At 37.2% G+C, this 144,179-nt stretch overlaps 4 protein-coding genes across 14 annotated transcripts; 1 reads left to right on the forward strand and 3 right to left on the reverse strand.

Moving 5' to 3' along the window:
- The first annotated feature begins 20,944 nt into the window (after positions 1 to 20,944).
- LOC116267448 (probable BOI-related E3 ubiquitin-protein ligase 3) lies at positions 20,945 to 22,817 on the forward strand. Its single transcript, XM_031649176.2, has 3 exons — positions 20,945 to 21,655; positions 21,766 to 22,016; positions 22,140 to 22,817. The coding sequence occupies exons 1-3, from the start codon at positions 21,538 to 21,540 to the stop codon at positions 22,689 to 22,691; spliced, it is 921 nt and encodes a 306-aa protein (XP_031505036.1). The 5' UTR covers positions 20,945 to 21,537; the 3' UTR covers positions 22,692 to 22,817.
- A 21,197-nt stretch (positions 22,818 to 44,014) lies between these two features.
- LOC116267447 (OVARIAN TUMOR DOMAIN-containing deubiquitinating enzyme 11-like) lies at positions 44,015 to 102,668 on the reverse strand. Of its 6 annotated transcripts, XM_031649173.2 has the most exons (12): positions 102,423 to 102,658; positions 102,020 to 102,279; positions 94,372 to 94,621; positions 91,863 to 91,936; positions 72,116 to 72,170; positions 71,904 to 71,978; positions 53,023 to 53,096; positions 52,852 to 52,900; positions 47,905 to 47,989; positions 45,864 to 45,920; positions 45,709 to 45,786; positions 44,015 to 44,411 (listed from the first exon to the last, which is right to left on the reverse strand). In XM_031649173.2, exons 3-11 carry the CDS (start codon positions 94,534 to 94,536, stop codon positions 45,743 to 45,745), a joined length of 678 nt encoding a protein of 225 aa, XP_031505033.1. In that variant the 5' UTR covers positions 94,537 to 94,621; positions 102,020 to 102,279; positions 102,423 to 102,658; the 3' UTR covers positions 44,015 to 44,411; positions 45,709 to 45,742. The 6 variants fall into 6 exon arrangements, with proteins under 6 accessions (XP_031505033.1, XP_031505032.1, XP_031505034.1 ...); XM_031649172.2 differs by lacking the exon at positions 102,020 to 102,279 and having other exon boundaries at positions 102,423 to 102,656; XM_031649174.1 differs by lacking the exons at positions 102,020 to 102,279; positions 102,423 to 102,658 and adding an exon at positions 102,346 to 102,367.
- Positions 102,669 to 114,212: 11,544 nt separating this feature from the next.
- On the reverse strand, positions 114,213 to 120,008 carry LOC116267672 (putative vesicle-associated membrane protein 726). The gene is made up of 5 exons (XM_031649540.2): positions 119,668 to 120,008; positions 115,903 to 116,044; positions 115,702 to 115,822; positions 114,717 to 114,779; positions 114,213 to 114,632 (listed from the first exon to the last, which is right to left on the reverse strand). Exons 1-5 carry the CDS (start codon positions 119,855 to 119,857, stop codon positions 114,480 to 114,482), a joined length of 669 nt encoding a protein of 222 aa, XP_031505400.1. The 5' UTR covers positions 119,858 to 120,008; the 3' UTR covers positions 114,213 to 114,479.
- A 15,541-nt stretch (positions 120,009 to 135,549) lies between these two features.
- On the reverse strand, positions 135,550 to 140,141 carry LOC116267466 (uncharacterized). Of its 6 annotated transcripts, none has more exons than XM_050075245.1 (6): positions 140,123 to 140,141; positions 138,968 to 139,028; positions 138,702 to 138,812; positions 136,467 to 136,537; positions 136,308 to 136,373; positions 135,550 to 136,216 (listed from the first exon to the last, which is right to left on the reverse strand). In XM_050075245.1, exons 1-6 carry the CDS (start codon positions 140,123 to 140,125, stop codon positions 135,983 to 135,985), a joined length of 546 nt encoding a protein of 181 aa, XP_049931202.1. In that variant the 5' UTR covers positions 140,126 to 140,141; the 3' UTR covers positions 135,550 to 135,982. The 6 variants fall into 6 exon arrangements, with proteins under 6 accessions (XP_049931202.1, XP_049931203.1, XP_049931206.1 ...); XM_050075246.1 differs by lacking the exon at positions 140,123 to 140,141 and adding an exon at positions 139,843 to 140,002; XM_050075249.1 differs by lacking the exon at positions 140,123 to 140,141 and adding an exon at positions 139,916 to 139,973.
- Between the last annotated feature and the right edge of the window lie 4,038 nt (positions 140,142 to 144,179).

Here is a 144,179-nt window from a genome sequence, read left to right on the forward strand (position 1 = left end):
CCTGTTTGGTAGGAGGGAAAGGAAGGGAAAGGAAGGGATGGAAAGGGAGAGAAAGGGAAGGGAAAGGAATGGAATGGAATGGAAAGGAAAGAAGTGATTAAAAAGCTTGTTTGGATACAAAAGAAAGGAAAGGAAAGGAAAGGTTAATACTTTACAATAATACTCCTAACAGTCAAAATGTTTAAAAAATTAAGAACGTGAAGGAAGGGGTATTGTGGGCAGTCAACACTTTGCTCCTCTCTCCCTTTCCTTTCCTTCCCAATCCGTCCGATTTGGGAGGGATTGCATTTACACTACACAATCATTTCATTTCCCTCCCCTCCCAACCAAACACACTTTGCCCCTTTCCCTCCTTTTTAGTTAGTCAACCAAACAAATGAGGGATTGTTCAATCCCTCCCTTTCCTTTCCTTTCCCTCCAACCAAACAAGCCCTAAAGAGAAAAAACCATGTCACCAATCCTAATAAAAAAGAATTCCAGCCAATTGAAGACCAAAAGCTTCATTTTAATTGGTGGTTTCAAAATAGAGTAAGGTGGCATCCACCTCACTATTTTTTACTTTTCTTAAGCCACATAACATTGCTAAACCTAGCCATGTCATCCAACTCAATCAATCAAGAATCTTCAAGATGGAAATCAGAATTTTTCCTAGTAGGATGAAATTCCAACTGAGAAAAGCTATTAAAGAGAATTTAAACCAATTCTCAATTTCCACGAGAATCAATGTTTATATGGGTCTCCGCTGATGGACGATCGATCGTCGGCAATCAATGTTGGCACTGCTGACGGTAAAATTGATGTCACTCCCTTCGAGCTCGCTCGTTGTTTGGGTGAGAGGCAAAAGCACTGTCATCGGTGAAGGTGGTCGTTGAAGGCATGGACGATCATGCCGACAATGTCGACATCAATGGGGTTTGGATAAGTTTCCAAACGAGCAAGAAAATCGTCACAAACTACCTTTCCCAAACTGTTTTCTGTATCATGAGTTTTCCAGCACAGCAGCGTGATCTCTCCTACTTTTCCAGAATGCAACTTCCATATGTGTATGGGTGTAGCTGCACACCTATTCCGCCTGTTATTTCCTCATCAGAAAGAACCCAAAATCGTTCCTTTACTCTGCAACGACAGGTGCAGCTCCCCAAATCAGAGCAACCTCAGGTTGAGCTGCCCTAAATCAAAGTCTGATTCCCAAATCGTTTGCAGCAACCTGCTAAGAGCTGCCCAAATCAAAGGCTCCCCCAAAGTGAGATCTTATTATACAAGGTAGCTAGGTTTCTGCCTCTTATTCTTTTGTTAATCTAAACTAGGTTTTCTTTATTAAACTTTTGTTGAAGTGTGTTTTGGGCTTGACGGGTTCATCGGTAGGTCTAGCATTCATTGAAACCCATGTTCACTTAGTTTGATTCTCAAGTTTCCATTAGCACTATAGGAGCGCATAACATAGCACCAGTATTATCTCTTGTAGTGCCAAGCGATGCCAACGGGTGCAAAGGTTGAATTGTTTCTATCCCTCATCCTTTCTTGACTCCCTAATCGTTGGTACTCGAGTAATGAGCAGGAATCTTTTCATGTTTTTCTTTTATTAATATGAACATTTTTCAACTGTATCTTTGTTTTCTTTTTGAAGTTGATGCAAATCTGCTGATAAATGACGTACATGTATCTTTGTTTTTCTTTTTTGAAGTTGAAACATAATTCTGTTTTTTGTTATTTCAAAAATTTGTGAATTTCAGGTTGATGGGAATCGCTCTAAAGAGCTTATTTTTTAATCCATTGGTTCATCACTCAACAAATTGCAGAGTGATAAATTGAAGATATTTACTAAGCATGTGGGTGTGAAGCCCAGCTTGCTTTGAATTGTCAGTCCAACATCAGTTTTAATTAAAAATCAAATGGGTCCCCAAGGTACAAATTGTAAACTGTACCTTTATCCTACCATTCTTTGAACTTAATGGAGGATGACCTTGTTTTGCCCTGTTCAAACCATCAAAAGTCCAGTGATGTTGCTGCGATGAACTCAGTGGAAGGCGCCTCCAGCCCATCGTAGGCCTTCTTCAAGTACGTATAGAACCTCGCTGTTATCCAGATCTATGGTGGCCTCAGGATTCCCAAGCAAGCCATCTTTCGAAGGGAGAGGGAACTTGACCAGATGGATTTGGGAAGACAATTGGGTAGACATCTTTGGTAGTCTTTGTATGTTCCTTGGGGTGGAGATGAGACAGACTCGTTGATCCCTCTGGCTGCTAGGAACTCGGAGAGGTCAAGGAATGGGATCTGGTGACTGAAGGCTAATATAGTCCAATGATAATCTATTGCATAAGAAAAAATTTACAGTGGGTTAATATTAACTAATTGAATGCACATATGGTCACTGGACCATTGGCTGCAGGTAAAGCTGCTTGTGCATCAGTTCGTGGAGCCAATAGGCTTTGGTGCAAATTCTCTTCTTGACATGGTCGACCTTGTGCTAATAGGGTTGCAGAAACTTGTAAGCCAGGTAACTTCTCTTTGGAACTGTCTGATTTTGCTAAATCCTATCTGTTGTGCTGGAGAGTGGATTTTGAATGTAATTTTTTAATAGAAGAAATTAGAATTAAGTCACATCATTGTAATGTGTTTTACTGCCACATCATTGTAATGTGTTTTACTGCCACAAGGCTAAGAACACCAAATCTTACACTTTCATTGGTTGCTTACCAGGAAGATGATAGCAGAGTGAGGGCAGGGGCTGTTTGCCACACAGAAGGGGATATTAACCACACAGACCAGACTGGGAATCATGCCTTGAGGTTTATGTGAAGAGGGCTGCCAACCTTGTTGCTGGATATTTTGTTGACATGAAAGTGGAAGAGACAGCAAATCTTAGAAGGCACTGGCTGTTATGGTACACTAAGCCATTCCTGAGCATTCGGCGAAAGGCATGAAGAACTGCAGCGCTTTGGAGACAGGAACTGAATGGCATGAAGATTTGTAAGCCAATCAGCTTGAACTTGAACTTGCCGCCCCAGAACAATCGGTCGAGGGGTTGGTGGTGGGTTACACAATCAGCTTGTAGAAGAAGAGGGCGAGCATTCAGAAGGAGGTTGCCCGTGAATTTTCTGCAACTTTTTTAAATTTTATGTAATTTTCCTGTGACTTTCACATGAACCTTAGAGTACTTTAACATTGTATGTAATTTAGATTGTAAATAAGTGTTATTAAAGAAAATTTGGCAGCAATTTGTCAGAGAATAAGCAAATCAAGGGTGGATGGTCTACTATTTATTTTTCTCCGTCAATAGTATACAAATCAATAGTAACTGTAAAAATAAGCAGGGAACAAAATTGGAAAGCAAAAACAAAGAGCACATTAATTAACAGCGCTACGGAAGCACATCCCAAATGGCACTAGCATTCACTAGCGTTAACAAAGCACTAGTGATGGTAATTTTAAGCTCTTAACGGTAGCAATCAATGTTATAAAAGGCGTAGCATATCGTGGATCGGTCGGGTCGATCTATACACTATATCGTAGCGTAACGTATTGTAAACTAATTTTTTAATTCATAAAAAAATTTTAAAAATTAAAAAAATAAAAAAAAGTTCGGTAAAATCAGGAAAAGCAAAAAATCAATTAAAAAAGTCATGTTTTATATATATTAAAAAAAAACTCATCGCGTCATTCAAAAGCCATAATATACTAACAACATTGAACATTCAGAAATGACAAATAAGAAATTCATAACATAATAAACATTCATCAGAACTTTAAAGTTTAAACTTTAAAGTGCTTTAGATTACATTACAAGTTTGCAATAAATAATATATTATGATTATCATCAATCAAGTTCTCATCATCCCCAGGGGCCATGAGTAAACCTTCTTATTGACAAGCAAGTTCTTCTCTAAATCGACGATTTATCACATAAATGGGTGATTTTTGTAGAAAAACTAGTAAAACTTTCCCCTCTCACAACTTTTAGACATGTTTAGAAAGAGAGAGAAAAAAGTTTTCTTGTAAAAAACTACAAAAAATAATTTTATCCTTGTATCATACAATACGGGGGTGTATCGAGGGATATCGTACGATACGGCCCCTGTATCGCACAATACAGCCGATACACATACGATAGACAAGCGTATTGTGTATCGTAGACATATCGTATAGGTTTTTCAAACCTATACGATAAGTATCACACGATACGGGCCCGTATCATGCGATACAGATAACACTGGTAGCAATACCAGCGTTGTTACTGATAATGGTTAGTACTGGCGTTGCTACAGAAAGCAGCAGTGACGCTCAAGCTGTGGGGCGTCTTGTAGCGCTGGGTGAGCGCTACTGAAGATATTCAGCAGTGCTATTTTAGCGCCAGAGATAATGGAAAATGTTGTTGTGTTGGTTGCTGTATTCCTCTCTTCACGCCTTTCTATTGCATTTATTGTGTACACAACATGATGGCAAATTAAACAATATCATGAGAGTTTTGATCTATGTCACCTGAATGCGGGGTGCGGGTGCCAGTGCTGGTGCGGGTGCGGGTGCCGGTGCGGCACATCTCAAAAAAATTAGGTGCGGCGGTGCGGTGAAGATATTTTATTAATATTAATATTATTATTATTATTATTAATTTTTCGTAGAAATTGAATAACACAATTAAAATTATACATTTTTATGATAGTGGGAAAAAATCAAAAAAGAAATGTTTGAAAAAAAGGCAAACAGATCGTTTTATGAAAGTCACCATTCTTTAGTCCTGTATCGTTTTTTTTGAAAGAGAAAAGAGAACATATAATATATCTATAGATGTATTAAATTAGATGCAACGGCCGACGGGGATTTGATTTTGTGGATTTTTAATCTGGTTTCATCCCGAAATCATATCCAGATCCAAACCATACACGCAATAAACTTGGTTTGGATTTGGATTCGACTCGGAACTTGATCCAACTCCCCTGGGTGCGGTTTGGGTGCGCCTCATCATCGGGTGCGCACCTGGAGCGCACCCTCACCCGCACCCGCAAAGCACCCGGTGCGGGTGCGAGCTCCTGGGAAACGCACCCAGGTGACATTGGTTTTGATGTATCTCAACACATTCCATCATTTCGAAAATTCAGGTCACAAGGATGTGTGTTATTGAGGATGTATGAGTTATAACTTTTTTTTTCTATTACGGGCTCACCCTCTCTCTCTCTCTCTCTCTCTATATATATATATATATATATATATACCATTTCACGATGGTTGCGACTATGGGCAATGTAGGCTTTAATTACTAACAGTCTTGCTGGGAAAAATATTGGATGCCCCGATCATAAGGGGCATCCTATACCTCAGCCAAAAACGATCATCCTTCGTGACAGTTACAAAAGAATTTTAATGACAGCCAAGAGAAGGAGAATAGTCCGCAGCCTTGAGGGCCTCCTCCTTTTGCCGAATTTGCTAAGCTTGAACCTGTTTCTTGGGTTCTAGATTATGATTTTCTGATTATAGGCAGCAAGAACCAGCCATAATCATTCCATTCCAGCAGGAAGAAAATCTTTTTTACCTCCTATGCTTGGACTTCTTAAGTCTAGTCCTTTCATGACGGTCTTCGTTTAAGAATTCTAACTAAAGAAACCAAGAGCAGCCCCATTCACCCGAACAAGATGGGTACTCTTAAACCAATCCTCATTCCATTCTGTTTTTCTATATTCTATGCAGATGAATGAATGAGCCAACGTGGGGAGGGATTTTTCTCATTTAATTTAAGGTTGTGAATGATGTCTAGCTGGGTTATATATGCAAAATGTACATGTTAATGCATTTCAGTGCATGCATCCAATCTGTTTTTTATGAAGAAACATATCTAAATTTGTTTTTTGGCAAAGAAAGATATGATTTGGACTCAAAAACTAGATTTTAGAAGTCCTAAACCAATGAGAAAATCCATGGTGAGATATAGGGCAAGTGATGCATGGCTTGATAACACGATGTTTCTTTACATTGTTTTTTCGTGCTCTGGTCATGGTGAATGCAATACATGAGAAAGAGAAAGAGAAAGAAGTGAGATGAATGAATGACGTCTATATTTCAACGTGACAATCCTATCATGACAACTGATCTATTTCAGACAATTAAAGATCAAACTCACCCAAGCATTGAGTATAGTTCACCTTGTAAGAGGCTAAAACAATACATTGAGCTTGACTTTATAAAATAAAACATTATTTGCTTAAAGCATATATGAAATTTTTAGAAATTTCTGCAAGTTACAGAACTTTACTCACCATATTTGGTTGAGAACCAAATCCTAGTTGAACTCAATAGGTAACCCTACAAATATGAGCACTTTCTTATTCACAAACACAAAAAATCTACCTAACCGATAGTCAACAACAGAAACTAAGAGAGAGAACTACATTTTTCATCTATTTCTCCTATCAAAACCAATCCATATTCTAATCAAACAAGATTTGGATTTCCAACTCAGCCATCCCTATGTTGGGAAGTGGCTATTCAAATTAGCCAGTTTACTAGAAACGAACTTCCTTTAAATGAGTCTCTAAAAAAAAGTCAGCATTATGGAGAGAGAGACGTGTCTCTTCTCAAATACCTCAAATCAATATGTGGAATATGAAATTTTGGATTTCTAGGATTCAAAAACCATGCTCTTTTTAAGCTCCAAAGAGAGGCAGGACTAGCTGGCCAATCACTTAGGTTCGACTCCTAAGCTTCCCAACATACCAATGTCTCAAGAACTCGATTTTGAGCAAGATCAATTTTCTGTAATTTTATAGAAATAAATGTTCATTTCTAGCATAGAAATGGACTGATTTACAATCTAATATAACACCAGAAATTTCAAAGAATAAATGCTGAAACTATACCCTAAACCAACAAGATGCTTGTCAAGTTGGTTTCATTTTCCAAGATCCCAATCGGTTTTCATTGGCTTGATTTGTGAATCCATAAGTTAAGTTGATTCAAACCAAAATAAATCTTGTAAACTCTAATTCATCAATTTTTCTACTTTGAAATAAGGATTTTAATTTCAAAATCAAGATTACAAAATGTTTTTAAATCAAGTCAAGCTCATGGACCATGTTTTAGAGAACATTCTTGATTTCAATATCAAGAATAATTTAGAAGTGGTCCAACATTCTTAATTTCTCAAAAACCAGCCAATATCTACCTCTTCATAAATGAAATCAAAATTAAGTTACACATGGAGAGATGAAAGAGTGAAACTGAATAACAAACATATAGTTTGCTTGTGCAAACATGCCTTCACTCACTACACAATTCCACTAATTCACTAATTGTCAATACATTAGTAAGCCAAATTAGGGTTGCTACCATGACCAAGCCAGACTGCAACAAAGTTTTGGATCTCATTTATCTCAAAGCAAAAAACATTGAATTCAATCATAAAAATAATGCAGACTTGAAGTTTTCAAGCCACCCAAATCTGAAATTTTTTAAAAATAATTTTATCTGAAAATCACAAACTTGAGTCTTTCAAAATGGATTCCAAAATCAATCCTCCTTTCAAACTCTAAAAGATGGAGTTTGAAATCTAGTAAAATAATGTATATCTTCAAATCAAATCCGATTTTCAAATCAAATTTCCAACTTCCAAGTTAAATTTCCCAAATGTATCCATAAGTTTTAGTAATCAAACCAAATACTCAATTTCAATTATTTTCTACAATAAAAAATCATCCAAATCTTCAATCCTAAAATTTTTTTGGAATTCTAAAGGATTCAACAAAATTTTTAATCATGTTTAATATCAAATTCAATCCTTGCACAAGCATATAAGAGGATCAATCAAAGGAACTTGTACAATTTGAGAAATTTTTAGACCTCGGTCTAATTACCCTCTTAAAGGTAGTTATAATGGTTAGACTGTATACCGATGGGTGAATCCCTTTCTTTTAATCTTTCAAAACCAAAACAACTACTCTTGCTACTTCATATGGCTCCCCATGAGGAGTACGAACATAAATCAAGCATCATGAATTGCAATAGTGGGGATGAGGATAGTTTCTCTTCCTTTCATAATATCTTGTAATTCAAAAGAAAGGGAAAAAATAAGGTTAATCCACATAGTTCAATGCATAATAGTAGATCAACAAACCTTTCATCATTATATCTAAGACAATAAGAAGGAAAAAAATGTGATATGTTCAAGTTATAAATACAAATCCCTCTTTCAATTGGATTTGGAAAATAACCAATTCATTTAGAAAAGCAATGACCCAAGATTTGCTTTCATTTTCAAACAACGAACAATAAGCAAAAGATTAGGGAAGGTAGTGACACACAATGACTGCATTCTTATCCTAGCATCAAATAATAGAATAAAAGAAAATAAAAAATGAACAAAAAAATTATAGTAAATCAAAATTGGGGACCTAGGAAACAAATATGAGCACTCAAAGGCAAAAAATTCTATGATCCATTACTTGGCTATAATCAAAAGAAAATGCAACTACCAAATACTCATTGTCACGTCAAGAACCCCAATTGCATGTCACCACCAAGACAAAGTTGCAATTAAACCAATACACTAATAGAACACCATCACATAGAAATCTGCAAAAATAAAATCGCCAATGCAAACTTTGCCTTAACAATTGCATGTATTGAAGTTTTAAATGGTTCTTCTTCCCCATTGAACTAGGCATTGGTCATCACAATTCCAATGGAATCCATTAAATGCCTTCAAAAACAAACTAACAACAATATTAGAATAGAAAAAGAAGCCATTAACACAAGAACCAGAGAAAGAAAATGATCATGGGCAACTTCAAAAATTTTAAATATTGAGGGAGAAAGGAGTTTGACACATACGCAATAGCGAGAGGGAGAGAGAAAACTAAGGTGGGTATAACAATGGAATATTGGAAAGAAGACATCAATGCATTCATTCAAGTAATATAAAATATAGAAAGTGTTGGACAAAGCAATGGAATAAAAAAAGAGAGGCAAAGTGCATGTGTTACAAATGTGCAAAATGTTTGTCGCCATATATTCTCATGGCATTTGTTGCATTAGATTTTTCAAACTTAAAAAAAGAAGATCCTAATGACTATGGATTTGTATTTTTGAAATGAAATGTGTGTTGAATCTTATGTAATAAAGATAATAATATGTTAATATGCAAAACATAAAAAATGTGTAAGACTTAACTATTCAAACTCAACATCCTTGCCAACTCAAGCTTTACACACATCTATCCTACCAACTCAAGATTCGATCTCATCCACCCTAGCAAGTCGAGCTTTGAGCTCATCAACATTTTCAACTCAAGCCTCCATCGTAGTCAATCTTTCTTATGAACTGCCTTTTTTTTTGTTTATGCACTCTCTTCAAGAATTTGGCTCCCCATGGAGTGGCTTCATTGAACTTCAAATCTTTGAGATCTATTCCCTTTTGTGCATACTCAATCATATTAATCTTTTTCTACCAACTGGAAAAACACATACTATAATGAATTTGCAGTTCTTATATATATATATATATATATATATATATATATATATATATATATATATATATATATGTGTGTGTGTGTGTGTGTGTGTGTGTGTGTGTGTGTGTGTGTGTGTCTATTTGCGTGTGTGTGTGAATGTATAAATAGATTATGTGAAACATTTACAATGGCAATATTAGTCTATTTTTATAGTAATTTGCATTTTGTCTACTCCATATTAGAAAAAAACCTCCACAGATGAAAGTTCTAGTCCATCTATCCCAAACCATCAAATAAAGTTGAAATAAATATATAATTCATTTACAATATGAGATACTAAATTAGTATCATATTAATGTAATAATTTCAATAACCATTTACCATCTCTGTCTTAAATTGTACGAAGGTTTAAGTACCCCTATTGTTTCAACATTTTGTTTTGCATGTGTCAAGTTTTTCTTTATTATTTCCTACTTTATCAAACTTATATAGGGACATCACATCAGATTACATAATTTACGACAAGAATGAAGTTAACAATTCATTAGATGAAATGCTTACTTCATTTTTGTCAAAGAGCTTCAAAAATAAGTCTCAGTGATCATATGGAATTTCACTCTTAAATGATTTTGATGTTCTTTGTTGTTGCCATTCATCTTAAATAACTTTTTCAATTGATACATTTATATCTTAAAAATCATGAATATTAAAACTTACCCATGTTTATCATCAATGTCAACCTTCTCTTATTATGGACACATGAAACATGAGATATGCTAAGTACAACCACCTTAGGAAACAATAGTGTTAAATATGATGTAGGACATGTTAATTACTTGTACATGGATCCAGTGATCCACCTGAAAATGATATGATTAGTGCCTTCCATGAATGATATATTAGTAGTGTTCGTCATGGATATCAAGTCGTTGTTCCAATGAACAAAGTCAACCACTGTGCCTTGTGGTTGATTTAGCTCATCACATACACTAATCTTGTGTTTTTGTCCATATTTTAACTTTGTAGCAAGAGTGTTGTTGTAAGTGGTTGGTAAGACAATAAATAAAATTCAAATACTTCATAAAGTAGAATATATCCATAAAATTCAATAGTTACTTGAACAAAACATTGTTTTTTGGTAGCAAAAGATGATATTAGCCATATGAAAAGCAGCAAATGTAGAAAGTGATAATGTTAGAGGGAAAAAAATATCAATATAGAAAGATAGACATCAAAACAAAGCATGAGTGGCGAAATGCTAAAACTTCACTCACATTTACATAATTAATTTTGATAAATTGAGTTTTGTACATGAGTACAAAAAAATTTTAAAACATTCATACCAAAAAATTTTCATGGAATTGTTGATCACAATCACTACACATCCTCTGTAAAGCACCAACATTATTCATCTTATTGACCTAACAACTTTGCAAATTGTACTCAATATCATAATTATTACCTTTAGTGGCTTATTTTCCTAGAATATTATGTAGGTCTCTAGGTCTTAATTTTTCTAATGACAACACATCAACCTATATTATCTTCTACATATGAAACTTATTGCTCTCAATATATTAGAATAAAAGGTCTATCCTTTATACATCAATATTTGCCATTGATGTCTATCTTTCTATATTGATATTTTTTTCCCTCTAACATTATCACTTTCTACATTTGCTGCTTTTCATATGGCTAATATCATCTTTTGCTACCAAAAAACAAAGCATGAGTGGCGAAATGCTAAAACTTCACTCACATTTACATAATTAATTTTGATAAATTGAGTTTTGTACATGAGTACAAAAAAATTTTAAAACATTCATACCAAAAAATTTTCATGGAATTGTTGATCACAATCACTACACATCCTCTGTAAAGCACCAACATTATTCATCTTATTGACCTAACAACTTTGCAAATTGTACTCAATATCATAATTATTACCTTTAGTGGCTTATTTTCCTAGAATATTATGTAGGTCTCTAGGTCTTAATTTTTCTAATGACAACACATCAACCTATATTATCTTCTACATATGAAACTTATTGCTCTCAATATATTAGAATAAAAGGTCTATCCTTTATACATCAATATTTGCCATTAGTGCATGTAAAACCAAACTCATCTCAATTAATACTTTTGTCATGTTAACTAAGAGCGTTGAATCATTCATAACTAAATAAAACGTGTTTTAGCTTTTAGTTGTAGCTCATCTCTATAATGAGAATGACAAATTCGTAATGTGTAGCTTCACCAGCAATGGCCTTTTTATTTCTTCTGCTTGAAAAGCTCAAATAACAAGTACACTACTATTTTGAGATTTCATACATCTATCTTTGTATGAAGATTGAACTAGTTTTATAGAATCTATGCATTTTAATGCAGGAGGTTATGATAACTATATAATATCTTTAGAAATATAATAAATTTCATTGTCACATACTTCATAAATTTCATAACGAAACTCACATGATTTTGAAATCATTACAAAAATGTTGCTTTACGCAAGTTGGCGTGATAGACAAAAGTTTGGAATGTATAATTTACTTTTACTATAATAGATGTAAAGAAAGAATAAAATGGTTTTTTATATTCTTTAATTTGTTCATATTTTTATATGGTCCGTAAAGTCATGAAAAGGCAATGTTTGAACCATGACATAATCAGAATTAAGATTTAAGCATCTTTGATATCACCATCTATATGATCAATAATAAGAACCATGTTGTGATTTGAACAACTTCTGCAATATGTTCAATTATAAAGGTCAGTACATGATGGGTGTGACATATCCAAAATGAATCTAAAAGCATATCACGTAGAATTGTCCATGTTCCCATTCTTTTTCAAATTGATATTTGAATTAGAAAGAGATGATATGCGGGCATTCCATATTCATAACTAATTAAGGAACTTGTTTCTCTAAACCAAATTTGATGGCCTCTCTCATTTTGTTTTGGAATCATAGAGGATTATTAAATGGTAATAGCATAGAAGCGAGATTATTTGCAAACAAATAAAAGGATTTCCATATGGATTTGCTTCAAAGACAACAATTACATTGTTTGATCTTGACTTGATTAAATTAAATATTAGTAACCAAATGATTAGGCTGCCCCGAATTAAAACAAGTTTATTAAAGATAAGAAAGGGAAGCTCCAAAAATAATTGAATACTTGAACTAACTCCAACCTCCACCCCAACCCCCACATGGTATTTTAATATTCTTCACTAGTATTTACAAAGGGACAAACATATTTGCAATATGTATTTAAAGGGACTCATTATCAGCATATACAATGCACAATGTAGTTCAAGTGTGATTGGATTTGCTTGGTTCAATTTTTGTGGAATTCTACTTTCTAGCTCTAATAGACTATAATTGTTATAAAAAACAAATATACAATAATCAAAGGCCATTTTAGTTTTGAAAAACAACTTTACTTTTCTGGAATTTAGCCTTTCTTACAAGGTATGTCACCAAAACAATAACAAGGTACAAGTTTGATCGATCATAATCAGCAAATAACAAAAATATCACACCAAAAATAATATGCAGCAAATATATCATATCAAAAAATATAAATTCACACTAATAAATCAAGAAACAATCATGCAGAGAAAAATAAGGATAGGGAAGAGAGACAAAAAACACTAGGGCTGCATCCCAGCAACAACAAAAAATGAAAAGGAGAAATAGGGAGAGAGAGTGGGAGAGAGAAATGTCAAGGGCTGTTATTACAACCCTGGCTAGTTAGGTGAGGCCTTAGTAGAAATAGATAGAGGTAGGAAGAGAAATAACCATTTACCATCTCTGTCTTAAATTGTACAAAGCTCTAAGTACCCCTAGTGTTTCAACATTTTGTTTTGCATGTGTTACAGTTTTTTTTTTGTTTATTTCCTACTTTATCAAACTTATATAAGGACATTACATCAGATTACATAATTTATGACAAGAATGAAGTTAACAATTCATTAGATGAAATGCTTACTTCATTTTTGTCAAAGAGCTTCAAAAATAAGTCTCAGTGATCATATGGAATTTCACTCTTAAATGATTTTGATGTTCTTTGTTGTTGCCATTCATCTTAAATAACTTTTTCAACTGATACATTTATATCTTAAAAATCATGAATATTAAAACCTACCCATGTTTATCATCAATGTCAACAACACATGAAACATGAGATATGCTATCTACAACCACCTTAAGATACAATACCTTAGGATACAATAGTGTTAAATATGAGGTAGGACATGTTAATTACTTGTACATGAATCTAGAGATCCGCCTGAAAATTATATGGATAGTGCCTTCCAGGAATGATATATTAGTAGTGTTTGTCATGGATATCAAGTCGTTGTTCCAATGAATAAAGTCAACCACTATGCCTTGTGGTTGATTTAGCTCATCACATACACTAATCTTGTGCTTTTGTCCATATTGTAACTTTATAGCAAAAGTGTTGTTGCAAGTGGTTGGTAAAACATTAAATACAATTCAAATACTTCATTAAGTAGAATATATCCATAAAATTCAATAGTTACTTGAACAAAACATTGCTTTTTGGTAGCAAAAGATGATATTAGCCATATGAAAAGCAGCAAATGTAGAAAGTGATAATGTTAGAGGGAAAAAAAATCAATATAGAAAGATAGACATCAAAACAAAGCATGAGTGGCGAAATGCCAAAACTTCACTCACATTTACATAATTAATCATGATAAATTGAGTACTTTGTACATGAGTACAGAAAAATTTTAAACATTCATACCAAAAATTTCATGGAATTGTTGATCACAATCACTACACATCATCTGTAAAGCACCAACATTATTCATCTTATTGACCTAACAACTTTGCAAATTGTACTCAATATCATAATTATTACCTTTAGTGGCTTATTTTCCTAGAATATTATGTAGGTCTCTAGGTCTTAATTTTTCTAATGACAACACATCAACCTATATTATCTTCTACATATGAAACTTATTGCTCTCAATATATTAGAATAAAAGGTCTATCCTTTATACATCAATATTTGCATTAGTGCATGTAAAACCAAACTCATCTCAATTAATACTTTTGTCATGTGAACTAAGAGCATTGAATCATTCATAACTAAATAAAACGTGTTTTAGCTTTTAGTTGTAGCTCATCTCTATAATGAGAATTACAAATTCATAATGTGTAGCTTCACCAGCAATGGCCTTTCTATTTCTTCTGCTTGAAAAGCTCAAAGTCTATGCATTAACAAGCACACTACTATTTTGAGATTTCATACATCTATCTTTCTATGAAGATTGAACCTGTTTTATAGAATCTTTGCATTTTAATGCAGGAGATTGTGATAACTATATAATATCTTTAGAAATATAATAAATTTCATTGTCACAAACTTCATAAGCTTGTCACATTGAAAAAGCTGCAATTCAAAAAGAATGCATGTTAATTCAATATGTGAAAATAACACACTTAATACATAACCAAACTCACATGATTTTGAAACCATTACAAAAATGTTGCTTTATGCAAGTTGGCGTGATAGACAAAAGTTTGGAATGTATAATTTACTTTTACTATAATAGATGTAAAGAAAGAATAAATTGGTTTTTTATATTCTTTAATTTGCTCATGTGTTTATATGGTCCGTAAAGTCATGAAAAGGCAATGTCTGAACCATGACATAATTAGAATGAAGATTTAAGCATCTTTGATATTTCCATCTATATGATCAATAATAAGAACTATGTTGTGATTTGAACAACTTCTGCAATATGTTCAATTATAGAGGTCAGTACATGATGGGTGTGACATATGCAAAATGAATCTAAAAGCATATCACCTAGAATTTCTCATGTTCCCATTCTTTCTCAAATTGATATCTGAATTGGAAAGAGATGATAAGCAGGGCATTCTATATTCATAACTAATTAAGGGACTTGTTTCTCTAAACCAAATTTGATGGCCTCTCTCATTTTGTTTTGGAATCATAGAGGATTATTAAATGGTAATAGCATAGAAGCGAGATTATTTGCGAACAAATAAAAGGATTTCCATATGGATTTGCTTCAAAGACAACAATTACATTGTTTGATCTTGACTTGATTAAATTAAATATTAGTAACCATATGATTAGGCTGCCCCGAATTAGAGCAAGTGTATTAAAGATAAGAAAGGGAAGCTCCAAAAATAATTGAATGCTTAAACTAACTCCAACGTCCACCCCAACCCCCACATGGTATTTTAATATTCTTCACTAGTATTTACAAAGGAAAAGAAACTACAAACATATTTGCAATATGTATTTAAAGGGATTCATTATCAGCATATACAATGCACAATGTAGTTCAAGTGTGATTGGATTTGCTTGGTTCAATTTTTGTGGAACTCTACTTTCTAGCTCTAATAGACTATCATTGTTATAAAAAACAAATATACAATAATCAAAGGCCATTTTAGTTTTGGAAGACAACATTACTTTTCTGGAATTTAGCCTTTCTTACAAGGTGTGTCACCAAAACAATAGCAAGGTACAAGTTTGATCGATCATAATCAGCAAATGACAAAAATATCACACCAAAAATAATATGCAGCAAATATATCCTATCAAAAAATATAAATTCACACTAATAAATGAAGAAACACTCATGCAGAGAAAAATAAGGAGAGGGAAGAGAGACAAAAAACACTAGGGCTGCATCCAGCAACAACAAAAGAGGAAAAGGAGAAATAGGGAGAGAAGGAGTGGGAGAGAGGAATGTCAAGGGCTGTTATTACAACCCTGGCTGGCTAGGTGAGGCCTTAGTAGAAATAGATAAAGGTTGGAAGAGAATTATGGAGAGAAAGGGGTGATGCCAAGGACTATCAGCTGGCTGGATAGAGAAGGGCCCAATGGTGTGAGAAACAGGGGAAAATCAGGAGAGAGATCCCATGAATGAGCCCTATAAATAGTTGTATGTGAATCTATGGTGGGAGAGACAATTGTTGTGATACAATTGCTTGTGAGAAAGAACAGCCACAAAAAGTAGCATCCATTGGAGAGAAAATGTCGATCGATAAAGAAGCTGGGGTAGGTGAACAGGTGATGGGAGAGATGGTCATCAGTAACTTGTGAGGGAAAATTGCCACCAAAAAGATGTTGGTCACTAGAGAGACCATGTTAGTAGTTAGGGAAGCCAAAGGGAAAGAGAAGTCACAAGAAAAAAAAATGAAAAATGAAGAAAAAGGAATAAATAATTTTGGAAATTATCTGTCTATAACAAAAATTAATGCATTAGTGATGCTTGTTTTTCATGATGCGATGACTAAGCTTAAGTGGCGAGCTAGCTTTATGTGCCACCGAATGGGAAGCAACATTGGCATGATAGATGGTATGTTATGAAACTACAAATGCATCTTTTTGAGTGCAGTAGGAGATATAGTAAAGAAGTATAAATATCTTTGGCACCTTCTCCAAAAGTATCAGGAGTGATCTATTTCTATCTGCCCCAGTAATGTCATTTTCTTTAACTCATATGACTTAAAACAAAGAAAACTATTTTAAGGGAAGAAGCAGCATATGCCATATAAACCATCTCTTTAGCTCGATATTCTATCATTAATCAATTTTCAGCTTACATCTTTTCACAAGCTATTTTTTTCTTCTAGTAATTTCTATTTCAGGTTTCACTTCTATGCCTAGTAGCATGGCACCCACAAACTTCTCAAGCATTCTACCAGAAGTATGTCGAAGAAATACTAGAATATTGACTGCACAAGAAAATGATTTGGGGATTGAAGGATGCTTAGTGGGCTGATGTGAGTGAAATTGGAGATGAAGCTGACGAAATTCCAATATCAAAATATGAAAGTATATAACTTGATGACAGATTATTGTATTATATACCTTTTATGTTAAACTAAGAAGGATTTTTTTTTTGCTTGATGCATATGCATATGGTGATCAATTTATAGACACAAGTATTTTTGAAGTCCCACAATATGTTATATTCAAAGCATAAAGTGAAGAGAATATGCAAATGGCTAAGGAACTAATTGATTGGTTTGACATAAACGATGCATATGGTAACTTTTAAAATTTTAGTATCCATTGGTGATGCTTTAAGTTTGGAAGTTTAGACTATTGTCATATTTAGTTTTGAAATTTTGACCACTTTTTATTTTTTATGTTTCTTTTCATTCATTGAAATTTAAATGATAATACATGTTGAATAATGTAAACATTTTATCGTTATCCTAAGGATTACATTGAACTTCATAATATAGTTGAACAAAGCTCTAGCATGGGAGATTGAATATGTGCATGATTTTTATGATCCACATAATTAGGTTAAATGAATCTTCTATGGTAACAGCCTAAAGGGTTTTTGCAATCTATTAGAGGATGTGGCAAACTCATAGTTAGGACTTCCATGTAGAATGGCAAGATTAATTGAACAAATGCATGCAAGAGAAATCATTTTTTTGAATGGAATTACCATTAAACCCTATGTTTTAAGAGTATGTGCAATTGCTTTGTGTAAAGCCCTCACAATTCGCTTTGTGTGTGCATGTGATTTACTTTGTTGGATATATTATTTCTTTTATTTTTTTCAAAGTGGTGAAGTGTTGGTATTATTTCTTTCATTTTTTTCTTATTTTTGATATTTTTCAAATTTTATTTGATTTTTCAAAATTAAAAGTACATTATTAATAAATCTTATCTAGAAATGATTCTGATTCTAATTCAAATCACTAATTCTGTGAATCATTTGGCTTTCTGATATGTTTCAAAAAAACTGATTTTGACAGCATTTTGTTGAACACATTTTAGTTGCAAATAGAATATAGAAAACCTCCCCAAGAAGTTCATTTGGATGCGCATTAAGGCTTCCATATCAGTGAAACAATTGTTTGTGGGTTTTATTTTGGCCTAATTGAAAAGGTCATGCATATAGACAAGAACAAATATACCTCTGTAAGCTCACCAGCCTTTCAATTGTAAACTGAGTCTACAACATGAAAACACATCGGTAGCAAAGTCAAGGAGTGACCGAAATTCAAGTAGATAAGCCCAGGGTATTATTATATTGAAACTTAGTTTTATATAATAAAATAATTAAGAACTTAGTCCTTAAAACTATTGCAAATTAAACTGGAACAGTTGACTGGTGGTTCCGTTTGATCATTGGATTAGATATGAGATCAGGTTATAGTTCTCAAACATAATTTCATGCACGAGAAAACATGAACCAACTAGCAAAGTATTAGCAATGCACTTATAAGGAATACATATGTACAGTTATGCACATTAGATGATATATCAGTTACAACAAAAAATGGATCAGAATTAGTCCTAGTTTACACATGAAGTCCAGCAAAACATGCTTCTAAGGATATTGATCAAGATGGTAACTAGTAGGTATTTTTCTTATGATCTTAGGTAGTTAATTTGGGGACAATTTCAAACGTCTGGTCTTGATAGTGATAACTTTACCAACCCATCTTGATGAGATTTCAAGATCATCAACTTTGACCAAAGACGTTTGAGTACACAGTTTCTTCCCTTAATTTGTTGAATTAGTACATAAATTATAGATGGAAAAAACAAATATAGCATCCTCAAGAGGGTTGGCATAACGAATGGGATGTAGGCTAGCAGGCAATCAGTCTTTTTTTTAAGCTATAGTGACATCAACTTACTATGCAAGAAATGAAAGGGATACTGACATGCAAGTTGAAGCATAGTAGAAACATTATTCCGATGCACTAAAAGGATGCACGGTATCTTAGGGGGATAGACGAAAAGGTGAGAACTTCATTTTTCAGTAAGACAATAAGTTGAAATACTCTTCCTACTCACCTAAAAAAACAAATATAGTTTTATGTGGGTTTCAAACTGATGGAAAACTTGTGCGAACAAACATTACAGATTGAACGGAGACTATATTGTCTGACTTAGAACGTTGGCTACTTTACCAAGAACATCAATTTGATATTGAAGAGTAAACCTATACCGCCATAGGAACCCACCCACCTTCCGTGCTCAATTAGCAATTTTAAATGTTTAAATATTTGATCACGATTACAGCTTCGAAGATTCAATCGACTAAAAAAACTTTTAGAAACCAAGTTACAACCAAAGACAAATCATGCTCATATACGTCATTCATATATAGTTCATTTTCAAACTTTTTTTTTGTGTGCTCACACCGCGAATTAATGTTCTTGCACCGTTAATGGAGAAAGCTTTAGCTGCTGGTCCGATAGAGAAAAAACCTGAGTTCTAGCTAACTATTTAGAAAAATGTTTGGGTGCCGACACCAACAAAAAAAGTTAGACAACCAGCAAATTGAACAGATAATCTCAAAAGGTGCAGGATTTTAAAAATTCTAAAATCAGATGTTCTCGCTTCACAGGTTAATAAGCGTTGAATCGAAACAAAAAGTGGGTTGATTATTTTATTTTCTCTTTCTAGACATATCTGTTGGAAATTATGGATGATTCCTTGATGAAATAAGGCTATGTCTGATAGCCTCCCATGAAAAAACCATGAATCAGTGGTCAAAAACCTCTCTTCTCAGACTATAAATCTGTAGTTTATCCCCAATTAAGAGATCCACAGTTTATTTAAGTTGTGAATTGAGGACCCATAAATGAAACAATTTGTAATCTTTATATGAATATGGCATCAAAATTGAGGCAGATTCATTAAATGGCTTTTAAAGGGTTCCATGAATGAGCCTTAATGTTTTAGCCATATTATTTGGCATATTGTTATGTTTGCCCAATGGGCCCTTAATCTAACATGTATAAAATCTCATATTGGAGACTTTTAAAAGTTTACAATTAATTACTGATTTTAGTTGAGCCGTGAAACATAATCTTGATATTGTCATATGCAATTTTGACATATTTGCTTTTCAAGTCGTGTACATTATGATCACACTGATTCTGACCGGAATTCTTGAGATAAATTTATTACGTACCAAGAAAATGCATATTCCTTTTGGTTTTATGCTTGCTTCCCTCTGGTCAACTGATCACTAAATTTTTTCAGGACATCATCAACCGATTAAATTCATGTGGACCTATTATATATATATATATATATATAGATAGAGAGAGAGAGAGAGAGAGAAAGAGAGAACATTCATTCAACGAGTAACATTGTGGATATGATTATAATTTATTTTTTATTTGTACTAATCGATTTAAATTATTTAAGAAATTAATTTTTAAATTTCTAAAGAAAAAAACAATATATAGGCGGATGAGTGATTAAGTGGACGAAAGGGAAGAAAGAGAGAGAGGGTGGATGAATGAAGGGAAGAAAGAAGGGCGCTGGCCGACAAAACTGAGGCGCGCTCAAATACGAGATTTCGGTTGCTCCTTGTCTTCCTCTCCCGTCAAATGGGGCCCACGTCCTCTAGCGTGCACGTGAGAGCAGGACGCGTCGCACGTGCTCCACCCTCTTCCCTCCTCCTTTTAAGACGTGCTCCCACTTGGCTTCCCGCTTTTCCCAGCCCGACCGGCTCTTCAAACACGACACGCCCGCACCCACCCACGCCCATGGGCTCAGCTTTTCCGAGCCCACGAGGCCGGCAACCACCAGGTGAATAGGGACTGGGCCGGGCCAGCAGAACCAGTGACCGAACCTACATGGACGAAGGTTCCCAACTTGACTCGGCTCAGTTAAGCCGGACTGGGTTAGGTCGGGGGCCTTGGCACTATAGGGGGTCCACTCCTCCGCCTCCTCGTGCTGGGGGAGGTGGAGAGCGAATCGGTCTCAAATGGTAAGTGACGTGAACGATGACAGTTTGGATATTCAATTTCATCTTCTTCTTATACCTTATATCTTCCTCCGTTGTCCGAGCGGCTGCCTTTACTTTCACCTCATCTCTCTCTCTCTCTCTCTCTTCTCATACCAACTGCTCACCTTCTGGTATAAAACTTGTAAGCCAACCAACTATGGCCAATCTTCTTCCCCTTCCCCACCACCCAAGCCCCTAAATATCTTCATCCCACCTTCTTCCATTTCCTCTCCCTCCCTCTTTCCCTCTCACTCCCTCTCTCTCTTTACTTTTGTAGTTAGGAGGTTCTGAGAAGCAAGATGTTTTGTGAGAACGCCGGCAACTGGAACCTGAGTTTTGGGATCCCAATCTCCCTGGCAGATGCGCTGCAGAACTTCCCCGCCGCAACCGCCAACGTTTACCCGTTCACTGATTCCGGTAGGTTTCACTTGATACTTCAAATGATGAACGGCACGGCACGTTCATCGCCTTGGTTGGTATTCGGTATTCCTCTTCTGGTGTTGATTCGGGTCCATGTGGTCATGTAGATTTCGTTCCCCCGTTGAGCACGGCCGTCATCAGCGGGCCGCAGAGTAGCCTCACCGGCACCACCAACAACCACCTCACGAGTTATTCGAGGAAGCGCGGCAGAGAGTGCTCGTACTCATACCCTCCCGCCTGCCGGATTCCGGCGACGCCCAACTTGGTGACCGGAGAAGTACTCTCCTTCTTGGGCGAGGATGTCGCCCCGCAGATTCGGCAGCAGCAGCAAGAGCTCGACCGATTCATTGCGCTTCAGGTACTTGCATGCCTCATTCGCACTGCCGCTTGATTTCTTCCCGTTCGTGCATGTGGATCGCGGATTGATCAAGAGATTTATAGAGGTCCTTAATTTTCTTTCGTTTCACAAACGGTGGTGTAGATCGAGAATGTGAAGCTAGAACTCGAAGAGAAGCGGAAGAAGCACTCGAGGCGGCTGATGGCGGTGTTGGGGGAAGCCATAGCGAAGAAGCTGCAGCAGAAGGAGGCGGAGATAGAAAGCATGGGGAAGATCAACTGCGCGCTGGAGGAGAAGGTGAGGGCGCTGTGCGTCGAGAACCAGATATGGCAGAACCTGGCGAGGAGCACGGAGGCGACGGCGAACGCCCTGAAGGGCAACCTGGAGCAGGCGCTGGCGCGGGTCAGCGAGGGGCGGGGCGACAGCGAGGAGGACGCCGGGGCCGCGGAGTCGTGCTGCTGCGACGGCGCCGAAGGGGGGAAGAGGCGGAAGGAGGCCGGGCGGGAAGAGGAAGGAGAGAGTCGGAGGGAGAAGGGATGCTGGTCGGCGTGCAGGCGGTGCGGGGAGGGGGCGCCGACGGTGCTGCTGCTGCCGTGCCGGCACCTCTGCCTCTGCGGCGCCTGCTCCCCGGCGGTCGACGCGTGCCCTATCTGTAAATGCACCAAGAGCGCCACTGTACAGGTCTACTTGTCATGAGCTACCCATGTCGATGTTGATGTTCCCCTTCAACCACATGCATGGATGGTATTATGGAATGAATGATACTGTAGAAAAATCATAGTAAACCAAAAAAGTATACATATTCCTTTCATTCATTTTAAATTTCGTGAATTTCCAACATCTTACTTGTGGACATGTTTTCCAATTAATGGGCAACTAGGGGAGGTACGACAAAGATGCGCTTGTCTATGGATCCTCTCCTTTACTTTTGTATTTATTTTGTATTGTTGGGATGTGGTAGACGGTGATGTTCATGTGACAATGAAAAATGAGGTGGGACCCAAACTCTCCCACTCACTTTTCCATCCACCGTCGAGCGAAGAAAAGGTTTCAAAGTTTGGGGATTCATGGAGTCTTGAATATGGAGTTCTTTCTTTTTCTTGGTTGGCTTATGTGAGACGAAACATGAAAAGAGAAGAGAAGATATAGAATTTGTGGAGAAGAAGGATTGACCGGCGTTGGAGGTAACTTTTTTGGTTTGGAGCAGAAGTGAAATTTGGATTACGATGAAGGGGTCAGACAAGTCCCTTTATTTATTAAAAATCAGCGAATTTCAAGTTAAGAAGTACTAATTACAAAATTTAAAATTTCACTTTTAACAATTGCACACACATGCATTGGCCCTTGAAATTAGGTGCGCCCAGCAAAGTCGAAATTCCGGATTCCATGGACATACTAATCACCAGTAGGTGGGAAGTGATAAAACAAAACTTTGCTCAAAATTTTTAACTTAGTATAATCTCTTGCACCTCTTGCTTAATGAAAAAAAAAAAAAAAGCCCAAAATTTTGTATTGAGCCGTAGCGGAGCCACTTGTAGTCGGCCCCTTAAAATTTCTTGATTTTTTCATATACCATTTTTAAATATTTACTTTTTTATATACACATGGGCGTTCCTTTAAATATGGGTATTTCTAAATGAGTGCACTTCTAAAAAATTTTTCTGGCTTCCCTACTACTAGCATTAAGTGAGAGCGATTGAGGAATGTGTGTGAGTGAGTTTATGCTTTGGCATGGGACGGTCCTTAGCAACATTTATTTTTTTTTTTTTTCCAAATGAATACTTAGAAATTAAATATGATCGAACTACATTGGAAGTGGTGTAATAGTATGACCTAATGCAAGATAAGATAAGCACCAGGGTGGAGGCAGCAATCAATTACCCACATAGTCCCTAAAAAATATTTCCAAGAAATTTTTTCATTTACATATTAAGGCTCAATGAAAACTTAAAATTATATATCTACTGCCTCTTAAACCAAAATCTTCTGACTCCCCCTTGATAAACACACCAAAAGAACTCTAAGATCAGATCGAACATGTCGAACTAATTTTTTTTTCAGTTTTCATACTCCAAAAGACTCATCGTCTTAGACGCTTTTTCTTTTTCGTTTACACCATCCAAAAAAAAAAATTCTTAATAAATTTGGCTTTGGGGGGCCGAGTGATACATAACAAAGTCATTACTTTATTTTGTGTATTTTAAATAAAAATTCTATTCCTTCCACAAGTTAGCTTTTCCATTTTTAGTGAATATTGGGGTTCTAAATTTCTTGACCAGAAAATAAAAGGGACCGAGAGTCCCTGGAGTGGAAAGCAAGGAAAAGCCACCTTAGTTATTTGTGCAACTAACTAGGAAGAAAATACTTAAAACTTTTTTTTTTTTTTCAAACTTTGCTCTTCCCGTGGGTTCACGGATCACATCACGCGTCTTCAATTGCTGCCTTCCTATTCACGGTTTCATCTGAAATATATTTTAACTTAGTATAATCTCTTGCTTGGCCAGCCCATTCGCTTGATTAACGAAATTTTTTTTTTTTCGGCTTGACTTTTGCTCATAATTGTAAACATATTTCACACGTTTTGGTGCATGCATTTTTATTTATTTGAAGCCATTCTCCCTTGTTTAGGGCTATTTCCGGATCTAAATGAACTTTATATTTATTTAAAACGAGCTACAGAGGAATCATTAACTTGAAAACCCCAAAAAAGATTTTCAAAATCATACTATATAACTGAATTGTATATATCTCTATTTTGTAATTGACAAACTAGAAGTAATAAAAGTGAATATCATACTTTGGTTGAGGAGGATAATGAGGAAAAAAAATTGTTTGTTTCTCAGTTTATTAATTCAAGCTCTTATTTAACAATCGTCGCGAAATATGTCACTTTTGTTTTAAACGAAAACGTCAAAAGATAGTTCAGAAAGAGCTCGGGAAAGGAAATTTCTCAACTTCTTATCGCAAAACAAAAATAAAAAATATATATATTATTTCATGCCCCAGTGTAACTTGGCCGTACATGTCTCGAAAAAGACGAAGGCAAGAAATAAATATAATAAATAAATATTGCTCGGTTTGAATAGCGTTAAGGGTGTCAGCTTGTGCCAAAGAATCAACTAAATAAATATAAAAACTTGATTCAGATCTAACTTTGTGCATCCGAGAAATTAAATATTCCATAGCCCCAATACTATAGTCGACACATTTACAAACCGCGGTATTGGTTCCAAAAATTCGATACCCGATTCCGATAGAATCAAATCCAGATCCCATTGACAATCAAATCCGCGTGGGGTTTGATCGGATCCATCAGCTACGCAATTTTCTCTGTTGCTCGAATCAGGTTTACACGCAAACTTCTAATTTAGTTTTGTATTTTGAGATCCAAATTTAGATCTGATCCAAAATCCCATAATTTATTTTATATGTACGAGGACCTCATCTTCCAACCATTCAATACATCCGACCTCTTACACACGGGGAACCAGAAATTTTTCATGAAGGGGTCAAATTAAAGTTTCTAAATTCTGAAATATCATTTTTCAAAATTTTTAGTAAATTTTTTTAAAATTTACATGTAAATTTTTTTTAAAAAAAAATGAAGTGGGGTGAGGCCCATGGAGGCCTCCCCTTGACGTTTTGCTATATGTATATATGGCGTTAAGATGCATGCGAACATTTAATATGGACTATTTATTTAGATAATGGGCTATGATTGTTTTATTAGGGAATAATTTTTTGGCTCCTTAGCTTAATTTTTGTATGAGCACAACAAGGATGTCATAATTATGTACAGTTGACTTAATTAATCACAATTCTTTTGTCCATTTTATTAAGGGGGAGGTATGCACCACTAAACAACATCATCCCCTGCATTTTATTAATGAATCGCTTCATCAGTAGAGAGTGGGTGGATGATATCAACAAGGACCCTGGTTACATTATTTGTACAAGTTTGAATGGGGGGGGGGGCCGGTCGCCCCCACAGCGCATCGTCGTCATCAGCGGACAGCCACTGATGACCTGATTTTTTATAGGACCAAGGATCTGCTTTCGTGCCTCGGGATCTGAAACACGGCATTTAATTAATTTGCCTGGCACAAGGTACTGGACGAGTATGGATAACATAACATTTTGTAGGAGAGTGCATGGGAGGGGCCCTATTGTGCATGTGACATGAGACAAAATGTGATCCCTCATTTATTAACATATTTATTTTGCTTTCAGAGAGGCAAGTTGACCACACAGAATTGGTTGGCTGGGCCTTTTAATCTTTTTCAATTTGAAGGTACTTCCAACCTGGTATACCTAGCTTTCGCTGAGGCAAAGGAATAACTTCATTATTTTATCCCTCTTCTTAAGAAATGTTTGACGGCATTTCTTTAATGAAGATGAAAATAATTACTTAGTTGAGAATTATATTGTAAAAATAGATCTCTCTCTCTCTCTATATATATATATATATATATATATATGTATGTATTAAAGACTACAAAATGTTGGGTATTACTAGATGGCTAAAAATGGAGAACCTATAATTGAAAGCACCATAAACTGAACTAAAAGAACCAATATAAACTGTTGTTATACCATAGACTCGCTAATACTCCTATACCAACTGTTTTAGTCATAAATTGTTTATAGAGAAATTGGTAAAAACCAGACCCATTGATTTTTTGTTCAAAAACTATTTTAAATACAATATAAATATCTTAATATGTTTATAAGGACAATTTTGATGTAAAACATGCTTTGATTCAAGTTATTTTAAAAAATGTTGTTTTTTTTATTATTATGCCATGGGGGCCGTTCACTTTTTCATATTATAAAAATACCATTAAAGTCCAACAAATGATCAACTTAATATATGTTTTTATCAACCAATTCTTAAGATCGTATCAATAATGTTAGATTGTAAAAAAAATGAACACTATAAAAATCAAAATCAATGGGTCTGGTTTTCATCTTTGGCCTAGTGTTTGGTTTTATCAACTTCTCATTATAAATATATATATATATATATATATATATATATATATATATATATATATATATATATATATATAATGTGTGTGTGTATGTGTTTTAGCTATCTATGGTCACTCAACCATTTAACCAGAGTTGTCTATCTTAAGCACATGAATGGTTGAGAGAAATACATGGAAAAATAAGTGTGATCTAATACTAAATAACAAAAATATCTTGACCTTTTACTCTTTATTTCTCTTGGCCATCTATTATGATAGATTGAACAACCATTCAATTTCTCTCTCTCTTTATATATATATATATATATATATATATATATATATATATATATATATATTCATGAATGGTGACTTGGCTATCCAAAGTCACTAACTATCTAACCAGAATTGTTCATTGTCTGGTTTTTTTTTTTTGTTGAAATTCTAAAAAGCCAGAGTCATCATTCAATTTAATTGGCACTGACTTCTATCTCTCAAGAAGAAAAAGTACCAGTAGAGGAAGTATTCAAATTGATGTTGTGATCGTAGCATCAATTTGCCTTGCAGTGAAATAACAAAAATGGATATACCAAATGATAGACTGCCACATTTCACCAATTAATTACGGAAAAATTCATTGTTGCTGCAGCCATGTACAGTTGCTGCAACTGCCATCACTGCTGCTCCTATACGCAAAAATCCTTAACATTTTTATTGCAAATTTGGCCGCATTGCTGTGTTACCAAGGGATCGGATGGTCAGGTCACATGGCCGGGCGTGAGTGGTTTTCATTTTTCTATTTATACTGTTACCAATTCATACATATTTCAGAGTACCAATCAACCGTTAATTAAAAGTTGTGCATGTGATTCCCCATAATAGTTCTTGCAATTACCTTATAATATGCATATAAACAGTATTTAATGCTTCATTATCAGACTGGCACAGTTCATCCGTACTCTCCTTTCTCTTTCGTCCCGGGCGAGCCGGGAATTGATGAAGCCCATTTTCTGGAAGAGCGGCTGCAGCCCTCACCTTTTCCCCTACCTAGGGTTCAAAGCTTGTTTGCGAGACTAATATGGCCCAGGAGAGTAGTATCCTGAGCGAGGTAGTAGCCATGAAAGCAGACACAGTGACCCCTTTTATATGCACTGTACACCAGGGGTGGATCCAAGGTAGGGGTGGATCCAAGGTAGGGCCTGTACGGGCTTTGGCTCCACCTCAATTCTTTTTTTAAATTTACATGTAAATTTTAATAAATTTTTTTTTTTATATAGAAATATTAAAAAATGATATTTCGGTCCTTATCAAAATTTAAAAATTTTAATTTGGCCCCCATCGTGAAAAATTTCTGGCTCTACACCTCGTCTAATACATGTGCTTTCCTTTTCTTTTCCCTACGATTAATATGCTTACAATATTATCAAATTATCCTTAGTAAAATTTTCTCAACTATTACCAGAGGTGACCTTACATCTCAAACTAAAAACTGGGTTAATTATCCTTAGCTCTCAATGTAAATGCTCATTTGGAATCAGGCTAACCAACTGCTGTCGTTATGCATCTTTTTTTAATCAAGGAGTGAAGGAACACTTGTGAACCAGTAGGATAGGACCAGATACACAATTTTACATGTTTTAGAACAATGAACCTTTTATTGGGACCTCTTACTTTGTAGTTGTCAGAAAGAAAAGGCTCATGAAACTCCATTGAGAGAGAAAGAGAGGTGGAGAGGGAAAGGATGGGTCTGTTAAGCCTCTTGCAGCACTCTTCAATGCAAAGCAACTTCATACAATGGGTGGAGCTCAAAATTTTTTATGAAACTGACCGAATTAAAGTTTTTAAATTTTAGCTAGAGCTGAAATATCATTTTCAAAATTTTTATATAGAAAAAGTGATTTTTTTTTAAAAAAAAATTGAGGTGGGGCCAAGGCCCATGTGAGTCTGCCTTGGCTTCGCCACGGCTTCATACGATCAAGACATAGTGTTTATAGGAATCAACAAAGGATGTGCTCATAACATGCAGCTTAGTTGCTGCACATCATTTGGCATATATATATATATATATATATATATATATATATATATATATATATATATATATATATATATATATATATATATATATATATATATATATATAGAGAGAGAGAGAGAGAGAGAGAGAGAGAGAGAGAGGGGTTGGAGCAGGTGTAGCAAAGAAAAAGAATAAGGTGCTGACATGGGGAGAGACTGTAGAGCGGATTGAACAAGAGAAATGAATAACGTGCTGACGCTGTTGGACACCATTCATATCACGTAAAAATCTTTCTGAATAAATTCTCCCAACTGCACGTGAGTCGAGTGGATTCCGCAGTTATTTATTTATTTGAGAGGAAGAAGAGGACAACGAATAAAATGTAAAAAGAAGGGACGCAAAGTGGGAGGTGAAATTTGACGGTAACAGCAGTCTGTGTCATGCACCTTATTTTTTCTTCTTTTAAAAAAAATATTTTAAAATATTATAAATTTAACACTGACTTATAAATTTCACAATGGTTAATCATGTGGATCATCTCCATAAATTTCACCCATGCTTTCTTTTTTACAACGGTACTATCAAACACTATATATAATTTTTCCAGGGCGTTTGGTTACTCCATATTTCAAATCCATGTGTGGATCCATGCTTTTGCTGTTCTGATAAAATGTCAACAGTAAAAAAAAATTCTATGGTTCATCAAATTGAGGATCTTAGGCCAGACTTTTCATCCACACTTAAGATCTTTATTTTACTTTTTTGGGTTGATAAAATGCTGGAGTTCAAAAGGGGGGAGGGTGATAGTCTGATTTTAAAACAATGGTTCTTAAATTATGAGAATTTTTATCAGGGCAATCAAACACGGTCAATTTATAAAAGAGATCAGATTGAATATAAAAGAGGGATTTATTTATATTCTTCTCCTAATCAATAGCTCTACTTTTCTTGATCTCTACCACATTAATGATCTCTCTCTCTCGTCCTACAATTAGCTATAGCTGGCTGACAACGGGTTGTTCTTTAATCTTTCTTTATTATATGTACTTAGTAGAATCCATTATGGAAATGTTCATTATTAAATGCTGATGAAGTTGAAACAGTTTGGATGACGCTGTAAGAAATCACATTGATTTTAATAAAGAAAAAGAGTGAAATTTTGAACTCAAGTAGCTTGAAAGTTTAGATAATGTGATATTAGAACAATTACAAAAAAAAAAAAACACCTTAACCGGATATACATATTTGTATGTGTGAAAGAAAAACTTATTTTTAAAGATAAAAAATGATTTTGTTTACAAAAAAAACATTTTAGGAGTGTTTAATTATCAAAGAATAAATTTTGCCAAAAGCCTGTTTTTAGCCAAAACCATTTTTCAAAAGGAAGTCAATAACAAGGCACCTCTCAGGTTATTTGCAAAAAAAAAAAAAAAAAAAAAACAAACAAACAAAAATTTTAGTTCTATTATCCAAACAACCGAACCAGTTTTTCAAACTAATTAAAAAATAGCTTTTTAAAAATTAAATTTCATAAAATAATGTTCTTAGTGTGTCATCCAAACGCTACCTTTTTTTTTCATGAGGTTCTTGACATATAAAATCCATTACCTTTTTATTGTTCAAAAAACACGTCTAATTAAACAAAAAAAAGGGTATTATATTTTAACATGCTTTTTCTTTTTAAGTCAATTACATACTTAGTAGTGGAGCCACATTTAGCCTGTTGTGGGCATCTGCCCAAGCCAACCAACAAAATTCCTTGATTTTATATATCTTATTATTTTCAATTATTTTCTCGTTTATATATATTGGTGCCCTTAAAGAGCTGTTTGTCATTATGAACACATTGTTACTACATCATGAATCTACCTTGTGAAGCAAAGTAGGTTCATGTAACACTTTTCAAACTCTCCAATGAATCTAACCAATTTTTGGTCTAGGTGCATGAGACAATAATATAATGTTAATATTTCCAAATGACCCTTAAGAATCTTAAATTGTCTAAATTAGAGCTCATCAATATGTGAATATTAAATTTTTGGCTCCTCCATTATAAACTATTAAAACAAATGGACATGTGAAGTCATGCATTGAGTTGCATAGTTTTTGTTCCTAATTAACATAAAATTGTCTATGCGCGTGAGAAAGCTACGCTAGAGAACGATTACACTTAAATGAAAAATGTTGAAATTATAAAGTCATTAGGATATATTAAAATTTTGAGAACACCTTTTTCTCTCTCCCTCTTTTTTTCTTTCTCTATATTAAGATGCACCCATTTGAGATGCTACTTTTCTATATCCTTACTTCTCTTTTTAATCCATGAGTGAGGTGTCACCCACTATTCAAAAGGACGAAGCCCCCACCCAACACCTCATTCTTCCATGGTACAAGGCTTGTTTTGGTGCCACTAAATGTTGTCTCTGCTGTACTTCAACTTGTACATTGGTGGCTCCTATTTGTAGTACAAGAAATCGACACCTCAAAAATTCAAAGCGAAAATTGGTCACTTGTCAGCCCCTACTTAATCTCATTGCGCCAACCCCATGAGAGTTTGGCTTCCCTTTCAATCTTTAACAAAATGTACATGAGATATGGCGTTTTAGGGTTCACCTTAACAAAATGTATATGGGATATGGCGTTTAGGGTTTATATGAACTATTTTTAAAAATATCTCCTAAAAGGCATAAAAATATACAAACAGCCACCCCACCAAAAATTTGTAAATAAAATATGAATAGGCTGCCGGAACAATTTAGTAATCCTATATATATATATATATATATTCCGATAACAAATGGCTTGCACGCTTTCGGTCTTCAATTTGGCAGGCAACTTTACAGATGAGATACGACCAACTATTTCATCAAAAAAAAAAAAAATCGTAAGCAGGAGACCATAATTTTTAAATGGCAAGCCAATCGCCCTAAATATTTGAAAAATAAAGCAGCTGCGTTCGAAAATTTGCGTGAAGTATTCATATGTCTTGCTAATATCGAGCTGGAAAAAGGAAAACATTTTACTCAGGCTTTTGTATTTGCACTACAGTTTTATTATCTGATTTCTTTGGAATCAATGGCTCCAATGATTCCCATCAAATATAATATAAGAGGACTTAACAACATAAACGCTTGTTTATGCCAAATCTCTCTCTCTCTCTCTCTCTCTCTATATATATATATATATATATATGTATATATATATATATGTATTGAGAACTATGAAAGGCTGTTTTAGAACTGGAAACTTAATCGTGTCTTCACACAAAATGTTCTTGATTTTGAAAAATGTTTCGAGGAAGATGATAAGAGAGGAAGACTTGGCTTAACCAAAGTATCGGACACGCTAAAACAATCCATTGCGGGCGTCCTTCAATAAATGCTGTGTGCAATCGTGCAGCGCACGTGCCCATAGGTGACCATATAGATAAGATATTATCTTTTGTATACATATTCTCTCTCTCTCTCTTGTAATAAGAGGAGAGATAATAACGGAACACCTTTATTACTAGAGAGAATATATATATATATATATCATGTGGGTCATGACGGCCAGGAATTATCGGTTGTTGCTTGATGTTGATTTGCTTATTCTGCCGGCACTTGTACGCCACCTTACCTTCTTCAACTGTACCTGCATTCAAAGAAAATATATTTTTTCCCTTGCTCAGTTTTGTCTTGTCATGGGAGCGTGGAAGACACCCAAAGATGCGATTAAAAGTCATGCGACTAGCATTTGTAGATTAAATCTTGTGGTGACTTCAAAACCATTGAAAAATCACAGTCCACAGTTTTGCAGAGCATTTCATTTTCTCCCATCCGTAAGTTTATAATTTCTGCAATTCAATACCTACGCCTCCTCTTTAGATCCTTACATCATAAGTCAAATATGTTTCCGACTGCGTCTATATGTAGATGCTTAATTTGCTTGATGGAAATAAGCTTTCGAATTGCATTTTGTTGTCTTATTCGAATTCACCAAATTTTGGCATTGAACTATTTTAATCTCAACACAAAACTCATGGCCGGCTTTTACTGGGTACCAAGTTGTTCATAAAGTCTGAGAAGTTAACTAGCAATTACTTTTGCAACACATGTTTTCAAATTGTTTGCTTTATCAGTTTAGTGGACATCTCCCACTGTCAGCCAGAAATTTTTCACGAGCGAGCCCAAATTAAAGTTTTTAAATTTTGGCATGAGTCAAACTATCATTTTTCAAAATTTTATATAGGACAAGTAAATTTTTTTAAAATTTATATGTAAAGTTTTTTTTTTTGAGGTAGGGCCAGGACCCCGTGGGGCCTTGGCTCCGCTCCTCCTGTGTTGGATTGGTGGAGAAGATTGCTTCCAACTAAATGTCTGAAATCTTTTCCTAATTTTTTTGAGAATTATTAGTAATAAGGGCGCTTTCGGGCCTCTTTTCAAAAGTTTAGCCTCCTTTTCACCCTTGGAAAAGTCCAATACAGCTCAATAAACAAAATCTTCAGGTTAAAAGGACGCACTTCATCTTGATGTGCTATTTCATAAGTTGGAATAAATGTTCTGATAATTTGAGCAAACAAGCAAACATATCCTTGTAACTTACTCAAAAGAAAAAAAAATAAACCTGATGTTGCACATTTAACCAGTGGACTTGGGGGGTCCCAACTTATAAGATGTGCATCCACTTCCCCACTGACCTTTCCTTTGTTCCCTTCTCCATCTCTCTCTCTCTCTCTCTCTCTCTCTCTCCTAGTCTCTTTCTCTTCAGTTTTCTTTGTTTTTATTTGTTTTCTTTGTCCTTTTTAGAGAGAGAGATGAAAAAGAAAGGGACGACGATGCGCATAAAGAGGAACCTAGAGTCCCTTAAGAAAGAAGGAAAATGGGGAGAACAGCCAAACGCTCGGGGAATAAAACCACTTAACCGGTCGGCCCCACTGAATTGAGACAAAGAAGACAAAATCGCATTTGTTTTCTTTCGCTTTCAGTTTCTTCTAAACATTGATGAACTAATACCCATCAAGAAGCACGTTCAGCTTTCCATTATTTCATTAAGTTAAGGAGGAGCTAAAAATTTTTTGTTGAAGAGGTCGAACTATAACTTTAAAATGTTAACAAAGCCTGAAATATAGTTTTTAATTTTTTAAAATTAATTTTAACTAAAATTTTGAAATTGCACGGCCCGTGTGGGCCCATTACCTCATATATATATATATATATATATATATATATATATATATATATAAACTGTAAATTTAGTTTTTTAAAATCACTTAGTCATCGAATTTTCACCATCTGATCCAACATGATAGACAAGTTAAGAAAAAAATAAAAAGAAAAATGTGATGGGCATTTTCATCATCTAATGTTAGTTTACATATTTTTGTTATTGTTTTTCTCTCAATCATCTATTTGCTTTATGTGGATGGTCTTCGTTGTTTGGGTGATTATATATATATATATAAATAAAGAGAGAGAGAGAGTCAACCAAACATCAGTATGGCTGGTTCTCTATTCAACTATCTATTTCTAGGACAACTGGCATTTCAAAAATTTGTAATGTATGCATTAATTCCTTTTTTCAATATCGAATGAGTGGAACATGTTCGCCCGGAGTCAGAAATGATGAATATAAAAAAAAAAATTGAAAACCAACTACCCCTTGTATAATCTCCCCACCGAACACACCATTGGGTCGCCCCACCTCTCCGATCCACCGATCTATCACATCTTCTCCACTAGCTCTTTTTTTTCCCTTGTAAGTCTAGCATTTTGTGAAGGATAAATACTTGAACAACATTTTTGGACGGAAAAAAATTCTCTGAAAATTTGAGGCTGTTCAGTACTTTTGAATTCTTTTAACTACATATCTACATTTGTAAACAAACAATTTGAAGTTTTAATTCTTGTAAAACCAATCTTATAAACATGTTCCTATGATTATTTTGCAAAACATAAGTTTACAACAATTCTCACATGTATGTATGTGTGTGTGTGTATATATATATATAGAGAGAGCTGCCAGACATATATTAAGTTGCAAATATAGAAATCAACTAGTATTTTCAAGAGTACAAAATACACATCAAAGGAGACAAAGTGTTTTGTTTAAGGAAATTCATTTGCTTCTCTTTTCTCTCTCTATCTCCTCATTCGGAGGCTATTTCCAACTCTTAAAAAAACAATTTGATTTCTATATATACAACTTAATGTACAACATCTTACCGCATAGGAATCAACGGCACCAAACCATTTTGGTCAAGTATAGTATATGAAGGTTTGATAACTACCTGTTTTCCTCTCTCTCTCTCTCTCTCTCTCTCTCTATATATATATATATATATATATATATATATATATATATATATATATATATATAATGATTGGTAGAAACCAGGCTAATAGGCTTGAGACAAAAACAAAACCCTTTAAATATGCTATCTAAAGTATTTTTTTTAATCTAACCTTATCAATATGATCTTAAGAATAAGTTGATGTGAAATATATATTAAGTTGATCATTTTTTGGGTTTTTTAATATTAGAAAAAATCAACATTTGTTATAAAAACAGCTTAATTCAAACATGCTTTATATCAAAATAGTGCTCACAAATGTATTAGGATGTTTATATTTTATTTAAAATAATTTTTTAGCAAAAAACTAAAAGGGTCTGGTTTTTGTCCCTGACCTATTTGTCTAATTTCTACCAATTTCTCTCTCTCATATATATATATATATATATATATAATGTGTGTGTGTGTGTGTGTGTGTTATTGTGCACTCTCATTAATTAAGTTTCATCTGAAGCTCAGAGAAAATGAGAAAGAATCCCTTTATCCCCCTAACATATCTCATCCTTATCTTCCATGCTAGCAGCTACCATACTATAGGGTTTTAACTTTGATGGGGCCTTTGCATCCACCCATTGGATCCCACACTAATAATGTTGCATGTGATTGGAAAAGCAAAAGATGAGGAGTTAATGGTATGAGAGAACACTTTCAAAGAACATTGTCAATCGTGATTTCTGACCAAAAGTGGTGCTCATATGCAAAACTCATCAAAAAGATTTACGAATGTATTATAATCACCTGGTATATCCCACAAAAGTATGCAATTTTTCTAGAGGTAATAAATCAAGGGCTCAAATTCCCTTAAATCTTTCCTACCAGAATTCCATTAACTTTGGCACCGTGAAATTAATCTTTTCATTGAATTAAGATGAATTTTTTTATGTTACAGGGAACTTGCATTAGATGGGAACTTTTTTTTTTCTTTTGAACCCTTACTAAACTCTTTCATTGCCTTACAGTTTTCTTCATATGCTAGTCAGCTTGTTCCATCATTTTCATTCTTCATGGCAGCTTTTTAATGCTCTCTCCCATTTGCACTAGTATTGATTTGGTAGCATGATTTACCTTTGCACAAGGCAACTAATTAATAAGCAAAGAGATGGATCCATCTACTTTCCTCAACTGACATTTCAACCTCAATAGGTAGATGTGTAACAGATAGGGCTGCGCAACAAGTCAAGCCAATTGGAGCTCGGTCAAATTTGTTCATCTAAACTCGACTCATTTACAAATGAGTTGAGCTCGAGTTCAAATGTATGGTCGATATATATGTTAAATGATCGAGCTGAGTTCGAGTTGTAGGAACTTGACTCGGCTCGACTATATAATAAATGTTGAATTATAATGAGAAAATAGTTAAACAAGTAGCAACTAAACAAGTTAATGAGTTAAAAGAAACAAGACATGCTTAATGGAAACGAGTTAAAAGAGTCGAGTTCGAGCTCCAGTTTTCTGAGTCAAGTAAATTCATGTGCAGCCCTAGAAACAGGCAGAAAATGACAGGTGGATTTGTTATCCTTCTGCTTTGCAGTTGAAAGAAGTTCAAATTAAATGTTACATACACACCATTTTTCAATCCAGAAAAGGTACTACATTTGCGCTGAAGCATCTGCAGTGGAAGCTGCACAACCACCATGTAACAAGTCATTCAATAGCAGACCTACACATGAGAATATCATAACTTAGAAACATCACAACAGTATCGTGACTAAGGCTATGCCTTATATGGTACTGTTATCATCGACAAAGAATCAATGATGCAATAATACAAAAGTGGGTATATTGTTTTTGGTTAGGGTTGGTAGACTTGTCTTCTTGGAAATCACATGCTCATGATACCTTAAAAGCAGAGACTGGCAAGCCAAGTGCCATTTTTTGCTTAAAATTTCCACTATCATCTAAGACTATTTTTTGTTGATGTTAAGTTGGTGTGAAGTGAACGATATTTCTGCGAACATTTTATAATCAAAATAAAATTTTAGAATTTAAGTATGGGTTGTCGATGGGATCCGAGATCTGCTGCTCATGCCAATCTGCTGTTCTTGCTGATTTGTCATCGACCATCAGTGACTGCATTGACTGGCATAAACTAATAGTAGTTTTTGGCCCAGTGTGGTTTAGTGGTAGATCGGAACCCAGATTCGGATTCAGATAGGCTTTGGATTGGTTTTATTTGTGATGTTTTTAGGATTTGGATCCTTTTGTTTAGTGGGCTCGAGATAAATTAGATCAACAGTCGAATGTCCAAGATATGGCTCTATTGGCATAATCTGGTTGCCTTACCGATTAATAAAGGAAAAAGGAATATGATACCACTGATAATTTTGGAATAGGCACTGATGTCAGCGTGGGTCCTTTAGATGCTACGTAGAAATTTAGGTCCCTTTTTTGTACAATGATCATGTGAAGGAAGATATACATGAATCATGTGAAGGGCTTGGGATTACTTTTCATAATTTGTTTGTACTGAGTGGTTGTAATGATAAGGTGAAGGGAGGTAAAACAACTTGGAAGGGAGCATTTGTCCACAGCCCACGAGAGCTACTTGGCTTGCTTTTTTGCAGCTGATACCAACAAAGAAAGCATTCTAAAGCCACATGCAATTCCAAAAGCAAAAGCATTGTGGTCTGAGTCTCTGAGAAGTCCACAACAACTTTTGAGACTATGATGATGGCAAACTAGAGAAAAGTATTCCTCTTTTCTTACTTTTCTGCACCTACTTTGAATTTGTTCCAGTCTTGTAGAACCTCAATTTGTTGTGACAAGGAAAAGGGGAAAAGCTTCCAAAAAATGGTGCATGCTAATTGATGTGGACATGCTTGCACCATCATCATTTTGTGAAAAGTTGCCACAGAAAGAGCGAATGGGGAAGCCAAAAAAGCAAAATGACATGGGAAGCATTTATCTTTTTCTAGCTACTTTTGCCTCCACTGCCCATTTACCAAAGAGCAGTGCTGAAATGTCAAGCCCATCAGGACTAGGGCACTTTTGGTCTTATCAAAAGATGTTCACAGGTTACATAGTACACATCTCAGCAGTCAATTCCAAACTTGTTTTTTATGAACAATTGTTTGGTCAAGAACCAAGTTTTCTTTACCAAGAACATTGTTAGTGGCGCAGGAGAAGATCTTAATCTCAAGTGGCATCTTCAGTGGCCTCATTATATGCTGCTTTCCAACACTGTTTGTTTCAATAGTGTGGGGCATCTTGGACTATTACTTTGGCAATGCTAGAGGCCAATGGTCCTGTAGATTTCTTATCCCTGTCCTTTTTCTTTGTTATTCACGTTAACGTAGTTCTTTCAATAGTTTCTTTTCACCACAAAGAGGTGAGTTTTACCTAAAAAGAGAATGCTTCACATGGCCGTTCTCATTACTTCCGTGTCTCTTAATTGCAGTAACAGGACTCAACAGTGTTATATATTAATCTTGTTGCACCTGAACAGCATTAAGATCAAACAATGTTTTTGTTGTAATACTCTTCAGTTTGGTTAAAGAGGACTTTAGGATGATCCAATCGAGCCCCTTAACACATCATAACCACTTTCCTTTTAAATGTTTCCTTGGGATCAAACCAATGGGTATCTAAATAAATTAAACTGCAACTTCATCAATTTTTGCAGGACTTATCACTTTACTCTGAGACCAATGAGAGCTTTACCCTGGTATGCTTCTGATCATCTTGCAGAACATGAAAAACTAAACAATAAGGTTACTTCGTTGAAATTGCTTGCTTTTATGATCATGTGCAATGGTTGTACTCCTAGAGACGTTGGCTCCCATGTGCACCATGGCAGCAAGCGACGATGCCATGGACATAGAACAATACAACAGGCAGCGGTAGGTACGATACAACTTAATGAAAAGGCAAGTCTGCGGCCAAACGCCGCACCGGGGCCAGCCCACTTGGGGAATGACAAGGCCAAGCACAGTGTGCAAGTTGGTTAGGCTAGAAGCCAAGGATGTCCTTAGAGTCATATATGACTACTCCATGTGTGTGGTATCAGTTTATGTCCACACTCGACAGATAGGTTGAGAGGAACATGTGAAAGCAAGGAAAGCAATGACAGTATCATAAGAAAAGACTAATTGGTCCAATAAGGCATATATGACACTGCACCATGTGTTATGGTATCATTCTGTGTCCATACTTGACAGATAGGTTGAAGGGAACATGTGAAAGCAAGGAAATTAAGCATGAAAGAATCAAAACAAGATCCACTGGTCCAAACCAGTGACTTGTCGAGCTCACAACCTCAATTGTCATAGTCCAATACTGATAAATTTGTATTCTTTCTCCATGGATTGAACTCCATGTGACCCCACCTGAGGAATAACATATCCAAGACTAGATGGGGAAGGCCCATATTTAGCGCTCTGTGGGTCCCCTCACCAGTCCTGTGCACAGGTTCCACAGTTTCAAGTGTCTTTGCAAGCTGACATATCTCCTCAATTTATACTGTCAAATTTAATGTTTGGTAAGGATTGAAATCCATCAGTTGACTCCAGTTACAGGTTGTAGGTCCAAGTCTATGATATTTGAAATTATTGAATGATACATTTGGCAGGTAGAAAATTAATATATTGCAGACAATAAAGTAGCCAGAGACTAAAAAAATTAGATGGGAGCCACATGCTTGCAGGCTTGTCTTTGGAGACATGATAAGCTGGAGAGAGCTGAGTTGTCATGGAGAAATTTCATTACTGCATTATCTTCTAGACATTGGAATATATCATAATGTGGGCTTCCTACCACTTCCACGCAAACATTTTAATATCTCTCTCTCTCTCTCTCATGGAGAGAGGATCATGTTACCATCCTTTCACGTAAACTTGGTCATGATAGTCCTTCATCTGAGTTGTCAATCTATCTTTATGGATACAAAGTTGCCACCGTTTCACTTTAAAGGGCTTGATTGATCACAAGAATTCTTCATCTGAGTTGTCAATGTACTTTTGTAGATATATTGCTACCATTCACCTTAAAGGGTGGCCTGGTGACAAGAACCTTCCACCTGAGTTATCAGCATGCTGTATCAATATACTTTATCACTCCTGGCCCCATGTTGCTTGGCGATTCCTACAATGGGTGGTGAACTGATCCAATGTTTCTTCCATGTTAATGGTCTGCATAAAGAATTATCTGTGGATTGATTTAAATTAATTGAGTCCAACTGAATGCAACTCCACAGCGAAGGTCCAATATAATTATGTGTGGCTCGATGCAATACAAACATCAAAATCCAATTAATGCCAACTTTTTCAGTCCAATAGTTTTTGAATTTTGACTTATACTTAATGTGAAACTTTGAATCCAATATTTTATTTCATTCATCTGGGTTTTAGTTAAATGTGGTAATATATATAGCTCAATCAATCTGATCCATTACATCCCTACCCTATCTGTCACACTATGCAAACTGACATGGAGATTGTAGAGCAGTTACATTCAATCTTCCTACGCCTGCTCATCGAGTTGGGGGGCTCCAAACAACTAGGATTATGAATGTCAATGGGTCGGTTAGATCCTATTCCAACCTGAAACCGAATCATATTTTAGTAATTAAGATCTACTAAAGGAAGATGGGTCCCAATACTAATAAAACATGGAGTGGGTATTCATTACTGAATCAGAAACCCAACCAGAGCAACGGATCCGACATGATGGTATTTAATGTTTGGATCTTACCCCTCTCAGATCTTAATTTTATTCAAATCTGAACAAACCCGAGTTTGAATCCAATTAAGGAAGATGAAGCTGAGTTGAGTGGGGTAAAGGGTGGACAACCCTACTTGAGTTCCGAATTAACAATTTACATTCCTGACTGGATACAGCCAAAACCTGCCCAAGTACTAAATGCTTGTCACGGTTTAGGTGAAAGTTTGGCTTGTGTCAGACTCAACACAGGCGACAAGCCTAACCTATTATTGACAGCCCCGCCAAGAGAGAGAGAGAGAGAGAGAGAGAAATGTGTGCTCTTATTGGCCTGACCACTGACGCTAACTTTGGGATTCCTTAATTGCAGTTGATGGAACAGTGGTGTAATCTTTAATTTGAATGAAAGGAATCATTCTCCACACCCATCTGCCCATACGCAACGCTGCCATGGCAGAAATTAATTCCGCCAAAAAGTTATTCCTGCCAAAAGCAGCACCACCAATGAATGGGGTCGCAGAATCATGGGCTGCCAAAGCCGCTTTAGAACCAATTGAAGCAGCAGTAAAAAGAAAGAGAGAGAGAGAGAGGTACCACTGTCTCCTATTCTCATCTATCTGCTGTTTATTAATTCAAGGAGCTCCATTTTGGTGGCCCCCTCAGTTAATTTTCAGGCATCAATTTTGTGGGGCCAATTAGCTAGCAATAATGAGGACCCGTTATCATTTCCCCTGTAAAGGTGAAGAGCAATGAAACAATGCCATTTATAGACGCAGAATTAGGTTGGGATGCTGTGTAATTTCATCAGGGTACTTTCTATGTTTCTCAAGGTCGATCATGGTAGCCTGTGTCTCAAAAAAACAGACCGCAACAATGCTGCAATCTTGGCAGTTCAAAACCTACAGCTTCATGCTCGGATCTGCTTATTTAGACATGTAATTCTGATCACAAAATTTCATAGCCCCTGTGTTTTCATAAACTTAAAGACCAATGAGTCTGCAACCGTTATAAAATTCAACTTATAACACAGTCAGAAACGCATGAGCAGCATCTGCGGTGTTAATTTTTTCAAAAGAAACTAAACGGATTTTTCTCCAGAGGCGCAATACATAGCACAAGATCGATCTGTTGTGCTGCAGAAATCAGAGTTACGCCTGAGGATGGTCAATGTAAAAGGTAAACATAGTGCGAAAATAAAGAGACAAGATCTCACTCGTCATATGCGCCGGAGGGTGGTCGTGGGCTTCACCGTTTCCTGCACATTACTGTGCTGCAAGGACAGAAAAATGGCGTTTCAGAGAAGACTAAAGTGACCCACTATCAAACGCGGTCCACCTCGATGGGCGTCCCCAGATGGACGGCCTGAATGGAATCTATTAATGAGCCCGCGGTGTCCGGATCCAATGGAAACAAGCTCTCAGTTTACTTACCGAAAAACATGTAACCCACGCTAGCTCCAAGGTACCGCAGAGCCAGAAATTTATGGCTACCATTAGCAATAAAGTTTAAATTTTAAGGGACATCAAAATGTAAATGAGAAAAAATTGGCCTAAGATATAAAAAATATATAAAAAAAAATTTGTGGTTTCGTGTGGGCAATTGCCCATACCTGCCTCCCCCCTAGGTCCAGGCTTCATTGTAGCCAGAAGCATAAGCTCCAACCGGCTTAGTGGGATTAGTTTTTAAATGAACTCGTTGTGAAAAGTTTTATAATTAAAAGATGGAAGAACAGAAAATGTAAATGGTGTTTTTTCAGCAAGAGAAAGGCATATATTCGTAGAGATGTCAGCCACACTTTCTTATTGGTTTCCTTTTTTGTGCTTGGAAATTATAAAAGGATGCCATTCTGGCACTTTCATATGAAAATTACGTTAAAAGAAAAAAAGAAAGGCTAAAAGATGGAGCAAATAAATGAATTCTTCACTGGCCATTTTAGCTAAATTACCATTAAATAATCATGTTTTCAACAAAAGTATGCTCTCCTTTTTTAACAAGAGAAAAACTTCAAACAGCTCTAGCCATCGATTGCTTTCCTGATTATCAAAACATTTAATTAGCAGTCTGGTTGGAGATCCAAGACATCAACCTTCAGCAAGAGGGCTCTGATCTGCTCATCTTTAGATCGAAGAATCATCTTGACCTGCACATCATTTTGAACGGCTGCAACTACTCAAAAGGGCTCCGTTCTTGCATTTTTCTCTATAGTGGTAAAAACAGAAGATAAAGATGCAGTTATTTGATTTAGAACATGTAAATCGAGCAGGGAATGAGATAGGGTTCATAGGAGGCAACTGATATTAGATAAGCAAAACACTTTTTAGAGATTTCTCGAACTTTTTTGTATTCCTAGGAAACTTACTAGTGAACATATGAGAAGAATTTTGAAGAAGCTAAGATTTTCAAACATAAGAACTAGGATCCTTGACCCCAATAATGTGGTACTTTTCCTTGTTAGCATCAGATTTCAATCTTACAGGGATCTGGATTCTCATCACGGAGAAAAGTTTCCTATGGCTGAAAATGGAGGCTTCCTCTTGGCATAAGAACTGTGAGAACCATTCAAAGAGGATGACTCATTCCACATCTCCCCCTTGGAAACTAATGTGCCCGGCAACAAGTGCCAATAAGACTCCAAGAGTGTTGCTGTTTCGTCTACGTTAGTTTATGACCAGACAACATACATCGTACATCCTTATATCTGCAGCTCACTTATTTTGATCACAGCGCATTCACTTCTAGCTAGCTATGCAGGCAATCCATGGTGGTCGCTTACAAACTGAAACCATCAAATTTGCTAGATTCTATGAACAAGTGAGCCAAATTTTTATTAATCTGCTTGGTTTTAGACCCTATTTCGTAATTACAACGGCATGGGTTTGACGATTTAGCAAGTTCAAGATGGACATACCGTCTTCCACATCCCATTTAACCACAAGGTGAAGATAAGGAATCTTTTTGGCCTTGATGAAACCTTAAATTTTCCATCTACTATGATGGTAGGACATTCTCCCAATCAAACACAAAGAAACTAAGAGACAAACCATCGCAAGTTAAAAGACAACTTTATCTCCAGATAATATTCTTAGAACCAATGTCCCCCCTGAGAGATAAGAAACACATGCATTCGGTGTTAAAAATGGAATATACCCCCATTTGGTCTTGAACTCAAACTAAATAGAATGCCGGTATGGTCGACTGTCATGCAAGATACATTCATTCTCCAATTTTATATTACACATTGGCATGATGCACCTTGCCAATCAATAAATTCCTCTAAATATTTACGCATTGATGTGTTGCAAATGCTAAATCTAAGTAGATCAGCCATCACCTCTTCCATCGTGGGACTACTGCATTCCAGAAATAAAGTACATAAAGGCCAGTGAATTGTAGTATCCATGAAATATCACTTTGCAATAGAACAGCGGCTTCCTGCAACTTATCTGTTTCAAAGAGAAAAAAACGTTACAATGGGATGGAGCACAAACTTGCAGCTACATTAACATAGAATTGGAAAATGAAAACAGGTAGAGAATCTGTTGATAGGAAAATGTAGAAATCAGGCCAACAAATTTCTTGTACTTTTTGCAGTCAGACACTACAGTCAGGCCAATTTTTTCCTTTAAAAAAAGAACAAATTACAAAAAGGTGCCCAATGTTCAAAATTTTACATAAACATGCATAACATTTGGACCCCTACATTTCATACTCGATGTTTTCTATTAATTCTCAAACACCTGTTGTTTTTAACTATCATCATGTTAATGGCTAACAAAAAACTACACCACACAACATTTACATTCCTACTCTCTGTCTGGCAAAGGCTCAAAGGAGATCACCGTATTGGGATGTTTTGTGTGTGTGTGTGTGTGAGTGAATCTTTCCCTCTTGTTCGTGACCAGTAAATCACTGACAGAGCTCAAACATAAGCAGAGAAACAAGGAGGATAAGTTGGAAGACAAAAAAATTTGAGGTGAGAAATGTCAGAGGAACCCCATCGATTTGCAAGGGGTTTGACTGATAGTGTGTTATCTGGTTTTGCTTTTGTGATTGATGTTTGGTGGAGTAGTTGGGTGTCCATGCTTTTGGTGCCCTTAACAGCGATGATCAGTCAATCTTTTCAGCCAAAATCATGTGATTCACTAGGACTGTTATCCAAATATCTTTTGGCCTTTGGAGGAAGAAAAAGAATGAGGACCAGAGAAATACGAAGCCCAAAACTAGTTTGTATATCAAGTTGAAACCTCTGTGGTAAATTCATCTTTCCAAAGATGACCGAATGATTTGAGACAGTCCACAAGGTACACCGAAATATGAGAGAGAGAGCGAGAGAGAGAGAGAGAGAGAGAGATCCACAGCCATGGCAGCACCGTTTGATGAATTGTGGGAAGATGTGCCCACCACAACACTGAAACTCCGTTGAAACAGAGTGGAAAACACTGGAGAAATAAATGTGAAAAAGGGGACAAAAAAAGGTAACAAGAAGAAATTAAAATAGAAAGACTAATAACATAATTTGGTTCTACAGCAGCATTTCTGGTTTCCATTTAGTGTTGCCATTGGTGGTCATCATGGAAGTCGCGCTTTGAGGATATATTTTGTTAACCAAACAGCCAATTGTAAACTTGTAAATTTTAGGCATGTATTGGTAAAATGATTAAATTTGATCACCTTTTATAATTTTTTCAAAAATAAGAAACAATAACTATGAATTCTATTTCTTTGGGTTAAAGAGCTGACCAAATGGTCATGTCCCACCACTCGCAGACTTTCCTTAGAACAGCCAGTACTTCTTTCTAGGTACTCGTGTTGGAACATCTGCACATCAATGAAGAATACATCAGAAAATTACGTGGCGGTAATAACTTAAAAAATATAGCAGTTGCAGAAACCACCTCCAACTTCATATAATGAGTTGTAGTGAACTTCACTCCAGAAACTCAACCAAACTTCTGAAAAGCAAATGAACATTTAATCAGATAGTAAATAAACCTGCCACACAGAAAAAATCATTGAGAGGATACAACTTAAGCAACCATCTTTTGGAAACAAGAATAATTTAATTTCATCTGATAAATTGAGTATCCCACTGATCATGGGTTACTTTTCATCTACTTTTAACCATGGCACAAAAGACTTCTACCATTTCAACCTAATCAATCTTCCACTGAACCTAACATCCAGAATGTGACTGCTGATCATGTAACTCAGCTGCCACTTTTTTGCCAGATAATGCTTTTATAGCATGAAACATTTTCAACATTACAACCTAATCAATCTTCACCAAATCTAACTTCCCAGAGTAGGAACTTAATAAACTGACAAGTCGCAGGTCTAAACAAATAAGACTTGATTTGACAATCACAGGTGCGGAAGAAAGAACTAAGAAATAGGTGCATTCAAGTTGACATTTGAAAATAGCACATCTTCCTAGTGACATGAACCTGGACAGATACAGGTCTAGAAAAGATACTACTGCTTTCCCGTTTTCATTTCACCAACAGAACATCAGCATGTCAAACAGCACATAAAATTACATACTTATCATGATTATTGATTCCAAACACTGTCGGGAATATCGATGTTTTCCAAAAAAAAACATGAAAACAACAGGAAGATGAACGAAAATGGAAGAAAGGGGATTTTTTTGTGTGCTTTCCAATCCTTCCAAGAAAAATTTGTTTTAATTGTTTTGAGGTTTCTTTTAACATGTGTTATTAAATACTTTAAATCTAGATCAATATCTTTGCAAGAAAATTAGTAGTCAAATTTTCATATTTTGTTTTAAATTTTTTGAATTTCCAAGCTTTTCCCTCAAAAAACAAACTGAGGTTGAGAGGATTTGCTGATAAAAACCTGAAAATAGTATTTGTGAGAAGGATTTCAACACCAAGATACTATAAAGAAAAGAATTGGATGGTATGTGGCTGGGAAGACAGGGTGGATCTTTGGCTCGGGAGGAAGCAGAAGTTTGTAGACATCCTCCATCAGAAAAGGAAGTGAATGAGGGAAGAAAGCCCATGGGAGGAGTAGTTGATCTGACACTGCTATTTTCAATTCCAATTCCTCTTCCCGTTCTGGTTGAGAAAGGGAGAGGACTCAGACCTGTTAACCCATTTGTGACTCCATGAATAGGATAGGTGCGAAAATACTACCCAGAGTCTTCCATGGAGTGCTGGCCATTCTAAGACCTATGAATGATAGAGAACCAGAATATTGGATTGAAAACTGAAACTAGAAATTATTTTTGTGTCATAGTTTTCTGATCAAGATGAAAAGCATTGCACCACAGTCCATCACAAACTGGACAATAGTAACAATGATGACGATAATGAAATTCAGGACAAAAAGGAAACATTAACGGAGTATATTCTTCCTGTCTTAAAGTGAACATATATGAACATTATGAAATATGAAGTAATATTTTTGTCGTAATATTGACTGTAAGTTGTAACAAAACCCTTCATATTACAGTAACATTCAAAAATGCAAAATTTGCTTATTGGACAGCCCTTTAATATGTCAATCATCTGACTGTCAAAGCTCTATGGAAGTTGACTGGTTGAAGGACTACCTACAATGATAATCAGTCCATGTTTGTGCTGCTCTACAGTAAAGATTTGCAACGTTGGAATCAATAGTTCAATTACAAATTTACAATACTTTTTGTTGTAGTCATCAATAGTGCTATATGTATGTCCTTGGGTCAGTTTAACATACTAGATACTAAATATGTTAAGCACATACCAACAGGGAATTACTATCACAGCATGCAAAAGGCCTAGTAGCACCTCCAGCATATCCATAAGAGTAATTCATGTCTCAGTTAAAAAATATCCTACCTTCCATGCTAACACAATGGTTTATCTAGTGAACTATGAAGATGAAGCAAATATAATTTTGACCGCAACTGCAAGGGATAGAAATATTCATTACCTCGTGAAAAGTTTCCTGACTTCGGAAGGATTTCAACGTAGCAAGTATTCTTAAATGAGGTAAGAAGACATACTTTGGCTTCAAACTGAAAAAATAAGATGCCACAATCATTTAGCTATTTTCAGAAAACAATCTTTTCAACATTTCCAGTTCCCGGAAACCTCAGTAAGTAAATCCCGAATGTTGAGAATGTCAATAGCAAAATATAGTTTGCATTCATACACTAGCAGTGGATGTAATGTTTTACATGCTGACAACCAAATTGCCTGAATTTATTGCATCGTGAGACACTATCCTGATTCAAATCATTTATTATATTCTATGATTTGAACCGCTACAAGAAATTTATCTACACTAGTGGCACACATGGATATCAATTTTATATACAAACTGGGACACCTTGGTTTACATTGTCTATCTTACCGATTAGTGTTTGGTATCCTGCAACTTAGATTATTCACAGAAATCATTAATTCTATTTAATTCAGTAATAACTCTAATATATATATATATATATATATATATATATATATATATATATATATATATATATATATATATATATATATGTCTAAATGCAAGGCCCTTCAGAGTTCAGACAAAGTACCTTCAAGATGAAAATGGTCCTTTGGGATTATTGAAAGCAGAGAGGAAACTAAATTTGACCTTTTCCGTTCTCCAGATTGTGTTTTTGTGGGTAAAATGAAGAGGAGGTGCAATAAGGAACTATAGAAGAAAGTATTCTGCTTCCTTTCTTTAACATGTAGATCATAGATGAAAAAAATCAAAAGAATGGAAAGGTAGATCGACCACAACAACATTCTAAGCCTAAGTCTTATCCATGGCTATCCTCATGATCATCAATTGTTAGCATAATCTCATAAAAATGCACTTCAAGAATGTATTCGACCAAATAAGAAAGGATACAATATGGCCATATGTATATGCTGGATAATAATCACCCTATACCCATAACCTTCTTTCTTTTACTTCACTGGACCACATGCACGAATGCTGCTTGCTATCATCCATAGTTAGGCACTTAACCCTCATGTAACCTTGTAAATTACAAGATAAAGAATTGAGAATATTGAACGTGAGACTGGTTAAATCTACAATATCTTCAGCTGGGAAACAAAGATATATCAGTTCATTATGAAACTACAAAACATATTATCTCTTATATTTTGTTCTCATCACCCTCCAACATAGACTCTATATGTAATGAAGAAACAGAAGGCAATGTGCAGACAGTGAACCTTCTTGTCCTGCTAGCATATTTTGTAACGCTCGTTGTTTTGGGCAGGTCGGGTCGGATCGGAACCCAGACCCGGACCCGAACCCTTGGCGTGAAAGAGCCCGACGCGAGGGCTCTTCTCCCTCGCCTTTCCCTCTTTTCTCTCGTCTATCTCCTGGGTACTCACGGCCAGTGCAGAGAAGAAGAAGACGGAGGTGGTGCAGGCGGTGGCTCGACCGGCAGCGGCGGAGGTGGCAACGGCAGCAGCGGAGGTGGCGACGGCGGCAGCGTGGGTAAGCTCTCCTCTGCTGCCCTTTCTTCTCCCCCTCTCGTTATTTCTGCTGCCTTTCCCGTTTCCTCGTTTTTCCCTTTCGTCTTCTCTCCCTCGCATCTCTCTCTGCCCACGCTCACTCTTTCTCTCGTCTCCTTCCCCTTTCTCATTCACGCTCACCTCACTGCTGGCCTTTTTCCCCTTTGATCGAACCCTCTCCCCTATCAGTCCCCCTCTGTTTTTCTCTCTCTCTCCCTCTACTCGACCTCCCTCTCTGTCCACGCTTCACGCTCTCTCCCCATTTTCTGCTTGTTTTTCTATTTTCTCCAATCGAGCACTCTCTCTCACTGATTTTCACTATTCTATCATTGTTTGATCCGATTTCAGCTTGGGGATTTCTCCTCCCCCTCGTAACAGCGTTTAGAGAAGGCCTTGGTGGTGGCGGCATTGAAGGATTTTAGCCGTTTGGGGACCACTTAGACTCGTGAGGTGGCTGCCGGGAGGATTACAACAGTTTAGACTTTAGACTTTCAAATTGGGGTGAGCAAGGCGGAATTGAACCTATTTTATGATATATTTTTCTTTGGAACGCGTATAATTATTGTTTGAGCATGCTAGAAGGTAGAATTGATAGTTAGGGAAGCATGCAAGCGATTTTGCTTTTGGGGAAAATGTGGGGTTATGATGGAGAAGCGATGATTCATGTGTTTGTTGATCTTTTAAGCATGTTGAGTTGATTTTCGAAGTAATAGGGAAGCATGGTAGCGTTTGTATGGCTGTGGGGAAGATTTAGGACGGTTTTGGTGAGCGTGTAGCACACGTTCTGGTGAATGGGTGCGTCTTGGAGTTAAACAGGGAAAGCGTACGTAAGTTGGTTGTGCCTTTGGGGTTGATGCCTTGATTAAGAAAAAGAAAGTTTGGAAAAAGGCGTTTGTCATAGATGGATTAATGGCTTTGAGTTTTGACTTTTGTTGGCACGGCTAGAAGTTGGGAAGTGGCCTATTAGAGGGCTTGTAGGTCGACACTACCCGTCGACACCCTCTTGAGGCGATGACGCGTGCCTCAAGGATTTTGTTTTGTATTTGTTTGAATTGTTTAGGTATCTAGTAAGAATCTTATCATTTGTTTATGTTTGCAGGTACCCCGGGCACGTCCCGTCGACCTTGAGTTCGAAGCTCGAGGAGTTTTGAAGAGTTTTGTGAGCGCGCCACAGGTATGACGACATTCCAGGCAAATCCCTGCTTGGGGCAAATGTCTCCTAAGATCAAGGGATCCTAGGATTGTGATGTTAATTGATTGACTGCTTTGTGAATGAGTATATGTATGTTGCTTATATGATATGAATGAGTTAGAAAGATTATTAGTCATTTGTTTTGAAAATGCTACGCATTGGCATGTGCATGCTAGAATTGATATCTGTTTAGGACAGATGAGGCGGGGTATCGAGTCGAGTGTCTCCTCGACCCCAATTGTGCATTAGAAAGCATTATAGAATGATAACTGCATAGGACAGCTACGAGCCAACCGCAGATCGAGACTACTCTCTGTGGATTGGCTAAGTTTTTCAAAAAGGTGATTGACGTGATTGATGTGAGGATTGATGTGATGATTGATATGAATGTGTACGTTGTTGCATATGCATTGCCATGGGTAACAATGCAAATGGATGAAATAGAGAGTAGTTGTACCCGTACTGTATGACGGCTAGCAATGACTGTTACTGTATGTATAGACCTCATGTGGAGGCATTGGGAGGTGTAAGTGTACTCGTAGGGTGTATTAACCTCATGTGCTAGCCAGTCATCTTGTGAATGAGTAATGATAATGATAAAAAAGAACACGAAAGGATAAGAGATGAGAGGCCAGTGGGATGTGGCTGTGTGTTTGGGAGACGTCCCGTTCTCGCCACTGGTCTCGCCTGTCAGAGCGTAGGCGGTGCAAGGCCCCAGGGTTCTGTTGTGTGTTGTGCTTGGAGCGTTGGGCTCCCGCCTTCCCAACCTGGGTGTCCTAGGGAAGGCTGAGTATCTCACCTTGGACTTCACACATCCAGGGATGAGTGCTCTACCGCTGCAGCGGGTGAAATGGATCCATACTGTTATGGGCCACCACGGGGGTTGTCTCTCGGCTGTATGCCGCCCGCGGTGTGCACGTGCCTGTGTTGCACCCACAGGAACTGTTAATGCACTAAAGTTAATGAAAATGTAATGTGTTTGATAGAATGCATGTGACTGACGTATATGTGATTGTTATGAATGCAAGTGTTATGTTTAAGCATGCTTCGCATGTGACTGATGTTGTGTTAGTGTGGCCATCAAGTGGCTTTTACGTGTCGTACTCTGACACGACATGACGATAGATGGGTTGATATTTGTTCTTTTATTTGAGCCTTACTTGAGAGGGTTTGACATTTTCCTGGCTTGTTGCCATACTGCGAAGGCTGAGCCTTCAGTTGTTTTCTTTTTCAGGTTTTGGCGGACCCGGGGCAACAGGTTGAGCAGATGGCTTCACTCACGTCCTATTGGGGAGGTTTTGGGATTGTCGTTTGTAGTGCCGGCGCGTCATGTTTTGGTTTTATTGATGTCTTCTTTTTGTTAGGCATCAATGTTATGATTTTGGGGCATTTTGGTCATGCACATAAATGTGAATTTGTATGAAACAAAATGGTTATATAGATGAAAGTTCGCCCCATTGTTTTGAATTGCTTGGCTCATCGTCTTTTTGAATTGTTGGGTAGTCACACCTCGATGCTTTATGTTTAGAAAAAAAAAAAAAAAGGGTTTGTGGGTTAAAAGGTCGGGGTGTGACATATTTGACTAAGTGAAAAAAACCAATGTTACACTGGACTTAGAATCACATGTCCAAGGAATTGAATCCTGTTAACAAAGGTAGTTTACTGTACATTATCCATTCCTTGTATAACAAGATAATTGTTTTGTAGCTTACTTGACATATTTTCCGGTTGGTCTACTTTGTCAAAGAGTACAAACTATAATGGCATATTTGACTTAGTTTTAGGCCAAAGCAGGTCAACAAAATGTACGTTTAAAAACTGCGCTACTTCTGTTAAATGAGGACATCATGATACTGGAAAGTAGTTAAAGTGACAAGTTCTTCACAAAACTACTTCCCCAATCATTAGAGTTGTCTGCTTCGCGCTCAAATCCTAGAGGTCAATAGATATTATAGGTTGTTAGAAGAGACAACGCCAGATACCTTTTGGTAAAAGTCCTTCGCATAATGCATGTAAGTGATCAAACATCGCTCAAAATTACGATGTCATTAGTTATGATGCCCCAAATATCATTCAACGTGCAAATGATGTTCATGTAACCCTATTCATATTGAACATGTCTATAACTTAGTTCTGCAATAACCATAGGTTAATGGTTCTCCAATGACTTATTTAAACAGAAGAGCTAATTCTGCATTGCAATCATACCCGATCTGCAGCTGCTTGCAGGGTAACATGATCTCCCCATTCGCCTGACCTAGACACCAGTAAAATAATGAGCATATAATGAATAAAGAAAAACTACATTAAAAAGTGGACTAGCATACACAGTATTGAAGCTTTTGCAAAGGAAATGATAAGTAAGACTTGTTAACGGACCTTTTCATCATCTTTAGGTAGGGTTTGTATTCCATTGGAACATATCCCTCATACAATTTCTGGTTATGTTTTAGCTGAAAAAAAAGTAAGCACAATACCATCATGAATAAATGCATCGATGAATACTCAAAGAATCTGAAAGAACAATCTCTTAATTCAACAGATACTGAGGAAGAAAAAAGACAAAATGAAAGGAAAGAAAAGTAACCAATATCCTTCAAAAGAGTAACCAACTCAATGAAGTGGCAAATTTTGCTAAAGAAGGATAAATACCTTTAAACTAAAAACAAAAATATGGGCCAAGGAAGTTAACCACCTATATTCAATGAAGCTTACAAATATTTCACTGCATGAAGATAAAAGGTCTCAGATTGTTCTGCAACCACAAAACACTAAGGACAAGAGAAACATGTGGATACATAAATTCCACCATAAAACTTGAAATATAAGGAACATGATTAAAAGGTTTGTGATATAAGTAACTCTTTATCCACCTTTATGTAGAGGCAAGGATCCTAAAATGCAGAGTGATGTATCCTTGAAATAATTTCTCAAGTCGACATTACATTTAAGCATGTACACTGCACTTTCTACATCCACTTCTATTCGGCTATATATATCGGAAATTTGTTAGTCTGCAAAATTTTGGTAGGTTTGCTTTTTGATACTCACAACAAAAATCTTTTTACTACCCATTATGTGATTTGAGTTGTTGAATTTTTCACTCCTTCGAACAAAAATAACTAATCCATGTTTTGTACCAAATAAAATTATGGTGAATATAAGTATCGTGTATTGAATAAAAGACATCTTTTAGCACCTATATATATATATATATATAGGGAGAGCAAGAGTAACAACTCCACACATGACAGACCATGACAACTTTCTCTATATCACACCTTAAATGATCTCTCTTTCCCTCATTTTATATATATATATATATATATATATATAAATATATAAGGGAGTTCTAGCTGCCATCATTGTCGCATGGGTACTGCTGTCAAGGCAGTGTCATCGTACTGGCTAGGTAAGAGACCGGTACTAGTACTGTCTGGGGTACTTGTTGGATACTGGTCAAACAATACCGGATACGGTCAACGTATCCCAGACTGCATCCGTCCGATTTAAGACTCGGTCAAAGTTGACCTAGCCCTTTCTTGTCCAAAATTTAGGGTTTCATTTTTTTTTTTACATCATTTTATTCAGTAAACATATACAGAGTTGTGTTTTCATATCTTATTTAGTAGTTTCTTTTTTAGAATCTATAAATTTTGAATCATGTATTATTTTGTTTATTTGAATTCTTGTATATATATATATATATATATATATATATATCAATTCAAATAACACATGGTACACAAATGTTTGGGTAAACATAAATCTAAAAATTCAAGTTTTTTCCATTTAAAAAGATACAGACCGTCTCGACTATATATCTTCTAGATTTCTGAGTGATTAGTGATCATCTTCTGATGATGTTTGTGTTAAAATATAAATCCTTCACCAGCACGTTGAAGAGGAGTCTCTTAGGATTCCACCTCCTTGTAGAATGTGTTAAAATATTTAATGTCCTTGTAACATGTGAAGAGTCTCCTAGGATTCTATGTTATAGTTAATATCCTTGTTATATGGGAAGTCTCCTAGGATTCTATGTTGTAGTTAATATCCTTGTAATATGTGAAGTCTCTTAGGTTTCTATGATGTAATTAATGTCCTTGGAGCTTGTGAAATCTCCTAGGATTCTACGATTGGAGACTCTTAGAATTCTGAAAATGAGATTATAAATAGAGGCCGTGCAAACCATTTTGGCTACGGCTTCTTCTCCTCAGTTTCTTCTTGTTTTCATTCTCTCTCTCCCTCTCTCTCTCTCTCTCTCTCTATTTTCCTGCGTGAGTGCTGTTTTCGGGTTACAGATATTGGTGCTACATTTCTATCATGGTATCAGAGAGCCAGGTTACGTTATCTCTACCAAACGAAATGCCCAAACAGGTCTGATCTGGTTAGAACTCTTTTCTCATCTTGTCTCTATCCTGAATTTACTTTTCTCTTGCGCAATTCTTGTTCCTTTTTCTTCTTGCTTACCAAGGACACATCTTGTTATATCGTGTCTTCTTTCCCTCTCATCTTCTACCTATATACCATTCCTTTCTGCTGTCATGGAAAACCTTTCGCATTCTGACATGTCCTCAAGTTTTCTTCCTCACCTTATTACCGAAAAACTCAACCATGAGAATTATCTGATCTGGAAAAGGCAAATCATGCCTTTCATAAGAAGTCAAGGCCTCTTTGGACATCTCGATGGTTCAACAAAGGCTCCACCAATATTCGTCTTACAGGAAATAAAAAATGAGGCAGGAGAAGTTATTGCTATTCATGAAGACAACAATCATGAACATGCTATGTGGATGAGACGTGATCAAAGTCTGGTTGCGTATATTTTGTCCACTTTATCTCAACAAGTGTTACTTTCAGTTTCTGATGATTGTACTGCAGAAGAATTATGGGAAACCCTTGCTGATACCTTTACCCAAATATCAGAAGCTCGAATTATGTACTTAAAGAAAGAATTTCAGAATTTGAGCAAAGGTTCAACGTCTATCATGGATTATTTGGGGCGTATTAAGGCCGTCGCAGACCAACTTGCTGCCTCAGGGAATAACATTTCTGATAAGGAAAAGGTGCAGCAAACCTTGAATGGACTTGGGCATGATTATCATGCTTTTATTACAGCTCTTGAGGTCCTTCCTGTTCTGCCTTCCTTCAACGAACTACAAGGTAAACTTCTCCAACATGAAATGAATATGAAAAGAGTCATTGAAAGGACTGATCAAGGGAACTCCCAAAATGTGTTGGCTATGAATGTAAAGTTTGGTAAGAGCCATGGGAACTCCAACCATGGTGGTCGTGGTATTCTACCAACACCACATAACCAAGGTATGTCTCCTTTGGATACTTCAAGAAAAATACCAATTTGTTTTCAGTGCAACAAGAAAGGACACATGAAGGCACAATGTTGGTTTAATCCTCAAAATAAAAACAAAGGGGTAAGACATGATTATAAATAAGGAGGACAAAGTTCTAAATCCACCGCTGAAGATATGCAACAGCTATTGATGGCCGCATTCTCAAAGATGACTATAAAGCAAAATGAGCAGGGAGAATGGTTCTTGGATTCAGGTGCAGCTACCCATGTGACAGGAAATGCAGGTAAATTGACTAACTTATCCCCTCATTACGGTAGAAGTTGCATTATAACAGGTGATGGAAAATCTCATCCTATTACACATATTGGAAATGCACATATTCCATTGTCATCCTCGTCTCTATCACTGTCTAATGTTGTTCTTGCTCCCAATATCAAAAAGAACATCATATCCATTTCTAAACTCATTGATGATACAAGCTCTTCTGTTGAATTCACACCTTCTTCTGTCTATGTCAAGGACCTCCAAACGAAGAAAATGTTCGCTAGAGGGGAGCGTCAAGGGAATATGTACGTCCTCAAGGAATGTCTACCCAAGGATTCATCCACTTTTGATATAGGATTGAAGACATTTTCTCTTTCTCATAATGCGTCATCAGTGCCAAGTTCTTGTCATTTTCAATCAAAAGTAAGGGGCCCTAACCAATTTTTGGAGTCTGATTTGTGGCATAGTCGGCTAGGACACTGTGGTCGACATTTCATTGAAAAACTTGTCACAGATAGTCTCATTCCAAGATCAAGTTTACCTCTTACTTCAAGTGTCAAAAAATGTTCAAGTTGTGGACTTTGTAAGAGTCATGTTTTACCTTTCCATAATATAAATCAAAGGGCTTCCAAACCTTTTGAAACTATTTTTTCTGATGTATGGGGGTCAGCCCCTATTGATTCCATGTCTGGGTCAAGATATTATGTCTTATTCATTGACTCTTACTCACGTTTCACCTGGATTTACTTCATGAAACACAAATCAGAAGTACCTCACATATTTCGAAACTTCTATGCCATGATTCAAACTAAATTTTCATCCAATGTGGTGCATTTTCAATGTGATGGAGGGGGAGAATATTCCTCGCTTGATTTTATTGAATTTCTACGTGAAAAATGGATAACTAGACAAATTTCCTGCCCTTACACACCACAACAAAATGGTGTAGTTGAGCGGAAACATCGACATATAGTTGAAAGTGCCATGAGCATGATGCATGATACTAATGTGCCCATTTCCTTGTGGACTGAAGCCTTCCATACTGCTGTATACATAATAAATTGTTTGCCTATGACACTCTTGATGTCTAAATCGCCATATTTTACACTCTTAGACAAACAACCTGAATACAAGAACTTGAAGGTTTTTGGTTGTGTATGCTATGTTCACGTTGATGCTGCCTTGAGGAACAAGTTTCAAGACAAAGCTATTCAATGTAGATTCGTTGGATATGCTGATGAATATAAAGATTTTCGATGTTATGATCCAACAACTAAACGTATCAAAACTTCAAGAAATGTCATTTTTGATGAACATAGTTTTGATAATACAAATGAAATGCCTATGACCATTGAATCTTATGATCCCTGGACCAGTACACAATTATTCAATGCAGATGTGCCTCAAAGTGAAGATTCAGAGAGAGCAATACAACCGTCGGATATGGCTCAAAGTGAAAATCAAGAAGATCCAACACAGTCATCAAGTCATCACGAAAACAATAATGAACAGAGCAACGATGCACATCGGTATTCGGGTCTTATCTACAGTCGACGACTAAGGGACAGAGATGCTCACAGTGAAGAAGACAACATGCCCCACCTTAGAAGATCCCAACGCATTCGTCATCCCATTCACAGGTGGGTTAGCTATGATTCTTTATCACTTGATTTTCAGTTATTCATGGCAAAAGTTGGCAAGGAGGAAGAACCTACTTCATTTGATCAAGCATCAAAATCACATCATTGGAGAAAGGCTATGAAAGAAGAAATGGATGCCTTGCATGAATGTGGAACATGGGAGATCGTTCCGAGGCCACACGAAAAGAACGTAGTGGGCTCCAAATGGGTATACAAAATTAAATACAAACCTGACGGCAGCATAGAAAGACACAAAGCAAGGTTAGTAGCAAAAGGGTTTACACAACAATATGGAGAAGATTATGATGAGACATTCAGCCCTGTGATCAAAATGGGAACAATTCGCGTGATTATATCATTGGCAGTTGAATATGGATGGAGACTACATCAAATGGACGTGAAGAATGCTTTTCTTCATGGTGATTTAAGGGAGGAAATATATATGGAACAACCTCCAGGATACACGAAAGGAGACTCTCATGCATGGGTTTGCAAACTAAAAAAATCTATTTATGGACTTAAACAGGCCTCACGTTCGTGGTTTGACAGTTTCTCTTGCAAGATTCAAGAATGTGGTTTTCGGAGATGTCCTCTAGATCACTCTCTTTTCATTTATCGAAAGGAAAACATATTTACTTTACTTCTTATATATGTTGATGATATTGTTATCACAGGCAATTCAGAAAAACACATAGAAGAAGCTAAAGTTTTGATGATGCAAAACTTCAAAATGAAAGAGCTTGGTGATTTACGATTCTTTCTTGGAGTGGAGATTGATAGGCACAATAATCGCCTCACATTGACACAACAGAAATACACGTTGGATCTGTTGAAAAAGTAGGTATGTCTGATTGTAAGCCTGTCGGAACTCCTAGTGTTCTAAATCAAAGACTAAGTGCTCAAGATAGGGAGTTATATGAAGATCCTACGCAATATCGAAGTATTGTTGGGGCACTTCAATATCTTACATTTACTAGACCAGATATTATATATGCTGTGAATCAAGTATCCCAATTTATGCATGCACCTAGAGATACTCACATGGATGCTGTCAAAAGAATATTAAGATATCTTAAAGGGACAGCAGGAGATGGCTTAGTTTATGGTAAGAGTGAAAATATAACTACTGGACATCAACTTATGACATTCACAGATGCAGATTGGGCTGGAGATCCCGATCAAAGAAAGTCCATTTCTGGTTTTTGTATTTTCATTGGACGTAATCTTGTGTCTTGGAGTTGTCGAAAGCAAAAGGCAGTAGCAAGATCCAGCACTGAAGCTGAATACAGATGCATGGCTGCAGGTACTGCTGAAGTTACATGGGTTAGACATTTGCTAGAAGACATTGGAGAAAAGATTAAAACATCAATGTTAATGTGCGATAATCAAAGCGCTATTAACATTGCCTTTAATCCCGTACAACATGGTCGAACAAAGCACATTGAGATTGATCAACACTTTGTTAGACAAAAGGTGGAAGACAAGGAAATTCAGCCTATTTATGTTCGTACAGATGAACAAGTTGCAGACTTATTTACAAAAGGATTAACAAAGGAACGATTCTGGTTTCTAAAAGGCAAGTTGTACATGGTGCAAAACCATGCACAACTTGAGGGAGGGTGTTAAAATATAAATCCTTCACCAGCACGTTGAAGAGGAGTCTCTTAGGATTCCACCTCCTTGTAGAATGTGTTAAAATATTTAATGTCCTTGTAACATGTGAAGAGTCTCCTAGGATTCTATGTTATAGTTAATATCCTTGTTATATGGGAAGTCTCCTAGGATTCTATGTTGTAGTTAATATCCTTGTAATATGTGAAGTCTCTTAGGTTTCTATGATGTAATTAATGTCCTTGGAGCTTGTGAAATCTCCTAGGATTCTACGATTGGAGACTCTTAGAATTCTGAAAATGAGATTATAAATAGAGGCCGTGCAAACCATTTTGGCTACGGCTTCTTCTCCTCAGTTTCTTCTTGTTTTCATTCTCTCTCTCCCTCTCTCTCTCTCTCTCTCTCTCTCTCTCTATTTTCCTGCGTGAGTGCTGTTTTCGGGTTACAGATATTGGTGCTACATTTCTATCAGTTTGTTAACGTTTTTCATAGGTAATGAAACTAATGAACTCTTGTCAATGCCTATTTTTGTAGTGCATGGCATCTCTGGGAATAGATGTTGAGGCTTGTCTTCGACGAATTTCTCAATGTTCCATTCAAAACCAGCTGGTTCTTCTAAACTATAGGCTTTTGGTTTAGTGAATTTTATACCTTGTGATGCAACTACATCAACAATACATCAATTGTTCCTTGAATGTTCAAGACTTCAAGTTATATTTTACTTGATCACTGTTGCTTAGTCTTCCTGTGACAGCAAGAGAGACTAAAAGGTTATCACATTCTATCGCATCTTTGTATCTTCTTGTTTGGATACCTATACAAAGGTGTTTGTAAAAATCGTGAATACTCATTGTTGATAGATTGTGGGTTTCGGGTCCGGATCCATACCCGACCCGCCTTGTAGCCCGTTTTGGGCTCTACTTAAGTCATGTAACCCTAATCCTTAAGTGTCAATGATAATCTTAAGAGAGAGAGAGTCTGGCTGCTAGTGGGCACCAACTCCTCCTCATTCGTGGTTTTTTCTCCCTCGTGTTGAGAGTTTTCCACGTTACATCGTGATCATTGTTTCTCTTCGTCTTCTTCTTGTTCGTATTTCTACATGGTATCAGAGCCGTGAAGTTCCGGCGTTTCTGGTTTGTCTTTTGCCCGTGTTGGAGGAGGATTCGCCCGGCACTGTTCATTGACTCGCCCGGCACTGTTCATCGTCTCGCCCGGCACTGTTCATCGCTTGTGCCCGACGCCCAACGCCCGTGCCCGACGTCCGACGCCCGTGCCCGACGTCCGTGCCCGACGCCTGAGCTTCGTCTGTCGCCCCGCCGCCGTCTCCGCCCAGCGCCGCCCTGATCAGCGCCGCTCAGGATTCCGCCTAGCGACGACCAGCCCAGCGACGCCCTGATCAGCGTCGTTCCTGTTCAGTCGCTTCCGCCCAGCGTCGGCCTGCCCAGCGACGCTCTGTCCAGCGGCGTTCCTCTCTGTCATCCGACGCATCGCCCACCGCCGTGTCTTTTTCCGGCGGTCTGCTTCCGCCGGTGCGCCGCTCTGCCTGGTTCCGGCGGTCTGTTTCCGCCCAGCGCCGCGCCGTTCTGCTTCGTTTTTTTTCTCCGGCGCTGCCTCTCTGTTGCTGTCTCTTCTGTCGGTGAGGTTTAGGCGTTCTCCGTTTTGTCCGTTGCCTGCTCTCTGCCCCCTTTTTTGGTGTTGTATTGTGCTGTTGCTCCCTGCTGCCCTTGCTGCCTACTGGGCTTCACCCGTAGCTAAACTGGTCTGTGATTATGGCAGCCTCTTCCTCGTCAACCGTCAACACCAATCCCACTGAAATAGGGGCTTTTAGAACTGAGAATGTTCCCATGCAGGTCATCACTCTTCGCCTCACCAAGGATAATTATTTCTCGTGGTCGCCTGCTATGACCATGGGGATTGCTGGCCGTGGTCGCATGGCCTATATTGATGGGAGCAACCCCGAACCAGCAAGAACAAGTGATGTGTGGCATACTTGGTTTCTTGAGGATAATCAAGTGAAAACTTGGATTGTCAATTCCGTTTCCGCCGATATTCAGCCCCTTATCCTTCGGAAGAAGACTGCTAGAGACATGTGGGTGGTCCTCGAGCAAATGTATGGCCAAAAGAAGACCGCAATTCGTACTTACCAAGTAATGAAGACAGTCTATGGCATTCGACAAGGGACCTCGTCTGTCGCAGAGTACTATGGGGCTTTGAAAGCCAAGTGGGAAGAGCTTGACTATCATTTTGATATTCCTTGGCATTGTCCCCATGATCAGGCGCTCTATGTTGCTCATGAATGGGAAAACAGGGTGTTCCTATTTTTAGCAGGTTTAAATGATGAGTTTGAAGGTGTTCGAAGCCAGATTTTGAATTCAGGGGAGGTGTCCAGTATTGAAGATGTGTACTCCTGTGTTGAAGCGGAAGAACAGAGAAGGCTTGTTACAAAAGAAGGGAAGAGGGAACTTGTGCCCTATAACGAGAGATCTGCTCTCGTGAGTCGTGGTCCTGGCGGCCCATCTAGGTCTCTTCGCCGGTGCACTCACTGCAAGAAGACAGGTCACACTGTGGATTATTGCTGGGATCTTCATCCAGAAAAGAAAGGGAACAGAGGGAGATCTTTGACTGGGAGAACGCCTGTGTCTGAGGTGCAAGCCTCTAGTGGAGAAAAAGTCTCTATTTCTGCTGACCAGCTTCGTGAACTAAGGGCTTATTTGGACAGGCTCGATGTCAACAAGACTGAGACCTCAGAGGGAACTACAGCTAATCATGCTCTTGCAGTTATTGGCAATCAAGGTAACTCTTCTGTGGGGGAATGGATTGTCGATAGTGGTGCTACTCATCACATGACAGGTAATCCAAAATTGTTTCATGAGTATAAGTTGTCCTCGGGAAGGGAACGTGTTTCTCTTGCAGATGGTTCCTCTACCTGTGTGGCAGGCGAAGGCACTCTGTCCTTGTTGGACAAATTTCATGTGCAGGGCGCTTTACATGTTCCCCAGTTTCCTTTAAATCTCTTATCCGTCAGTAGACTTACTAAAGAATTGAATTGTGAACTTATATTCTCTGCCGATCGTTGTGTTTTGCAGGACTTGGTGACAGGGAAGAGGATTGGGATTGGTTTAGCTTCTGATGGATTATATCGTCTTCTCATACGTGTGGCTACTGCTCTGTTGACAGCGATCCGCAAGACAGATAAGAGAAGAGAAGATTGTCTTCAGTCTTTTATGTACTGGCATGAACGTTTTGGGCATTTACCTTTTGGGATTTTGAAACATTTGTTTCCAGACTTGTGTTTCTCCTTTGATGTGTCTTCCATTTCTTGTGATGTTTGTCAGTTTGCCAAACATGTGAGGGCTTCGTACCCTCCTTCTTCTAGTTGTGCTAATGAAGCTTTTTCCCTGATTCACTCTGATGTATGGGGACCTTCGGGCATTCATACCCGTCAAGGTTTCCAGTATTTTATCACTTTCATTGATGATTTCTCTCGTGCTACATTTATATACTTGTTAAAAGACCGCAGCGAGGTTCCTCGAATCATCGAGACATTTATTCTTCTTGTGCATACCCAGTATGGTGCGAATGTTAAAACTTTCAGGTCCGATAATGCCCGTGAGTACATGTGTCGGCCTGTTGAGGAGTTTCTTAGACAACGGGGGATTGTTCACGAGACATCCTGTAGTTACACCCCCCCTCAAAATGGGGTAGCTGAAAGGAAAAATCGTCAACTTCTTAATGTCACCAGGGCTCTTTTGTTTCAGAGAAATCTTCCTAAACACTATTGGGGTGATGCAGTTCTTACTAGTGCCTATCTTATTAACCGCATGCCCAGTCGTGTTTTGAATGGTAGGACTCCCCACTCGTTGCTTCCTGGCAGTCGTCCACCATTTCCTCTTCCTCCTCGTGTTTTTGGTTGTGTATGTTTTATCCATGATCACGGTCCAAATGTCAAGAAACTTGATCCTAGGTCTATCAAAGGTGTCTTTGTTGGATACTCCCCTACGTAAAAATGATACAAATGTATTGATCCTATTACTGGTCGAGCTTATGTTACGAGGGATGTTACCTTCTTGGAACATGCCTCTTACTTTGGTGCGAATCCTCTTCAGGGGGAGCAGTCTGTGGGCAGGGAAGAGTATTCTCAGAGACAGGAACTTCAGTTTATAGATTTCTTGGACTACAAGAAAGCAGACGTGACTGTTGATGTGCCTGAGAAGGAGGAACGGGGTGACAATAGCATTGAGAAAGAAGGCCCTCAGTTGTTTGGACAGTTCTACTCTAGACGAGGTACTCGGACAGAGGTGATGACTTGTGATGCTAGATCTACTTCCAATCCCAATGCCACTCCTTCCCTGGATGAACCAAGTCCTACCAAGGAGACCGTGGAGACTCATGATGAGGTTGAAAAGAAGAATGACGATCTTCCCATTGCCCTGAGAAAGGGTGTCAAGTCATGTACTCAACACCCCATTGGTAATTTTGTTTCTTATTCCAGACTTGGGAAAGATTACAAGTGCTTTGTTTCTACTCTCTCTTTGGCTGTGATTCCCAAGACTGTCGCTGAAGCTCAAAGTGACTCCAAGTGGGCTGATGCAATGAAAGAAGAAATAGATGCCCTAAGAAGAAACTTGACATGGGAAGTGGTGAAGATTCCTGAAGCCGCTCACCTAGTTGGATCCAAATGGGTGTATACCATCAAGTACAAACCAGATGGGAGTGTTGAAAGATATAAAGCTCGACTTGTGGCCAAGGGGTTTAGCCAGAAATATGGAATTGATTACTTGGAAACCATTGCTCCTGTTGCGAAAATGAAGACTGTGAGGGTGGTTATATCCCTAACTGTGATGAAGGAGTGGAAGATGTATCAACTGGATGTTAAGAATGCATTCCTCAATGGTGACCTCGAAGAAGAAGTATATATGCATATGCCTCCAGGATATGAAGAACCAGAAAAATGTTGTAAGCTGAAAAAGGCCTTATATGGCCTTAAGCAATCGCCCAGAGCGTGGTTCGAACGACTGAGAAGAGTGATGATACGTCATGGATACAAACAAGGAAATGGAGATCACACTCTGTTTGTGAAGAAGAAGGAGAGCAGGGTTACTCTCCTGCTCGTCTACGTAGGTGACATGATTGTTATTGGAGATGATGAGGAGGAGATTATCAAGCTAAAAGGGTTACTGGCTACAGAATTCGACCTCAAAGATCTTGGCAAGCTAAGGTATTTTCTTAGTATGGAGGTTGCTAGGTCTAGTACTGGTCTTGTACTAAACCAAAGGAAATATACATTAGATCTGCTGGAAGAAACTGGTAAATTGGGATGTAGACCTACTCCTACCCCTTTTGACACTGGGCACAAGTTGAGTCTTAGAGATGGAGAGCCTCTCTGTGAAGAAGACAAGGGAAGATATCAACGTTTGGTTGGGAAGCTAATTTATCTTACCCTCACGAGACCTGATATCACCTTTGCGGTGAATGTTTTGAGCCAATTCATGCATGCGCCAACCGATGCACATCTGAAGGCTGTGGACAGAGTGCTATGCTACCTGAAGAAAAATCCTGGTAAGGGACTCCTGTATGTGAAACAAGAGACTGTGGAAATCGAGGGCTATTCTGATGCGGATTGGGCAGGTTGTGGTGATACCAGACGATCCACTACAGGGTACTGTGTCTACTTAGGAGGAAACCTTGTTGTATGGAGGAGCAAGAGACAGGATGTTTGCTCTAGATCCAGTGCAGAGGCAGAATATAGGGCAGTTGCTATGGGAGTGTCAGAGTTATTATGGTTGAAGATATTGTTGACTGACATTGGAATAGAGATTGAAGGACCTATGAAGATGTACTGTGATAATAAGTCTGCAATCAACTTAGCCAACAATCCTGTTCTTCACGACAGAACAAAACATGTTGAAATTGATCGTCACTTCATTCGGGAAAGGATTAATGCGAAAGAGTTGATCTTACCTTACATGAAGTCTGAAGACCAAACTGCTGATGTTCTGACGAAAGCTCTTCCTTCAGCTTCATTTGAGAGGAATGTATCCAAGTTGGGCATGTTTGATATGTATGCCCAACTTGAGGGGGAGTGTTGATAGATTGTGTGTTTTGGGTCCGGATCCATACCCGACCCGCCTTGTAGCCCGTTTTGGGCTCTACTTAAGTCATGTAACCCTAATCCTTAAGTGTTAATGATAATCTTAAGAGAGAGAGAGTCTGGCTGCTACTGGGCACCAACTCCTCCTCATTCGTGGTTTTTTCTCCCTCGTGTTGAGGGTTTTGCACGTTACATCGTGATCATTGTTTCTCTTCGTCTTCTTCTTGTTCGTATTTCTACACTCATATAAGTATGCAGTGTTTAATATATCATTTCTGCCCCGCTATTTAGGTCGATTTCCATCACTCCTAAATTTGTTTTGCAGCTTTTTGAAAACATTCGTCAAGTACCATGATAAAACACTTAGTACCAATATTCCTCTAATGGAGGGGTCTGATTTTTACAACGATTAATCCTATGTGAATAAGATTATACCCTTGGGTGCTTCTCTGTGGTATTTTTCTGTTTTTATCTTTTTCTTTTTGTTTTCTTGAGGATTCTACTGTACATTCCCCTTGCCTATAGCCCAATTCTTGGTTTAGACCTACTAATTGTGTTACGAGTACTTCTTCCCTCACAGCATCTTTGCTTAAGGGGTACTTTTTCTCCTTTTAGCACTTCAGTTTTCGACAAAAAGCACAAACTAATAACGAGGTACAGTAAGGCGAGCTGGTAGCAAAAAGATATATGCAGTTCATAATAACAAAAAGTAAAGAGAAAAAGAACAGAAAATCTTATAAAGAAGAGCTTAAGCAACTCCTTTATTTGTATTGCAAAGTATACATTCTTCATAATACATCCTCCCTTATGAAGAGGGGGGTTTCGACTTGGCCAAAGGCTTTTCCCATCAGGGATGGACAGGGACTAGGTGAGAGTTTCCTCTCTTACAATTTTGAAAATGAAAAGGTGGAAAACAAAAAGGGTAAGCAGATTGCTTAGGAATAGAGGTCTCCAGTCTAAGGTTTCTCCTTCGATGATTTGATGCCTCAGTCTTCTGATGAAGTTTGTATTTATAAGTGCCTTATAAAGTCTCGTGATCATGACGTGTCTTCCATTATCATTGCTTGTTCGCGAAAAGACAAAGCCTGCTGGTTCAAAAGGCTGACGTGTTTCCAACTATGGCTGCTTGATTGCAAAAGGACACAGATGCGATTGCCTTTATTCAATAATTAAATCGGCTTTATCCTCAGCTTTTCCGCAAAGCGGTAGTAAGTGAAGGGATAAGGCTTCAGCAATTAGTGTTCTTTTAGATAAGTGCGCCTAATACGGCTGGTGAGGACACTTTTTGGTGTGAGTGTGCTTTGCTTTCAGCGCCTGATACTGCCAAAAGTTCTTTCAGTGTGCCATGTGCGCTGGATACTTCCAAATGTGATTTTCGGGATTCTTTCGGCTAGTGCGCCGAATAATACCAAAATACCTTCCGGTTTAGTGCACCTTCTTGTCTCACGGTCTTGGCATAGACCACTTTGTTCTTTTCGAATTATATTCTCAGGGCACATTAGTCTACATCGAGATATTGTCTGGAGAGGAATCAAATTCCCTCTTATAGTGGCGACGAAGACTCGAACATGGAAAGATGAGCTATCTGCGCCCTCTTGTAGACTTGTTGTGCCCATCCTTTTTACAATAAAAGTCTTGAGGCCTTCCTTTAGATTACCTGCATTTGTTTTCCTTCCGCACGCGTAGCATGTACCTGTTGGGTAGTTGGCAATATACTTTGCATTGTCACAAAAGACGTGTACGGGTATTATATTATACAGCGAGAAAAAAGACAGGTATAATATGGCAAAGTTGTATGTCTCAGGAACAAAACGGGAAAATCTCGGTAAATTTTTTAAAAATTTAAAACATTTAATAAATCCTAAAAAATATAAAAAATAAAAAATCATAAAAAATATGAAAAAAATGCAAAAAAGGGTATCATACGCTTATAATACGCGTTTTTTTCATGTTTTTTTATTTTTTGACATTTTTTAAAAAAAAATGCGTTTTGTATGGGTATTATGCGGCTGACTATGTGTTACCGTATTATACACGTCTTTTTCCAATAAGACGCGTTTTTTGTGACAGTGCTTTGTCGGTTTCTTCAGAATTTTGAAGATCTTTGCGGTCTATTCGGTCAGTGAACCATTGGAGTTTCAACAACGCTGTGGCATCTCTTTTTTTTATGTGTGTTGATCATTGCGCACCTACTGTTGGAGGAGTGGTGCGACCAAATTCCTTTTTCTGCTTGTGACTTTGTAGTATTGACCAAAACCTTCATACCTAAAGGCTCTTCTGTAAAAAAGACGCTCAAGCTCTTTTCTATAAGATTTTCTGTTATTTTTCTCTTTACTTTCTGCTATTATGCGCTGCATGCCGTGTTTTTGCTACCAGCTCGCTTACTGTACCTTGTTATTAGTTTGTGGTTCTTGTCGAAAACTGAAGTGCTAAAGGGAAAAAAATAATGCTTAAGCAAATATGTTGTCAGGGAAGAAGTACTTGTAACATAGTTAGTAGGTCTAAACCAAGAATTGAGACGAAGGCGAGAGGAATATATAGTATGATCCTCAAGAAAACAGAAAGCAGAAGGTAAAAACAAAAAAATACCACAGAGAAGTGTGTTATTTGCATTGATATCAGAGTCAGACACCTAGTCGAACTTTTAACTTGCACTCAATCTTTTGAAGAGAAGCTAAAAGACGCCATGAGCGAAATTAGGACAGTTCCCTTTCTAGGTAGACTTGTACCTTACGAGAAACTCCATCTCCAGGAAACCAATCTCACATATCCTTCTTAGGTGAAGCACTTAGATCTCGGCTCACTTAGAAGATGCCGATATAGAGCCTCGTCATCTGACAATTACAATTTTCATTTAGAAGAACTCACTGAAATCCCTAAGGATCAGCAAGAAAGAGAACTCTGTCAAGTTCTTAACGCAGAAACCCTCTGCTATCATAATGAGTGTAGATGGTTACAGGTTCGGTACATTTATAATAGAGAAATTGCCATGTTTGTCCTGGAAAACTGAGCAGAAACTATCTCACTTTTAAGTCTTGAAGGTGTTTGGTTACCTAAATCCTAAGGATATAATCTTATTCACATAGGATTAATCATTGTAAAAATTAGACCCCTCCATCGGAGGACTACTGGTACTAAATATTTTGTCATGGTATTTGACAAACGTTTTCAAAAGGATGCCAAAACAAATTTAGGAGTGACGGAAATCGACCTAAATAGCGGGACAGAAATGATATATTTAACACCGAATACTTATGTAACACCCCAGATGTTTAGTCCCGTATCGAAGATTGTGAGGGATCTTCAAGGGCTTATAAAGGGAGGCTTTAATGAGATGATTGTCCTGGTTCCTAGCCTTTTTAGGATTGGAACCGAAATTGCTAGGGGGCGGGTTGGGATCCGTCGAACCAGGGGCCCGAGCCCGGGAGTGGGTCGAGTTGTTATAATGGTATCAGAGCAGTTTCAACACTCGGACCTAGGGTCCCACACGCGCGGACGCGTGTGCCTTAAGGGGGGTGGATTGTAACACCCCAGATGTTTAGTCCCGTATCGAAGATTGTGAGGGATCTTCAAGGGCTTATAAAGGGAGGCTTTAATGAGATGATTGTCCTGGTTTCTAGCCTTTTTAGGATTGGAACCGAAATTGCTAGGGGGCGGGTTGGGATCCGTCGAACCAGGGGCCCGAGCCCGGGAGTGGGTCGGGCTGTTATAACTTATATGAGTATTCGTGATTTTTACAAACACCTTTCAATAAGAGCAAATCAACCATTGGAATCTTTTCCATGTTACATCGTGTTCCTCGTTTTCTTTTCTCAGTGTTCGTGTTTCTACACCTTCCAATAAGAGCAAATCAACCATTGGAATCTTTAGCCGAATTGTACGTGGGTGAGATGGTTCAACTACATATGTGTACCACGTACAATTATTTCAGACAGAGATCCCAGATTCACCTCTCGTTTTTGGAAATCCCTTCAGCTTGCTTTGGAAACTAAGTGGCATATGAGTTCAACATTTCACCCACAAACTGATGGACAAACAAAGAGGACAATTTTAACCCTAGAGGATATGTTGCGAACTTGTTCAACTACATATGTGTACCACGTACAATTATTTCAGACAGAGATCCCAGATTCACCTCTCGTTTTTGGAAATCCCTTCAGCTTGCTTTGGAAACTAAGTGGCATATGAGTTCAACATTTCACCCACAAACTGATGGACAAACAAAGAGGACAATTTTAACCCTAGAGGATATGTTGCGAACTTGTTCACAAGAATGAAAAGGCGAATGGGATAAACACGTAAACTAGCTAAATTCGCCTACAACAATAGCTACCATTTATGTCACATAGGTATGGGTACGGGTGCCGGTGCGGGTACGGGTACTGACCATTTTCAAAAAACTTGGGTGCGGGGGTACGGCCGTATATATATATATAAACAATAAGAAATACTTAGAAAATATGTATCAAAATAAATAATATAAATCAACATAAACAAATAAATAACATAGAAAATATATATCAACGGCTCTTGCAGCAGTGTGAAAAACTTTCAACATAAGGACAACCAAGCAGCCTCTTAGTCAAATATGAACATCAATCGAATTTTCACATCCAAAGAATAGAATAAAAAGTAAGGTGGAAAAAATTAAATCAAAGTAAAATTAAACAGTTTGGATCTATAGGTACCCAAGTGTCAAAGTACCCATTTTGGGTACGGGTACAGCGACACAGATACGTGTACCTTACTGAAGTACCCATATGACTTAGGCTACCATTCTAGCATTGGCATGGTGCCTTGTGAAGCTTTATATGGACGTCCATGCCGATTCCCCTATACTCAAGCTTTTTGAAAATAGTCCAAACTTGTACCCATACCGTCACCCGTACCTATACAACATAGGCTGCCATGTGCCGGATGGGCTAAAATTTAAAAGTTTGTCACTAAAAAACAACCATCACATAAGTATCAGTGCTGGTTATGATGCAGTAGTCAATGCTGCCAGATAGTTGTCTGGATGGCTAAAACCCAAATTTGCCGCTAAAATGTCTATCAATTGTTTATAAAGCTACCATAACTGTTTCAGAACTATAAACCATCCCTAATGCTGATGTAGTGACTTTTTTTAGTGACAATTGTTTAAATTTTAGCAATCTAGAACCACCCAGCAGGATTAGGTCAGCATATATATATAGTCAAACTACTAGCTAGTGGCCCTCCAAAAAGGTCTAAGCAGGCCAAAAAAACAGTCTGTGAAAAGAAAAAGGACGAGGAAGAAGAAGAGGGAGGAGAAGAAAAAGGTAAAACTAGAAAAAGGGGAAGAAGAAGAAGAAAATAAGAAAACATAAAAGGGCCACCATGCTCTTCGAACTCAAGTCCGCCTTAGTGTTCCTTCAACAAACAACCATTATCATAAGAACACATCTTTGTTCACAAAAATCAAGAGGGAGAATATTGTTTCATTGAATTACAAACCACCCAGACACACTCACATTCATATATTCAACAACAAAATCAAGCAGCTGAGGAAATGTAAGTTTATTACATGAATGTGTTCATGTGGTGTGTGTAAGTTCTTCATAGAGAAATATTCCATATTGCAACCCATCAATTAATTGAGTGCCTAGTGACACTTTGAAAGTTTGAATGGTAAAATCATCAAGATGATTACTACCAACTTTTTTTATTATGAAAACCTCAAAAGATTTACTTGTGCATGTTGATGAACTGAAAGGAACTAAATTGGGCACTAAGTCTGAATATGTTTCACTTCAGGATACCTGATAATTTTAAAGGGTATAGGTTGTACTAACCAAGAATCTTAGGATTGTCACATCAAGGCATGTATTTTGAGGCATGGAAATTTTTACGTCAACCAAGGTTTACAATCCATGAAAAGTAAGTTGCTGAAATAATGCCAAAACAGTGGGAAAGCCGAAGCTTCTAACTCCCGTTGCAAAAGCCAACAAAATGAGTGAAAGTTTTAAAATGTAATTCTTATCCCCAGCAGTTAAGGAACATGCAAATAATGTTGAGAAATTTCTCCACACTTTCACTTGAAAATTGGAATCACTTGTCCAATTTGGGGCAGGTTCCCCCAAAACAAGCCTACAGGAGACAAATAGTTGATTCATCATAGACTAGGGCCAGAATTCAACTAGCTATATTCTGACAGAACAGATGCAACACTTAAAAGCTTTGCAGAAAGATAAAGGCGTTCTTAAAACAATTAGTTTTTTCACATATATCCACTTCATATTTGCAGTATACAGTACTAAATAATGCAAAATGTAGAGGAAAACGCATTAGAAATGAGAAATATTAATGAGTCTCAAGGCATACCTGCTTCACAATCTGCTTCCTTACATACTTATGGTAGTCTGGATTATGATATAGCTGATCTGCTAATGCTCTAAACTGTTAAAAGATCAACATAAACTGCATTCAGTAATCAAATCATTGAGCCAAAAGCAAATATATCTGTAGCTTTGTTATATATGAGTCCATGAACTTATAAAACTACAGCATAAAAGTACAATAAGCCTTGAATAAACCTGGCAGTTTCCATCGCCTTCTATTCGTAATTCAGCCAATCCATATGTGGTCAACCTAATTGAATTCCCGAAATAAATTAAAGCAAATAAGCTTAGACACGTGTAAACAGTTCCAAGCATGATATCATACAAATAACTACTCTTATTCAGCTTGTCATTTTGAAATTTCAAATACTTGAGTAATGGCATAACAATGAATATCTGACACATGCAAGAACAATTAAACATGCCATATCAATTTGTTAGCTGTCGGCTAACAAGGTGCGTACAAGAGGGAAAGAGAAGGAAAACAGAGAGGGAGAGAGAAAAGCCAATGCTAATTCATGCTTAATTAGGGCAAAACACAAGCTTAAGTATAAAGCACTGCAGGTCCGGACCGGACCGACTCCTACCGAAAGCAGATCCATATTGGATTAGTCTAACATAGAAACATAAAGAAAACAGATACTGATGCTCAACCCCATAGGACTCCTACAGGACACCACGATCCATACATGGATCGTAACACAATTAGACTGTAACCTTGACCTAGAGACATTGTTTTATGCTTCATTTTACTCGTAACATCTAAAGTAGGTCCATTATCATAAATCCACACATTGCCTTCAATTCCATGCCACTTGGAAGACTAAACATGATACCACGGTCCCTTCACCAAACATCGACTCCTAATGTGTACATGCACCAAATAGATGCTAGCCAATTGTTTAGGCCCAGGTGACAAGCCAGTATATGGGTTTGAGGGGTTAACAATTTTTCTAAAGGACAGTAAGCCTAGACACGAGGGTCTAGGAATTTTAATGAATGGAAATTCAATCTCCATTGTATAGAATATTCGTAAATACTTGTATATATATTTTGTTTATATGTATCTATCGACATATATAATTGTATAAGTTTTCTGCAAGTATGTCGATAGTTATATATATATAGTCTTATTTTGGATCTTGTGCTTTTCTATTTCTGTTATTTTTGTGTACTTTTTTAGTTTTACTCTGCTTTCAAAATTGTTTTGGACCAAGCAGAGCCATTGGAGTCCTTTTTTTTTTTCTTTTACTTCTTATCTGCTGCTTATGAATATAGCACTATTATTTGTATTTTGAAAAGCTGTTTTATAGCATTTCTTGAGGTAATATAATAAAGTTTTCTTCCCATCTTGTTTTCTGCTACATTCCAGGCCTTAGTGCCTTTTACATGGTGTCAGAGCCTGGTCTCTGAAATTCATTGGGATTTTTCCTCTTTTGCTGCATTGCTGTTGAAGATCAGTTTTGGATGCTCTTACTGTTGCTGGTTGTTGAGTCACTGTTTAAGATCTGAGTCTTGAAGCCTCTTTTTGCTGCTGACTGCTGAGCTTCTAATTTTCAACATCCCTCTATTATTTACCTGCTGAAAAACCAGTTTGATGTCAATGAAAGACTCTAAGTTTTCCATGGACAATGGAAGCTACGTGGCAACTTTTAATTTGGACGGTCGAATTATACTCTTTCAGCAAAGTGTCTTAAGATGCATATGAAAGGCAAACATCTTTGGGGCATCATAACAGGCACTTCCACCAAACATTCTTCAAAATTTTCCAAAGAAGAGAATGATGTTGAAAAAGAATTGGAAAGGTTTGAAAGATAAGATGCCATGAACGATTATTACAAAAAATAGTTGGTTTGGAGGCAAAAATGCAAGATGGAGTGGATATATAGTAGTATCGAGCATCGAATTGCACATGACCTCACAAGTGAGGCTTGAGAATATCTCAAAGGGATATATACCCAAAAAGTATGGCCCACAAATATCTCCTAATTCAAAAGGTCCAAATATTAAGCAAGGAGATAAGAACGTGAGGGATTATTACATGGAAATCTCTAGTATGGAATGAGCTAGATCAATTGAATCCAAAATTTGGAACAGATTGCAAATGCCATGAGATTAGAAGGGAATAAATAAAAGGGCTAAGATTTATCAATTTTTGCAAGGTCTAAGGTCCAAACTCGATATAAATTTAGGCAGCCTTGCTGTCCCTTCTCCTTTGCCTATTCATGAAATTCTCACCAAGTTGACTGCAGATGGAATAAGATTGAATATGAGCAACAATGAAGACTGTGTTTTTATCAAACAAGACATAGAAAGAGTTCTCGCAGCTTCTACTCCAAGAAATCATATCAAACCTCTTGATTTCAAGAATAGAAATCAAATAAAGGAGAATATAAGATAATTTGTCATTTTTAACATGAGTTTGGGCATGTAGAATTATTGGAGAACAAAGAAGAAAAGATAGATGCACAGATTTAACGTGGAAAAACCCTTCAAACAGAGGGAAAAAACCATGGATGAGAAGCACAGTGCCCACTAGTTGCCGTTACACTCTCTCTCTAAAATTTCTCATTAAAAACTGATTAAGGTTAAACACATCTCTTAAGTGCGCAACAATCACCCCCAACGTAAGAGGTGGACAGGTTGGGTCTGGACCCACGACCCGTCCAAATACATGTTCGTTAACATTCCCCCTCAAGTTGGGCATACAAGCCAAACATGCCCAACTTGCTAACACTCCTCTCAAACTGAGTAGAAAGCGAAGCTTTAGTCAGCACACCTGCAATTTGATCATCAGACTTCTAAGACTGTAAATCATGCATGAACTTAATGATAGCAACACTTTAAGAGTCACACTCTTAAAGATATCAGTCACTCCAAGAAATCACACAAGGAGAAACCTCAAAATAGAGGTGAAGAACTTGTATTCAATCTCAAATAATACACAAAATCAGGCCTTGAAGCTTATGCTAAGCAAGGGACCTAAGTCCCTTATTTATAGAAGAAAGAAAGGAAGAAGGAGAAAAAGGAGCTAGCTGTTGGGCAGCTCCAACGGCTAGATTTCTAGCCGTTGGAAGCAGCCAACAGCTAGTTTCCTTTGCTAATAAAAAGAAATAAAAAAACATACAAAAAATACTCGAAAAGTAAAAGGAAAATATATACAAAAAAGGCCTATGCATACATACATCTATTTATATATACAAATCATGCATCAAACTACTAAGAGTTTAAGATATATGATAGTACATATAAAAACATATATGCATACTTACATTAGAGCTAATCCTTAAATTCTAACACCCCCCCTCAAACCAAGCTTTGGGAGCTTATTGCAAGCCATATAGTGTCTTTCTAAGACAGAAAACTTTTCCCTTTGGTAAATCAAGCCCAAGGGGTGAGTCCATGTACACATCCTCATTTAAGTAACCATTCAGAAAAGTATTCTTGACATCCATTTGATATATGGACCATTGCTTGATGGCGACGACAGCCATTAGAGTCCTAACTGATGTCATTCTGGCAACAGGAGCAAAGGTCTTCTCGTAGTCTATGCCATATTCTTGAACATATCATTTAGCAACTAATCTAGCTTTATACCTTCCAAGTGATCCATCACTTCTAGTTTTAACTTTATATACCCACCTACATCCTATTGTTTTTTTCCTTATAGAAAGAGAAACAATGACCCAAGTTTTATTGTATTCAAGGGTTCTAAGTTTATTGTTTATAGCTTCAATCTAATGTGGGTAAGTCTTGGCTTCAAGATAGGATGAGGGTTCATCAAACGAATGAATAGCTAAGAAACAAGCCCTATGTTTGGGGAAAAAGACTCGTAGGAGACAAATTTTTGAGGTGGATTACTATCTCTTTGAGATCTCCTAAGAGTAAGCTTAGACTCTTAGGCACTTTCTTGAGTTCTTCTCCTATAAACTATAACTCTCTTAGGCACTTTCTTGAGTTCTTCTCCTATAAACTATAACTTCTCTTGGTGGTCTATTATCAAAAGGAATGTTATCAAACTCATTCAAAGTATCATCACATGAAAAATGTAAAACATCATCATCTTTTATCCATAAGAAAGAATAGTGATCTTTGTTGATTATTGGAAGAAGAAGGGGCGAGAGAGATAGAGGGAGAAAGTGAGAGAACGAGAGAGAGAGAGAGGAACGTTTTTCTTATTCCAGCACGTAACCCTAATCTCCTATTAATATGAGACTAGGGTGTGTTACCAATTTTACAAAAAAAGTCCACTAAACATAAGACAATAATTAAGTGAACCTATTCCAACTTTCTAATAATTCAGAAAACCACCCGACTGCTATAAGTATTTAACACTCCCCCTCAAGCTGGAGCATAAATATCAATCATGCTCAGCTTGTTACATCCTCTCAAGAAATCGCCAATGGGAAGAGCCTTAGTGAACATATCAGCAGCTTGATCTTCAGAAGAGACATGAATGGTGTCAATAACACCTTCTTGTACCAAGTCCCGAACATAATGACAATCTACTTTAATGTGTTTAGTCCTCTCATGGAAAACAGGATTATTTGCAATGTAGGTTGCTGCTCCATTATCACAATACATCTTCATTGGGAGTGTCACAGAAATCCCAAATTCTAGAAGCACAGATTTGACCAAAGACATTTCAGCCGCAGTTTGGGCCATAGCTCTATATTCAGACTCAGCACTAGATCTAGCAACCACATTCTGTTTCTTGTTTCTCCAAGAAATAAGATTCCCACCAACAAAGACACAGAAACCCGTAGTCGATTTCCTGTCATCTACTGACCCTGCATAATCAGCGTCACTATATGCTTCTATGTCCACACATGATCTCTTTTTGAACCATAACCCCTTTCCAGAGGCTGATTTCAAGTATTTTACCACCATTAGAGCAGCCTCCCAATGAATTTTCTGAGGTTTTTCCATGAATTGACTTAACTTGTTCACAGCAAAACTGATATCAGGTCGAGTGATAGTCAGTATAAAAGTTTCCCTATCAACGATATGTAAGAACGGGAGTCAAAAGTTTCTGAGTCATCATCATGAATATGAATTCGAGGATTCATAGGAAGTGTAGCCGGTTTGGCTCCCAATAATCCTGTTTCCTGCAAAAGATCAAGAACATATTTCCTCTGAGACATCACAAGTCCTTTATTACTGCGAGCCACTTCAATGCCAAGAAAATAACGAAGTGGACCAAGATCTTTTGTGACAAAGTGTTTCTGTAGAAACTCCTTTGCCTGAGCTAACTCGTGAATACTTTCTCCAGTGAGGACAATATCATCAACATATACAATCAATATCACTATACCAGAAGTCCCTTTTTTGATAAACGAGTGATCACACTGGGACCTTTGAAATCCACACTTAGAAACAACCTCACTGAGCTTATGAAACCATGCACGAGGGCTTTGTTTAAGCCCATAGATAGCCTTTTTGAGTTTGCATACCTTGGAACACTCCCCCTGTCGTTCAAAACCAGGGGGTTGTTGCATATAGACTGTTTCAAAGAGATCACCATACAGAAATGCATTTTTCACATCAAGCTGAAAAAGAGGTCAATCCTGCTGAACTGCGAGAGATATAACAAGGCGAATAGTACCTAACCGTGCCACAGGCGAAAACATCTCGAAGAAGTCCACACCATAAGTCTGTGTATAACCTTTAGCAACAAGACGAGCTTTGAAGCGCTCTACAGACCCATCAGAATGATATTTGATTGTGAAAACCCATTTAGAGCCAACAACGTCACAAGTCATCGGTGGGTCCACTAAGTCCCAAGTTTCTCGAGAAAGAAGAGCATCCATTTCCTCCTGCATGACTTGCTTCCATCGTGAATCTAGCAAGGCTTGGTGGTGAGAGGTCGGAATAGTATGACTATCCATAGCTCGGTCAAACTGTATTAAACTCGTGCTCAAATGGTCCATAGAAACCGAGTTAGAGATAGGATGTCTTGTGCACTGTCGCTGGCCCTTGCGAATAGCAATGGGTAGATCATCTACAGAATAATCATCATTTCTTCCCGAGTCAGTCTTATCATTAGAACTTACCTCATGAGAAGATTCTGGTGGACGGGTGGGAGAGGGATCTTGACGCCGAGTATAGACTATCGGAGGTTTATCAAAACGATCACAAGACCATGGTTGAGAGGAAGGGATAGACTCAAGAGAGACTGGGGGAATAGGAAGAGGGACAGATACGGGGAGTTCATTCAAAGTGGTATGTGATGTGAAGTAAGGACGCGACTCAAAGAATGTAACATCCGCACTGATAATCTCTTTCATGTTCTGGGGATCAAAACATCGGTAGCCTTTTTGATTGGCAAGATATCCAATGAACACACATTTAACAGCTTGGGCAGCAAGTTTGTTTTTGTTTGGGCCCAAGATGTGTACAAAACAAGTGCATCCAAACACTTTGGGAGGGATATGAAATAATGGTCGATCTGGATATAGTATTTGAATGGGAATGCGTTCTTGGATGGCAGACGAGGGTAATCGGTTGATGAGGTAGCAGGCAGTGAGAATAGCATCACCCCAAAAATATGCAGGCATATGAGTATGCAACATGAGAGTGCGGGCCACATTTAGAAGTTGTCGATGTTTGCGTTCAGCAACACCATTTTGTTAGGATGTGTGGGGACATGTATATTGTGGGCGAATCCCATGATTGGCATAGAATTGAAGTAGAGCTGAGGATTTAAATTTAAGAGCATTATCAGTGCGAATATTTTTTACAATAACACCAAACTGAGTTTTTATTTCATTGACAAATTTCTGAATAATACAGATGACTTCAGACCTGTCCCGTAACAAAAATACCCAACTGACTCTAGTAAAATCATCAACCAGAACAAGGTAATACCAGAAACGTGAACGAAAGAGAACACGATTTGGACCCCAAACATCAACATGCAAAAGATCAAAGGGACTTTGACTCGATGAACTCTGACTTGAAGGGAAACTACTATGTGTATGCTTGCCTAACTGGCATGCATCACATAAGAATGACTCTGATGCAGGAATATCTGGAAAAATACGACGAAGCTTGGACACAGAAGGATGACTCAGCCTGAGATGCCACTGCAAAGGAGAAGGCTTCGATGTGAAGGAGGATGCAGCAACATCGACAGGAACAGAGAGGAAATAGAGCCCTTCCCGTTCATGGCCGCCACCAATCATCTTCCCAGTTTGTAAGTCCTGAAAAGAACATAAACTGGGATAAAAAATGACTCTACACTGTAGATCTCTAGCCAATTGCTTAACAGATAATAGATTAACAGGAAATCGTGGAGCATATAACACATGTGTAATGGTGCCAAAAGACGTGAGATAGATATCACCACTGCCCAGAATAGGGGACAACTTGCCATCAGCCAACTTGACATGTTGTGGTGTAGTGAACCTGGTGAACGATAAAAACATTTGTGGCTGATTACAACAATGCCTGGATGCTCCTGAGTCAATCATCCATATCATACCTGGGTCCTGCGTGGGGGCACCAACAGAGAACGCCGAGTCTATGGTAGCTGTGCTGGATGAAGCAAGGGTAGATCTCTGAGCAAGAACTAGATCATAATCTTCTTTGCTTAAGTTGAGAGAATATAATGGAGATATAGGAGTAGGAGACTCAACCATAGAATCAGTAACCTGTGGAGAAGTCACAGTAAAAGAAGAAGACCCTTTTCCTGCATTCGTCCTTCCTCCACCACGTCCTTGAGGACCAGCAGAACGTAGGTGGGGATGTTTATCCCAACATCGATCCTCTAAGTGTCCTAATTTACCACAATAGGAGCACTGAAATCTGCCACGTCCTGTACCACGACTTGTACCACGTCCCCTAGATCCAATAAAGGAACTATGGGCACGTCCGCCTGACATCACAAGAGCAGAAACTGGGGTGTCATGTGTAGGCTGAGTAAGAGAGACTGTCAGGCGACTCAGTCTATTATAAGTATCTGCTGGGTCCGGAAGATCACTGCCAGTAAGAATTTGAGACTTCGCCACAGAGTACTCAGAAGATAATCCAGACAAAACTTTGCTACCATACCAGTTTCAAAATGTGATGCATAACAGTGCTTGCACGGTGGGCGAAGAGCTTTTAATCGTTCATACGCAGCAGTCAATGTAGCAAAATATTGTGTCAAATCTTGATCTCCTTGTCGTATATTACACAACTCCTCTTCCAATTGTAAAATTTTAATGACATTCGTAGCATGAGAGTACGTCTTCTTCAGAAAAGACCACATATCTTTGGCCTTGGTGTAGTATGTGTAGAAACACGAACAAGAAGAGGAAGAGAAACAACGATCACGATGTAACGTGGAAAAACCCTCAACAAGAGGAAAAAAACCACGAATGAGGAGGAGCCGGTGCCCACTAGCCGCCAGACTCTCTCTCTCCTTTGTCTTTCATTCACTCAATAAGGATTAGGGTTACACAACTTAAATAATGCCCAACAAGGGCTACAAGTTGGATCGGATACGGATCCGGACCCGGTCCCGAGACCCATCTAACATACTTCAACACTCCCCCTCAAGTTGGGCATACATATCAAACATGCCCAACTTGGATACATTTCTCTCAAATGAGGTCGAAGATAAAGCCTTCGTCAGAACATCAGCCGTTTGGTCTTCAGATCTCATGTAAGGAAGTATAAGTTCTTTAGCATCAATTCTCTCTCGAATGAAATGTCGGTCAATCTCAACATGCTTTGTTCTGTCATGAAGCACAGGGTTGTTGGCCAAGTTAATTGCAGACTTGTTATCGCAATACATCTTCATTGGTTCTTCAACTTTTATACCAATATCAGTCAACAATACTTTCAGCCACAAAAGCTCAGAAACTCCCATAGCAACAGCTCTGTATTCTGCTTCAGCACTGGAACGCGAACAAACATCTTGCCTTTTACTTCTCCACACTATGAGATTCCCTCCCAAATAAATACAATAGCCAGAGGTGGACCTCCTAGTGTCAATACAGCCTGCCCAGTCTGCATCTGAATAACCTTCAATTCCAAGAGTGTCTTGCTTGACATATAAGAGACCTTTGCCAGGATTCCTCTTCAAGTAGCACAAGATCCTGTCAACAGCCTTCAAGTGGGCATCCGTGGGAGCATGCATGAACTGGCTCATCACATTCACAGCAAAGGTAATATCAGGTCTAGTGAGAGTAAGGTAAATTAACTTCCCTACAAGACATTGATATCTTCTTTTTGCCTCTTCACAGAGTAGCTCCCCGTCTCTCAGACTTAGCTTATGGCCAGCATCTAGAGGAGTAGAAGCTGGTCTACACCCTAGTTTCCCAGTCTCCTTTAACAAGTCTAGAGTGTACTTCCGTTGATTTAGCACAAGGCTAGTCCCAGACCTAGCAATTTCTATGCCAAGGAAGTATTTCAACTTACCAAGGTCCTTAAGATCAAACTCGATCGCCAACAGTTTCTTTAACTTCATTATTTCATCTTCATCATCACCTGTGACAATCATATCATCAACATATACCAACAGAATAGTAACCTTTTGCTTATTTCTCTTCACAAAAAGTGTATGATCTCCATTCCCTTGATGGTATCCACATTGTCTCATGACAAGTCTGAGTCGTTCAAACCATGCTCGAGGAGATTGCTTGAGCCCATATAAAGCCTTCCTTAGCTTGCAACATTTTCCAGGTTCCTCATATCCTGGAGGCATACACATATATACTTCCTCTTCAAGGTCTCCATTGAGAAAAGCGTTCTTGACATCAAGTTGGTACATCTTCCACTCCTTCATCACAGCTAAAGAGATAATGACTCTGACCGTCTTCATCTTCGCAACAGGAGCAAAGGTCTCCAAATAATCAATCCCATATTTCTGACTAAACCCCTTGGCCACAAGGCGAGCTTTGTATCTTTCAACACTCCCATCTGGTTTGTACTTGATGGTGTAGACCCACTTAGATCCAACCAAGTGAGCCGCCTCAGGAATCTTTACAACTTCCCATGTCATGTTTCTTCGCAAGGCTTCCATCTCTTCTTGCATAGCATAGGTCCACTTAGGATCACCCTGAGCCTCAGCAACATTCCTGGGAATCATAGTCAAAGAAAGAGAAGATACAAAGCATTTGTAGTCCTTGCTCAGTCTAGAATATGAAACAAAGTTACCAATAGGATGTTGAGTACATGACCTGACACCCTTTCGCAGGGCGATGGGAAGCTCTTCACTAGCAGCAACAGTCTGAATCTCTTCTTCAACAGGTTGCTTCTGCGCACGACTTGGGTCATCCAGGGAAGGACTAATTGGATTGGGAGTAGAATTCTCACCACCTGTCATCTCATCTGTACAAACTCTTCGCCTAGAGTAAACTTGCCCAAATAAACGATTGCACTTCTCTTCTGCCTCAGTGGAACACTCTCCATTTTTCTCCTGTTCATGCACCTCACTAGATGGACCATTTTTCTCTTGTTCATGCACCTCACTAGATGGACCAACGGAGTCACGCCTGTAGTCCAAAAAATCTGTAAACTGAATTTCCTGACTCGGAGAATACTCTTCCCGTGACATAGAGTACTCCCCCTGAAGAGGATTCTCACCAAAATAGGAAACATGTTCAAGGAAAGTGACATCTTTGGTAACATAGGCCCGACCAGTGGAAGGGTCTCGACACTTGTACCCTTTTTGAGTGGGAGAATACCCTAAAAAAATGCCCTTAATAGATCTTGGATCAAGCTTTTTAATGTGAGGACTATGGTTGTGAATAAAGCAAACACAACCAAAAACTCTGAGTGGAAGAGAGAAAGGTTCACGAGTCCCCGGTAACAGAGAGTGAGGCGTCTTCCCATTCAACACGCGACTAGGCAACCGGTTTATAAGATACGCACTGGTCAACACAGCATCCCCCCAATACTTTTTTGGAACATGACGTTGAAAAAGAAGAGCCCGAGTCATATTCAATAACTGACGATTTTTTCGTTCAGCAACTCCATTTTGAGGAGGGGTATAACTACATGAAGTCTCATGAACAATTCCCTTTTTTCGAAAGAAGCTATCAACAGACTGGCACATATACTCTCGAGCATTGTCAGATCGAAATGTCTTAACAGATGCTCCATATTGAGTTTCCACATAGGCAATGAAAGTCTCTATGACAGTAGGAACTTCACTACGGTCTTTTAGCAAGTAGACAATAGTGTTACGAGAATAATCATCTATAAAGGTGATAAAATATTGAAAACCATGACAAGAAGGAATCCCTGCAGGCCCCCACACATCAGAATGAATCATGGCAAATACCTCATTAGACCGATGGCTAGACAATGGGTACGAAGCCCTAACATGTTTGGCCAGGTGACAGACATCACAAGACACCATAGTCATATCTAACCTGGAACATATATCAGGAAACAACTGTCTAAGAAGGCCAAAAGGCAAGTGTCCAAGGCGCTCATGCCACCGTAGAAGCAACTGAAGGGAGTCCTCTCTATTCTTCGTGGCTTGGCTGACTGCCGTCATGAGAGCCTGAGCAGCACACATAGGTAAACGATAGAGCCCGTCAGAAGCTAGGCCAATCCCAATCCTCTTCCCTGTCACCAAGTCCTGCATAACACAGCGATCAGCGGAAAATATAAGTTCGCAATTTAACTCCTTCGTGATCTTGCTAACCGACAAGAGATTCAAGGGAATATGAGGAACATGTAGAGCATTGTGGACTAAGAACTTGTTCAAAAGTGGGAGACTCCCTTTTCCAGCCACAGAGATAGATGAACCATCGGCAAGGGAAACACGATCCTTTCCTGATGAAAGCTTATACCCATGAAAGACCTTAGGATCGCCGGTCATGTGGTGAGTAGCGCCACTATCAATGATCCACTCTCCCATACGGCAATCCGCCATAACGTCTATAGATGAAGAAGCTGCCATAATCACAGATAGTCCAACAGGAGGCAACAAGAGAGGCACCGATGACAACAGAGAGCACCAACGGGCAGTAATATCCGGATTCCCAATCAGCCCCAAGAGTGAACAGAACGTCGATTGGGGGAAACGATCGTCGGAGCGCCGGCAGACGTTGAGGCAATCCTCAAGTTACGCTCCTCTCCTCCTATATGTCCTCTACCAAGTCACGGACCAGCCACCTCTTCTTGCACGGTGGGCGCCAAACAAAAACAAGAAGATGGAATCAAAGATCAACCAAGCAATATATTGCAGGTAAGAGGCGGATGCACTTCACCGGATTTGCAAAAGACCCCTAGGAAGTGACATGAATAGGGGGAGGCAAGCTTAGGAAGCGCCTAAGCACGCATATCTTCTTTCTTCTTCGGGAAGCAAGACTACGGCACAAAAGGTAGTGGCGCAAGGGACAACGGTGACGGCGACGGTCAACAACACAAGAGCGACGGCGCAAGAGCGACGCCGCAAGAGTGGCTGCGATGGCGATGGCGCAAAGAGTGACACCGGCGGCGGCGGAAACAGCGACAGTGGTATTGGGTACACCGGCGGCGGTGGCTGCTGCAGCAACGGTGGCGGCAGCGGCGGTGGCGGCGGCGGCGGCAGTGGCAGCAGCGGCGGCGGCGGCGGCGGCGGTGGTGGCAGCGGCAGAGGCGGCGGTGACTGCAGTGGTGGCGATGGTAGCGGTGAGAGATATTAGGGTTGGAACTTCACAAACCCTAAAAATTTCCCAAACTCGTCGGCTCTGATACCATGTAGAAACACGAACAAGAAGAGGAAGAGAAACAACGATCACGATGTAACGTGGAAAAACCCTCAACAAGAGGAAAAAAACCACGAATGAGGAGGAGCCGGTGCCCACTAGCCGCCAGACTCTCTCTCTCCTTTGTCTTTCATTCACTCAATAAGGATTAGGGTTACACAACTTAAATAATGCCCAACAAGGGCTACAAGTTGGATCGGATACGGATCCGGACCCGGTCCCGAGACCCATCTAACATACTTCAACAGTATGCAATTGTTGGAGCTATACGGGACTCTACACTGTTCATAATCCAAGCCATCACAATGTTATTATCTTCATCTCATGTAGCATATTTCCCTTTTTTCTCAAGGGGTTCATCTTCTTCAATAACATATTTTTTTTTATGGCCAGCCACAGACATCATAAAAACTCTACACCATATCTCATAATTGGAACCATCGAGTTTGATTGTGGTTCCATACGAAAAAGAATTCCCAGCCATCATGTATTCATTAGACCCTTCTAATCTACTACTGTCAGCCATAGAAAACCAATGTGATAAAGCACAAAGACTATAGCCAAGGAACGTGCAGCAAGTTGAACACAAACCAGACAGCAAGTATCAACTTTTCAGATGACAGCAAAAACAGATTTGCAGACGACAGATTTTCAGACGACAGCAGGCAACAAATATTCAGCAAGCTATTTTCAGATAAAGGTAGCAGGCATCAATTCAACTGATCAGACGATCACTGGTCTGACCTTTTTTCACGGCATCAGAGAGTTCAGGTCTGAAACATCTCATCTTCTTCCACGACAGCCACTAGGTGAGATCTGAAACGTTCTGGTCTGGTCCACTACTGGTCTGATCTTCTTCCATGCAGGCAATAGGTCAGATCTGAACCATTCTGATCTGATTCACCATGCAGCCACATCATCTGGCCAAACACCATCATTATTTGGATCTGAACGACGATTTCAGATCTGCTTTATCTTCATTTTTTTTTTTTTAACGACTCCAACGACAAAACAAGGAAGCTAATCACGTTTCTACATGTTAAACATGATTAGCCCCTTTCCACCAACAAATTAACTTGCTTACTTTGTAATCAGCAGAAACCCTAGGCGTGAAACCCTAGTTGGGAGGAAGAGAAGAGAGGTGAGAGGAGGGAGGAACCCTAGACGTGAAACCCTAGATTGTACAGCCCTAGGTTCACGGCTCTGATACCATGTTGATTATTGGAAGAAGAAGGGGCGAGAGAGATAGAGGGAGAAAGTGAGAGAACGAGAGAGAGAGAGAGGAACGTTTTTCTTATTCCAGCACGTAACCCTAATCTCCTATTAATATGAGACTAGGGTGTGTTACCAATTTTACAAAAAAAGTCCACTAAACATAAGACAATAATTAAGTGAACCTATTCCAACTTTCTAATAATTCAGAAAACCACCCGACTGCTATAAGTATTTAACAATCTTCATGCTTGGGTTCATTTGCATCGAAGTCATTTTCTTCTTCTAAAAATATCGCATTTCTTGAAACATACATTTTTTATCATTTTCAATGTCATAGCATCTATATCCTTTTTGAGTTTCGAAATAGTCAATAGAGACACATCTAATAGCCATAAATGAAAGTTTGTCATTTTTGTCATTTAGAATGTGACACTTGCAACCAAAGACTTTAGATCGTTTATAAATTGGTTCCAAATTAAAAAGTTTTTTGTTGAATTAGAAGACTTTAAGTTTCTAGGTGGTCCTTTGCAATATTTAAAAATTAGGAGTTCTCTTTAAACATCTCTCTATTTTTGGTTGATGTTATTTGTAAGTCTCGACCGCTGCCCTAATCTATTTATTATTGAGATTAGGGTTAGTTAATAAGATGATTTTTTCTCTCTAAGATTGCCGACTGTAACATGGTACCAGATCTGGCGATATCCACCCTTCTCCGCCGGCGGCTGACGTGACCTTCCGGCGACCTCTTCTCTCTCCCATCTCTTCCCACCTCTTTTCTTCCTCTACCCTTCCTTTCTCTCTTCTCTCTGCTGATCGGGAGATAATGGAGCAGCATGGAAGGGGAACCCAATCACACGTGAGAGGTATGTGTGATTGGGTTCCCAACGTGGATGTAGTGGGAGTTGTGTTGGCAAGTTCTAAGTCAGCTCTAGGCTCGTGGAAGAGTGGCTGCATGTGGACCATATTCTTATCAAATTTTTTCGGTGCTAACTATGGAAAAGTGGTTGCAAGTTGGGTATACTCTTATCAGATTGATTGTCTTTCTTATATGCATATGTGGATTCTAATAAGCAATGATATGAAGCCTACTACGTGAGAGTTTGGTGGACTGATTTACTGAACAGCAAGTTCATAGATTTTTTTAAGTACTTTTATTGATGCTGAAAAATTCTGCTGCCTAGATCCTCTCAAGTTGATTGTTGTGATTGGTGGACTAATTTACGGAACAACAAGTTGATAGATGTTTTTTTCTAAGGACTTTTATCAATGTTGACAAAATGTTGCTGCCTAAATTCTCTCAAGTTGATTGTTGTGCGCTATACTCTTGATTTTATCAAAGTGCAACCAAATTAAGGTCATATTATCCAGTCTGGACAAAGATGCAGTATGAGCATAAGAACACAGGCAATCCCTTTTCTTATGGCTCTACTGTAAAGTTAAATTGATCTAATTATGAGATTTGGTCCTGTGTGTTTATGATGTCTATGATTAGACATCAGAAGGAGCATGTTATAGAAAAAAATGAGCCTGTGGTGAATAGTGAAAAATATAGTACATGGAAGGAAGATAATAATATTGTCATGCCATGGATCATGAATAGTGTGCAATGATAAATTACCTCTACTATTGCATACTATACCTCTGCCAAACAGATGTGGGGCTTTTTGAAACAAATGTACTCTAATGACAAGAATGTTAGCAAGATCTTGCAGATGGAGGAAGAATTACTTAATTTGTGACAGGGTAATCAAAGTTTTGCTCAGTACTTTGCTTCCATCAAGTCAATCAATGAAAGACTGAAAGCTTTGTGTCCTCCATGTCCCACATGCCACAAGACTCATGGTGAACAGTTTATGGTGGCAAAGTTTCTACAGGGGCTTTCTCCTGTATACGCAGTAGTAAAGGCGCAGATGTTGACTGAAGTAGAAATCCCTGACCTAGCTGAGGCTTACAACAGACTCAGTCGTCTTGTTGTGACTCTTTCTCAGCCTTCAATTGATGGTCCTGCCTTTGCCTTGGTGGTTTTAGGAGGCCATGGGGGTAGTTTCTCTATGGGGAGGGGCACAAACCAAGGGTCAGGAGAAGGTCGTGGGAGATTTTAGTGTACTTAATATGGAAAAATAGCGCATTTGGAAGACAAATGTTGGGATAAGCATGGTCGTTCTTCCGCTACATCCCTAGGCAGAGGTGTCGCATCTAAGTAGGACAAGAATTCATTACAGTCTTCTATTGGATCTGTCCAAGCAGCTTCATCAGTAGTAGAGGGGTCTTCATCTTCTTCCCATCCTAAGACCGTGACAATGAATATCAACAAGTCAGAGTATAAGCAGTTCTTAGCACACAGATCTATTCAGCCATCGGCCTCCATAGTTATGATAGACAACGCTATGTCTGTCAATACTGCTCCACATGATACAGGTACTACGTGGATTATTGATTCAAGGGCATCGAGGTACTTTTGTAGTAGACCTTCATTGTTTACCTTGCTCCACACACTACATCAAACTCGTCATGTGATACTTGTAGATGGTAGATGGTCTCCTTTTATGTGTTATGGAGATGTTAAGATTTCCCAGTCTATGACAATTTCTAATGTGTTATATGCTCCTAAGTTTCCCACTAATCTTTTATCAATCGGACAATTGACTAATGACTTACATTGTTGTGTTACAATTTTACTCCAGTTTATGTTCATTTCAGGACTTGCAAACTAAGAAGACGATCGGTAGAGGCTATGAGAAAGGGGGCATCTACATCCTGTCTGATTTTGTGGGTATTGCAGCCTCCTCAACCTCTTCATTGTCCTCCTCCTTCCAGTGGCATCTCAGACTAGGTCATCCATCCGTCTCCAAGCTCCGTCACCTACTTCCTCATCTATCAGTACCAGAGTCATTCCAGTGTGAAGCCTGTCAACTTGACAAGTACACCTGTAGCAGTTATTCATCAAAGCTTAGTCCATCTAGTTGTGGACTATTTGATCTTCTTCATGTTGATGTGTAGGGTCCTAGCAAAGTTGCTAGTAGGTCTAGATTTCATTATTTCTTTGTCATTGTTGATGATTATTCTCGAGTCACTTAGGTTTTCCTTTTGAAAGAAATGTCTAAAGTTATATGTACTCTCAAGAACCTTATTATTGAAAAAAAGACCTAGTTTAGTATTCTTGTTAAAAGCATTCGCACTGATAACGCTCTTGAGTTCAAGGCATCAAAAACCTTTTGCAATGTAGAGTGAAAGTTTGACTCAAGCCAAACACCATTATCCCACTTATGATTTGGAGTTGTACGTTGTAGTGCAGGTTTTGCGTTATTGCCATCATTACTTGATTTCTAAAGAGTTCGTTTTACACACAGATCATGAAACATTAAAGATTTTACAACACTAAAAGAAGCTTAGTACTCGGCATGTCAAGCAGGTCAATTTGCAACAAGAGTACACATTTTCTATCAAACATCAGTCTGGTACGCTTAATAAGGTAACGCACTTAGTAGGAAGAATAGTCTCCATATGACTATGTCATTCAATGTTATTGGCTTGGAGAGATGTATGCCAGTAACCCAAACTTTTAAGCCTAATATTTCAAACAATCTTTTTTGCATTCACAATGGTTTTCTTTTATGGGGCAATAGATTGTGCATCTCCAACGTTTCCATGCATTTACAGCTGGTTTCTGAGCTTCATGGGAGAGGATTGTTGAGACATTTTGGACATGATAAGACCCTCGCGCTACTTGAGGAGCGATCCTACTGGCCCAAGATGTGGAAAGATGTGTTCAAGTTTATCAACTGTTGTTGGTCTACTAGATGGCTAACAGCCAGTGTCGGAACATTGGTTTGTTCACCCCTTTACCTATCCCAGACCAGCCTTGGGACTATGTTTTCATGGATTTTGTGACATGACTTCCTAAGACCGCGCGTGGTTTGATTCTATCATAGTTGTTGTCAATCAGTTTTTCAAGTTGATTGTTGTCACTCCCTGCAAGTGCACCACAGATGCCTCGTTACTCGTTGGTCATATCCTACTACTTGGGGATGTTGCCCACTTCCATGGTCTACCATGTAACATCACTTCTGACTGCGACACGCGCTTCATGAGTCATTTTTTGAAATTATTGTAGGTTTTGCTTAAGTCCAAGTTGCAATTTAGTAGTGCCTACCAGCCTCAGACTAACGGTCAGACGGAAGTGGTAAACCACACCCTAGAGAACCTACTTCGTTGCCTAGGAGATCACGTTAAGATTGGGGAGTTAGTGTTTCCCCAAGCCAAGTTTGCCTACAACAGTTCGGTAAACCGCTCAACTGGTGTTCTCCTTCTCATGTGGTTGACCTAGCTCCTATGTCCCCTCCCATTGATGTAGATCATCAAGCCTTAAATGTCGTCACGTACATGTATAACATACATCTGCAAATCAAGCAAAACTACAGGAGAGCTACGAGTCCTACAAGGCCTATGTTGACCAGGGTAGGCAAGAGGTTACTTTTGAAATAGGAGAGCTTGTCTGGGTATACTTACGTCTAGAGCATTTCCACATTGGTACATATCATAAGCTGAGCCCTCATAAGTACGGCCCCTACCAGGTCCTATAGTGTTTAAGAAATCATACTTACCTCATAGAGCTCTCCGATGATTGGCACATCTCACCGATCTTTAATGTGTCCAATTTATATCCCCACCATGATGCCATTGACTCGCCAGAAATTAAGCATCCAGTAGAGGCTACTAATATGTAGGGTACTTCCTCACAGCCACCAAGCCTACAGCTGCCATCGCGAGTAGATAGGGCAATCAAGATCAAGGATTTTGTTCATGCTCGTTTCGACAAGCAAAGGCTACTCTACATACCTACTCCAGGCGAGTCTAGGGCAACTCATCCCATTGTTGATCATCTTCCACCGATCCGAGCACACATCTTCGTCAAGAGCCGAAGACTTCAACCCAGGGAGATTGACGTATAGTTTAGAGTAGATCGGATCTTATATTCGGATCCATTTAGGCTTATTCGAACTTTGATGTTATTTTTGGGTTTGGATCTTTTTTAGCTTTTGGACCCAAGATGCAATTTGGCTCTCAGGGTTTGGACTCTTAAAAAGACCTCTTTTCTTTTGTTTAGGGCTAACTATTGATGAAAAAACCCTAATTCCCCTTTTTTATTGAATTTTCCTTTTTCTCCCATATTTTTTCTTCTGTTCTTGCTTTTTGGTGCTTTCCCCGAGGGGATTAGAGTGAGAAACTATAATCACTGCACCACACCCAATAACTAGTTTTTATATTTTCCTAGGTAAATCCCTGATTTTATGAAAATCCAAAAAACAACAAAAAGTTTATCTATCATCAGTATAAGCTGTTGGGTACCAAGTCATGGCCTCAACAATAACAGAAATACTTTGGCTTTGACAACTACTATTTGAGATGGGGACTAACTGAAGGAGCCAACTACCTAAGACAACCAAATGTTCTTGTTAAGCAATGCTCCTTGACACTGTTGTACTTGATTGAGATCGAATTTTGGTGATTGAAGTTGATAGGCCTTTCCAAGAATTAAAAAAAGAGAAATATACAAAAGCAGCCATTTGCCATTAGCAGCTGTACTAGAAATTTATATCCAAGACTTGAACTTTTAGGTTTGGCAAGTCAAGTGCTAACAATGAAACATTTAGACATGGCACAAATTCTAAATCCAACATGTCAAATCAAGTTCTTCAAAGTTCACAATATTCTTAGTAACACTGAACATTTTGGGAACAAAGATTACAATAGGTTTGGCCAAATATATTATAAACCCATAAAAAGCATGAGAAAACAGATACGTGAGCAACACACTCAAATGTACAAGCAGCCAGCCAAATTCACTACAAAGAGAAATTCGTGCTTTGTACAAGTGCCAGGGAATAGGGATTCCTCTAAAAAATGATCCTCACTTTTTTAAAGCCATGAAAAAATTATTTTAAAGGAATTTTCTTATGATCCAGAATAGTTACTAACAAGAAGGCAGTTGCAATGATGACACTATCAGCAACTATAATTAATAAAGGCATGAGGACCTTTCTGACAGCCGCTCATGGTCCAAAGTTGCATCGTCTGCATCAGGGATATCACCATTTACTCGAGGTGTGTGCTGCCAAACAAAATCTATAATTGAGAAGAGGATACAAGTAGCAGCTCAAAAGGTAAGAAACAACATACAGTACAAAAAAACCATAGAATGTCTTAGGGCACTTAGATGCCAGCAGTTATATTTTGGAAGGAAGGAAACATTGCAGTTTGGAATTTTGGTGGAAGACAGAGCTTACAAATCAATATTTTCATCAATGCAAAGCAAATAAAAAAATATCCACACAGGGCACTTAGATGCCAGCAGTTATATTTTGGAAGGAAGGAAACATTGCAGTTTGGAATAATGGTGGAACGCAGAGCTAAAAAATCAATATTTTCATCAATGCAAAGCAAATAAAAAAAATATCCACATGTTCTTCATACTGTTTCAAAGACACCTTCACATACACAATTTGTCCCCACATGCAAGAGCATTGGGACCTTCGAAGGTCTGATCTCCAGTCATAATTTTCCATATGCTGCCTAGATGATCTACATGTTCTACTTTCCCTTTGAGGACATTGCCTTTCTAGCTGGTCACCATAACTTTTCTTTTTCTATCTTGATGGACCAATGAAAAAGCACATACATATGCATACTTGTGTACATGACTACATGTACATAAAGAACATGTATAACATATGTTTTTAAGATTAAAAAAACACACTGTTGAAGCGCATCACTAATTAAAAAAATCAAACCATTGGTTTTTTGGTAGTACAAAGCTAACAATTTCCTGCAAAGACAAATAACACACAAAAGTTATATAAACATGTCAAGTTGATCTCTTGTTACAAGAAAATAACTTGAATCAGTACAACAGTTACATCCAGACACCAATTAAACATTTTCTGTAGCTTGAACTTTTTCATCAAGCAAGTAGAGAAAAGGCAAGAAAATGTAAAGAAGTTTGGTATTTTCTCAAGCCCTAGGCACCAACTTAGAATATTAACTTTTGCCATTAGGACCAATGATTAATTTCAATATTCCAAGAGCAGTTTACTTGAGTAGATGAATGGAACCCTCTCCTTATCCCCACAACCAACAAAAAGCGAACTGAAAGTGTTCTCACATAATTTAAGACACAGACAATCATACCCTTTGATCCTTTTTGTGTGAAAATTCAAAAAGAACCAAGTGCAAAAATCAATACCCGTCACCAGCCCAAAAAACGTTGTGTGTGCAATGAGAAATTAAACTACATTAATGAAGATGCAGGGAAACCATGATTTATCACATGCTCTTCTATATTTCTTCCTAACAGAAAGTAGTGTTTTAAAACTCACCGAGTCAGCTCGTTGGCTCAGCTGACTCTGCTTGGCTAGGTTCCCTACCAGGTCAACTCAGTTAAAGTGACTCGTTTGTGCACAAAAATCAGTGTGACTCGGCAAAGACTCGTTTGACTCCACCAAGTCACAAGTCAAACAAGCAGGTCCCCTCTTCCACATTACAAGTTTGATGAGTTTATGTAATGATAAGGCTGTAAAAACTAAGTAGCACGGTTAAAGCGGTTTCCAGTGTTTTCTCTCTCTCTCTCTCTTTAATATTCCTCTTTATCTCTTTTTTTCAGACTTCTCTCTCATTATTACGCCTTTTCTCTTGTCTCTCTCATATTTCAGTCGTTCCTCTCCCTCTCTCTCTCTTTAATGCTCCTCTTTCTCTAATTTTTCAGGCTTACCTCTCCTAATTATGGTTTCTCTCTCTATCGGTGTCCCTTTTGCGCTCTCTCTCTCTCTCTCTCTCTCACACACACACACAATGGCTCTCTTTGTTTTCAGCATCCCTCCCTTCATGCAAGTTTACAAACTAACTAACAAAAATAAGCAACAAAAATGGAATATAATTTAGATAATTAGTTATATGTGGTTTTTCTCTGGCCAAGTCACCAACTTGACCCAGAATCATGAGTCGTGAATGGATGAGTTGAGTCATGAGTCACTGTGTTTTTTAAGACATTGACAAAAAGTACCCTTGCCTTTGCATATCTGCATATTTATTCGCCTTTTCCTTTCTCATTTGTGCTTGGGTGTGCTCTAGTTGCATGCGATAAGATGGATGGAGAGGGGGAGAGATGTGTGTCATATGCAGATGTCTACAATAGTAAGGCATTGTATATTATATCAAATGCCATCGCACTTGCAACATGTCAAGTCATTTCAAATGTTAATGGTGGCATATATGTATAGCTTCCTGTTGCATTTGTGATGCCCTTATGTGAACTACACATTACACATAAGTTTCTATCATAACAAATGTTAGTGGTGTTAATCCCTTCCTTACCCATGGCTTGAGAAAAAAATGATTGTTAGAGGCATTACTTAATTATTCATCATCTTCCATGCTTTAGGCCATGCTTTTGCTTACAATAAAGTACTGATTAAGTTGGTTATGTAATTTCAACCTGAAGAATAACATGGAAATAAAACACATTACAAGATGAAAGACAAGGACTCTTACTGGGATAGAATCCAAATGGGACAAACGCTTTCCAAGACTTCCATTGGCTTGTAGATTCCGTTCTGGTAACATATCAATTATTCGTTGATCATCCTCAACATCTTGCAAACTGCTAATTGAGCTGGAACTAGAACTTCTCCCAAGATTATCACTTGGTTCACACATTTTTCAAATATCAAATACCAAGTACATCAGACCATTCTCATGAATAAAGGTGAAAGTATCAGTGGCATTGAATCTCTCCCAAAAGCTGACAAGGATAAAACATAAATGTCTTCGTTTGAGTGCATTTTTATCTTAAAAGACATTAAACCTGCGAAGTAAGCTATATACTAGCAAACCAATAAGAAAAGATAATTTTGAGTAGGCAAAGTGATCTTTCATCGAAACTGTAACCAAGTAAAAGACACAATTCAGCCAGATCCAGATTTATCGAAACCTATATTATCTGAACAATAAAATAAGAGCCATGATATAAACTGAGCATGAAAAGTTTGAAATAACAAATTCACAACACTAAGCACAAGAATGGACAAATTCAGACAATCACAGTATCCTTCCATTCAGAATAGCATTCGAGCAGTCTTAGCAGTGCACAATACAACAATAAGATGAGAAGATAACTTTACAAAAAAAACTCCAGCAAGCCTCTTATATAATTGAAAAGTGGAAGGTGAGCAGAATCACACCCCATAGGCTTTCGACTATGAAACATCTAAAATGTACCTTCTGCACAGTTACCTGAACATTATATTATGCATTCAATAATCTCTAACTAAAGACATTGTCGATATAGTGTATTGATAAGGGTAAAAAGTTGATTGATGTAAAGTCATAGCTGACCTAGAGTATTGATAAGGATCTAAAACTTGCTTGACCCAGTGCATTGATAAGAATCTAAAAGTTGCTTGATGTAATGTCATGCCAGATGCACAATAATAAATGTTTAATCATGTGGGAACTTCAATACAGCTAACTGATGCACATTCTGCTAATTATGAATTACCAATCATCAATTCATGTCAAAGGTGCTAGTATCAAGACCAAAGAAGAGTTAAAGAGAAAAACAGAATTGGAAGAAGGAAAAGGAAAGAAGATAAAGATGTTGCATATACACATGGCAAAAGGTAAGAAAGAAAAGGGATAGAAGATGTACTGCATTTACATTTGAAATACAAAGACCAAGGACACACTATTCTTTTGAAGTGTATATAACAACATAAGCAGTTAGCTTCCATCACAACAGAAATTTTTGCACTACAGCTGTATGGCGTAACAGGACGGGTTGCTAGCAGTCTTGTTTGCTAGCATTAGAGGGAAGCAGGATGAACCGGAGATGGTACTTCTATCTCATTGGCTGGAAGTGCATAATTATGCAGGCTCCCTCTCCATCTCATTTAACAACCATATCTAAGTGAGGAAGTTGAAAGGAAGGCTTGAGGGAAGACAGAGATGGGAGGCTAGATGGGGAAAAATACAAGATCTTCAAAATAGAATTCAAATCCACCGTAAATATACTATGCTTGAGACTGGTATGGCGGTGTGTAGAAGTGTTACTCAAAATGTTCAACTTTCCTCTGTATGAGTAGAGGTCCAATCCTAGCCTCCTGGCTAGTCTTTTGGTTTTTTGATTTCTTGGCTGTTGGTAAGGTCTTTTTGGCTTTGGTTGGGTGGTTTGTGGTCTGATACACTGCATCCCAATTTTTGACTTGTATATATTTCATTTTTATCAATAAAGGTGGGGAACACTCCCTGCATGCATATTTTCCCTTGGAAGGAGGCAGGGGCCATCCTGACTTGCCAAAATCTGTATATATATATATATATATATATATATATATATATATACATACATATATATATATATATACATATATATATATATATATATATGTATGTATATATATATATATGTATATATATATACATATATATATATATGTATGTATATATAATGTAAATAACTCTCCACCTCCTTTCAAATTGAATTTTACATATGTATCTATGCACACCAGACTGGAAATTCTCGCTCTGCCACTGTTCATAAGTGTGTACTTTTTATATGCTTTATACGATTTTGTATATGATACCTTTCGTGTTATTTCTGTTTTTTTTTCTTTCATTTTCTATTTGTATTCTTTTATTGTTCCTTCCAAGTTTCTGCTCTTCTGACCATTGAATAGTTTCCAAGAAGCTATAAAACACAGGTGCGTTTTGCAGACTAACGTGTCTGTGTTGACTCGAACCGACATGGGTTCAGGTGCGGACATGCTAACGACATAGCATGGACATAACGATCCGCCGCATCCAACTCCTGGACCATGTCGGGCCTGCGTCCGCCTGCGTGCTGGGCACTGTCAACGATGACCAGCTAGGCTTCTTCCCCACTCAAAATTTTCATGTTTCCCTCCGCCTTGCCCCTGACTCCTTTCCCTCTCCCTCCTCCTTTTCGTGTCCCCCTTTCCGCCTGTTTACACCACTACGGCGTCGCCTTCCTTACCTCCTGCAGATCTTCTTTCTTGCCAGTGGACCCTTACTGCATTGTGCTCCGTCCCAGTGGCAGGTGCTGCAGCTTCTTCCGGAGTCAGGTAAACCCCCAAACTCCTTAGTGCCTTCTGCCGTCACCTACTCCTTATGCTCCATTGTTCCATTCAGCCGAGCCGTTACATCCTCTAGTGACAGCTGCTGCAGCTTCTTCCAGCATAAGGTAATCCATGGCTTCTACTCTTCACTACCGTCCACCCACCATATCTGCTCATATTCATGTTTCCTTTTCATTTCTCACTTTTCAGACGTAATGGCTGACAAGGGAAAGGCAATTTCAAGTGCTTCTATGTTAGAAACTTCTAGCAGTAGTGTCAATATTGATTCAAGTGAAACCACATATCAGTCTCAACCAATGTTGTAAAAAGTGTATCGTAAGCCGTATCGTTTTGGCTTTAAGATACACCGTATCGTAACGTGTATCATAACTGTATCGTAAACTTAAAAAAAAAATAAATTAAATCAGAAAAATTGAAAAAAAATCAAAATCAGTAAAAAATGAGTAAAAATCAAGAATAATATGTTCTTCATAAAAAACATGTTTTACGGAATGATAGACTTATTATTGCTATAAAATTATGCCTTCATCATTCATAAACAATCCAAAACTTTCAATCTACAGTAAAAAACTAAAAATATATGAATATATGGTAAAAACAAGAGATTTCATACCTTACAGAGAAGAAATAAAAAAAACCCATTTTCTCCCAGCGAAAATCAACCACCCACGCACAAATCTACAGTTGAATCGGTGATTTTACGGTGAAAATCACTGATTTCACGGTGGAAATGGATGATTTCTCTCCAAGGCAGCACTATCTCAACGTTAGAAATGAAGAATGGCAGCGTTTTTACAAAAAGAAGTCGAAAAAGTAGACGCCGGGCCCCCTTTTTTGTAATAAGTCCGCATCGTATCATACGGGGTCTGCATCGCACAATACGTGTAATACAAGAACGATACACTCCCCATTTACGATACGGGGGATGTATCATATCGTAAATACTAAACGATACGGGTCCATATCGTACGATACGTACAACACTGGTCTCAACCACTTTGGAGAGTTATATCAAAAGGAAAAAAAACTCCCGGTGGTTTGAATACTTCTAATATGGGCTTTTTGGAGCCGGTGATTCCTTCCAATTTGGATGACATTGATGAATTAAATCAATGACAACACATTTGTTGGAAGAAATAGAATTTCGTATTTGTTTACTTTGTTAAATTTTAGAACAATGTATTCAATTGTGAGAACAAACTTGACTTGAATTGATGAATCATGATTGAAATGGTGAATGATACATTTTTAGTTTGTTTAAAATCTTCATGAATGTAGTTTTTAACATTATTTCATGTACACACACACACACATATATATATATATATATATATATATATATATATATATATATCATAGTCACAAATAACGTCTCGGAGTTTTAAACGACGAGGTTTTTCTTAAGTATAATACGACGAGCTTGAAAAAAATAGAAAAATATGGTAAATTTTAAAAAACTAAAAATGGGAGAAAAATAAAATAAGTGAGAAACTTATAACACAAACATCAGAAAATAAGTAGATATGCAACAAATAAAAAATAGAAAATGAAAAAAAAAACTGTTTGACTTTGACATTAAAAATTTGAAAAAAATTAAAAAATTAAAAACTGAAAAAACACGTTTTTTTGTAACGTTTTTTTAAAAAAAAACGAGTTTTTTTTAAGTTTTTTAAACATTTAGGTTAATTTATCACATTTAACAAAAACGTGTTTTTTGTGACTATGATATATATAACCCGTGTCAACAAGGCGCAACATGGATAAGAGTATGGGTATGCCCCTGGACATAGCCCGGGCATGATCAAACCCATGCCAGGTGTGACCTTTGCACCCATGGCCGTACCCATCCTTTTTTGGACTAGGTCAAAGTCGAAAAAGTTTATTTTTGTCCATTAAATAGGTTTTTTTTTCAAGTGTATACACGAAGGAAATGAAGAGCCCTTCATGTTCTCTGTAGTTTAACTGCACCTGTTTAGTAGGACTTTCTGGCGAGATTTTTCAGCAACTGGAAACTTTTTTCAGTGACTTAGTTTTCTAAATTTCTTTACATTTTATAGAAATTTCTACATTATTTTGTTTGTTTATAATCTTTTTTTTTATAACATCATATTGTACCCATTTTTGAAAGTGGTCCACACTCATGCCCATAACATTACCTGTGCCCATACCTATGTGACGTAGCTTAGAAGTAATGGCATCAATATTGTGCATAACTGAATAGAGCTTCCATCATAAGTGGTGAAGGATATGTGAGAGTTAATGGAGAACATACATGTAGAGAAAATGTGAGTCCTTTCTTTCCTATTTAATTTTTTCTTTTCTGCAGAAAAAAGAGACATATTAGGATCTTAGTTGTTAAGGCGTCGCCTAGACGACGCCTAGGCATGGACTACTCGTCAGTCCTCATCCCATGCCTAAGTCCATCACTTAGGCATGGGGTGTGGGTTTGGCGTCTAGGCTGGACTAGGCGTGTTGGTGCATAGTCCATTTGGAAGTTTGGGTGACTTTAGCCTCTGATACTTGATTTGTTTTGCTTCTCAAGACCTATTATGTCTTGAGTTTAGCTGAATTTTATTGCAGCTAAAATTTTATTGCAGGGAGTCCAATTTTTACCTGAATTGACTGAGTTAGGATTGTAGGTGTGATTTGAGTTCTGCTAATGTATGCATTAGACAGCTTAAGTCAGAGTTGTGTAGGCATCCTTTTACAGTCTTTCAAATTTGTTCATATTCAGTTGCCATCTACCATAGGTCCAGTTTTGAGAGCACAGATTTCAAAGTATGTATTATTTTGGTTATGTTCCGTTTCATGTATATTGTTTAGAGGTCAGTTTCAGTTCTACAATGAGAAGTCTATCATCTGGTTTAAATTCAATGCATTAAACATTTTATTTTGCTGTTTTACAAGTTGATTTTGACTAACCCTAACTTGCTAACATGCTAACTTAACACATAAAAAATAAAGCTAACATTTTAGAATTAAAAATAACTTAGTAAAATTGCAACAACTTTTGGACCCCTTTTTAGGCTAGGCTCACCTAGGCAGCACCTAGCCACCTTGACAACTAAGATTAGGATAGTGAGGAATGGTGTTAGATCGTGGAACAACAAAATGAGAGAGAAATAGGTACCTTCATTATTGTGCGAAACTTAAGGAGTTCAAGTAACACAAAAGCAGGAGCATAGAAAAACAAATAGCATAATCCTATTTCTGTGACTGAGCAATGACAAAACTAAGTATGCAATCCATGTCAAGGATTTGCAAAGTAGGCCACTGCAATTGAGTTCATTCAGGACAGGTGTTTCAGGTCCGGTGCAGGTATGGCTGTTGGTTTTTGATGTTTAATCTAATCACACACACAGATCATATATATATATATATATATATATATATATATATATATATATATATATAAAGTGCTTTAGGTGGAAATTTGTATTAAGCCCAAACAAATTATCTTTACTAACTTGACTGGTTAAGCAGCTATTACCTCCATCATGCATTTGCTGAAACTTATCGAAACAACAGAGATTCAAAGAAACTCTTGAAATAGCAACCCACTTTGGTTTCAACTTAAGCAGGTAGGGAAACAACAAATATAATCATGTCAGAACATTCTTACATACATAATGGATTAGTGGTTTGAACCAACATCCTGAGAAGGTTTTGATGTTCATAAAACATGCAAGTTTACATACTGTTATATGCAAATTGCTTAGAGATGGAGAGAATACTGTTTCACAATATCATTTTGTTGCAAGATGGATTTCATCAGACATTGAACACAAACCTATACCACCACTCTATAGCAAAATATATGCTAGTGACAGTATCTCATGCCCTTTAGGGGCTAAATAAGTTGAAAAAAGCTATCAAATTGAACACCCAATCATGACCTAAAGTCCAACTTACTGATGGATTCTGACTGCTGTTCGTATTAATCCCCACTGCATATAGATTATAGAACCCCCTTTCTCCAGATGTTATAGATATTAACACTCATTCAAAGTGGAGATCAGAACTCCAAACCATCTAAAGAGTGTCACAAATTAATGATAAATCAAACTATGTTGCCCATCAAGATTAAGCATTATTTTTCACATCTCTAGTCAAATAACAACCGACCAGATATTCCTTCTAGCTTGGTAAAGGTTTATGACTTAGCTGTTAAAATATAAATCCTTCACCAGCATGTTGAAGAGGAGTCTCTTAGGATTCCACCTCCTTGTAGAATGTCTTAAGATATTTAATGTCCTTGTAACATGTGAAGAGTCTCCTAGGATTCTATGTTGTAGTTAATATCCTTGTTATATGTGAAGTCTCCTAGGATTCTATGTTGTAGTTAATATCCTTGTAATATGTGAAGTCTCTTAGGTTTTTATGATGTAATTAATATCCTTGGAGCTTGTGAAATCTCCTAGGATTCTACGATTAGAGACTCTTAGAATTCTGGAAATGGGATTATAAATAGAGGCCGTGCAAACCATTTTGGCTACGGCTTCTTCTCCTCAGTTTCTTCTTGTTTTCATTCTCTCTCTCTCTCTCTCTCTCTCTCTATATATATATATATATATATATATATATATATATATATATATATATATATATATATATATATATATATATATATCTTCCTGTGCGTGAGTACTGTTTTCTGGTTACAGATATTGGTGCTAGATTTCTATCATTAGCTGTTTTACTTCTTACGTAAAACCTCTGAATTTAGAATATGCAGAATCATCAAAACAAATGGCCATCATTCAGAAGAAGCACATGGAAGGCAAAAGCCAAAATTCGAATCCAGAGCTGCAATCGACTCTGGTGGATGTATTCTCATGGCACTTTTTGTGCCAATCCTAGGCATTACTCAACATAATATCTCAACATGGAATTCCCTATACTTTCTGCCTATGAACAACAAAGTGTACTTAAGAGAAATTAGCCGCCAAGTGGATACACGCACAGATTGCAGTTAAATCAAAAACTATTATTGCAAAATAGATGTAACCGCAGAGGATGAGATAACACTTAAGTCCATATCTAACCACACACTCGAAATTTGTGCGGCTGCTCTATGCTTTCCCCATCATTGAATAAGAAAATATGCGTACCCAACTTTACTCCAACCAACTCTTAACAACCCATATGAGCAGATACCATTTTATCGATTACGGCACCAAGAAGAAAACATAACCATCAAACTAGGACCAGACACAAACATCCATTGGTCAGAACCCCAGATAAAATGAGCGCCAATCCCCAACCATCAAACAACAATCATCTTCTCAAACTTTGAACTATCAATCTGGCTCGAAAGGGCAAAAAAAGAAACAAAGGAACAAAGAAAATGAGAAAAAGAAACAGACGATACTGTTTGAAATGAGCCTCAGCATATGCAGAAAAGAACAAGATGAAAGAATTTCAATCCGACAAAAGAGGAATACGGACAATGATTCCATGGAGCGAACCCCTTTTAGGAGCTGCAGCTGAGAAAGCAAATCAACCGGAGCGGAGGTTATCTCACAGTCGAGGGATTGAAACTGCTCCTGCGGAAATTGGAAAACTCTTTGGCTGTCACAAATCTGAAAGGCTGACGGTGGCGACTGGGTCCAGGTCCAAGATGGAAGCAGATAATTTCAACGAAGGCCCTCTATTTCCAAAGTTTTACCAGCCCCCTTTTACGGTTGAAGAACAAGAAACCGGAAGTCCGGAACGCCAAGAATTTGAAAAATAACGAAAATTTTAATCGTACAGCTTGCACAGTTTGTTAAGATCATGAATTATTGCGGTAAGCTGCTCTGAATTTTCGATGGGTTAATCCAAGCCTTTTATCCACATTATTGTACTTCGTGTTGTACAACCTTTTCTTTTTAACGTTTACTCAAAGAAAAACTGTTTTAACTGTCAAGGCCATGTATCTATAGCTTTAAGATTTTGATTTATTTTAAGGTTTGGTAAACATATGGTACTTCTAAGAGCCAAACTAGAAATTTTTCATGACAAGGGTTCAATTAAAGTTTCTAAATTTTTATAAATTTTTATAAGGGTTGAAATATCATTTTTCAAAACTTTCATATAAACAATTGAAATTTTTTAAAATTTACATGTAAATTTCTTTTTTTTTTCTTTTTCTTTGAGTTGAAGGGGGCCACAAAAGTCCCTATGTGTCAAACTCCTTAATGTGAGTATGTCGTCCATCGCACTATGCCCCTTGGGGCTTTGTCTTGTACAATTATTATCACATTATTTTTGTTTGTTGCTTCTTTAATTTGCTGTTCATTTTTTTCTATCCACTTACATGTTCTAAAGCTTTCACAACCATTTGCATAAAATTATCTCGTCGTTTCATTTTACAAACTTGTGATATTTTGAATACGCATGCAATTCTTTGCAACCCAATTGAAATCTCAAAGTCCATAAGAATTTAGAGCAAAATCTCCACTAGAAGCAGGGGTGGAGCCATAAATTTTTAATGAGGGTAATCGAATTAAAGTTTTTAAATTTTGACTAGGTTCGAAATATTATTTTTTAAATTTTTATATAAAACAAATATTTTTTAAAATTTACATATATATTTTTTTTAAATTGAGGTGGAGCCAAGGCTCTACCTTGGCTCCGCCTCTGACTAGAAGCATGTCGAATTCCAAACCAAAAAACAATATATTATTGTTAGCATACAAACATTTGAAGAGAACATGGCTATCGTCATCCACACTTTTATTGCATAAGGCACACCTTAAGGCTATTGCATAGTCAAGCCTTTGAATTCTGGCTTCCAAAGGCAATCTATCGAAGCTAGGGATATCTAAAAAACCAACAACCTCTGGAAACGATTTTGGATAACCAAATAAGTTGCTTTTACTTTGTACCAGGGTCTTTAATCCTTATTTTTTACCAGATATGATTCTTCAACACAATAGGTCTACTATTAGATTTTTATGTCAACTCATCATTTCCTTTTCTTAAATTGGTATCACACATCTAGAAGTCATTGAAGTATAATCAACCCATCTATTGTATTTATCAATGTACCTTAATATTGACTCATTAATTGATAGACTCGGCTCAGGTTCTATCTCTACCAAAACTTCAAAAGTTATACATTTAACTAGAGGATATTCCTGCCAAGGATCAAGCACAAACTTGGCTAATGATCCATCTCTAATATGTTCATTAACTAACAGGCTCAGCTCAGGTTCTATCCCTGTCAAAACATCAAATCTTGAACATTTAACTAGAGGATATCTTTGCCAAGGATCAAACAGAAACTTAGCTAAACTATTCATCTCTAATATGCTAAGTCATTTCATTGTTTATCTTTTTCATACTTCTAATAATATGTTTCTATAGAGGAGAATAAAAGCTAGAAATTTGAATATCTCAAATACCTTTGGTCAGCAAAAGGTTTAGATTTGCATTTGGAAGCCCACAAACCCTGATCATTAATGATAGCACATGCCAACAAAGCTAAATAAGTAGTATTAGTCTCCTTTAACTTTCTAAGGCCCACTCCTTCCACAACAAGTAGGGATAAGGAATTTCAAGAAATTAAATGAGGTTTCCTATGGACCTCTTAATCTCCCCACAAAAAATTAACCATAATAATCTCTAGTTCCTTGATTAACGAACCAGGGCATCAAAGCACCAATAGCTAACACATGGGCTGAGCTTCTAATACTGACTTTGTAAGGCATAATCTACCAATATATGAATGCAATCTCTCTTTTCAAACATTTATTTCATGTGGGCTTTGAGAACCAAATCATTCCAAGATGACAAGTCAATAGGCTCTATGAAAGAGGAATATGTAGATACTTCATAGGGAAGAAGCCTCTCTTCCATCCACACTACACCCATACTACTGAATAATGAAATCAATTTTACTCTCTTCCATTTTAAATGGGAAAAAAGGGATTTTTCCACATTTATATTTCTACAAGCCCCTTTGTAGAACTCATATAATGCAACATTAATATTTTTCATTGATTTTCTGGAAGCCTAAGAAAACGAGTAAACCATCAACATAAGTGATCAAGTTAACCCCTATTGTACCCCTTGCCATCATTGGAGTTTCAAGAAGATTCCTCCTCCTAACTCCCCAGTTCAGCTTCCTAACAAGCATTTTCATAATAATCAAGAACAAGTAAGGTCAAGTAAGGTAAAATGAGATCACCTTGTCTCAACCCTTTCTCACTATCAAAATATTTCCCCTTTTTTCGATTAATAAGCAATGCATAAGGGATCATAAGCCATAACTCTAAAAATCCAAGTTGAATGAAAACCATTATAAGAAAGGGCAGCCTCAAGAAAAATCCAATTAATATGGTCATAGACCTTAGAAATATCATTTGAAGGCAAATGCTAGGCAACTTTCCTTGGGACACCACATAAACAATCTCAAGAGTTAATAAGAAGTAATGATGGTTATGGATGTTTCTTCCTTCCAAGAAAACTCTTTGGCTGGCATTCTTAGGTCCCTTAAGATTTTTTTTTTCCATGTGGCTGATCATAACCTTGAAATGAACTTAAATAAACCCTATGACAATAGACCTAAAATCCATAATGTGATTCGACTTGGATTTGGTTGGAATTAACATTATATGTTTTCTTCCACTACTTCCAACCATTTTCTCCTTACAAATAAGACCTTTAATTTTTACGAAAACTTCCAAACCAACAATATCCTAATATGAATGAAAAACCCAGTTGGATAACCCATTATGCCCTAAAGAACTATCTCAAGAAGCTTGAAAGATAGCCTATTTGATTTCTTCATCAAAATAGGTCCTAGAATAATCACATTTTCTTTATTAGTCACAAAAAAGTCAGGCCACATATCTGCTGGCAGCAAAATAGAGGAATCATTCTTGCTGAAAAAATTCTTGGAATATAGAAAATAGGCTTCCTAGATATAATTAGGCTGACTGAACTCACCCAAATCAGTAGTAAGAGCAAATTTTCTTCTTATGAGTCATGTCTTTTGGGTATTCATGGAAAAATCATTTATGAGCTTCCTCATCTTTAAGCCATTGAACCCTAGATTTCAGCTTCCACATGATTTCTTCTTCTAAAAGTGTTTGAGAAAGATCTGATTGGATCTACTTTTCTCTAAACACCCATTTAGTAGAGCAAAATCAGAGTTTTGTTACATGTCAGATGATTCATTTTGAAGTCTCACCACCTTCAAATCTACCTTGCTGGTCACCTAATGTTCTACTCTTAGCGTCTGTCTCATATTACAAGTTTCTTAACTAAGACCAACATAGGACAACCCTTAAAATCAGGAATTTTAGGCTTCAACAATAATATTTCTACAGTTAGCATGGAGGCTCCAATGTTTAAAAAATCTAAAAATATTCATGTCACCATGCTCAAGAACACAATTTTTGCTCCAAAATTAAAGCAGCATGGTCAAATGTAGCCTGGAATAAAACATTACCAGAAAAAATTCTCACCACCGTTTGTTAAGTGCACATGATCAATTTTACTTAGCACCAATGCTGAACTTCCCACCTATTAGACCAAGGGGAACACTAAAATCATCAACCTTTGACATATCAGTAAATTGAATAAAAGATAATTGAAGGCTACACGTGCATGAAAAATAGGAGGTAGGCCATATTTTTTTGAACAACTTTGAACAAAATTAAATTTTCCAATCACTAACGTGGAAGGCTTCTCGTAGGCAAGAAGGGCAACTAACATAATCAGTTGCCCTTTGTAGATCCTATATAAAATCAATGTGTGTGTGTGTGTGTGTCTCTCTCTCTCTCTACATATATATATATATATATATATATATATATATATATATATATATATATATAACATTAGACATTAAATCATCAACAATTTTCACAAGAGAGCAGGATATCTAGTGAAGGTTAAATCCATGAAACCAAATTAACATTTCTAAGATTCCAACCATAGACTAATCTTGCCCAATTACTATTAGTTTCTAAGTTTAAATCAGATTCAAATTTAGAAAGATGTTTACGAATTATGTCTAAATTCAACTCAGTCAACATAGTATCAAAGAAAAACATAATCTCTAGATTATGAAAACTAACAAGATGAAGCAAGTCTCTTCACACAGTTATATTAGTCAGCCCTCTAAAATTCCAACTTAGACTTTCATATCTAGGAATCTTATTTCATACCAAACTTATGAATACTTAGAGCATCGATCTCTTTATTTAGTTCATAATCAACTTGTATCTCTAAACTGCAGACATCAGACTGAACCTGATCTTGCCTAGTCAAATCGCATACAAGAGTTCTCCATTCTATTTTTCCCACCTCCTGCAAAGCCTTTCTTTTTCAAAATTCTCACTTCTTTGCACAGAAGGCCCCTTTTCTTCTCTACCAACTTTGAAGATGAAAAACCGTTATTATTAGTCCATCTAGAAATCTTTCTTTTCTCCAATTTATCATCACCATTGGACCATCTCTTGTTCTCTAGAGAATCCAAGGGGAACATCTTCCAATTCATCTATTACGTGAATGTTTCCTTGAGTAGAGTTTTTTAGGGAAGAATCTTCCAACAAATCCGAAACATGGAATTCCATTTTGGAGACACCTTGTAAAGCCTTGCGAACAGAGCTGGTTTTGATCTGCATATTGCATGGTTCAGGTTAGTGTTTGGGTTGTTGAACCACCTCCTCATGAACTGAGTCCCCCGTAACATCACTATTTAATAAGCCTGAGCCTCGGGCTGGCCTGCAGCTTATAACCAGGGCTGGGCCTGGCCCGACTACCTGAAACCAAAGCCTCAGTTTGATCTGGCCCGGCTTGGTCTGGTTAATTTTTAATATAAAATAATATATAAATATACTTTAATCATAATAAAATATATAATTACATATAAACATAGTAAAATAATATTAAATATAAACTATTGGGTCTAATAGAGCTGAGTTGAGTCGGCCCAATTTCTGAGCCTCTGGCCTAAGTCGAGCCAGGTACCAGGTACCTGTTGAGTGTTAGGTACTCGACTCCATGCCCAAACTTACCATTCAACACATCAAATGAATTAAGATGCGGAGCAAAGTTCTACCACATTTCTCTAGGCTAGGAAGGCACCCTTCTGACCTTCGGTCATCCATTCTCAAGCGATAGTTGTTCCACAGCCACCTGTTTAGGATGGAGACACACATAGGTATTATGCGTAGTAGCCCCACAATGCACAATAATGGATTTCAGCTTCATAATGTTCAGTAGTTTTCTTGATAATGACGCATACTATGCAATGCATAATGATGCACAAATATCTAGATAAACAATGTCAAAGATTATAAATATAAAAAAATATCGAATTTTTGGAAGTTAAGAAGCAGACCATCAATCATATAGAAAAAATTTTAAAGAACTGCTTATCAAAAGAAAATATTATTTTTTTGATATAAAATGACAAAAATGTCCTTGTTGAAAAAGAATATTTTTATTCGGCCAAGGGAAGAGTGGTTCATTATGTAAGGGAGTTTTATAGTTTTTTTTCCTTAGTAGGTAAACATTTGTCTTTTTGTTAACTTTGAGAAGCTTATTGCTAAATGTTAGACTTTTTTATAAATTTTTCAATATTAAATTAATAATATTTAGAGAAGAAAAAGAAAGGTGGAGATTGAAGCATCACCCAACACGTAACCTTTAACCTTTTTCGCAAATTTCCATCTTCTTGCGGTTTCTTACAAGGAAAATCAAAGGCTTTTGTTTATATTACTACATTTTGCGTTTCGCTGGATGGAAATTAGAACAGTTATCTTTTCTTCAAAACTGCTCCTTAGTTAGATTTAGTACATGGTCCGACAAAAAATTAAGAATAATAAGCACTGGAAGAATTTTAAAAAAATAAATTCGTTCTAAAAAAGTGTTGTGAATCCCACCTAATTTTATGCCCCCATGCAATCTATATATATATCATGAGAAATGGGTAGGTGCTAGTTTTTTTTTTTATATAACTCTTTTAATTAAACGATGAGAAAAGAAAAAGAAAAAGAGAGAGTTTATTCATCATCTAGTATTCTTTTCCAACTTTTTCTCTCAAACCAATTTGTCTTTTTTAAATCAAAGATTAAAATATATTTTTTACGAGTCAACACATAAGACACCTACCAATTTCTCCTATATGATCATTTTATGTAGAAAGTAAAACCAATTGTTCCTATATCATCATTTAATATTTAGAATGAAATGAAGCATTAATATTTATGGCGGTTCACATTGGAGAATCTTGAACCTAATAATTCCAATCCTCATTGCTGATCACATTAATTACAATGGTTGATCAATCACCAATTTTAGACGCATGATTTTGCTTCGATTAACCGTTTAGAAGAACCCCATGTGAATCCGGCAGTTCCTTGATATTTATATTAAATATGTGCCCCCCTATAAGTAGGGGCAAAGCCAGAAAATTTTTATGAATGGAGTCGGATTATAGTTTCAAAATTTTGAAAGACCGAAATATCATTTATTCAAAACTTTGATATAGAATATTTTTTTTTAAAATTTACATATAAATTTAAAAAAGTTGATGGAGGGAAGGGGGTGGGGCCGGGCTCTGCCAGCTGCCGCCCCCTAGCTCCGCCGATGCCTGTAAGTCCATTGTCATGCATCCTGATTGTTTGGCTTACGGATCGCCATACTACTTTGATCATAGACAAAATTAAACTAAACCTTATTTTTTTTTATTAAAAAATTATCAAATAGAACACTAACATGTTAATTCAATATAAAACATGGTCTAATTCAAGTTGTTTCGTTAAAAAATATTGATTTTTTATTATCAAAAGTTTGATATTATAAGAGTAGTTAATTTTATATCATCAAAAAAGCAAAATTGAATTAAAAAAACTGCTAATTTAATATATTGTCCTATCCAAACAATCTTAAAATCATATTTATGAGTATTTAATTGCACGGAAGATAACTTTGACATTGAAATTCATTTGATCTAGAAATTCTTTATTGTAACGTAACTGGGAGATATATGCTAGGTTATCCTTACACAAGAGAGAGAGAGGGAATTCATTGATGAGCTAACTCTTTAAAATGGCACAATCCATAACTTTTTAATTTTTTGTAAGGGCAGAGCATAGTTGGTCGAACTCACAGACGTAAGAAATTTTGGTTATTACTTTGATTTTCATGGACATTATTTCTATGTGCTGTATGTGCTGTAAATGGAAATGAACAACATTGACAATCACACACACACAGGCCACAAAGCAGAACCCCCATGGTAGGTAGAAAGGAGGCCCTCTTCGAGGTGTCTCCTTCCCCGATATAGCAGGGCGACTCTTTAAGCTGATGAGTTCATCCTCTCTCATACACATGATTTGATTGGACAGCATACTTCCAAGTAGGAGTTGGGGTCCATAGACGGCCCTTTATAGTCTGTTGCATTTAGTTTGGAATGAATTGGTCGGGTATAATACAGTGGCGGAGCCAGAATTTTTTGGCTATGGGGCACTAGTACATAGTTTGTAAAAAAATTTTCTGTTATTTTAAAAATAAAGCAAATATTGGCGTTGGCAACACAGGCGTGAAGCTCGGTTGAGACTCCATTTCACATGGAGTTTTCTTGAGCTGGCGTAGGCAGGCGCCCACACCTGCCCCACGCTGGCTCCGCCACTATAATAATGTGCTTAATTGCCATTTGTTTCAAGTGGAATTCGCTTATACTCGGTTTTTCTTCCATTAATATTAACGATTGAATGTCATAAGTTAAAAGAAAGTTTATGATGGCAATATAGTACTTGTTTATTTCTATATTGTCATTTGATAAATCTAAATGGATAAAATGATAGAATGCTCGCGTGCCCATCCCCGGGAGTCCTGCCCATCGCCTGAGATGGGAGATCGAGGCTGGGGAAACCGGCGTTATCTAAAAGGTGGGCGGAGATGGCGTCTGCAACTCTTGAAGATGCTATGGATGATTGAGGAGTTAGAGATTCAAACACGTGACGGTAAAACCTGCATCATCGTCACAAGCCAAGGTTTAGAGAGGATGAAACTCCCCTTCAGATGGACGGACTTAGCCTGTTTCGTTGGGGTTTCCAATTCCAGAAGCATGGAATACAGCTACATCGTCAGCAATCTGCGCATACAAGGGGCATAAATTAAGAACACTCGGTTCTCCTTCTAGAAAAGGGCATATTCTTGGTAACGGTAGACAGCGAATCGGAACTGCAAGAAAGTTGGGCAACGGATGGATCTGATCCGGTAGAAAGTTGGCACAACGGATGGATCTGAGCCGGTAGAATGAAAAACTAAAGCAGCAAAGTTAGAAAATTTTGGTGAAGTGAGTCGAATTAAAGTTTTTAAATTTTGATTAGGGTCAAAATATCATTTTTTAAAATTTTTATATAAAACAAGAGAATTTTTTAAAAATTTATATGTAAATTTACAAAAATAAATTGTGGTGGGGCCAAGGCCCATAAAAACCTTACCTTGCTCCATCCTGAAAGAAGCAGTATCCCAAACTATTGCTGGCTCCATCCCTGATCCCAAATCCTTGCTCTATACTTAGGAAATGAAGAGACTTCAACTTCTGCAAGACAATGGGAAACCCCACTCATCAAAAATCAAAACTACAAGTGGCCTTTTAGGTCCCGTTTGATTGTAGGGGGGAAACGATGGAGCGGGTGAAATTTGTACGGCCGCAACAAATTTACGACATTAAGTGTTTGAGTGTATCAAACGCGGAGAAATTTACCATGCAAAACTCGTGCCACCACGATAAATTTCACCCAAAAAAAAGTCCAAGGTGAGAGCTCGGACTTTTTACCACGATAAATTCCTCTCTTCTCTCGCTCTCTCCATCCTATCTCGTTTTCTCTCCTCTTTCCCTCTGTCGCCTCTTCCCCTCTCCTCTATCTGTCTCTCGTTCCTCTCCTCTCTCAGGGCCTCTCCTCTCTCGCTCTCTCCTTCCTCTCCTCTCTCGCTGCCTCTCCTCTTTCACTTTCTCGTTCCTCTACGCCGATCATCGCTGCAGCTATTGAGCTCCACCACCACATTCCGGCCGTGAAAAGAACCACCACCGAATCTCAAGGAACCACCATCGCAAGGTAGTCCCTCTCTGCTCTCTCTCTCTCTCTCTCTTTTGGGGAAACCGAACAATCGCCGCCCCTTCTCTTTCCCATTGGCGGGCACTCCCATTCCCTTCTCCCTCCCTCCCTTCCTCCCACCGGTTTTAGATTTCAACTTCATCATGCGGCGATGACATCTTTGCTCCCTTATTTTAGCGTGAGGAAGGAAGAGTTCAGTGTATGATTTACACACGACAGCAGACTGAAAGGGTTGGAGCCCAATATCTCTACATTGGTTCTTGTTTTTCGAGATTGTTGCATGTTGAGAGCTATCCAAGAAATAGCAACTATTATTGTAAGGAATGAAGGTAGGAATTGCAATGATCAAATTTCTTGTTGCACAATTTTTGTCTGTGCTCCATACAAATAGAGTGAGACAGTGCCATGGACAAATATATGTGCAATTCAAACATTGCCAATGATGTGTTTTGCTGTTAGTTGAAGTGGAAGCATTAAAATTGCAATTAGTATGAAATATGCTTAGGTGTAAAAAAAAAAATCAACTACTACTAACAGTCTTAAAAAAAGTCTTTCATATATTTCACAACATCAAACAAGGTTAATTTTACCTTGCAAAAAACTACCTTGCGCATCAAAGAAGGTCAATTTTACTATGCAAAAAACTACCCTATCATCAAATAGAACAAATTTTTTCAGTATTTTTTTCATTACCACGTTAAATTCTTCTCTACCATCAAACGAGACCTTAAAAAAAGGCTTCTCTACCATCAAACGAGACCTTAAAAAAAGACAGCTGAATAGATTTACCACGTTAAATTCTTCTCTACCATCAAACGAAACCTTAAAAAAAAGGCGACTGGGTACTAATGGCCACAAAATGGCTGGGTACTAATGGCCACAAAATGGCAGTTTGATGTCTCTAGTTTTACTCTATAAAGATTAAGGACAACTTCCAAGTTTCCCTATGGAATCGGCTGCCGGGTATACCGGCATTCCTCTGACACGTTCCACACAAAATTAATGGATTGGAAAAGTGCTTTTCTTTCCCACGCACAGACACCCACATGTGACTCGGCCTCCCACTTGTTGGCCACCTTGTTACTTGTGATGATCTCGATAAAGCAGGCTTTCTCTCCACACATGCACGTACGTGCGACCACCACTTCGTCAACAATAAGCACCAATAGAAGGTCCATCCTCCTGATGACCTTCAAGTTAAGAAAGTAAAGAGTTCAATATCACGAGCAGACAAGCATTCATATGAAGAGTGCAACTAAAAGGAAGACCGCTTAAATATCGTATGGTACGCAAGCAGCCAAGCCATTTGTAAAAGGGAAGACAACGTTTGACTTCGTTCAACTTAAAGGTCTTAAAGTGCACCCTAGCCAGATGAGCAGAGGTCTCATTGGCCATGCGCTCAACTTTTCTGGAACCAAGATAAAGGAGGAGTCCTAGAGAGAGGCTACAAACAGTTAAATAGTATAATATTTACTACACACATGATTCTGCTAGTTAACAGTGGACAAATCCACAGACACGCAGAAATACCAGCATCTACACTCGGCGCTCTGTGTAAGCTGATGCAGCTTTGCTCTTTTCAGTTCACTGTTAATGCAACACGACAGAATAGTTTTGCCAGTGGCAGTTCTCGGATTCACCTATCTTCCAGTGTTTAAAGCTCCTATCTGAGAAACTGCCGAAAAAGCTGCAATGGTAACACAAAAATTCTTTTTATCCATGCTGATTCAACTTGAAAAGGCTCAGATCCAACCCCTAGCCAGGTGGACAAAGATCTTACTGCCACTTCAAGGACAAATTTCGCAGAGCCTATATCCACCAATACCACACGATTGAGGACCTACAAAAGCCTCCAAAACATCAAGCTTCCTCTGCAAAGGCTTTAGTGAACTGCACCGGAAGGACACAGCTGAAGCATCACCATTAAAACTTTTGTGTCTTAGCAGTAAAAGTTAAAATAGATGTAATATCCAATTGGGAGACTTGACCAATAAATACGGAAGCAGAAGCAAACGACATGGCTCACCAACACCCTAACTTCCCAAGTTTTATCCAAGAAGAGTATAACATGGTTAATTGATGAACCAAAAACTAACAAGCGTAGGAGGTTACCTCATGATTCTGCCGTATCAAGCCAAACTTACTCACCAAATGAAGCAGTAGAAGTGGATAATATACAAATCCAAATGGATAAATAAAATAATCATACACAGAAACACACATATACTCCAGCACCAAAGGCATAGATTGTCTCAAACCATTTCACAATGATTGCAGATGAGAAGTCGTCTGCAGGCAAAATACACTGATATACCGCAGTGATACACCCACAGATGTAGAGAATCTGCTAGATAATTGTCTTTTACGTGTGCACATCCTGCCCTCGTTGAGATCTCCAGCAGACACAGCAATAAAAAATCTAGATCCTCATTAATCTTCATTTCTTACTACAGTTGAAGCCATGGCAAACTGTCAAGATAATGATGAGGATCAGTGCAACAATAATACCCAATACAATGAGCTTTATCTTCATGTTCTGAAGCCACATCTTCCTTCGCATGGTTGTGCCCTGTGCCCTGAAGTCCTGGGCCTGCAAATAACAGGCAGCCACCCTATAAGAGACAAACAACTGCAACCAAGAGAAGATGGAATGAATTCACCACAGATGCCCTACCTGGGAGCGCAGGGTTTCTGATTTGTCAACCAGAACATCAACCCTCTCAGCACTGTCTATAACCTGCCAAAAAATTATGAATGATAAACATTTGTTGAAGTTTTCATGTCCCAGACCAGCATGTTTTGTATGGACATGATTTTGAGGAAGAAAACAACTTGACTGCAAATGGCAGCACATCAACAAAATGAAACCCTGCAGCTATGGTTGGAAACTGTATGCCAATGGTATATGTTAATGCTTTTATCAATCTCACAGTCTAGAATGATGGCCTCAATCATGTTGATATGGTGCCAGTACTTCACGTCCATATGTGAGAGGATAAAGCTCGATTCTACCATTTGTCAAATATGCCTTAAGTTTTTTCCCATCTAGTGATACTTGAACATGAGAACCAAAGTAAAATTTCCACATGAGGGTATTCACCAAAAGAAAGAGCATATGGTTAAATTATTGCAGCTTCACCTCTGAAGATACAAAGAAGTTGGTGCATCAAATCTCTAGTATTTACTAGGATTAGCGGCTTCTAATTCCAAGTTCCATGAATCCTAGGCATAAGTCAAAGGCGGAGCTGAATGAGACACAGACAATCCCCAACCAAAACAACCCCACCCCCAAACCCACCCACCGCCGCACCCCTCCCCCCCAACGCCTCCACTGCCACAAAAAAGAAAAAAAAATACTGTCATTGAGTTTTCTAGAAAAATCCTTTTGCCTTTCTAAACTTTACTCAAAAATTGCCAAGAAAAATATTGGTCACAGTGTCCTGGGACTAGCTATTGTTGTGAACATACAAGTTAATGTGGTGATACTACGTGCAAAGAAGACAAGTAGTTGGTATAAGTGCCTGCTAATCAGATAGCTGAGAATGACAGACCAATAAGCATATCAAATTTTCTGAAAAGAGAAAAAGGTTATCTCGAGAACACGTAATAACTCACGGAAAAGGGAACATATAAACACACCAAAAGAAACACAGTCCTACCTTATCGATATTCTCCATCATTACACCTTGCACTTCAGTGACCTGAGACTTCACCTTTGCAAGCTTGCTTACATCCTCAGCATGATCAATACAGTATTGCATATGCTCCTTTAGTTTTGATCTACAAATAAAAGCATGGATTAGTCAACAAAATAGTAGCATTACACATATAATCTTTATTTCTGAATGTCATTGACAAACCCAAAATCTTTGTTGAGACTGTTGGCAACAGCAGTCTCAGCCTTTCCACCACCATATCTCTTATTAAAGTCTTCCTTCACCCTCTCCAAGAACGCAGTAGGCACTGGTCTTCGTATTGACTCACTTGCAACTACACAAAAGACTGCAGTATGGCAATACAAATAGATAAACTGACTTGAAATGGACAATGATATTAAAAATTTAAAACAAACTTTGGAAAGAACTTCCAGAGCAAAAAGGAACGTATCAAATAATACTGTAAGTCTGCTACATTTTCAATATAATTAATACATCAAAACAAAAGTTTCAACAGGATATTGATATAAAACCATAGTCACAAAAAACACGAAAAAAAACCCGATAAATTAACTAGCCGCTCAAAACTAAAAAAAAAAAAGCGTTTTTTTGAAAAAAACGTTATTTTTTTCAGTTTTTTTAATGTCAAACAGTTTTTTTTCATTTTTCATTTTTTATTTGTTGCAAATCTACTTATCTTTTGATGTTTATGTTATTAGTTTCTCACTTATTATATTTTCCCCCTATTTTTAGTTTTTTAAAAATTTTAAAAATTTATCGTATTTTTCCCTTTTTTTTCAAGCTAGCCGTATTATACTATAGAAAAACCTCGCTGTTTAAAACTCCGAGACATTATTTGTGACTATGTATCAAACCCATAATAACTAGCATGACAATGCAAGTCAACTACCTAGCTTCTATTAAATAATTAAATTCCACTGCACCAACTGCTTTAAATCCCACTACCTTCCAAAAGAAAGAAGTTTAGGTTTTCGAACAGGTTGTACTGTAGCCCTTATGATTGCACATTTATGTTTGAAACTTATGGTTTTTCTCATAGTTTAGGTATGCTAACAGGTCTGTAGTCCATAGGTTTGCTCATTTATGTTTGAAGTTATGGTTTGTTTCATGTTGTGCATGTAACTTAAATTATTTATGAATTATGGATCTAAGGAGCTGTAATTCAGATTACCTTTCATGTATTATACGGGTAATGTGCAATGTGTGTTAGAAAAATGTCAAATACTAGTGTATATATTGTACATGTATACATATATATGCTTTATCAATATTTTTATGTGTTTAATATACATAAGACTATAGATACGTATATATATGTATATATATATATATATATATATATATATACATGTGTATAGGAACATATGTAATTTTCAGATGTTTATTTTTCTATTATTTTACTTTTTATGTATTATTTTATTGAGTTGGAGAGCTCTATCAGCTAACTTAAGAGCTGTTGGAGCTAGGCCAATGGCTAGTTTGGTAGTTCCTCTCTCGCTTTAACTTTTTATTTCTAATATGTAAATTTCATAAATGAACAATAATTCTAAATTCTTATATTTTAATGAATTAGAACATTCATGTAAACAATAAAGTACAAGTTTAACAAATCACCTTGTTAATTGCAAATACAAAATTTATCACTACATTACACCAACTCTAACGAGTTTTGGCCAAGTCAAACCGAGTTTCGGCCAAGTCAAGCTCAGTCATGGTCGAGTCACGCCAAGTCATGTGGAGTTTCAACAAAAAACAAGTCTCCCTGCTGGGTTGACCCGGTAGAGGGGCCAGTCAAACCGAGTCAATGAGTTGACTCGGCAAGTTTTTAAACATTGGGCATAAGAGCAGTGATCTTGAAGAAGATATCATGGCAGCATCAAAATTTGTCAGAAATTGTAGCACTAATTGACGAATGGTGAAAATTTTCATGGGAACAACTGTTGGTATAATTGAGTGGAATTCATGTGATTGGGATTAGTACAATTTCTAAGAAAATCAAACAGCCTGTTCAGGTCATAAACATGCTAGAGATCGACAAACAACCCATAAGCAATATCGGTTTACATGAAAGCATATAGGAGATTCAAGTTTCTGATGTGCTCATTATTGACTAGTTTCTGGATTTGTAAAGCACAAGATTAATAATTTTCAGACGATGTGGTCACAATTCTGTGGTCTAAGAATCTGCATCAAGATTTAAAACAGGTAATCAACAGAGTGGCATCAGGAGAATGCAATCAAATTGCTAAGACATGCTGGACCTGGATCCAGTTCTATCCAGATCCAAACATGATGTATATTGAGCATCTTCTATGTGTGGATACTGGATGTGACTACAATTTTGTTTTACAATGAATAGGGACTTTATTATCCCATGTTATATATTTGTTACAATGAGATTAGGTTACACTCCTTACAGTCGTAGCCTTTTTTTCCCTCCTTTTGCAGTATTTTTCTGCTGAAATAGTTTGTGGTGGATGATCCTCACAAATGTAATGTAACATAAATTGACTTGTCTCTGATTTTCTGTAAGCCTATCCAGTTTGGACTGTTAAGGTGAATCCTCTGTTACAAAATTCTAGATCATTCAGCCAAGTTAAAGTGGAATTTTTAGTACCAACAGAATTCCGATTTTGTGAAAGAAATACTGGGATTAACTGGAACAAAATATCAGATGACATCCATAAGGAACCGAACTGTTTAAATTCCAAGGAAAAGTAACCTGCAGGATTCAAGAGTTTGTGATCTCTAAGGGGTGAATTTTACTGAAGCGCTACTTGGTTGTCAGATCTGGCCTTATGTCAATCTTTCCAAGTGGCCATGGAACTAAGACTAAATTTGCATGTTTAACAGACAAAATTTTGACATTGTCATAGCCAGTCTTGAAGAGCAAACAGCGTCAGTTTGTCGTCTTGGGATTTTATCAGTTTTTACTTTTTTGAGAAAGGTGTTCAGAAAACCATGGTAATGGACTGAGCCAGTCTTCACTTTTAGACATATATCTGGATAGTTTCAACTTTCCATACAAATAACACTCCATTTAGCATCACAACAACCCATAATTATTTCATTGAGTGTTAAACAGACAATCCTCAAATAACACGAGTAATTAATGGGACTTGCCAAACTAAAAATAGCAAATCATTTGACACCTTAGCATCACTAAACAATGGAGCTTTTCTCTCTTCAAAGAAAAAGAAAGTAGAAAACCAGATTCAACTATCTCCAGAAGGGATAAAAAAAAACAGTTCGACTAAGGAGTTGCATCTCATCAAATTGCCATAGAGAATCAATGCTGGCTCAATTGGCTGCAATCTTCAAAGAAGTATCCAAGTCATTGCCGCATACGTAGTACTGTGCTTAAACCCATAAAGATTAATTAACAAGATCAAGTACTCCACTGAAAACTATCGAGACATATGCACAAAACTATCTAAAGATTTCCAACCTCATGGAGCACATAAACCACGATAGAACCATGATGCTGCATTATCATTAAAACTGATGCGAACGAAATGGTCGTTTAGCAGAAATCAGGAGAAAAGAGATATCTCCGAAAGAAAAATCTACCGATACAAAAGGAAGCAAAAGCACATCAACAGCTACAAAAGAAAGAAAAAGTATAAGCTAAATAGGCCAAATCTGCAGCAAGACATCGAAAGGTTCAATAAGATAAAAAATGACTAATGGTAAGCTCTACAAGCATTGCATCGAACTAAGAAAACCATCCAGATCGTGATGTCAAAGAATAAATGCAAGTGAAATTTGGCCGAAACTGAACCAAATACTGCGAGATTTCAAAATCCAAGCAGGGGATGACATGAATCGAGCACAGACAATACGAAATTGATAGGGAATTATTCCTTTCAGGACCCAACTCAGAAAATCACAGGACTGTTTAACAAGAGGACGTGAGCGGGATATCGGAAGGGAAGGGGGAGGACGCACTGAAGCCTTCGTCGACAAGGTAGTTGAAGGTCTGTCCGTCGCAGTTGTAAGTGAACCTGTTGTTAGTGGCGGGGAGCTTCTGGAGGCATTGAGAGGCGATCGACGTGAAATTGCCGCTCAACTCCGTGTACTCGGCAAGGATAACTGTCCCCCGAGCCACGAAGCTGTAGATCAGAGATTGCTGGCCCATCCTTCGTCCCTTCTCTTTCTTTCTTTCTCTCTCTCCGGGAGAGACTCACGAGAGAGGAAAATGGAGAGAGGGGAAGCAGCCAAGCGGGAAGAACGAGAGTGAGACAGAGAGAGTAGGGACTACGGAGGCACTCATTGCAGGAGGGAGAAAGAGCGTGGACGCGCAGGAGGGTAAAAAAAATTGGGGAAATTTTAATTTGAAGGACAGTATTTTAATCATAATTCCATGTTCATTTTTCTCAAATTTCAAATCACCCGATCTTCTTTTCCAACACATAAACTAAAGGCGGCAACTTCTCTCTATTTCTCAAACAATAGCTCAACATTAAAGAAACATTAAAACACATGACTAAAGTTCTCTTTTTATTCCTCAAAAAACTGCTGCTTTTCATGTCATGTCCTTAACGCATGTTCTCCTGTTTTATCAAATGCGTATTTTCATAATTTTTGGGAAAACCCTTTTGAGGTTCCACTTCACATTTACAGTGTGATCTTCCATTCAATCAACATGAGCATTTTGGTTATTTTCAGCTGATAAAAGATGATCCCTTATTAGGGGCGAAGCACATAATCTGTCTTAGCTCTGCTCGGCATAGTTGTCGTCATGTGTTTTGCACTTGTTTTTTTTATTTTTCTTTTCTAAAAAAGGCTTGTTAGGACTTAACATGGATGGAATATTGAATGATGCATTATGGTAGGATGTAACATAAGACAATACAGTAGAAGCTAAAAATAACATAAAAACACTAATTATGTCTTTTCACCTAAACGGTAAAAAGATAAAAAGATACAATCACTTTTTGAGATAGGTGAACGATTTCACCATCACATGTGATGTGAAAGGACACAATAACCAACGGGTTCTTAGTTTAAAAAAAAAATGGCACATAATTTTCCCTTTTTTTGTTTATTCTATAAAAAAGAAGTTGCACGTGGATGGGGATCGGACGAACGCTTTACCAAGCTAATCTAATTTGAAGTAGTTGGATTAAGACAGATTTGGATTGAGAAAGCCTTTCGGAGTGGTTCTATGAAAAATACTATCATAAAGCATGGATTGTCATCTAATTTTCAAAAGGTTGGAGGTACTATTTTTTGTGAAACTCCTCTTAATTTGAAAATGGTTGGGCTCGTTATTGTCCGAGAAGGACACTGCTTTTTGTAATTTCGTAGCTGAATGATAGCTGCCGACGATCCCGTTTGAAAATTTGTCGGAAAATTGCTTCGAATGATCAAATTTTTGCCGACGATCCCGTTTGAAAATTTGTCGGAAAATTGCTTCGAATGATCAAATTTTTGCCGACGACCCCGTTTTGAAAATTGCTTTTAGTAATCAAATTTGTGCCGACGATCCCGTTTTGAAGATTGTAGGAAAATTGCTTTTAATAATCAAATTTGTGCCGACGATCCCGTTTTGAAGATTGTAGGAAAATTGCTTTTAGTGCCGACGATCCCGTTTTGAAGATTGTAGAAAAATTGCTTTTAATAATCAAATTTCTGCCAACGATCCCGTCTTGAAAATGGCTTTCAATAACCAATTTTTTACCATTTTTTGAATTCAGTGCCTTCATTTTTTAAATGAAGACAGTGAAACGTTACAGGTAAAATGTTATAATAAGCAACTTGTTCTGTTTTTTTTAAGTCAAGGACATTATGGGTGTTAAGCGAGGAATGGTTACACGCATTCCATGCAGTCAACCAACTAAATGAACATAAGACCAAAAAAATTGGTCTTGGTCTGTTAAAAAAAATAGATTTTAACAAAAATAACATTTAAAAAGTAATTATTTTTTTTTATAAAAAAAAGGTCTAATTGCTAAACAAGTCATTTGTTATGGTCTCACTTATGACGGTGAAATAGCATGACAACCAAGTGGCACCGTTCAGTTTTGACATATTTACAAAAAACACCTAATATTTTAACAAATTAAAATGACTGCAGGAGTTTATAAAATAATTCATCTCCCCATTCAGTTTTGACATATTTACGAAAAACACTAATATTTTGGCAAATTAAAATGACTGCAGGAGTTTATAAAATAATTCATCATCAAGTGCTTGTGGTGAAGACCCCTATTTTACCACCAAGACTTGTGCACAAATTCAAAAAATTGAATTGGTTAGGTTGCACATTCGGTGAATCGGTCAATTGAGTGATTTTGTTAAATTGATTATCAGCTGACAAAATTTTATTATATTTATCTTCCGAAAAAAATGAAATAATATGAAAAATAAATTAAAACAAAACAATATTTAGAACTTGTTTGGATGACACCTTAAAATTGGGTTTGTCAAAAAGTAGAAATTTAGTTATTTATTAGTACTGTACTTTAAAGGGAGTGAATAACTCAGTTTTTAACAAACCAAAAAAAACAAAAAACCAATTTTTAATATAAACTGGTTTTCACAAATTAATATTTGAACCGACGGATCGTGTGATTTGTCGCCCATTCAGTTCATTGTTCTTTTATATAGCAAAGATTAAGGCTCAACGTCCTTTTTCGTGTTACTCAATCATGTTTTATTAGAGGGTGGCCCGTGTGGGGTCCGTTTCTGCTTTTTCAAATGAGGGCACTGTCGATTTTTCAAAAAAAAAAAAGGAATTGTATATTTCGATCATTTTATAAAAAGAACTTTTTTCTTTTATACTTTTTTTTTGCTTTATCTTCTTTTCTAGGTATTTTCATCATTTTTAAATCTTCATTTTTTAAAAAATATTCCCACTTAATTTGTCACTTTTCAGGTTTCTAAAACTTTGGTTTCTTTGATTTTTTTTCAGAAAAGTGAAGTGCTTAACCTTGAATATCTAGCAAACAAGATCAGGTTTTGAAGTTCCTTTTCGTTTGGACGCACTTATTAAATCTGGAAGTATGTTTCTTTTTCTCCTTATGATCACATTCAACATCAGTTTCAATGTTTTTCTTCAATTAATTTTGTGTCAGCGAAAGGCTAATAATTCACCGTTTGGAAAAGAGGCCTGAAGATCCTTCCCTCCCGGCTTTTCTTTAACTAATTCAGAATCAACTAAGCAAGCAAATTTTGACGAGCTTAGTGAAGTTCATTGATTAAATGGATGTTTGTGCACTCAACCACATTGATTGGTAAAATAAAGTTAAATATTTATATGGAGTTATAAGCATAGTCACAAAAAACGCATTTTCTTTGAAAAAATGTGTAGAAAATATGATAAATAAGTCAGCCATTTAAAATCTTAAAAAGCACCACTTTTTGTAAAAAAATATGCCAAAACAGAAAAAACATGAAAAGATGTCTTTTTTCCCGTTTTTCCATTTTAGGCATTTTCTTTCATATTCTCTAATGCTAAACTGCTTGTTTCCATTTTTTAATTTTTATTTGTTGCTTATTTACTTACTTATTGGTATTTTGTGATTAGTTTTTCATTTATATTATCTTCTCCTAATTTTTAAGATTGTTAAAGTTTTTAAAAATTTACTGTATTTTTTTCCATATTTTTTTGTTTTTTTTCAAGTTTGTCTTATTATACCCAAACAAAAACCTTGCCATTTAAAATGCAAGATTAATGTTTTTTGACTACGGTTAGAAGTACTATGCATCTTCATGATAGACAACTTCATTATGCATTCTCCATGCACATTACAGAAATTGTCCAACAGAACAGTTGGAAAAACAAGTAATAAAAAACCATCAAACTAAAAGGTTTGAGGTTTGAATTATGTAGTGTAGCTGGGCAACAAGGCGATTCACTTTCAAAGGGTTTGAGGTTTAAATCCCATGATCACAGTCATGCTTCGATGTATTACTCTTTGGGTTGCAAATTGTGGAAGCGCAATACCTAAGACGAAGGATGTACTTTAGATCAATCGAAGGCCTAAACTAACTTAGAACTTTGAGAGCTTTATGCATGCCGACAGCAGTTTCCCCCAAGTAAACATTAAAAAAAAAACCTATCAAACTAAGGCACACCAAAGTAATGAAACAACAAAGCCACTATACCAGCACAAAAAAAAAAACTCATTTAAAAAGTAACAAGCTTCCTGATCAATGGAATTTTTCAAACTTCACAACTTGCAACTAGTCAAATAAAAGTAAAGTTTCACATAGTATCAACTATTAAAGGTCCTCAATCATCACCATCATGAAAAACATTTTTCCTTTACATAAGGTAGTTTCTCAAAATGAGGTTCATTAGAATTATGTTGTTCTTGACAACAATGTGCACGATGATGTTGATGTGGCAGGTGTATCGATCCAGGGGCGGAGCTAGAAATTTTTCATGAGATAGGCCGAATTAAAATTTCTAAATTTTGACTAGGGTTGAAATATCATTTTTCAAATTTTTATATAGAACAAGTGAATTTTTTTAAAATTTACACAATTTTTTTTTTAAAGATGGGGCCAGGGTCCATGTGGGCCCTACCTTGGCTCCATCCCTATATGGATAATCCAAACTAGTAACTGCCTCTCTCATCTTTCCTTTGTCTAACACCAATCATAAAATTTCCTAAGACAAATAAATTGTACATAAATCAAAAAAGTAAGGATCAATAGAAAAATCTACAAAGACAGTTATAAAAAACATATCAAAAGTTTTTGAAACCAATAATTTGGGCAGTAGAGTTTGCCCACTACCTTACATGGTAGAGAAAATAACTTCTCACGACCATCATGCTGCACCTACCCAATATTCAATATATGACATATTTCACCTGCCCCATTCTCTACAAAGAGGCATGCATTTAATTACTATGTTTTATTTTTGCATATTCAAAGGAGAGGCCTGCTTTGAACCTCTTTTGGTTAACAAATACATTTGGCTCTTTTATTTTCAACAAGATTGATAAAGAACACACCCAAAACTATAACAAGGATTTCAAGCAAAATGGACAGTAAAGTTTGCAGATCTGTAAGTGACAGTGATAAAATAATACAAAATTAGAAGATTAGCCAAAGGTCAGGTTTTCATAATTATTACTTGTTATAAGTAAAATAGAAAAAGTATTATGACTTGATGATGATGGAATATTGTAAATTTGTCACCTAATTCTTTCGTGCCATGTCTTACTAACGTAGAACAAGCAGCAAAGTATGCAGTTCACTGAACTCAGGCACCTCACAAAATTAAGCTAGTTATGTTTATTAGGTTAGCTATCATAGATTTAGTTAGGTTTTTCATTTGAAAAATTACATTCGTTTTGTTTATTGATTAATGCAGGTCTAGAAAAGATCTCCAAAAAATGAAAAGGTTCATCTTATTGAAATTTTAGGAACACAGGTTGCAAGCTTGTAAAATTTTATAAGATAGATTTTTGAGTCTTGCTACATATGACTGGCAATACAAGTTGACCAACTATGATCATTTTATTTATTTTAAAATTGCTTAGCCACATTACAGATTAATGCTGATAAAAAATAAGGTCCAGATTGATTGCATCTTTCTTTATTTCTTTTAGGTGAGTGGTTAACATAGACGAGATAGGGCACTAAACTTCCAAGTTAGGCCTCAATCTAGTCTGAGTCCAGCCCCACTAGCAACATTTGCTTGTCCTAACAATATGACTAACCTAAAATAATCATTTGAATAATCAATGATAAAAGCAAAATCTGTTTTTCATCAAGTTCTTAAAAAAATAGTAAAGCATTCCAAAGTTAAGATAAAACATAAATTGAAGTTCTTTGACATGTCAACTTGTGGAATACAAAACTATTTTTCAATTTATGTCCCTTGATGTAGACAAACAATTAAGTAACTCAAGTTACACATGAAAACAAGCAGTAAAAAAGCACCTATCCTTGATTGCTTGTACAAATAATGTCATTCAAGCAACAAATTCACATTTAAAAGACCATACTACATAAACATAGTAGGACAAAGAATGTCCATGAACAAAAAATGAAAAGTTGAAAAAAATTGTTAGGTGGTATCTGCCTCTTGAAACCAAAAAAAGAGAAAGAATGTTCACAAGCTCTCAAAAAAAAAAAAGGAGGACAATCATTGGAATGACCAAAGGAAAACATGACATCCTAATCAGTGATCTTCCAATGTCAGGGATGCCAATGCCTCCAATGGTTTAGTTTATGAACTAAATTTGCATTTGAATGCCTAGTATGAAAATGCATAGCATTAAAATACCATGTATTTAATACTAGGTTTTTGTGAGGTGCAACAAAAAGTTTTAGGTTCCATAAACCCAGCACATGTGAATGCCTAGCATTTTTCTTCCAGGCTTTTGATTACCTTGTTTGATTAAATATGGCATTAAAATATCATTTCTGCTTTTGACTGTTGCAAATGACGACCACGCACCTTGTTTCAAGTGACCCCACAATGCAATACATTGCACCATGTTTCAAACTTATGTTAAACTAGATATAAGATCTCATTCTAAGCTAAACTTTGCTCAAATCTAGTATGCACGTGCGAAAATGTGATAAAATGTAAGCTCTCATTCCTTTTTTGCTTATACTGGTCATCCACCATAGGCTAGCTTCATTTGTTGGCTCAATTCCGATTCTAGTAATGGCATGATCAGACCTAGTACTAATTTTAGAATCACATTAGCTCCAACCAAATTAACCAATTAATTTACAAGATATACATAAATATTTGTTGATCAACAAAAAATCATGCTGACCTAGTAAGCCTACACTTTACTCAACTCCCACAAACCTCAAACATGCAAAGATGTCATTGAAATACACAGTCACAAGCTCATTTCATTAACATATACAATCACAAAATTGGTGTTTAGTTCATAAATACCTTGCTTATACTTACAACTTATTCAAAATGGGATTCAAACATGACAATTGAAAAATATAGACATACATAGATTGTATTTGTATAAGAAGAATCATGCACCACAAGACTTGTAAAAATATATTCCACACAAACCATACGAAAGTCACCCAAAAACATCAGTGTTACCATACAAGACAAACACATAAGCCAAACATGCATTACCATTGATATATTAAATACAAGCATGTTTAACATCCATAAGCAAGCAGTCTATCCTGCATCTCGAATATAAGCCCATTCAAATATACCAAAAAAACTATTTCAAGTCAAATTAAAAAGAGTGTTTCATGATATAAAACAAATACCATCAGGTGCAAACCAGTGTTCAAAATAGTTCTTTAAGCAAATTGCCAAATGTGGACCCCAAAACTAACAAAATGCCTTCATATATAGCCTAATGTATCTCATTTTTCTCTTTGAAGTATGTGTAAGGCCAAAACTACTACTCTTTTCTTGCTTCTTCTTCACATACTCATGTAGATGCATCTTTGCTGCTTTGATGTTGTGAATGACCTAAAGGTTATACCCCTATACCGGTAGGCAAGTGATAATTGCCCAGCTATCATAAATGTCTTGTGCTCTACCTTTAAACACAACATAGTATGCATGAGGCTTCATCATCGAGGTTCTACATGCATACAATTGGTAATATGATGTCAACAACATATATACACATATACTATGAATATGTGAAGATAATATAATATGGTGAGAATAAGATTGCATATGTCTATCACACTTACTATTCTAAAAATTTGTAAATGGTATATAGTTATGATCATGCAATGAATTGTTACTATAACTTCTTTTTTACTCAATAAGTTAGTATTAGAACTAGTAATTTGACACCTTAAGGTCTCAGATTTGATGTTGCCACATATTTTAAAACCACAGATTTATGGTTAGACCCTTCCACCTTGGATTACAAACCTGTGGTTTTCACAATGTAATATAAAATAATTGAGAAATGTATTGTTTATTTATGTTATGGATTACTCCAACAAAAATTTCAAATCAGCCTCAGACTTAGCATAGCTTATGTGAAAAAGAGGATTTCATATCCTCCTTTTGCGACCAAAACCTCAGGTTTGAGGTCAAAAGGGAATGTAGTAGTCTAACATCAAATCATCACATGGTTCTTAAATCATCTTCAATATCATGTTTGAGGTAAACAAACACCCCCTTAAAGCATGGTGATTTTTCAATTTATAATTGGTGATGTTGTTTGGCTCCAAACTGTTTTGTGTGCATGGTAGTGCTCTATCAGTAACATCTTTAGAAATTATTTTTAGTAATTTAATTGATTTAAGTTAAGAAATAAATTAAAAAATATTTTTATTATTCTTTGGTGTTCTCCTATGTGTCCCATATAAGGATGATAAAGTGAAGAAAAAGAGCCTAGTGGTAATTTAAAGGAATTAGATGGACTTGGGATCCCATAATTAAAGATGGTAGATGGTCATGCAAGGAGGGAATAACAAGAATTTGGTAAGACAAATGGGCTGATGCATGCTGCTATAAGATGATCACAGAAAATGAGATGATGGAGTTTGGAGACAATTTAGGTTTTAAATACATACAAATTTAGCGATGCAATATTATTCTTAAAATCAATAATTAAAGTCTACAACCTAATCTAAACACTTACGATAAAATAAATAAAGAAAGAAGTGAAAAATTAAATTTATACTGCTCTAAAAAAATATATCAAAATGCCTTAAAGTTTAAAGCTAGAAATTTGTCGGCCCATCCTAAGTATAGCCAACCAGTCGACTTCAAAAAATTGCCGAGATTAGAAGATGAAACCAAAGATGATCAAACTTTAATGATGAACTCTACACAGCTTACTTCCACATTCTAACCAAAAGCCAGATAAGAATTCCAAGGATTTAGGGACAAATTGTCCATTAGTAAATTGCTTCCATATTTCAAAAAGGAAAAAAAATACAATGTGCACAAATTTGCCTGGTTTTGAAATAAATTAATTACTTGAAACTAATCAAGAAGGATTAAATTGAAAACCATTAGCTGGAGGGTAGGCCTCCCAACTTTATTGATCCATGCAAAAAATTCAAATAATATATGGAAAATCACAAAAAATGCCCAAGGAAAAAAGAATATAAAAAATAGGAACTGACCTAGTTCAGTCTACTTTCAACAAAAACAAAGGAAAGTGTCACATTTGTTGTTTCATATGAAGGATCCTGGTTAAGCAATCAAATGGGGTTTGCACTAGTTATAGCTTCCAGGTCTCTAGGAAACTAGTTTCTTTTTGCTCTCTACTCTAGTCTTATTCCGTCAGGGCCATCCTCTATTATTAGAGATTATCTCAATTGACCAAGGTCAGAAACATTGCTTGGACCCTTTGGTTATCCACTCATCAATAGCATCATTTTACATAATACTTTCAAGAAACAATCTGTTCCCAACAAATACCCTCAACTCAAAAAACCTCCACCAGATCTTCAATTCTTGAAAGAATTGCACATTAGGGAGTCTTTTGTGATCAAATTTGACAATTACCTATGTCCAAACCATCGTAGGATGTTTGTATTTAAAGCAAATATGATGTGTTCTCCTTCTAGCATCTGTAGATGTAGCACCTATTTGCCATTATTAGACCTTCCTTTGCAATCTATCAAGGGTCAGTATTCTCCCATGGAGGCTATATAAACAACACCAATTTGCAATTGGCAAACATCCTTTCAGCCACAACCATTTTTGCCACTCTTCTTTTCCATGGACTAGTTGTGGCATATTTTGCCATGTGTCCACTAGGCCCACAACATTCAATTTAAACTAATTAAACAACAATTCATCACACCGTTAACTCAGACAAGGTCTATCAAGCAAAAAACTTTCTAAAAATGTATTAAAAGCTGGGTTAAGTTATGATCATAATAAAGCATATTTTTCTTTAATAAAATTTAAAAAGTAGACATTGTCTAATTTTAACTTGAAGTTAACTTCTAGTATTTTCCACATTTTCTTAGTACTATTCAATGTAGATTTCATTGCATTTCTCTCAACATTAGGATAAGTTATGCTACATTAGGTTAAGTTGAGTTCAAAAATTTCTTTTAGGAAAATGCATTTAGCTTTAAATTAAATTTTCTTTATATTTTATATAAAGTCATTAGACCACTAATTTTATATAGTATAACATGGGTTGTAATTAATTTTTGCTTTGGTTTTCTTTTGAGCTTTATAATAGGCTGAGGGCATTCTTATTATTTTGTACTCATAATTGCTAAAAGCAATAAAGACTATATGTTGTTTTGAGTATTTGATTTTTTAATCTTGTTTCTTAAGTCCAGCTTGGTCTCCTAGTCGAATATAAATTTGGTTTATGATTTTACATGGTTTCATTGTAAAATAACTATTAATTTGTTAAGTTCATATAATCTACCAATTTCTTCTACTTTAAGGGGATGTTTGACAAGTAAGACTATGTTATTGTCCCATAAACCTATCCCAGAAAATGTCGCAAATTCATAGAACATCATAACTAGTGTTCCATGAATTGGTACATTTTTTTTTGGAACATATTTATGGGACAGTAACAATGTGTTATTGTTACTAAACGGCCTCTAAAAGGACAAATTTCATTACCAAATGAATGAAATTGCACAAACACAACAAGATTACTATATCAAGAACTAAAATTTTGAAAGTATACATGCTATGTACCACTGCTCATTGTTATCTACAACTCATGAACCAACTCAACCCAGCTTGAAGGGGAGACCTAGGCTTGTGGACCCAATGAAAAGCATCAACACAACTCATTATTCAAGCAAAGCATCCATACCTCTTTCTCATCTTGTAGCCTCAATGAAAATTCTCTTGTCCTCATCCTCATTGTCCTTGTACATAGATGCTCCATGCAACCCAATTCAATTATTTTGTAACAAACTTTTTATGTGTGCAACACTAACTAATTTAGCATTCAGAAAATATATTATAGTAAAAGAAAATACCTTGATCAACTTTATAGTCATTATATTTTCTTACAACTACCCCTCTGATCAATACACAAATTGTTGTGGTTATATATCTCTTCAAGCTTTGAGAAATTAAGCTGCCATTAGGGATGTTAATACCGATTTGGTTCGGATATGACCAAACTATCATGAAAAAATCAGACATGGAACAAAATTTAACATACGATTAAGAAATCGAGTGGGATTCAGATTTAAGAAATGACATATGATCATATACGAATTCAGATCAGATTTAGTTTTAAATAAATATCTCATATCCAATGCTCTTACATTTTAAAATTGGCAAGATTTAATTCAAAATTTGGGTTCGGGTATAAATGTAAAAATAAAATTTAATCAGCTTTAGATTGTGAAATCAGATTTCATTCAGGTATGACCTTTCAATATTGGTATTCAAATATGAATTTGAATCCATGTATGTGAATATCCGAAAAAGCAGATATGGATAAGAATATATGCAATTTGAATCCAATCCACCGACATCCCCTTTTGCCATGTTAGTTTTTCAAATGATTGCAATGCTGCAATGTGTTCCCAAAGACAAACCTACAGTGAAAAGGTAACTTCTCAAATATAGTAAATTCAACATTAAGAACTAGTTCATTAACCAAAAAAATATATAAAGCTACGTACTATGTAACATATGCAACTACTTGTAATAGTTCATTGAAGAAATGGTTAGTTGCTAAACTCAAATGAATGTCATCCTTTCATACCTTCATAGCCGGTTGTAAAGGTATGCAAGTATGGTTGTACCTCTGCATGCACTATAATTGCAACCTTCATAGCAGGTTGGTCAATTTTGTCCAAATCTTCAATAGATTGTAAGTGTCTTCCAGGCAGCTTACCACCAATATTGTTCACAATCTAAGAATTACAAAAAAAAAAAATAGCAGGAAGACCAAAACTCTTGGATTGTAGGCATTCCAAGACCACCAACTATGAGAAACCATACTTTTGTGTAAGAAAACTTGTATGATATTGTTTACCACCATCAATTAGATAATCCCGTTAGGAAGTTAATAAGCTTACAAACTGAGCAAGTTGGTATATGTGCATATCTTTGAGTGCAAAATAGGGATTTCATCAAGGCCACCACCAAAGTGCATCTGACAACATTAACTTCTTTGAAACATAGACAGTCGATTGTATCATTTGGTTATTACCCATGAATTATTGTATACTCGTTAGCTTCCTTCTGCTTACAAATGTCAAAATAAAAATTATCATATTGCTTAGCTTCCTTCTGCTTACAAATGTCGAAATAAAAATTATCATATTGCTTAGCTTCCTTCTGCTTACAAATGTCAAAATAAAAAATATCACAAGTTAATAGTAAATTAATGCTTACAAATGCTCCCTTTTACACCTTACATTTTCTTCTTTTCTTCTTCGTAATTGTTGCCCATATGCTTTCTCTCTCTAAGTGTTGACTTTCACTGTGAATCCAACTTTTTACCATGCATATTTGCTTTCACAGGATCATTTCCTACGTCCTCTCTTTTTTGCTACCTTGTTTCGTCTTGTCCTTACTCCTCTCCTTCTTTATGTCCTTGCTATTCTCCATCTTTATTACATCATCTTTCTTTGCTAATTTCTCTCTTTTTCCTTTGAAAGTTATTATTTTCTTCATCCACCATGATCATGACGCATGAAATATATCATTTTTTACCTTATTTGGCATCCATCCATCTACATTTTCACGAATTAATTCACATATGTACGTCTTTTTATGTGTTAAAACATTATGTTTCGAGTTAATTTATGTATATCAAACGTAGTTAAAAGAAAGGAAATATGACAATTTTGGTGCTATAGGCAGATTTTAGCCACGATTCCGATCCACACATGCTCCAGGCTAAGCTATATTGGATACTGGGCTAGATTAGGCCTCTATAATTTCCCCAAGACCCCAAATCCATTTAAGTTTAAGTTTTTATGGTTGCAGTGTATCTCAAAACATAACTCAATATTGGGTATAACTATGTGCAGTAGATATATATATTTTTTGAAGTTTTGAGTTTTTTTTACAACCTTTATAAGGCTCCTTGAATTACGGGAACTCAATTCCATATTCTCCCCTCTTTTCTCGATGGGAGAACTTTGCTCTTGGTTTCTGAGAGTTTGCGTGTGATACGAATGAAGATTATGGTCTCACGATAGATGATAGCATGAAGGCAGAATCTTCACCGTGCACAATGTGTGTGTCGCAGCTGCACCACGAAGAAGGAAAGACTTAATTCTCTCCACTATTATGGTTGCTTACACAATCTTGTTACCATGTTTATCATGCCAATAAAAGCCATAATAATTATGTAAATCTTCTGTTGTAGGAGTAAAAGATGTATATAGTCAATATAAAATCCTTAATGACTTGTTTAAAATTAGGGATATTCACATATTGGATTCGAATCAGATATACTGTTGATTATATCCACATTTTCCAATATTCACATATCCAGATTCTAATTCAGATTTGAATACAAATGAACAAAATTCATATATGAAGTCATATATTAATCTGAATCTAATTTTTAAGTTCATTTTGAAAATGTAAAAGCATTGGATATAAGATATTTGTTTAAAACTAAACTGAATCTGAATCTGTTTGGATCGAATGTCATTTCTTAAATCTGAATATGCTCTGATTCCTTAATGACATATTAAAATTTTTCCCATACCCGATTTTTTCGGAACAGTTCAGTCCGATATCCAATCCAAATGATATAGGCTGACTTCCCTATCTAAAACGCCCATTATTATTATCATTATTATTTATAAAAATAATGGTCAAGGGCTTAACCAGTAGATGTTTACCATAATAGTTTGTCGAATCTTTGTTTGTGAAATTTAGTTTATTGCAACATAGTTTGTGAAGCGTTAATCATGCAATATAAAATGTACCTTAGTGGGTTTGTAGAATGTCAAATGTGTAACAAATCTGACGAATGTGAAATCTGGTTTGTACAATGGGTGTTAATGGGTTTGAGAATGTAAAACGTGAAATGTGTATGAAAAGCTTTCTGGAACTACAATCTAGTTTATGGGATGTGAATAATAGAATATGGAATGTATATTAACAGGCTTGTAGAATGTCCAATGTGAAATTTGAAGCATGGTATGTGAAATGCCTGTCAATAGGTTTGTACAATGTGGAATGTAAAATGTGTATGAACAGGCCGTTGAAAATGAAAGTATATTTGAAATGCCTGCTAAATATGAAATTATATTAAATTCGTATAAAAGCAGGTTTTGATGCAATTTGGAATGTGAAATATGTATATGAAATCTGCATATGATTTCTAGAGAGTGTTACATGAAGTTGTACGTGCTTTGTTCTAGCACACAACAGCAAACATTGGGCAGCAGTTACATGTTTAAAAATAATCACAAACATTGGATAGTAATCACACTCTGTCCTGTTTCATTGACAGGAAGTAAGAGAGACAATAACAGCTGTTATTGTTCCTCATAAAACATATCCACTCATTCAAGGAACATGCTGAACAGGACGTTATGTTCTGGCTAGTCCTTATTCAAACATGCTCATTGGGCAACTCCATTTTGCTCGAGACAGTGTTCATAATTCAAATGTGACAACAATTGGCCGGTTTGAATAAAATTGGTCACAAACATATTCAACTTGGTGGCCGATCCAAGAGTGGCATACGTCATTTTTTAATGTATTTCAAATATTTTAAGGCTTTATTTTTTTTAATTATTTTTTATACATTTTTTCATTTATTTTCTCAAAAATATTTTTTGTTGACTCACAACTGATTCAACTGAATCAGTGAATCAGCCGATTCACCGTATCGGTCCACTGCTTGGAGAAATAAGCTAATACTAAATCCTTTTGATAGAATACGAGAACTTGATATAAACGTCAAGAGTTTTCTCTGTCTCCAAATGGAATCCACTTTGACTTGGCAGTTAAAAGTTCAGTATGGATACAGATAAAGCAAAATATCAAGTCCAGAAATTGCTATTCAACTGCCATGGGAAACTTTAGCATCTTTCTTTCACGATCATTGTCAACTCCAGCTTAATCCGGATCTAATTGAAAAAATATAGCGTCCAAATCTGGATCTGGTCTAACCTCTTCAGAAATTGGTATCGACAATGTTAATTATTTGTTGAGAAAGACAAAGAAAGGCAGATATGTGTAAGGGTTTGCTTGTCCCTTCAGAATGACTGATACGTCCAGCCATTTTAGTGAATGAAGTTTTTGATGCAGGTGCACACACACACACACACACGTCTTCCACAGTATTGGAAATATTGTGATTTAATGAAAAATTGACAGAGGATGTTAATGTACGAATGCAATTTATTGGAAATTAAAGTTATTTACTTTTGAAAAATCAGGTAAAGTCACTTTGATAGAGCTTTTATAACATTCAAATGAAATCTCTACTGTAACATTTAAAGTTACACATAATTGTGCAAGTATTGAGGGTTTCAAATAAAATTGGATTTCTCATAACTCAAAAACTCTTATCTTCTCATCTCTAGCTTCCAAGTTACAACTACATCTCTACAATAAGGGGTAAAAGTACTGTTCTCAAAATAGTACTGGTTTCATAAATATCAACCATCCAACACTTGACTCCTGCTGCTGCCCCCCTCCCTTTTTCCTTCTGCCCCGAGGACCAAAGCTGCTTTGGGACCTGGGTGATCTATAGTATATCATTCAACTCGAGTGTCAAGCAACTATCAATTGCAGTTCAAAGAAGTCACACTCACGAAAATCGAACTAAGGACGCATTGTCAACGAATTCCTTAAACTCATCAGCTATGCTATGCCCTTCAGGGCTACAATGCCTAAATAGGCAGTTTCAAAGATCTGTCACAAATTTTTGTCCAAATTGATAAACCTTTCTCAGCTTGTTTATATTTAGCAAGAAATAAGTAAAAAATTTTAACATACAAACTGCAAAGTCTTGGAAATTGGGAACGGATCATTTGTATGAAGGCCAGATCCTAGTGTTTCTTGCTTATACAGAGACAAGTGTCATTCTTAAACCGTGAAACAGTTTCCCTTTAAAAAAAAAAATTATGTATATCTTCCTAAGTTCCTGCATTATCAAGCATCCCTGCATTATCAGGCATCCCATTCATGAACTGACAACATTATCTAAAAGATGTGTTTATTGATTGGTTATTTTTAACCTTAAACAAGGAGTCTACTTTCCAGTACACTAATGAAGGTCAGTTCCTCTCCCTTGCGCTGGTAGATACTTCTTTGCCTCTTCAGTTGTCCTTGCACCTTTTCAATGCTGCAACATGCTTGACAGATGCCCAACCAAGGCCTAGGTTGATCGAACATTATGGTTATACATTAAAGTTCTATAATCCTTGGTCGCTTTCTCTTATTGTCTGAACGCTCAGATTCATACTCTGCTAATGGTTTCTCAGACAATACATGATGAACCATGATTTCATCATCATCACTGTCATCAGTATCAGAGGAGCTAACTGGTTCAGGAATGACCATTTGAGCACCTGCCACAGCAGATTCAGCCACTGCAACAGCTTCAGGTGTGTAAAGATCAACTACTCCTAGACGTAAATCCTGCAAAATCAATGATGATCATTAAGTAATGAGGAAAAAAATGCATGGCTTATACCAATGCAGATGGGCAAACACAGAAACAGATTATTACCATTTCGATGTACTGCTCTTCATTTCCAGTTAGTGCTTCAATATCAAAGGCATCTAGAGGTTTTCCCTGCACAAAGCACCTTTCTGTTTAATAAAAATAAAAAGGTACGGAAAGAACAAGATCAAGTAGAGATTAAAATGCCATGGTGCAACTTCAAACCTTAGCTTCATGCTTTAGTTTTTGGTTTGCTTCTGCCATTACTTCCAGAAAGTCCTTCACTTTTCCAAGAACTGCAAAATGGTTTCATGATCAATTCAGCTCATTCAAGGAATCATTTTTCCTACTAAGGAAAATAAAAGAAAGATCATTGTAAATTTAGCCAAGCAAACACAACTGCACATCTAATGTGAATCATAAACAAAGCTCTCATTACACACTGGCAGATGTTCCAACTTGGCTTTGTATCCATGCCCCTTCTATTTCTTTGAATGGGACTCAATTGACTCGGTTCGACTTGGCCCCTTACCAGGTCAACCGAGTAGGCTGGGACTCATTTATACTTAAAAAATTAGTGGGAGACTTGGCTCGGTTTGGCTCGGCCATAACTTGTTTGTTGTTTGACTCGGTCATAACTTGTTTGTTTCTGAAACACTTTTGACTTGGATAGACTGTATTCTATAATCAATGAGGTGATTGGTTACTAAGTTACTAACAAATTAGTTACTTCTTGGTTTATATCTTCTAATTTATTGGAACATAAAAATTTAGAATTATTGCTCACTTATTAAATTTGTAGGTTGCAAATGAAAAGTTGAAGCTGATTAGGTTTAACTTCAGGTATGGCTATCAATTTATTTCAATTTTTAGAGCACTGGGCCTTCCATTTTTCGACTTTAGCTCTAAATAAAATATACCTGCATATTGAGCTTGTTAACTATTGAATAGTTGTAAATATTGAATATATGGACCTTATTTTCTTGGTTGAGTTGTTCATTTGTTGATAACATGATACGTGCTGCTCAGTTATGTTGAAGTATGCAACTACAGAGCTGCAGTAATAGCTTAATTGTCCTGTTTCTTGTATCACATGAGTAAATCTAACTTAGTTATTACTTTATTTGATATTTGGTTGACCTATTTCTCGGGTTACACAAGTAATCAACCTACAATCTTCTTATGTTTAAATGACAAGGGCTATATTTTGTTTTTCCTTCAAGAACAACAGTTAACAAAACTCAGTCTGAGTCATCGAGTTGACCCACTGAGTCAGAAGTCGAGAAGAGATGAGTTGAGTTTGAATTACTGTGTTTTAATACATTGCTTCATATTTATACTCACAAAACATATTTTCATGTTACTGTATATCCCAGCGAACAGCCACAAGTAAAATGTTTCACTTTTTGAGCAGAAATTTAGAGAAAAGTCAACTCCACCCTTCTGCAGACAATAAAGAGGGGGTAAGGAAAGAAAAGGGAAAAAGAAATACAGTGCTTACATATGTAGACTAACTAATACCAAGTAACCTCTCTTTTTTCCGAAAAAACTCTTGCTGCATACGATCCTATCTCCGACTAACTTTTCCTTATGTGCTCTATATGCTTCAACAGTATTGCAGAAGCAATAATCAGAATTTTGGGAAAAGATAAGAATTAAGATATAAGTTGTTAAAATCAGATGTTGTTAACACCAGCTGGTCAAGGTTCTGAAAAGACCAACCAGTATATATATACACACACACACACACACACACACTCGAGAAAGAGAGAGAGAGAGGTAACGAAAAGGAAAAAGTGGAGGGCTAACAGATGAACCTAAAACCCAAAAACCTATTTAATCAGTCAGCTGCGTCAAGAACCATGGCATGAGCGTCGGCTAGTGACTGGTCAGCTGGTCAAGGACTAGATCAACTACCCAGCCGAACAGACACTAGATTTGACAACAAAGCTTGTTAGGAATGGCTCTGCAGTTTATAGTTTATAGCAAGATAACCCTCTTCAACTAGATCTGCAGAAAACCCAAGCTTCAAAAGGATCACCTTTTACCACCATGTATACCTCCTATATGTTTAATTCATCAAAAAGGCAAGCTATATGATCCATCTCATCCATTAAAGTGACCACGTTAATATTGAGTTGAGGACACACTAACCTGAATTGCAGTAGGGAGTCAATGATTCGACAAAATTATGGTCGACTCACCAATTAACTAATCCTGTCACATAATGAACCTAATTGCCTTGTGTAAGCTTATCAATTTTTATAACAGTTGAAACATCAGTGTAAAAGTAGCAAGTCGCTTCAATTTCTACTAGAATTTTAGGAGCTGGAAACATAACCAAAAACGGTACCAGCAGTCAGCAGGATAGATTTCAAACAGAAATAATATGTAGAGTTCAAGTTAATAACAGTCTCATAAAAGTTCTGGGTCCACATAGTCACAGCATAAGTGGCATACCTTGGCTTGCAGGAACTGGTGTTGTCAAAGGCTTCTTACCACCTTTCTTGTTAGGATGAAGATTTCCTTTTTTAGATGAAAGTTCATTTTTGCAGAGGAGAAGCTTTGATTCTGAAGAAGCATAGTTTGATTAGAGTTAAGAGAGGACAGGTGATTCTACTGTTAATTGATCTTCAGATCTTAAAAATCCTTTCCCATAATTATTTGATTTTCAGAACTACCCTGGGAAATAACAAATCAAAAGGCCGCAAAAAAATTGTCACAACCTGTAGTGGAGGATCCTCCATGCTCCAATTCCAGAAGCTCCTTGTTTGTAGAATGCATTTTCTGGGACATATCAAACAAGGGAAACAATTACAAAAAGTGACGAACAAATATTTGATTGTCAACATGTTCGGTATCCCTAAGAGCAGTTATATTTCAATCATGAAGGTGCACAAAGCGAACAGCTGAATTAGAAGGATGGTGGGACGTCTACTATAGCACAAGTTAGAAACTGAAAGGGAACCGTTGTCTAATTCTCAAAGTAAAAAGAAGGTGATATAAACTTTAATGGCTTGATCCTAAACAAACCACTTCAGAACAAAAATTCAAGTCACACTATGAATATGTATAGGCAAAGACAAGCTCATACATATGGAAGTACTAAAAACCACGTATAAACAAGACGTTCAGTTCCTCCGCAATCGTGTTCCTCCCGCTTGGTAAGCCTTGGGACCATGAAAGTGACGACCCTCAAAGAATAGAAAAGAATACCAGTCCCCAATACCTTTTTGTTCAACAAAAACCACCATCCTGATACCTCCGGGTTCAATAAACATCGCCATGTCGATGGCTCTGTGTTTAAGAGAACCAACTCAGAGCACGGAGACTCTCAATAAAAGAAACTAAAAATCAGTATCAAACAAACTAAAAATCAGTATCAAACAATCATCCTTTACACATGGCACCTAGTGGAATCCGTTCATTTAGCGATCCATTCAAGGGCAAAACGCCCCACCGATGCCCATTACTTCTCGGGTCTCCCTAAGCTATGACCAACTAGAAAGCAGGATTACCAATACGTCTAACAAAAAGAAAAAAGCACAGTTAGACAAAGAATGCCCCAAAAGCAAAAGGTTTTGTAAACTAAAGAACGTACAGCGGGGTTGAAACTTCTATCCTCGTTACCGAACAACTCAAGGAAGAACTTGAGACAGACAGAGCGCCTTCACCTTGGAACTTTATGAATTGAGGTTTGTCGTTCTCGTCACCCGGAAGGAAAAAGTTTGAGAGAAATTAAAAGCCGTAAACGATGCGAAGACGACCTTCATTGTTCCATAGTTTCCTTATTCTTTTTTCAGATAAAAGAAAACCACATTTGAAAATTCAAATCCGTGCATTCTATGTGGATATGACGTTACATGCTTTTGTTTATTTACCATGTTTTGACGTTCAAACTAACGCCCCGTTTGGATGGAGGGAAAGGGATGGAGGGAAAGGAAAGGAAAGGAAAGGAAAAGAAAGGAAAGGGAAGAGGAAGGAAAGGGAAGGGAATGAAATGAAAAGAGGTGATTATAAAAGCTTGTTTGGATAAAAGTAAATTGAATGGAAAGGAAACGATGCAATTTATAATAATACCATCAATAGTCAAAAGGTTGGGAGGCATGGAGAAAAAAAACGTGGAGGGGTATTATGGGCAGTCAACACTTTTGCACTTACTCCCTTTCCTTTTCCTCCCAATCCGTCCGATTTGAGAGGGATTGGATTTACACTATACAATCCTTTCCTTTCCTTTCCTTTCCCTTCCCTCCCATCCAAACATACTTTTTTCTCTTTTTCCCTCCATTTCCCTCCTTTCTAATTAGCCAACCAAACACAGGAGGGATTGCTCAATCCATCTCTTTCCCTCCCTTTCCTTCCAACCAAACAGGCCCTAAGGGCGCAGTTCATATCTTTATTTTATGGTAACTACATCGTTTTGACTAAGAACGCAGTTGAAATATTTATTTTGTCTTTTCACATTGGGAAATTGTCACATTCAAAATTGGAAGGGGGGGGGGGGGGTGGAGATTCTGATCATGGTTCTCAAATCCAAAGATTTTAGATGAAGAGGCAATCGAAGACCCCCCAAGATGGGATAAGTGTTTGGATCACGCAATAAAAAAAAGTTAATTTCATGAAAAATAACTTATTCAAAAATTGGTTTTTAAATCATTTTTGGAAAACTGGTTGAATGTGTTTGGATAGTAGCACTAAAGCAACTTTTTTTTGTTTTACGAAGAACCTTGGGGTTGTTGGGATATTCACTTTCTTTTGAAAAACAGGTTTTGTCAAAAATGACGAAACTCATTATTGTATCATCCAAATGCACATAAAATGACATTTTAGAAGCAAAACCATTTTTTACTCAAAAAATTTCTTGAGTGTCATTCAAATTAATGTCCCCAAAAAGTTTTATAAAACAAAGAAGTCCTCTTCAAAAAATTAAATGGCAAATTAGTTTTATTTGCTTTGGACAAGTCCCCTAAAATGCACATAACCCGAGCTCATCATGCTACACCTCTCAGAACACTTCTGTTGGTTTGCTGATTTTGCAAGTTTGGTTTCAACCTTCTTCCATATTTCTCTCTCTAAAAGACTTTTGGTAGGACCTTGCTCTGGAGTAGGGCTAGACGCTTTCCTACAACCGATCTTATCCCCAAGATCTCTTGAGGGCACCTAAAACAAACCTAGAGAAGGCAATAAGACAATGACTCTACCCAGCCGGACTGATATCCTGGTACTAAACTTCCATATGTAAGTGGATACAGGGGCATGTAAACCCAAATCCCAAGGCTGAATCCTACTACAAAGTATGCTAACGTGTGTGAGGCCAAACAAACACAAATGAATCAAACTACTCTACTGGAAATAAAAAGATGCATCAATCACTAGAAATAAAGCCAATGGAAAAACTAGTGTCTCACAGCCGGGTCTTAGGCCAATGGCTACCGGAAAACTACATGAACACTAAAACCGAAATGCAAACACTAAACGTAGACAAAGAATCACCCCTTTAGACCGGGTCTGAAGGGAACTAGAGAACACATACCCTACCAAGGCTAGCTTGGTGTACCAGCAAAAGAGACCACGGGATGAATTCCAATTTCTAGGTATTACAACAATAGGAAATGGGAAAACCAATGTTGGAGAAGGCCAATTGGTGCTGCTGTAATAATCGGCTGCTGGCGGTTCTGAAGTGCCGCGGACGATTATCCGAGCCAATGCCTTCTGCTGCGGAGGTCGTCAAGCTGCTAGCGCTGCGCCGGCGCTGTGCGGGCGATGCTGCCGTTGAGGACGTGCCTGATGGCTGTGGTCGATGGCGTCAGGTGCCGGAGGTCTCGGCACGCCTGGCCAAGTGCTGACGAAGGATGCTGACAGAGAGCACCGATTGTGATGGACAAGGGGGATGCGCCTGGCCGAGGATTGGACGCCGGTTGAAGACTGCTCGCCGATGGAAGCTAGGACGCCATTGCAGGTGAACAAGCTCGGTCTAGAGCTTGGGATAAACCTAGCTACGGTAGTGATGTTGAGCTTGGTCTAGAGCTCGAAATGAACCTATGGAGTGGCCGGCTAGGGTAGGTTTAGTTCCAATGAGCTTGGTTAGATTTGACTATGTTTAAGTAACTCAGGTCTAGTTGACTAGTTCTAGGCTTAGTGTAGGTAGGTCGGGTATGGGTAGGCTAGGCGATAATGCGCAAGCTTAAGGGTAAAATTGGGATTATGAATTGGGTAGGAAATGGATGAATTGCGTGAGATAGGCTAAGGGAAATGACAGCTAGGAAGGGATACCAAATGTAGGCTAATAGGGACGCACGAGTGGAGTTAAGTCCAGATGTGGACTCTCCTTCACGCGGGTTAGGTAGGGCTGCTTGGGGGTCGGCTTAGAAGCAAATGTAGGTTGGTGAGGACAGGTGGCTCGAGTTGGCTGAGTCCTAAGGGAGGAGGAGAGTGAGCTAGGAAAGATGGCTCCAACAAATGTGGAGCAAGGAGGGCACACGGACCACCTCTCACCCAAATGTGGCGAGGTAGCACGCGGGTGAGGACTCCTACCAAATGTGGGAGTCGTTGGCTCGTGAGGTGGCCTGGCCCACTCTCTTGGATGCTGGCCACGTGTCCCAAACGAAGGGTGAAGAAATGTAGATGGTCAAGGAAGAATTACCCTTACCAAATGTGACTTGAGGCCAAATGTCCCAAATGTGCCGGCCACTAGGAACAGAGAAATCCTAGGCATGTCCTTCTCTTGCCACACGAATCCCCAAGATCACCCCTGCCAAATGTTGATGCTCCTATGCTGGTCGAAGGGCAGATGTGTCCACGGCAGGAAGGTTGGCCGGAAGTCCAAAATGAATGCTGGAAATATGGCAGCGATGGCCGGGAAATTCAAAATTTCGGCCAGCACTAACCAAACCGATTCTAACTCAATTTCAACCAGAATTCTTTCTTTCTTTTTCTTTTTGTGGGCTTTTCTTTTTTCTTTTTCTGCCCCTTTTCAATGATTTTTCTACCTTTCTTTTCTGTTTTTTCGGTGAGAATTCAGGTATGACCTGAGAATGGTTCTTAACCCCTTTTGAACCAAATATTACCGGCAAATCAATAGCAATCTTCAAGGAAACATACGAGAAACCTAAGATATCCCTTGTGACTCATAAGAGATAGTTTAGGAGGAGTTTCTATTGTGAAATTAGGCTGAAACTCACAGCTGAGACCATGGGATTCAATCCAATTCGTTGGCCGAACCTTGACCTAAATTAACACAACAACGTTGCACAATTTCAACCTATGATTCTAACGTACTAACCTCTAAATTACTGATGTTGTCGTATGCTGCCAACCGTGAAGAGTTGCAGCCTTCCCTTGTACGAAGCTGGCCTCTAACCTCCACTTGTGGTGTATGAAGGCTGCACCATTGTTCGCGGGAATTGGAGTGGGGAATCCATGGGTTGATGAAGACGCAAGGGCTGAGGCACACCTTGGATTCTTCAGCCACCAAGCTGTCGGTCGAGGGGTTGAGGAAGAGTCCACAAAAGGGGAGAAGATGGAGGAAAGACCGTCGGATTCTAAGAGAGTTGCGTGAGGGAGAAGGGGACCAGCTGCCACCGACGAGTAAGAAGGGATTGAGAAGAGGAAGAGAGGGGCGAGAGGGAGAGACGAGAGGAGAGAGAGTACTAGGACTCAAATGAAATTTTATTTCTCAAATTGCATGCAGAATTGAAATTACACAATGTTTAAATAATCTCTTAAGTGACTCGGTTCACAGATGGATCGAACCGGTTCACTACTACTCAAAGCGAATGACTCGAGATACAATCCATCTCGGTCCACACAACTTGAATTAAAATGCAAAGCAAATGAATATGTAAAATTGGGCGTGATGCCCCTAACTAATGGAATAAACCCTTGCGCTTGTGAGGCGCAAGGTGGGGGACTTGTTTGGGTTGCCGCCTAGACTTTGGA

The sequence above is a fragment of the Nymphaea colorata genome, chromosome 14 (assembly GCF_008831285.2).
Source record: "Nymphaea colorata isolate Beijing-Zhang1983 chromosome 14, ASM883128v2, whole genome shotgun sequence".
Lineage (NCBI taxonomy): Eukaryota > Viridiplantae > Streptophyta > Magnoliopsida > Nymphaeales > Nymphaeaceae > Nymphaea > Nymphaea colorata.

Excerpts from the sequence above, each read along its gene's own strand:
- LOC116267448 (XM_031649176.2), top strand. The coding sequence starts at position 21,538 with ATGTTTTGTGAGAACGCCGGCAACTGGAACCTGAGTTTTGGGATCCCA. Across the intron at positions 21,656-21,765 it reads TTACCCGTTCACTGATTCCG|ATTTCGTTCCCCCGTTGAGC; the intron begins GTAGGTTTCACT and ends GTGGTCATGTAG. Across the intron at positions 22,017-22,139 it reads ACCGATTCATTGCGCTTCAG|ATCGAGAATGTGAAGCTAGA; the intron begins GTACTTGCATGC and ends ACGGTGGTGTAG.
- LOC116267447 (XM_031649173.2), bottom strand. The coding sequence starts at position 94,536 with ATGTGTGAACCAAGTGATAATCTTGGGAGAAGTTCTAGTTCCAGCTCA. Across the intron at positions 52,901-53,022 it reads TACCTAAAGATGATGAAAAG|GTCAGGCGAATGGGGAGATC; the intron begins GTCCGTTAACAA and ends ACTGGTGTCTAG. Across the intron at positions 45,921-47,904 it reads GTCAGGAAACTTTTCACGAG|AAGTTTGGTTGAGTTTCTGG; the intron begins GTAATGAATATT and ends TTTGCTTTTCAG.
- LOC116267672 (XM_031649540.2), bottom strand. The coding sequence starts at position 119,857 with ATGGGCCAGCAATCTCTGATCTACAGCTTCGTGGCTCGGGGGACAGTT. Across the intron at positions 114,780-115,701 it reads TGATGGAGAATATCGATAAG|GTTATAGACAGTGCTGAGAG; the intron begins GTAGGACTGTGT and ends ATTTTTTGGCAG. Across the intron at positions 114,633-114,716 it reads CAGAAACCCTGCGCTCCCAG|GCCCAGGACTTCAGGGCACA; the intron begins GTAGGGCATCTG and ends TGTTATTTGCAG.
- LOC116267466 (XM_050075244.1), bottom strand. The coding sequence starts at position 139,422 with ATGGTCCCAAGGCTTACCAAGCGGGAGGAACACGATTGCGGAGGAACT. Across the intron at positions 136,538-138,701 it reads ACCAGTTCCTGCAAGCCAAG|TTCTTGGAAAAGTGAAGGAC; the intron begins GTATGCCACTTA and ends ACCATTTTGCAG. Across the intron at positions 136,374-136,466 it reads AACTAAAGCATGAAGCTAAG|GGAAAACCTCTAGATGCCTT; the intron begins GTTTGAAGTTGC and ends TGCTTTGTGCAG.